Source organism: Lepidochelys kempii, chromosome 4 (assembly GCF_965140265.1).
Source record: "Lepidochelys kempii isolate rLepKem1 chromosome 4, rLepKem1.hap2, whole genome shotgun sequence".
Lineage (NCBI taxonomy): Eukaryota > Metazoa > Chordata > Testudines > Cheloniidae > Lepidochelys > Lepidochelys kempii.
The window spans coordinates 43,294,639-43,407,617 of NC_133259.1; the positions used below are offsets into that span (position 1 = coordinate 43,294,639).

General features: G+C 40.4%; 1 protein-coding gene across 2 annotated transcripts; it reads left to right on the forward strand.

The window, feature by feature from the left end:
• Positions 1 to 9,588: 9,588 nt before the first annotated feature.
• On the forward strand, positions 9,589 to 109,719 carry INTU (inturned planar cell polarity protein). Of its 2 annotated transcripts, none has more exons than XM_073341086.1 (16): positions 9,589 to 9,787; positions 14,442 to 15,034; positions 38,418 to 38,503; positions 49,070 to 49,273; positions 55,136 to 55,254; positions 64,465 to 64,554; positions 66,073 to 66,150; positions 69,741 to 69,930; positions 88,315 to 88,368; positions 90,041 to 90,103; positions 91,670 to 91,891; positions 92,525 to 93,016; positions 94,310 to 94,407; positions 97,776 to 97,965; positions 106,622 to 106,779; positions 108,775 to 109,719. In XM_073341086.1, exons 1-16 carry the CDS (start codon positions 9,660 to 9,662, stop codon positions 108,884 to 108,886), a joined length of 2,877 nt encoding a protein of 958 aa, XP_073197187.1. In that variant the 5' UTR covers positions 9,589 to 9,659; the 3' UTR covers positions 108,887 to 109,719. The 2 variants fall into 2 exon arrangements, with proteins under 2 accessions (XP_073197187.1, XP_073197188.1); XM_073341087.1 differs by having other exon boundaries at positions 92,525 to 92,947.
• The last annotated feature ends 3,260 nt before the right edge of the window (positions 109,720 to 112,979 follow it).

Sequence of the window (112,979 nt, forward strand, 5' to 3'; positions counted from 1 at the left end):
CTGAATTTCAGATGTTACAAGATTTTTTTGCTGCTTTTATTTATGTCTTCTCCCTTATCTTTAAAGAAACAAAACTTGTAACTTCAAAGTCCAGTGGAAAATGGGGGAGAGGGAGAAAGCTGGAGACCATTTAAAATGTTGTTAAGTGTTGGCAGTTAAGAAAGGCACATTCTGTTGTAGTCAAAGCACATTCATTGTTTGCTATGGTCTATTTATGCTGGCTATATTATGTAAAGGGGACATAGAGCTGGCAGATCCAGCCACCAGGAAATTGTCCTGGCTTGAGGGAATCTCTACATGGTATAGAGCCAGCAGCACAACAGATCTATGCAACATTTCCCCTCTCGATCCCCCCCAGCCTCTGACATTGGGGGTGTAGATGGAGGGGAAAGGGTGTAGCTGAAAACTCTCTGAGCTCTAGCTATTCCTGCAATGGTCCTTCAGGCTCATAGGTAACAGCCATGAGTTAAAGCAACCCTGGCTGGCCCCAAATACAGGAGGTGCAAAGGTGGCATGCAGCCACCATGTCATCACTTTCAGTCCTGCATGGAGCGGAATTCAGCCACACCCAAGACCCAGGCGTGTGTCTTGTCTATAATAGCCAAAGAAATCATGCTGGCATCTTTCTAGCAAATTATGTTTAATCATGGTTCCTAGATAAGGTGTTAAGATTGGGCCTTTTGACACAAGACCAGACTGTGCTATAAGAGAGTGTGGGCACTTCCATATTTATAAAAGCAAAACAACCAGTCTTTATCCTTCTACTACAAAAGAGAACACATTTTCTGCAAATGCCAGACTTTCCTTTTGCAACTTCCCATTGGAAGAGCCAATTACCAATGAATAACAGTGGAGAAAATAAATTTGTTAGTCTCTAAGGTGCCACAAGTACTCCTTTTCTTAGTGGAGAAAATAATACTCAAAAGGAATAGTTTAATTTTCAATTTAGTCAATAACTATCTCTATCTTCATTTATATAAAGTAATGCATTAACCAGTTGTCTAATAGGAGATAGTTATTATATCAGTACCAATGACAGCCCGTGGCAGAACTCTTGCCATCTGTTTGTTGTTAATGCAGGAAGCACTGGAGAGAAGGTTCACTAGACTTCCAAGTCAAGAGTTCCAGTCCAGCTAATCATGTTAAATATAAAGGGTCTTCCATATGAATGATTATTTCAAAGCTGCTTATAATTTTTCTGTATAGGGAATGGTGGCAGCGTTTTCCCTTCTACAGAGATCTTATGGGAAATTCTGTCTTTATTCAAAAACATCCTGCTGTGAGAGACAGTGCCTTTCCTTGGTTGTTTCCACAGCAGCAAAAGTCATAAATGTTTCAGAAAACATACTTGGGAGATTTGCCACTACTGCTTTCAGTAGACCAATGTTCTATGGTGCTTTGCTCCCTAATACGGTTAACCCTGTAAAACAGCAGAACATGGGCTTTCCTTCTTTTGCGGGGGGAAGCCTGTACTTCTCACTTGTTGAATTAACAACTGGAAACAATTAACCAACCCTTGAACTCAGTGAAATTTAACATAACGGAACCATCTGGCATAGACTATCACTTCTCAACAGAGACATTTTCATGTGCTGTTCACTGCATTAAAGGTGCTAGCAAATATAAATGGAATTAAGCAGGGAGGGATTGAATATCTCACCTCCATCTCATTATTAAATCCTGATTTCTTGTGTAATATTCCATTTAGAAAATCACTAGACATTGGGTAATTTGGAAGCGTTCATGTGTCTCCTGTTTATCCAAACTGTTTTGTTTTGAGGAGGTGAATTGCTTGAGAAGTTGGGGTGGGAGAGTTTCCCCTCCTGCTTCTTTGGAAGTAATAAAAGAAGGCAAGTCAGAGTATATCTTGCCTTTACGCCATGTCTTAAAATTACCAATTGCTAGTCTAAAATAGAAGTCATAGGTCTGAATTTGTTTAAGAATTCTCCACAATTAAGATTGGTATACTTCGAGTGAAATTTTTATGTCACCTAAGATAGGAAAAGCCTATCACTTCCTATCCTGAAGCTGAATGGAACAATTAGGGTTTTTTGTACTACTATAAAAAGAAAAGGAGTACTTGTGGCACCTTAGAGACTAACCAATTTATTTGAGCATAAGCTTTCGTGAGCTACAGCTCACTTCATCGGATGCATACTGTGGAAACTGCAGAAGACATATACACAGAGACCATGAAACAATACCTCCTCTCACCCCACTCTCCTGCTGGTAATAGCTTATCTAAAGTGATCACTCTCCTTACAATGTGTATGATAATCAAGTTGGGCCATTTCCAGCACAAATCCAGGTTCTCTCACCCTCCCTCCCCCCCTCCTCCCCACACACAAACTCACTCTCCTGCTGGTAATAGCCCATCCAAAGTGACCACTCTCTTTACAATGTGTATGATAATCAAGGTGGGCCATTTACAGCACAAATTCAGGTTTTCTCACCCCCCCCCCCGCCTTTTTCCAAAAACCACACACACAAACTCACTCTCCTGCTGGTAATAGCTTATCCAAAGTGACCACTCTCCTTATGCATCTGATGAAGTGAGCTGTAGCTCACGAAAGCTCATGCTCAAATAAATTGGTTAGTCTCTAAGGGGCCACAAGTACTCTTTTTCTCCTTACAATGTGTATGAAAATCAAGGTGGGCCATTTCCAGCACAAATCCAGGTTTTCTCACCCCCCACCCCCCACCCAAAACACACACACACAAACTCACTCTCCTGCTCGTAATAGCTTATCCAAAGTGACCACTCTCCCTACAATGTGCATGATAATCGAGGTGGGCCATTTCCAGCACAAATCCAAGTTTAACTAGAACATTGGGGGGGGGGGAAGGGGAGGAAAAAACAAGGGGAAATAGGCTACCTTGCATAATGACTTAGCCACTCCCAGTCTCTATTTAAGCCTAAATTAATAGTATCCAATTTGCAAATGAATTCCAATTCAGCAGTTTCTCGCTGGAGTCTGGATTTGAAGTTTTTCTGTTTTAAGATAGCGACCTTCATGTCTATAATTGCGTGACCAGAGAGATTGAAGTGTTCTCCGAGTGGTTTATGAATGTTATAATTCTTGACATCTGATTTGTGTCCATTTATTCTTTTACGTAGAGACTGTCCAGTTTGACCAATGTACATGGCAGAGGGGCATTGCTGGCACATGAGGGCATATATCACATTGGTGGATGTGCAGGTGAACGAGCCTCTGATAGTGTGGATGATGTTGTTAGGCCCTGTGATGGTGTCCCCTGAATAGATATGTGGGCATAGTTGGCAACGTGCTTTGTTGCAAGGATAGGTTCCTGGGTTAGTGATTCTGTTGTGTGGTATGTGGTTGTTGGTGAGTATTTGCTTCAGGTTGCGGGGCTGTCTGTAGGCAAGGACTGGCCTGTCTCCCAAGATTTGTGAGAGTGTTGGGTCATCCTTCAGGATAGGTTGTAGATCGTTAATAATGCGTTGGAGGGGTTTTAGTTGGGGGCTGAAGGTGACGGCTAGTGGCGTTCTGTTATTTTCTTTGTTAGGCCTGTCCTGTAGTAGGTGACTTCTGGGAACTCTTCTGTCTCTATCAATCTGTTTCTTCACTTCCGCAGGTGGGTATTGTAGTTGTAAGAATGCTTGATAGAGATCTTGTAGGTGTTTGTCTCTGTCTGAGGGGTTGGAGCAAATGCGGTTGTATCGCAGAGCTTGGCTGTAGACGATGGATCGTGTGGTGTGGTCAGGGTGAAAGCTGGAGGCATGTAGGTAGGAATAGCGGTCAGTAGGTTTCCGGTATAGGGTGGTGTTTATGTGACCATTGTTTATTAGCACTGTAGTGTCCAGGAAGTGGATCTCTTGTGTGGACTGGACCAGGCTGAGGTTGATGGTGGGATGGAAATTGTTGAAATCATGGTGGAATTCCTCAAGGGCTTCTTTTCCATGGGTCCAGATGATGAAGATGTCATCAATATAGTGCAAGTAGAGTAGGGGCGTTAGGGGACGAGAGCTGAGGAAGCGTTGTCCTAAATCAGCCATAAAAATGTTGGCATACTGTGGGGCCATGCGGGTACCCATAGCAGTGCCGCTGATCTGAAGGTATACATTGTCCCCAACTGTAAAATAGTTATGGGTAAGGACAAAGTCACAAAGTTCAGCCACCAGGTTAGCCGTGACATTATCGGGGATAGTGTTCCTGACGGCTTGTAGTCCATCTTTGTGTGGAATGTTGGTGTAGAGGGCTTCTACATCCATAGTGGCCAGGATGGTGTTTTCAGGAAGATCACCGATGGACTGTAGTTTCCTCAGGAAGTCAGTGTTGTCTCGAAGGTAGCTGGGAGTGCTGGTAGCGTAGGGCCTGAGGAGGAAGTCTACATAGCCAGACAATCCTGCTGTCAGGGTGCCAATGCCTGAGATGATGGGGCACCCAGGATTTCCAGGTTTATGGATCTTGGGTAGTAGATAAAATATCCCAGGTCGGGGTTCCAGGGGTGTGTCTGTGCGGATTTGATCTTGTGCTTTTTCAGGAAGTTTCTTGAGCAAATGCTGTAGTTGCTTTTGGTAACTCTCAGTGGGATTATAGGGTAATGGCTTGTAGAAAGTGGTGTTGGAGAGCTGTCGAGCAGCCTCTTCTTCATATTCCGACCTATTCATGATGACAACAGCACCTCCTTTGTCAGCCTTTTTGATTATGATGTCAGAGTTGTTTCTGAGGCTGTGGATGGCATTGTGTTCTGCACGGCTGAGGTTACGGGGCAAGTGATGCTGCTTTTCTACAATTTCAGCCCGTGCACGTCGGCGGAAGCATTCTATGTAGAAGTCCAGTCTGATGTTTCGACCTTCAGGAGGAGTCCACCTAGAATCCTTCTTTTTGTAATGTTGGTAGGGAGGCCTCTGTGGATTAGTATGTTGTTCAGAGGTATTTTGGAAATATTCCTTGAGTCGGAGACGTTGAAAATAGGATTCTAGGTCACCACAGAACTGTATCATGTTCGTGGTGGTGGAGGAGCAGAAGGAGAGGCCCCGAGATAGGACAGCTTCTTCTGCTGGGCTGAGAGTATAGTTGGATAGGTTAACAATATTGCTGGGTGGGTTGAGGGAACCATTGCTGTGGCTCCTTGAAGCATGTAGTAGTTTAGAAAGTTTAGTGTCCTTTTTCTTTTGTAGAGAAGCAAAGTGTGCATTGTAAATGGCTTGTCTAGTTTTAGTAAATTCCAGCCACGAGGAAGTTTGTGTGGAAGGTTGTTTTTTTATGAGAGTATCCAGTTCTGAGAGCTCATTCTTAATCTTTCCCTGTTTGCTGTAGAGGATGTTGATCAGGTGATCCCTCCAACGCATTATTAAGGATCTACAACCTATCCTGAAGGATGACCCAACACTCTCACATATCTTGGAAGACAGGCCAGTCCTTGCCTACAGATAGCCCCCCAACCTGAAGCAAGTACTCACCAACAACCACATACCACACAACAGAACCACTAACCCAGGAACCTATCCTTGCAACAAAGCCCGTTGCCAACTGTGCCCACATATCTATTCGGGGACACCATCACAGGGCCTAATAACATCAGCCACACTATCAGAGGCTCGTTCACCTGCACATCCACCAATGTGATACATGCCATCATGTGCCAGCAATGCCTCTCTGCCATGTACATTGGTCAAACTGGACAGTCTCTACATAAAAGAATAAATGGACACAAATCAGATGTCAAGAATTATAACATTCATAAACCAGTCGGAGAACACTTCAATCTCTCTGGTCACGCAATTATAGACATGAAGGTCGCTATCTTAAAACAAAAAAACTTCAAATCCAGACTCCAGCGAGAAACTGCTGAATTGGAATTCATTTGCAAATTGGATACTATTAATTTAGGCTTAAATAGAGACTGGGAGTGGCTAAGTCATTATGCAAGGTAGCCTATTTCCCCTTGTTTTTTCCTACCCCCCTCCCCCAGACGTTCTGGTTAAACTTGGATTTGTGCTGGAAATGGCCCACCTCGATTATCATGCACATTGTAGGGAGAGTGGTCACTTTGGATAAGCTATTACGAGCAGGAGAGTGAGTTTGTGTGTGTATGTTTGGGGGGGGGGTTGTGAGAAAACCTGGATTTGTGCTGGAAATGGCCCACCTTGATTTTCATACACATTGTAAGGAGAGTGGTCACTTTGGATGGGCTGTTACCAGCAGGAGAGTGAGTTTGTGTGTGTGGTTTTTGGAAAAGGGCGGGGGGGTGAGAGGACCTGGATTTGTGCTGGAAATGGCCCGACTTGATTATCATACACATTGTAAGGAGAGTGATCACTTTAGATAAGCTATTACCAGCAGGAGAGTGGGGTGGGAGGAGGTATTGTTTCATGGTCTCTGTGTATATAATGTCTTCCGCAGTTTCCACAGTATGCATCCGTTGACGTGAGCTGTAGCTCACGAAAGCTTATGCTCAAATAAATTGGTTAGTCTCTAAGGTGCCACAAGTACTCCTTTTCTTTTTGCGAATACAGACTAACACGGCTGTTACTCTGAAACTTGTACTACTATGTTTTCTTAATTTTCTCTTATTTTCTTCCATAAGAGCATATATACATGTATCCTTCCCTATATGTGGATGGAGTGGTATGACAAAAACCCATATACTTGCATTCAGTAGATAACAGGCTTTTACTTTTAGGAGCAAAAGCACAACTCTTGCCTAGAGCCTACTTCAGAGGGACCACAAAGTTCTAGTCTGAGATTTCTGTAACAGTTCCAGTTGAAAAGTTAGTTGTGTAGCTAAGGACATGTGTCCAAAGCACTCCTTTGTCTGTTAATTCACTTAGAATCCTTTGTTCGCTAGTTAACATTTTCTGAGACTGTCTCAAGTACGGAAGTTTCACACTAGAATCTTAGGTTTCAGAGTAACAGCCGTGTTAGTCTGTATTCACAAAAAGAAAAGGAGTACTTGTGGCACCTTAGAGACTAACCAATTTATTAGAGCATAAGCTTTCGTGAGCTACAGCTCAAGCTCCAGCAGTGTAACGTCTAGATCTTCAGAACACAGATCAATTCCACAGTTTTAGAAATGTTCCAACAAGTATTTTCCATCCCATTCTGCATGTACCCTAACATCCTGTTGCATTTATTGACTGTAGCTGCGCATCCAGCATAGGTTTTCATTGAACTGTCTACTGTGACACCCAGCTTTTGAGTTGATAGAATCCTGTTGGATGCCTTAATTTTTTTCCTCTGATGTGTATTACTCTGCACTTGTTGACATTGAATTTCATTTACAATGTGTTGCTCATTTAGGTCTCTGAAGTTCTTCACTCCTCCGTGGTTCAGACTAACCTAAATAACTTTGTGTCATCTGCAAACTTACTACCTCACTACTCACCCGCCTTTCAGATCATTTAATAAATGTATGAAACCTTGAGGCACTCTGCTGTTAACCTTTTTTTGCCATGGTGGAAACTGTCTATTTAATCCCACGCTTTCTGTCTGCAAGCCAGTTTTTGATATATGGTGATCATTTTGCTTCTCACCAAGTGCCTACTTAGCTTCTTTAGGAGCCTCTTGTGCAGGACCTTGTCAAAGGCCTTTTGGAATTCTCAATAAATTGTCAGCTAGTTCTCCTTTATCCACTACTATCCTGATGTGTTCAGAGAATTTTAGATTACTGAAACTCAGCCAGATAACATGTTAAAACTACAACTTGCCTTGTCTGCAATGGAATTTCAACAATTATCTAACATGTTAAAAATACCCTTTTTCCCCCTCCTAATAAAAGGCCTCATGCATCGTCTGGACTGGGATTTAAAGTTGTGATATTAACATGTTAACTTTCACATGCTAACTAGCTAACTAGTACATTTTAAGTATACTGTAATGGCACACTGCTTTTAACAGGTACTAAATTGGTCAATTCAAAGCCTAGGATTTCCCCAAGGCTTCAACTCAGCCAATCTAGCAGGTTAAAGGCAGTAGTTTTGTCTACACTTCTTAAATTCTAATCTAGATAAGGCCATAATGAAAAACTACCATGAACCAGCCAAAGCCTCTGCCAAAGGTTAAACTGCTGCTGTGGCAACTAATCAATAAGCTTTAACCTTGTAGTGTGTAGACTTGAACCATGTTTACAGCTAACCATACCAGTAATCAGAGGGGTAGCCGTGTTAGTCTGTATCCGCAAAAACAACAAGGAGTCCGGTGGCACGTTAAAGACAAACAGATTTATTTGGGTATAAGCTTTCGTGGGTAAAAACCCCAGTTCTTCAGTTCATGGGTAAAAAAACCCATGCCCAAATAAATCTGTTTGTCTTTAAGGTTCCACCGGACTCCCCATACCAGTAATGTGTTACAAAGAAAATTCAAAACTGTAGTGTGGATAGGGCTTTAAAGTACATTATTAACTAGTAATTGCATTAGATCTGAATTGAAAATAATTTCAAGGTTTTAACATCTGCTTTTTTTTTTTTTTATTACTGGAACAAGATCTACGGTTTGGGAAAGGTTTAGAGTTCCTTAAAAATGAGCTGGATCCCAAAAATGTTTGAAAACTGTTACAGGCCACATGAACATCCCAAAGTGACCCTTTTAATTTTGTTTGTTTGTTTTTTGAAAACTATAATTTCACATGAAGCAATTTGTAAAATTAAAGCTGATTCCATGTAAACATTTGCTTCTACTGAGCTAACCATATTGATGTATTATGTGCCTTCTAGCAATAAGCAAGCCATCAGTTAATCCCAAATATTGGTTGTATTTGAACACATGCTTGCTTTTGGGATAGCAGGTGTAATGGGGAATCACTACTGGAAATAAACCCAGAAGGTTATGTTCAGCTTCTGTCTTATCTTAGTTCAGTTCTGGGGCAGGGAGTGGGGCCTGGTGGATAGAAAGTGAGCAGAGACTCAAAACACCTAGGTTCTGTTCTTGGCTCTGTCACCAGTTCTGCTGGGTGACTTTAGGCAAATCACTGTGCCTCAGTTTCCCTACCAGTAAAGTGGGGATAACAATACTGACTCCTTTTGCAAAGCGGTAAGAGATCGACTGGTGAAAAGCCTTGGAAAAGAGCTAGGGCTTATTGGTATGGTGTGAAATACACCGCAGCCCTGAGTCTTTTCACGGCTGGTGCCGGGGTCTATCCCACGCTTTTCTGCCTGATCCCTCGCAAACGAAGGTGCAGTCCGCTCGTCAGGCTGAGCCGTGGGCTGGGGAGATGGGAATCGGTACCCTCGCCCTGGCATGCGGCCACGGGCGCCATTAGGGCACAAGGGTTGTGTCTGTCGCTCCGGCCCCGGCTGCCCGCGCCTCTTCTGATCGCACAGCGCCCGGCGGGAGCGCTCCCGGGCTGAGGCCGAGTCGGAGCCCGCGCCTAGCGGGGAGCCCCCCGCGCTGTTCCGCAGTCCCGGACCCTGTGCCGCCTGCTGCGGGGCCGGGGGGGGGGCGCTCAGGCCGGTAGGGGCCCGAACCCGCCGGCGCTAGCCGGTCGCTGCTGCAGCAGGAGCCGCCTCGCAGCCACCGGCCGCTCTCTCTCAACTGGGCTTCTCCCGTCTCCATGGCACCCGGCCGGCCGCACCAATAGAAGGGCGGGGCGGGCATCACGTGCCCCCCTCGTGCTTCCGGGGGTTGGTATCATGGCGGCTGGGGGCTGCTTGGCTTCGTAGTGGTGAGGCGACATCGTGCCCCCGCCCCCCCGGCATGGAAGAGCCGCTGTCCCTCGAGATGCCTCGGGAGCTGGCACCGCGGCAGGAGGGGGAAGAAGCTGCGGGCGGCGGCGACAGCAGCGAGACCGGCTCCTGCTCTGCATCGTTCTCCGGGGGCTCTGAGTAAGGGCGCCCCCACCCCCGTGGGCCTGGGGCAGAGAGTGACCGTGTTCTCTGGCCCTCGGGAGGGAAGGACTCGGATCTGGCCAGCGTGCGCCGTCCCCTGGGGTCAGGCGCTGCAGCCAGCCAGGGTGGCTGGCGTCCAGGGCGCCAGGTGTGAGACAGCGCACCTCGGCATCCTAAGGCTCCTGACGCCCAGCTCCATTCAGGAGAGCTTGGATTTCACGCTCCCCTTTTCCACTCGTCAGTTGTGAGAACTCGGGCAAATAGCTTCACTCTGTGTGCCTCTGTTTTCCACCGTAGAAAAGGGATAGGAAGGACCTCCTGCACTGGTGTCCTGTCAGAAAGTACTTTGGGGCGGAAGGTACTGTAAAAGGGGAAATGGTCTCAGGACAGTTTCAGCCCTTATATTTGAGTCCATATAGGGTGGTTCAGTTAGTCAATTTCTGTTAGTCTTATTAATAATTTAAATAGCTCCCAGAAGGGGACTTGGCTGTTTAACTGTAATAACAAAACTGTTACAAATATTATGTTTAAAATAACTATTCATGCATAAATATGAATGTGCCAAGTATTATGTATTTCCTTAGATTGTGGCAGCTGGGATCTGAAAACCTAAAGTTAGGCTCTTAAGTCCATATTTAGATACCTAGATAAGTGGTGTAATTTGCTCCTAGGAGCTTCTGTTAATTTCAGATGGCTACAACTTTTGTTATTTTAGGGTTACACTGTTGTCCGTTCCCCTAGCTAAAACATGTTCATTTCCCCCCTTTCCCAAGTTTTGGGCAGAAAACTGATTTATTTATTTTTTACTCTGTTTCCAAAACATTGTTCATTTTATGCTGGTGGTAGGGTAAAGCCTGGTCTACGCTTAAAATTTAGGTCGACGTAGCTACATCACAGATATGTGAAAAATCCACATGCCTGAACTCTGTAGCCATGCTGACCTAACCCCAGTGTAGATGCAGCTAGATTGATGAAAAAATGCCTCTGTTGACTTAGCTACTATTGTTTGATGTAGACTGTGGCCTAGCGTACACTACAAGGTTAGGTCGATTTAAGCTGCCTTGCATCAACCTAGCTGTGAGAGTGTCTTCACTTAATTTGACTCCCGGTGATGTAAGTGAGTGCTGATTTAGTAACCTCACCTTCCTGAGTGACATACAGTCATGGTCAATGCAATGTCAGTGTAGACACTTCGTGGCTTACATCGACTGTTACTGGCTTTGAGGAGCAGCCTCATAATGTCCCACACTGACAATACAGTTGATACAAGCACTTCTGGTGAGGATGCACACCACGAACACAAGGAGCCACGTGTGCGTGCACACAAGCGATTTAATAACTGTGATGGCTGTATGCTGACATAAGTTAGGTCAACATAAATTTGTAGTGTAGACATGATGTGCCTGTACAGTTACGTAGTGTAAATGTGGCTTGAGTTTTCTGTGACTCCTTGCTATGTTTGGTGGAATGAGTAAGGGCCTCAGTCCACAGAAGTAGCAAACACCTTGAAATCTACAGAAACCTGTTACTTCTGCACAGTTAACCTGCGTCCTGACCCTTTCCCTGGCATCAGAATCCTGAAATATCCTTGCTACTGTTGTCTAACCTTCCTTTTGATTATACTACTCCAGCCTCTGTTTTAGTGACTATTTTAGCTTAAGGCTGGAGTAGCAGCCTCAGAGTAGTTTTGCTACTACAGTATGGTCTGGAAGTATGTGTAGGATTTCTTCTCTTCCAGAAACATCAGTAAGATTCACAGTTAACACTCTAATGAGATGCATAGAAACAGTGTATGGTTCTTCTGGAGGCAAATCCTGTTCCCTGCAGATGATAATCTTGTAACTAAGGGCAGGTCTAAGCTTAAAGTGCTGCGTCAGTGCAGCTTCGCTGATGTAGTTGTGCCCCTGTAGCGCTTTAATGAAGATGCTTTAAGCCACTGGTGGGCAACCTGTGGCCTGCACACAGCCCACCACTGCTCTGAGCCAATAGGAGCGAGCCTCTCCCATCAGCTTAGTTAATCCATCTCCTTGACAGGCCACATCAGAGTTTGGGAGCCAGACCTCATGGCTCGGTGGCAATCAGCCTGGAAGCACTGAGAGCCTTTTTCAAGCTGGAGCTCTTGGAGCTTCCAGGCTCCCTGCTGCAGAGCCAGGGCTCCCCAGCTCTTCAGCATAGATCCTAAAAGCCCTGGGTACTGGTCTCCCCAGCAGCCCACCAGGCAAGCTGGCAGAAAACCAGGCAGGGTTCTGAGGAAACCCTGCCTGTTTCATAAGAAGTTTATCAAAAACAACACGTTTCCACAAAACATTTCAACAAATTGGCATTTTCTGCCAAAAACCTGTTTCATCAGGAAATTCCATACCAGCTGTAGTTGCCATGTTTTGGTTGTGATTCATATGCACCATGCATATGCATATGCACCTCTGTTCTCCTTTCCGCATTTGTCATTGTGTGGGTAAAATTCTGTTAAAACCTTAATCTGTTAGTATAGATTTCTTTTTGTTTAGAAAGTAACAAATATGTGTGTGGCTAGACAATTATTGGAAATATTTCTATAATAGTTCTAGATTTGGTTTCAGCAGAGGGAGAAGAGAGTTAGTTTTTGCACAATATGTGGACTAATGGTTGGAGGTTGAAGTACTTCAGTATGTTGCATAGCTGACCTATGTTCTTAATTTGTAATTTTAGAATACAGACTATTTTTAAAAGCAGTCCTATTTCTGTCTGCCTCTATTGTTTTCAAAGTTTTTTGTTTGGCTGTAAGATCAGAGCACGGATTATACATACATCCATTCTAGTACATCTTTATTCATATTTTTACCAAGATACCTGGACAGACGTTTTGTAGCTGACTCTGAAAGCACAGCAATGCTAGTTAGATGTAATTCATAGGTTTCAAAGTGTAAATTTGTATGAAAACTGATATCCTGCTCTAATCAGTATATTGTCCCAACTACTTCAGTGTCAAAATCCCTACTAATGAACCAAGGACATTCATGTTCATGCCTACTTCTCTAACAAATTTCATTTCTTGAGGCCATATTATATTGAGGGGGAGGAAGAATAACTTCCTATGTTCAGCTTATACAGTTTCTTTCAAATCTTTACCCAGGAAGGAAGAGCCTTAGTGGATGGGTGAGGCTGTGTAGGTCGTGTGGCCCCATCATCTTGCAGATTCATGGGGAAGGAAACTCCCAGGCCTATACAAATTTGATCCCTCTGTGCTTCTGCTCTGCTTGCTACTCTCTCCCCAGTTGCAGTGTTCCTGTGGAAGCTGGGGGTATGAGGGTGGGAAAGACTTGGAGACTCAGTTAATTTTTCCCCCAAGCAGCATGAACTTGTGTGCAGATGTTTGTTTGACTACAGATGGCGAATGCTGTGCAGAATGACTCCTTCTGCCACCAAGTTATTTATATTAGCAATTAGGAGTCCAGCTATAGGCTAGGACCCCATTAGGGTAGAGGGCTGTACAAACACAGAAAAAATATATTCCCTGCTTCCAAGACGTTACAGTCTAAGGGCTTGTCTACGCTGGCACTTCACAGCGCTGCAACTTTCTTGCTCAGGGGGGTGAAAAAACGCTACCCTGAGCGCAGCAAATTTCAGCACTGTAAAGTGCCAGTGTAAACAGTGCACCAGCACTGGGAGCTAAGTCTCTCGTGGAGGGGAGTTTTTTAGACTGCTGGGAGAGCGCTCTCTCTTTCCCAGCCCTCTGCTGTGACTACACAAGCCATGTTAAAGCGCTGCCATGGCAGTGCTTTAGCGTTGCCAGTGTAGACTAGCCCTAAGTAACCAAAACTGTGAATCTCCCTCAGAAGGGCTCTTATGGGGTCTCAGGAAGGAAAAATAGTATCATGGAGTTCCTTCATAAGCATTCTATCGGAAATTTGTCCAGATGGAGTCACCTTAATTGTCCCTTAAACCTTCAGTTATATAGCTGACTGTATATAATGTGCTTTACTCACCTAAACCCATGGAAACCTATATTACCATAAGAGTACTCTTAATTTAGACTGACTGTGGAACTAAGATTGTACTGTTATCAGTTCTAAATGGAAGCTTATTTTATTGACACTTAAAAATAAACCCAGTTGGGATAGGGAAGGGAGGTAGAAATCTACCCATAAACAAAGCATTAATAGTCTGTTATTTTATTGCTAAAGTACACTTTACTAACTCAGTTTTTATTGGTATGCTGTTCATAAATGCCATCAATACAACTGTTCTTTCTGATGGCTTAAGGGATGAACATGGGAGAGAATGGACAGGATGTCATTCTTGTTTGACTAAAAGAAAATCCCTCACTCTGATGGATAATGGTTACTTATTCAGACATGGCTTTGAAAGGAACAATTCAATGAAATTGGCTTCTGTGAATGATGCTTTTGCAATGGATGAACAGTAAGACACTATGAAAAGCTACTTCAGACTCTAGAAGGGCAGTTGTGGTTTTCTGCCCCCCACTGCCCGCTTTTTTTTATTCCTTTCTCCCTGTAAGGATTTTTATATTCAACATGATCTAGAGCACCAATGCCATAGAATTTCAAGAGGCAGACTTTTTCTCACCCCCTCTCCGAAGTAAACAAATGTAGTTGGTATTGCTGTCTTCCTTGTCTGCATTAGCATTTAATTCTCTCTTTCTCTCTCTCAGCGACCTTGAGCCTGAATGGTTGGACAGTGTGCAGAAAAATGGGGAATTATTTTATCTAGAACTGAGTGAAGGTGAAGAAGAAACTCTTCTTCAAGACATCTCTTCGGAGGTGGCTGCAGGGAATCATGTCAGGTTCCGTGAAAATGAAGCTGAGGTTATTCAAGAGGGATCACGAAAAGAAAGAAAGTATGAACCCAGACTGAAAAAAATCACCAAAATTTTAAAAAAGAAAAGCCTTTTACCAAAGCATTCTGGTAAGAAAGGAACTGGTGGTAGTGATGGGCATCCTTCCGGCCCAACCTCCATACTGAAACACCAATCCACTCAGAAGGTGGGAGTCATAGTCCAGCAACGGTATAAAGATGTTTGTGTCTATGTAAATCCAAAAAGACTACCCAGTGCTGGAGCAGGGGGAAAACTCAAGCTTCTGGAGGCATTGGTAGGGATTGTTCATCAGTCTTCATGGAGCAGCAGAAGAGCTGAAAAGCAAGGAGAACAAGACAGAAGCAACAAAGGGATCAATGAAGAGAAGCTTGTAGTTCATGGCTTGGTCCCAGGCAGCTCAGCCATAAAAACAGGTCAAATCTTGATTGGTAAGTAACCCAATGAACACTGACATGTGCTTACTCCCATTAAAACCAATACAGATACTAATTTACTCTTCAAACTGTAGCAAAACCTAGACTAACAAGCATTTTCAATAGAGGGATAACTTAAATATTTCTGAGATTTTAAATATATTTGAGCTGGTCAGCTCATAACTGAGGTTCTACTGTAACTGGAATTTAGTTGAACACAAAATGGCATATATAACTTATTTTTATTAAACAAAACAGCCATATGTTTTGGATACATAAACTTCTCTTATCAAAATATGATTCACATTTACAGCTATCTTATAAGTAGTTTAGGACCCAACAAATTTTGTATTAAATTCAGCTTTCATTTTAAACAGATTTATCTTCTAAAAGAAAACCATTGTAATTTGAAAAAAAATGTGGATTTCAATAAAAAAAATCTAACGTTTTTATTAAAATTTTTATCCACATTGAGCTACAGGCACATAGGCTATTCATAGATTACCAACAAGCAATGAATGTATCTTTGTGCTCCTGGCGTGCTGCTGTGGTTTTCTGTTGGGTCTTGGATCACTGGGGGAAGTTAATGCAACTCTCTAAGCAGTTGAAGAAGTCTGTAGGCGTAACATGGTTGGAAGGGGCAGGAGTGGGCCTGTATATACTAGTTTTGACTAGGTTCAAGAGGAGCAGCAAACAAAGACCCCAAACTGTGTAAAGGGTCAGCCTGAGCTGATTCAGAGTGTGAGGTACTGTGGAACAAAGAACTGATAACTAGTGTATGGGCGTACGAGAATTCCATGCAGATGATAAGTAGTGTCTGGTAAAATTAGCCTGCATGTCGACTTTTGGTTTTGTAATACGTTTTTTCTGTGTAGTCTTTTTGTCCTAAATAAATGTACTGTGGTTTGTGAAAATTGATTGGTCACTGGTAAACCTGTCATAGTTTCTGGTAGATAGTAGAACTGCAGGTGCTGGACTAAAGTGAGACTTGCTTGGAGAAGCACTGTAATTAGGGTTCCCAATTTTCGTTGGATGTATTCCTGGAGGTTTCATCGCATGACATAGTCTTTAATTAAAGATTAATCTTTTATTCCTGGAGACTCCAGGACAGTTCTGGAGGACTGGCAACCCTAACTGTAACTTGCAAGGAAATTACAGCCTAAATCCACAGTCTGGAGGGAGAAGGATATGAATTCCCACTCTGAAAAAGGGGCCCGAGATCTGAGCAGGAGTGCCCTCAAGGAGACTACAAAGGGATCAGAGATGCAGTTATCCCTGTGGCCATTTTGGGGTAATCCAATAAGACAATCACTGTGTGCTCCAAAGTATGAAGCTTTGAAATGTGTATATATATGTGTGTATTCTGAAACTAAATTAAAGTGTGGGAGGGAAACGTTGGGTAAGGGAAGCATTAGGGGGAGGTGTGGAAATGAAAGTCTTAGGCCACCATTTTACAGGGTCTTGGTAGAAACTCTGCAATTACCTTAAATGCTCAAGGGGAAACAATCTAAGTATAAAGGTCTAAATGTATTTTAAGAACAGATACATATTGCACAAAGCCTCTTATCTGTAAAGGACTGGTGATATTAGCCTTAAGATTGTTCTCTGGAGAGAAGAGAGTGAAGATGTATGCTCTGGATGGGATTTTCAAAAACTCCTGAATAATTTAGGAGCACAAGTCCTATTTGAAAGTCAAATCACATAAGCACTCTTGAAAATTCCACATTGTATACATAAAGACAGATCACACATTGACTCACGAGTGCATGTTTTGGATAAGAGTATTAAATAATACTCCCTTGTAAAAAAATGAATAACCTTCAAGTTGTTCCACAAAAGGGGAAAGGGTTAATATATAAATAAGTCTGAAGGGAGATAGGCCCTGGTTTATATGCATACATTTCGTTGACAAAACAGTTTGTAAATGCCTACCACCACACTAACAACGTAATTCCTTCTCTTGGGTCACAGTTAAGGTGACCAGAGAGCAAGTGTGAAAGAGAGGGACAGGCGGTAATGGGTAATAGCCGCCTATATGAGACACAAACCCTGAATATCTTTGGGACATCTGGTCACACTAGTCCTCAGTTAAAGTAGTATTCTTTTCTCTCCTGATTTTTGTCTACAAGAATGGACATACAGGCAGATCACTATGACAAGTAGCAGGCCTAGGAGATTAGATTAACTCTTTAACTGTTTCTGTTTCCATGGCAGGTATAGCAGTATTGCATTTATCCTTTACAGAGCTAAGGAGGCAATAGTATGTTAAGAGGGTGTGGAGAAATGAAATCTTTGTTTTGTTTTAAATGGGGACAGTTACTTAAACCTCAGAGGCTGGTAGTTTATTACATGTCCTGAGCTACCATCAACCAATGTAACCTTATTTTTACATGTTGGAAACAAAATACGTTAAAGCATACTGCCATCATTCCGCTTTGAACAGGGAAAATGTGCTATATCCTGTGCCAAGTGGCATAAAAAGTATAATTTACATATAAAAATACTCTAAATTATATATGTGCAGTGAACATTGGGTACTCTGAAATCTGTATGTGGTATCTAGCACCAGGGATATTTTGCATAAACTAAATGCTTGGATTTTAATGCAGTTGGCATAAGGGATGTACTGTTAAAAACCCAAACACTTAAATTTTTTTTGTAAACCACTTTTAATTTAGTTTGTTCCAGTCAAACCCTTCTGGTTTAGCGTTGCTGTATTGTATATCAGATGGCAAGATAGCCAGGCCTTTTGAGTGTACACCCAAACTCTGGTTAAAACCAGAAGTGCAGTTTAATTTTAGATACATAGATGGTACTAATATGAAGAGAATAGAAAAAATACAAGTTTCTTATGGTCTAAAATATCACTTAAAAGAAAAAGCTTAAGATGAGATTCAAGAATCGTGTCCTGAATTGAGCAGTTCTTTATTAAGATGTACTTCAAGTTTAAGTTGATCTAAATACTCACGAGAATTACTAGTTTATCAGTTGTTAAGCTAATCAACATGGTATGGTTCAGGTTAACCAATGTTGCTAGAATTCTACTTCTCTCATCTCTTACCAATAAGGGCCTGCAGAACAATACACTACTTTGCCTATATGCATTTGTTACTCTGTATAACATGGTGTGATCTTGCTGGTAGTCTTAACCTCGAGAACCAGGCATTAAACAACTCTTCCCTCTGAACATGAACATTTTGAAGTGCTGTTCTTTGGCTATATTAGTAACAGTCTTGGGACACTTGGCATATCTAATTTAATTTTCTAATTTGATTTCTAAATAAGAACTCTGTAGATTTTAGTTTTGTATCCCTGGCAGACAGAATACCTGATGATTTAAAGTAATCTCATACAGCTCTGAGATTCCATTCTCAATGAGAAGTATGGTAGCTATTTCAATAGCTGTCAATGTTTAATAATATTGCAGATTAATACTGCAAATTAAGCACTTTGTTTTACAACCAAATGGGCTAACAAAAAAGGTGGACAAGGCAGTTACTTACTAACTTTAATGGAAATTTTTTACATAGTTACTTAAAATAGTGCCTTAAGGTATCTTGTCCTGTTCATTCTGAAATTTGTATCACTATATCTTAACACTTAAGATTGAACATTTGTCTATTTGTGCACCACACATTTAAAAATATCAAAGGTTGCATATGGAAGTCATAAGTTTTCTTGCAATACTTAACCATATAGATGGTCAGAATCATGGTTACATTTTCTATTCTGAGAAGAAATACACCATTTTTGGCACCAAAAATTGCTGTCTAATAGCCCTGTGTGTTTTCCAAAACAAAACAAAAATACTTTATCCAAGTCTGTTAAGCTATTTACTAAAAGATGTTCTAAAACTAAATCTTTCTGTATATTGTGACAGCTCCAGTGGAGTAGTCCTCAGTTGGCCACTTAACACATCTGGATCTCCAAGTGTTTTAAGCCTTCCTGGGTCTTAGCAGGCTGCAGCACTGTTTCTTCCCTTGTGCTCTGTCTGGCACATTTCCAGGGCACTAACTCTCTTACTCCTTCACGGAAATGAAGCCCTTCAAGCTACTTGTGTAGGCCCCAACTTCCAGCACCCCCAGGATACCCCAGTAGCTTATGTAAACCCTTCTCCTAGAATCCCAGCAAAGGTCTGATCTTTCTGGGCTGCAGATTCTCTCAAGAGGCATGTGGTAGGTGTAGCATATAACAGACACTTTTGTTCTGTGATACTTTGCTCTTTATTTAATAACCTAGGAAATACACCCATCCATTTAAAAAAAAAAAACACTACTACTACATGCATTTCCCCTCACCTTGGCAGTCTTGGGGGAACAATCTGTGTTCAAATACATAGGGTCCACCCTTCTGTCTCATCCATCTCCTGCAGCAACTTCTCTCATCTTAAGTTGGTGAGAAGTGGCCAAAGAGAAGAATAGAGCAGTTTCTGCCCTTTGTAGCCTTCCTTTCTCCTTTATCAGATGATTTCCTAGTCAGCCTCAACAGTTGACTGCTGAGTCCGATCTGGTGACTTCATTGTCAGGTCACCTCTCCCAGCTAGGAGAATTGGTCTCTCAGGGGAGTCACTCTTGTCTACAGCTGTTACTCTATAATGATCGAGCACTCAAGTCAACAACCCATTTTGGTTTGCCCGTTTGCTCCAGGCTGGACTGAAATACCAAAGCGCACAGAGAAAGCAACTAGCTTCCACACTAAAAATGGAATTTGCAGCTTGATAAGGATACATACAAAGTTCGTAATCTCACACAGAATTCGCTGTAAAGACAGATCCTCAAATCATCACAGAGGTCTGTCATAGTTCACCATCCCAGACAGAATTCAAACAAACAAACCCCTCCGGTCTTCATTGGTCCAAAAAGTTGTGGGGTTTTTTCATTGTTGCTCTGAATGTACTTTTTATTTTTCTGCTCAAAGTAAAAAGTAGCTAGGTATATTGTGTTTGTAATGGCTCTTATTTGAGATCCTCTTTGCAAATGTAAGCCCTTTCATATTTTTGCAAAACCACTTTTGCTTGCCCAGCTTCATTCTTAAGGATCATGAATAATCTTGTTTTACTTTTTCTGCTTTATCAGTCATTCCAAGAAACTATTAACTATATTCTCCATTTAGTATCTGTTCAGTGTCACTCTTTTTCTAAGATTTCCCTATTCTTTGCTATCTTTGTTGAGACACATGAGTCTAGGTCTTCTCTAGTATTCGATGGGGGTAATGGAGTAAGTGAGTTTGATGGCACTCTTCATACACACTCAGTAGTTGCTGCCTGACTCATCATTCCTTAATTTCTGTGTCTAGGATGCCTATTGGTTGCATGTGTAAAGAAAGTAGAGCTGTAATGTAAAGAGTCTCCTTTTCTACTGGAGATGCTGGTTGAAACATCTGTTTGTTACTGAATCTCAATCTCTCACTTTTCTCAAGATACAAAAGGAAACCTCATACACTCCTTTTTGTTTTGAGCAGGTCCATTAGGTGCAAAGATGCAAATCTGAACTTTCAAAACAAAGCTCATTTTAAAGTAGACTTTTGTACATTGAGGTGATCCTGCAAAAATTCTAGTAAAGATGATCAAAACTTGGAACTTTGAACATGTTCAGTATTTTATAAAATCTTCTGATAAGTGGTCTAATTATTCATTTAATTTTATAAAACTGTACATCGTTCTCTTTTCTCCAGTGCTGAGTTTTTCTTGTTCCAGTTTTTTCTGTTCTGGTAAAAGAGCTAATACAGATTTTAAAAGGCCCACCAAAACAAGTTGAAGAAAAAACTGGCCTCTAAAAGCAGATGAGGCTTGTGATAGGAGATGCCAGTAACATTGGTTCTTTCTCTTCAAATTGAGTTGATTAGAGAGAGTAGAGAACTGTGTCCGTATCTTGTGGGAAGGGTGTTACTTAAGTGATGCTACTGGAAGTCTCACAATGGCCGAAAGGTTAGAAGAAGCATGCATGGGGAGGGAAATCCTTGCAGAGACTGAAAGGTTAACACTGTGGCATCCTAGTTTCTTAGTACTACACAGTGCTTTCTGTGCTATAGCTACACAATCATTCCAATATTGACCCACCTATTGACTTCCATTCGTTCTGTTACTGCACTCATCACTATGGTATCTGATTGCCGTTTATGGCTTCCTTTACTCCCTCAGAGAACACAAGGTACTTTTGTCTCCTAACACGATATAAGAACTTGAGAGAGACTAAGGCTAAGTCTACACTGGCAACTGAATGGCAAAACTTTTGTCTTTCGGGGTGTTTTTAAAAAAAAACAAAACACACCCCGGACAGACAAAGGTTTTGCTGACTACAAGCTCTGGAATGAACAGTGCTTTGTCAGCAGGAGCACTCTCCTTCCGACAAAGCAAACACTACTCGTTGTGGGTGGAAGTATTTTGTTGGCAGGAGAGCTCTCTCCTGCTGACAAACAATGGCTACACTGCGTGCCTTTTAGCAGCAAGGCTGTAGTGTAGACATAGCCTAAGTATAGTCAGGATTACTGTAATTCTAAAGAATGCAAAGCTGGGTCATAATTATCAGTTGCATGTAACATTGCAGATGCTCAGTCCCTGTCCAAGCCTGAATGAACACTAGAAGCTATGCTGGAAGACAGTCCTATGTCCTCTTTTAATGGCAAACTGATCTTTAAGGTTTTGCCCTCTAAGGAAGGGAAACTTCATCTTATTTCCGCCTCTCACTCCCAAGAACCAATGAAGGATGGTGTTGGTTTCCTTGCACAGAGAATTTCTATTGTAGAGAAAATATGGTCCATCATGCTTATGAAACAATTTCCTCCTGCATTTGAACAATAAAAGCTAGGGCTGTCAATTAATCGCAGTTGATGGTTAACTCAACAAATTAACTCGATTAAAAAAAATTGCCATTTTAATTGCACTGTTAAACAATAATAGACTACCAATTTAAATTTATTATAAATATTTGTGGATGTTTTTCTGGATTTTCAAATATTTATGTCAAAGTGTACAGTGGAATGGTGGTCAAAGGGGCATACAAATATTTAGCATATCTGGCGCGTCAGTACCTTGCAATGCCGGCTACAACCGTGTCATGGGAACACCTGTTCTCACTTTCAGGTGACATTGTAAATAAGAAGCGGGCAGCATTCTCTCTCATAAATGTAAACAAACATGTTTGTCTTAGCAATTAGCTGAATAAGTAGTTTAACAGAGTGGAGCTGTAGGCTCTAAAGCTTAACAGTGTTTTATTTTGAGTGCAGTTGTGTAAAAAAATAAAATTCTACATTTTGAAGTTGTACTTTCACGATAAAGAGATTAAACTACACTACAAAATTTGTATGAGGTAAATTGAAAAATACTATTTTTTACAGTGCAAAAATTTGTTATAACAATATAAATGAGGGCTGTACACTTTATTCTGTTCCAACTGAAATCAATATATTTGAAAATATAGAAAACATCAAAAATATTGAAATGTTTTATTTAACAATTGCAGTGCAATTAATTGTGATTATTTAATTGCATGATTAATTTTTTTAATCATTTGACAGCCCTAATAAAAACATAAAACATCATTGGTGGAGATCCTCATGTCAAGTTTTGTGTGTAATATTTTAAAAATAAATATACAATCCTAAAACTTCACCAATCCATGGGTATGGACAGTTATTGAAAGAGACAGGGCCATACGCGAGGATACCACCAAACATGGAATCCGCCTAACTTTCACTAGTTGTGAAACAGTAACCATTGCATAAAGACAGGTGACTCAGAGGCATGTACCTGCAAGGCAGCTATCTGTGTCTGTCGTAATGGAACTAACACACAGCTAGGATTCCTGTCAATGAAAGAATTCCTTTGAGAGCTCCAAAGTACTTTAAGGGATCTGATATTTTTTTCTTCCCGAGAGAGAGCGAGATTGTACTCAGTGAAAGGGTTATATAAAACAAGAAAAAGTTTAGAAGCCAGAGCTAGCGATAGGGTATTTGCATAAGCATTGCCATGTCTCAATTTTCATGATGGAGTTTGAGATGCAGCTTATATTTCAGCCTCCTCTTCAGGGCCGGCCCACAACATTTTGGCACCTGAGGCGGGGAGCTCAAATGACACCCCCATACTCCCTTGCTTGGGCCAAAACTTTGAAAGGTCTCAATTCTGCCTTCTTCCTGTTCTACTCCTCTCATAATACTCCTCTACTACCTACCCCAAAAAGGAGAACTAACAACTGAAAATGCCTTGTTCAAAAATTTTAAGTAACACTTAACTTTCAAATGCCTGAAGAGCAAATGTAACTTTTCTTGTCTGCATAGTAAACACTGGCACTTATCTGTTTGAATAATGAAAGTGGTGCTTTCTGTGCGTTCTTGGTTGCAAAGATTTGAACTGCTTCCTGCTGAAGGTCCACAGTCTGGGCTAGCTCATGCTCTACTGAGATGGTTGCAAGGTCGACCAGCCTCTCCTGTGTCATTGTGGAGTGTAGATGTGTTTTTATTAACTTCAGCTTGGAGAAGCCGCATTCTCCACTAGCAGCTGTTACAGGAAGTGTTAGAAGTATGCGCAGAGTAACAAAAGCATTTGGAAAGAGGGTGATCTTATTTATGCACATATATTCCAGAACAGCCTTTGGAGTTGATCCTGCTGAAATGTATCTTGAAAGGGCTTTCAGTTCATCACCTAAATCACTCGCATCAATATCGCGCATGTCATGTGTGTGCCCTGCATTGCTGGTGTAGGTCTTCTTCAGGTACAGTGAGGAGTTTTGGAATATCATACAACATCCCAAATATACTGCTGTGTTCCTTGAGCTGCATGAAACATTCTTCAACTGACTGTATTGCACAATCTAGCACCTGGTTAAATAATTCAACTTTGAATTGTTTTGGGGGTCTCTTAAGGGATTATCCTGTGCCTCGTAATCAAAATGTCATCCTCTTCTTTGGTGACTCTTGTATTCTTGAATGGGTGGGAAAATAGCTTCAGTGTGAAGTTCCTCTGCCAACATATGTGCACTCTTCAGAACATTTTGAAATCCCCCATCTGACCGGTAAGACTGTAGGTGTGACTTTGCTTTGTCCAGTTGTTCCATTGTTCCAGATATATCAAGGTGAATACCTTGGAGTCTCTTGCTTACAACATTTATTTCAAACAGTATGTCATGCCACAACACTAAGCCACGCAGAAATTTGAAGTTATGTATGTTTCTGGTGATTCCATTTCCCTCTGCCACTGTTCTCCCTTGAACAGTTCCTGCCAAAGCATTATGCCCCACAATGGCAACTATGACATCATCTATCTTCCTAATTTGGTGTTTTTAAAATTAGGTTTTATCGTCACCACTCGACTTAGCCGTTGTGTGGCACTCAGGGGTTTCAGTGTCAGCAAGGATGTTCCCAGATGTTGCTTCAAAATTTGCCATCGATGAGTTGATGCAGAGAAAAATACATAGATGCTTTGAATTACATTAAAAAATTCAGTAGCCTCACTAGAAGCTGACGCTACATTACTGACCACCAAGTTCAATGCGTGAGAACAGCATGGGACAAAAAAAGCTCGAGGGTTTAATTCTCGGATCCGTGTCTGCACTCCTCTGTTCTTTCCTCTCATGTTAGCACCATTATCGTAGCCCTGACCACTCATGTCAGCTATCGCAATTCCTGAATCTTCCAGCTTTTTAAGAAGCACATTTGTCATACTAGCTCCTGTAGTATCATCAGTGTCAATAAATTCTAGAAAATGCTCTCTGACCATCACCATTGCAGGGACATTTTCACTAGATTCTGTTGTTACAAAACACACCATTAAAGTCATTTGTTCCATATGGCTGATGTCAGGTGTGCAGTCCAGAATAATTGAGTAATATCTTGCTGACTTGAGATCTGCCACAATCTTCTGTTTGACTTTTGTTGACAGTAACTGTATGATCTTATTTTGAATTATTTTTCCAAGGTAGTGGTGTGTGTGTACATTTCTTGGGTGTCAGAGTAGCAGCTGTGTTAGTCTGTATCCGCAAAAAGAAAAGGAGGACTTGTGGCACCTTAGAGACTAACAAATTTATTTGAGCATAAGCTTTCTTGAGCTACAGCTCACTTCATCAGATGTAATGACTTGTCTTTAAGGTGCCACAAGTCCTCCATTTCTTGGGTGGTGACTCTTCTTAGATCTCCTGGAGTACAGCACCAAACTTAGCCATAAGCTCCACAATTTTAAGGAAGTTTCCATTGCTTGGCCCATACAGCTGATCTGAAGTGCTACACAGTGCTAGGTTTTGAGTAGCAAGCAGTCTCACAATGGCCATGAGGCTTTTCAGAACATTTTGCCAGTAAAGAGACACTGATGCAATCTTCTCTTGATGCTGATCATCTATGGTGGCCTTTAACCTTAGTCTCATCTCAAGCTCTTTCCACCTATGGAATGCTCTCTGTTTATTTGCTGCCTTCTCTTGGCATGCCAGATTTCTAGCCAGATTTTTTCAGTCCTTTGTTCGTGTAGAACCCAATGTGGTTGGAACATTAGACTGGAAGAGTTTGCAACAAAAACAGTATGCGGCATTCTGGGTTTTTGAGTACATAAGCCATGGCCTCTCCACTTTGTCACCATTGGGGATTTCACGCCAGTAATGTGTTGGATGGAAACTTCTATTTTGTCTTTGGGGAAGTTTTTCACTTGCTGTGGCCCATGCAGTACAAGGAAGTCCCTCAGGCTACTGCTCAAGTGGGTCCACAGTCTTGGATCATCTAGACTTAAGGAACCAAACTCAGCAGCAGCTGTTTCTTGCGCCTCCACCACACTCTTCTCTGATCTAAACTTTTCTTCAGGAAAGTACATGGTTACATCCATTTGAGATGGAGACTTGGATGCTGCAGTAGCTGCCAGGTTACCTGCACTCTGACTAATTGGAAGATCAGGCATCTCCTCACCACTCACATCCTCACTGGGCCCAGAAGGTTTACTGTGAACATTTGTGTCTGTGTATCTCAGGAGAGCTGCTTCCTGCTTAGATATAAAAGCTTCCTTTGCTTGCTTGCTTTTTCTGAATGCTGCCCCAGAGGGGCTTTTTCTTCTTTCACTCATGATTGCTGTTCTGTGCCAGCTATAGTGGCTCTCAACACTCAGTTGAAATGGACAAATAAGCAGGCTGGTAGCAGGGCCTAAGTGAGGAAGATATTGGCATCTTAAGGGCCTAACTGGCTCCTATGACTTCAGTTAGCTGCCTGTTCTCCTCAAGTGGGTTCAGGGAAGCAGCAGGAAGCTCCCTGAGAAGCTGCTGTTAATCAGTCCAGGCTCCTGGGGGTACTAGAGAGGTACATAAGAGGCTCCTCCTCCTCTCTCTCCCTGCAGCTCCGGCTGCTTTCTGTTATTCCCTCTCACCTTTTCTCCTGCCTGCCTGTTATGTCTCTTGTGCCCTCCTTCCTCAGCACAGCACTCCACCCTCTCTGTGCCTCTAGAGCAGCAAGAATACATATGCCCCAGCAGCAGACACAATTTTCTACACTCCGGGTCCTAGGGGTGCTAGAGAAGTACATACAGCCCACCTTATATTTCAGACCCTATACTAGTTAGTCAATTTCTGTTGTTTTTTGAGTGTTTCCTATGCAACTAAGGGGAGGGGATATTACCTTAAATAGGCAAATGTGGTTGTAAAACCACAAAAAAATTGGTAGGGGAGCTTTTGCAGGTCTTATATCCATCCGCTATTCTTAATTCATATTTTTTAAATGGACTAGATTTCAAAGTGACATTGTCTTTTAAGAAATGGTAATCATATTTACTAAATAAGTCCATGTTCATACCAGATTTAGTAACCTCTTCTCCCCCAATGATTATTATTTTCATTTACTGGATTAAGGTTCTCTATCCATTTGGTTGCTCTTATGCTTTCCGTATATCCATGGAGGATCACTCTGATAAATGTAGCTTTTCTCAACTATACCATGAGTGATCTATAAAGATAAGGCATTTTTGAAAAATGGGAACCACCTGTAGGACTGCTTGGAGTCTCTGAAAAGCTCACTTATTTATAGTGTATGCTTACATTTTTACAAATTGAATAGAATAAATATTTACTGCAAGAATGGAAGTTTTAAATACATGAACTGTTAGGCATCAAATGATAAAACACTTTGAGTACATGAAGCGTAAATATTGCTTTTAAAAGGCAGTTGAAAATTTTCCGCTTCAGGAAATTTAAACATCTCATGGGAAGTATGAAAGTCTTCCTTTCACTTCAAAATATTAAGGTGTTTACTTTCCCACTAAAATGTGGGCAGCTGGTTTGAACTTTCTCACTTGGCAGAGGATTAAACAATTACTGTTGTGGAGACAGTGGTCTAAAAATTTTGAATTCCCTAGTAAACAAATTTGTTTTGTTAAGCAATGCCAGTAATCTGGAACAAGTTTCTATATTTCCTCTAGTGCCTGTAATTCAGGGGTTCTCAAACTTTTGTACTGGTGACCCCTTTCACACAGCAAGCCTATGAGTGCGATCCCCCGCCCCTATAAATTAAAAACATGTATTTATATATTTAACACCATTATAAATGCTGGAGGCGAAGTGAGGTTTGGGGGGTGGAGGCTGACAGCTTGCGTCCCCCGCCCTCCATGCAATAACCTCGCAACCCCCTCAGAGGTCATAACCCCCAGTTTGAGAACCCCTGCTAAATGATAGTCTTAAACATCTAGTACTAAATTATTGCATAGCATGGCACTTCACTAATTCTATTCTGCCAACTATGTTCACACAAAAAAACATTTCTTGATAACATAACCTCTTAACATACAATGTTGGTGATGTCTGTCTGTACTATCGTAGTGTGGACACTGCATCCAGATTCAGGAACCCAAGATTTCTGTTGGCTGGTATGGATTCCCCTTGGTCGCTTTGGGCAAGCCATTTAACTCTGCCTCAATGTCCCCATCTTTAAAAGAGGGGTAATATCTACAATACCTGAGGGGCTGATGAGGACATCTTATGTAACTTTAAAACATTAAAAATGTGAAATAAAATAAATGTAATTACTTCTACCCCTAGAAACTGTTGGGTGGGTTTTAGGGAGCTGCTGAATACCCACAGGTTCCATTGACTTCAGGGGCAGCTGCAAGTGCTCAACACCTCTGGAAAATTAAGCTGTGATTGGCTAAAGTCCAATTCTGCATACCAGAGTCCAATAGTGCACAGCTGGTATAATCACTAAATCCCATAAAAGAAAAATCCATATGTGCATCGCATTAAATGGGTAGGTGAGATGAACCTTTGGAGTTAGAAGGGGACAAAACTAAGGGACCATATGTTGCAGCCTGAATGTGGGGGAGAGATTTTTTGTTCATTGGGAAGAAGTGATGCTCATGTCAAAGACTGAGCAGGCCAAAGACTTTCCTGTGGTGTAAATCAAAAGAAATACAGACTGGAGAGAGAATGGTAGAGACCATTATTTGAAAGGAAGGGTTTTCTATGGGATGTTATCCTAAGGAAACCCATGACATTTAGCTATTATAATAAAAAGGGATTTTATCAGTGCTGTTTGTAACACACTTCCTTTTTGGGGGGTATTAATTAGAGGGGATCGTGCTTCAAAATCTATCAACTGTTACTAAGAAAGTTTGAGGTCCCTGTCTTTATTCCATAGAACAATCTTTTATATAATCTTCAGTCCCTTTCTGTTTCCTTTTCAATTACTTTAAATAAACATCTAGCCAAAAATGATAAGCGTGCCACTGTCAAAGGGGAAGGGTTTCAATCAGATTCCAAGATCTTTAAACCACTGAACTGAAGGGTAGAAATATACCCCACCACTGTGGGAACATTTACAATCCTCTCCAAATTTATTCTACTTCCTACCAAAATTATTTCAGCCTTCTTTGGACTCATATGAACCCAGCATTATGGGAGAACTGCTATCTCTGTTAGCTAATGAGAGAACAAAGAGAGAGCAGAATCTAGGTTATGTGGAAATGAGAAGTAAAGTTGAATATCGTTAGTATCTTGAGGTGTTGCCTAGCTCAAAAATCTCACAATCTCCCTAGACAGTTTGCATGTGCACTTAATAGGAGGGTTGTGAAGCCTGAACCCTATTAGAATCATAGAATCTCAGGGTTGGAAGGGACCTCAGGATGTCATCTTGTCCAACCCCCTGCTCAAAGCAGGGCCAATCCCCAACTAAATCATCCCAGCCAGGGCTTTGTCAAGCCTGATCTTAAAAACCTCTAAAGAAGGAGATTCCACCACCTCCCTAAGTAACCCATTCCAGTGCTTCACCACCTTCCTAGTGAAAAAGTTTTTCCTAATATCCAACCTAAACCTCCCCCATTGCAACTTGAGACCATTACTCCTTGTTCTGTCATATGGTACCACTCAGAACAGTCTAGATCCATCCTCTTTGGAACCCCTTTTCAGGTAGTTGAAAGCAGCTATCAAATCCCTCCTCATTCTTCTCTTCTGCCGACAAAACAATCCCAGTTCCCTCAGCCTCTCCTCATAAGTTATGTGCTCCAGCCCCCTAATCATTTTTGTTGCCCTCTGCTGGACTCTTTCCAATTTTTCCACATCCTTCTGGTAGTGTAGGGCCCAAAACTGGACACAGTACTCCAGATGAGGCCACACCAATGCCGAATAGAGAGGAACAATCATGTCCCTCGATCTGCTGGCAATGCTCCTACTTATACAGCCCAAAATACTGTTAGCCTTTTTGGCAACAAGGGCACACTATTGACTCATATTCTCGTCCACTGTAACCCCTATGTCCTTTTCCACAGAAATTCTACCTAGCCACTCTGTCCCTAGTCTGTAGCTGTCAAGGTTCCTCCCCCACTCTGAACGCTAGGGTACAGATGTGGGGACCTGCATGAAAACCTCCTAAGCTTACTTTCACCAGCTTAGGTTAAAACTTCCCCAAGGTACAAAGTAATTTTATCCTTTGTCCCTGGATCTCCACTGCCACCACCAAACTCTAACTGGGTTTACTGGGAAACGTAGTTTGGACACATCTTTCCCCCCAAAATCCTCCCAACCCTTGCACCCCACTTCCTGGGGACGGTTTGGTAAAAATCCTCACCAATTTGCATAGGTGACCACAGACCCAAACCCTTGGATCTGAGAACAATGAAAAAGCATTCCGTTTTCTTACAGGAAGACTTTTAATAGAAGTAAAGAAATCACCTCTGTAAAATCAGGATGGTAGATACCTTACAGGGTAATTAGATTCAAAACATAGAGAATCCCTCTAGGCAAAACCTTAAGTTACAAAAAGGAGACACAGACAGGAATAGTCATTCTATTCAGCACAGTTCTTTTCTCAGCCATTTAAAGAAATCATAATCTAACACATACCTAGCTAGATTACTTACTAAAGTTCTAAGACTCCATTCCTGGTCTATCTCCGGCAAAAGCAGCATACCGACAGACACAGACCCTTCGTTTCTCTCCCTCCTCCCAGCTTTTGAAAGTATCTTGTCTCCTCATTGGTCATTTTGGTCAGGTGCCAGCGAGGTTACCTTTAGCTTCTTAACCCTTCACAGGTGAGAGGATTTTTCCTCTGGCCAGGAGGGGTTTTAAAGGTGTTTACCCTTCCCTTTATATTTATGACAGTAGCAGTGCATGGAATACTTCCGTCCTAAGTGCAGGACTCTGCACTTGTCCTTGTTGAACCTCATCAGATATCTTTTGGCCCAATCCTCTAATTTGTCTAGGTACCTCTGTATCTTATCTCTACCCTCCAGCGTATCTACTCCTCCCAGTTTAGTGTCATCTGCAAACTTGCTGAGGGTGCAATCCACGCCATCTTCCATATCATTAATGAAGATATTGAACAAAACCGGCCCCAGGACCGAAAACTGAGGAAGCTCCTGAGATGAAAATTTGCCCAGGTCCTCCAAGGTCCTCCCAAAAAATGAAGAATGCAGCTACTCTAGAGAATCACAGAGTTTGTTTACTGATAAAGAGCCTCAAAAGTAGAAGTTGTCACTGTTATTGACGTTGATTTACTCTATTCTTCTCAATAAATAAATAAAAGGGAAGATTAAAGACAGAACAAAAATTGAGAATGCTAATGAGAAGATTTGACCTGTTAAGCATCAGCTTATCTGCCTCAAATGTGCTCAGAAGAAAATGCTCAGTTTAAAACTGGAAGATTTGTAAACCAGTTCTTCTCTGTAAAGAAGATATAATTATCTCTTGCTAGGCAACTTAGTGTCTCAAAGACATTAACAATTCTGATCAATAATAGACATGCTCTCTCCATTGACTTTGGCTGGGCATTAGTTCATTTTGCAGGTGATAGGTGTGAACTTTTTTGAGGTAATCTTTATACATCATAGAGGTGCTATATAAGGCACAAGGAAATTTCTCTTGCTTTTCAATGTGATTATTAAGTGCAGAATTTAGGATTTTCAACTCACTCCCACAAGAAATAAGAATGGCCATGCAACTAATCACTTTGAAAATTAAATGAGAAACTAATTTTTTCATCTTAGTTTGCCTTCATTTTCTACAGACAGAAAGCATAGACAACCATGTAAATTATCAACTAATTGAGCTATTTTTCCTGTCTGTTGAAAGAAAGTGTTATCAGAACCATAGCCTGAAAAACTGAAACTGGAAATAAAGCACAAATTTTTTAAGGGAGGATAATTAGCCAGTGGAACAGCTTGTAGAGGATTCCCCATCACTTGACGGCTTTAAATAGAGAAGATAATTTTAAATCAAGCACATCTTCCCCAAAGAGATCTAGTTCAGCCACAAGTTACAGGGTTCAATGCTGGCATTACTTGATCCAGTTCAGTAGCCTCTATTATAGAAGTGGTCAGACAAGGGACTAAATCTGCAAAGAATTAGGTGTTGCAGTGCCTAACTTTTAGAGGTCATGCCACCCAGTGCAATCTACAGCCCCAAGATACATGCTTACACTCCCTATACAATGTATGTGGAGAGAAGGGCATCTAAGGATGGGATCCACAAAAGCCAGCAAGCTGAGTGGGGAGCTGCCTAAGGACTTGTATATACAAACACTTTGTTTGAGGCAAACCAGGGTGTAAATCCACTCCATGTTACCCTGTCCATACATTTATACACATTCCACAATGGAATGACTTCAACAGGAGAGTTTGAGAAAGCCCTGTGTCTGAATACCTCATAGCCCAGTGGTTAGGGCACTCTCCTGAGAGGTAGGAACTATGAGTTTAAATCCCACACCATATGAATTCTGCTGTTGTAAGCTAACAGGTCTTTAATCTAGCCCATTTTGAAATTGAGGTAGATTAAACCACACTAAGGAATTTTTAGTGTGCAGCAGCATGGTCCACACAGACACCTACAGTGCAGGGCAGTAAATTTACATTCTAGCTTGCCATGAACTAAGTGTTTGTATAAACAAGCCCTAAACTAGCCATTAGGAACTGCCCGGAAGGGAGGTGTGGCCTACAGCTTGCTCCTCAAAGGAAGTTAGGCACTTATCTCTGCTTGGTATTCTCAGTTGTGAACCCTCTTCTGGAGTTAGGTGCATAGGCAAGAAACAGAAGAGGAAGTGGGTGGCAGTACCACCCACCCATCTAATTTCTAGCCCCGAATGAGTGGTCTAATTTAATTATTTGTATACATTTATACACATTCCACAATGGAATGACTTCAACAGGAGAGCTTATGAAAGACGTGCTTCTGAATAGCCCAGTGGTTAGGGCACTCACCTGAAAGGTAGGAGACATGAGTTCAAATCCCCTCTCCATATGAGGCGGAGGGGAGAATTGAACCCAGGTATTCCACATCCTGGTGAGCGTTCTAACCAGTGCCCTAAAATGATAAGGTGTTATGGGGAATAACCACCACTTCCTCTGGCCATTTTGTGTGGGTTTGAGCATGCTCTGAGCACACATTCTGGATCACACCCCGCAGGCAAGATAGGAGAGGGAATGTCTGGATTGAGAATCCTCCTGGGGCTTATGTATGAGGCAAGCAGCCAACACTGAGATGGCAGTGTACATGGTTACTGATAGAAACTTAAGCACCCACAGACTTAGGCAGCAACTCCGTAGTGATTTTGAGGATCTCAATGGCACCTAAATATTGGACTCAGATGCCCAAGTTATTTTATAAATCTAGCTGTAGATCATTATACTTTTTTTGTCTGGTCTTAAAATATATGAATCTATTATTTTCTGTTTTTGAATACTTAGGGGGCACACTGATACCAAGGTAACATGGTGGTAACATAAATACTAAGATATAGGATCATAGAAATGTAAGGCAGAAAGGGACCTCAAGAAGCAAAAAAGTGCAGCTCCTTGTGCTGTGGCAGAACCAAGTAAACCTAGAACATCTATGATAGGTGTTTATTCAACCTGTTCTTAAAAACCTACAGTGATGGGGATTCCATGGCTTCCCTTGGAAACCTGTTCCAGAGTTTAACCACCTTTATAGTTAGATATTACGAAAAATGTTCTAACTTAAATATACCTTGCTTCAGATTGAGTCCTATTATTTCTTGTCCTACTTTCGGTGGACATAGAGAACAATTGATCACCATCCTCTTTATTACAGCCCTTAACACTCTTGAAGACTGCCATCAGGTCTTCTTTGCTCAAGACTAAACATGCCCAGTTTTTTTAATCTTTCCTCGTAGATCAGATTTTCTAAATCTTTACAATTTTCTAAAACACTCCAATTTGTCCACATATTTCCTAAACTGTGGCACCCAGAGTTGGACAAAGTACTCCCGCTGAGACCTCATCAATGGCAGGTAGAGCAAGACAATTACCTGCTGTATCTTACATACAACGCACCAGAATATTAGCCATTTTTGCAATTGCATCACACGGTTGACTCAGATTCAATTTGTGATCTACCATAACCCCCGGATCCTTTTCAGCAGTACTACCACCTAGCCAGTTATTTCCATTTTGTAGTTGTGCATTTGATTTTTCCTTCTATGTGAAATACTTTGCACTTTTCTTTATTGAGTTTCATCTTGTTGAATTCAGACCAGTTCTCCAATTCAAGGTTATTTTGAATTCTAATCATGTCCTTCAAAGTCCTTGCAACCCCTCCAAGATTGGTGTCATCTGCAAATTTTAATAAGCATAATCTTTATTCCAATATCCAAGTAATTCATAAAAATATGGAATAGTACCAGACCCATGACTGGCCATTCTGGGACCCCACTAGTGGATACACCCTCCCAGTTTGACAGTGAACTATTGATAACTACTCTTTCAGTATGGTCTTTCAGCCAGTTGTGCACCCACTTATAGTAACTTCATTTAGACTGCATTTCTCTAGTTTGCTTATGAGAATGTCGTGTGTCAAAAGTCTTAGTAAAATCAAGCTATATCATGTCTACTTCTTCCCCGCATCCACTAAGCCAGTGATCCTGTCAAAGAAGGAAATTTAATTTGATTTGCCATGATTTAGTCTTGACATATCCATGCCAGCTATTCCTTATAACCCTATTATCCTCTAGGTTAGCAGTTCCCAAACATTTCCCATACATGACCCCAGTTTTAGATATATTGCTTCCTGTGACCCCAGACAACCTTTGAAAAATGGATCCTCTATGCAGCATGACCTCACATGCACCATATGTGCAAGGTCATGCTGCATGGAGGATGCTATTTTGCTTTACAAAATGGCATCCTCCACACAGCATAACCTTGCACACATGCAGTGAATGTGAAGTCATGCTGTCTGGAGGATGTCATTTTGTAAAATAACATCCTTCGCACACATGGGATTTCTGCAACCCCATCTGCTAATGGAGAGACTGCCCTTGGGGTTGTGACCTACAGTTTGGGAACCACTGCTCTAGGTGCTTAAAAATTAATTGGTTGTTAATTTGTTCCAGTATCTTTCCAAGTATCAAAGTTAGGCTGACTGGTCTATAATTCCCTTGGTCCTCTTTGTTCCCCTTTTTAAAGATAGGCCCTTCTCCAGTCCTCTGGGATGTAACCCATCCTCCATGAGTTCTTGATGATAATTGTTAATAGTTCTGAGATTGCTTCAACTAGTTCCCTAAGTATTCTAGGATGAATTTCATCAGACCCTGCTGATTTGAATACATTTAACTTGTGTAAATATCCTTTAACTTGTTCTCCTCCATTTCAGCTTGAATTCCTTGCCGCTTGTTGTTAATAATAACTGTGTTGAGTATCTGGTCACCATTAACCTTTTTAGAGAAGTTCGAAGCAAAATAAGTATTAAACGTCTCAGCCTTTGTGATGTCATCAGTTATTAGCTCTCCTTCCATGCTTAGTAAAGGACCTATGCTTTCCTTCATCTTTTTCTTGCTCCTAATTTATTTGAAGAACCTCTTCTCATTGCATTTTATGTCCCATTCTAAGTTTAACTCATTTTGTTAGACTTTCTGATTTTTTTCTACATGCTTATGCTATTTTTTGGTGCTCCTTCATAACAAATAGTTCATGTTTCCACTTTTTTTAGAATTCCTTTTTGATTTTCAGGTAATTAAAAGCACTCCTGATGGAGCCATATGGGCCTCTTACTAGTCTTCCAATCTTTCCTTCACTTCAGGATAGTTTACAGTTTTGCCTTTAATATTGTCTCTTTGGAAACTGCCAGCTCTCCTGAAATTTTTTCCCTTAGATTTTCTTCCCATGGGACCTTACCTACCAGTTCTCTGGGTCTGTTAAAGTCTGCTTTTTTGAAGTCCATTATCCTTATTTTGCTGCTCTCTCTCTCCTTTCCTTTGAATGACAAAGTCTATCATTTCATGATCACTTTCACCCAACTTGCCTTCCACCTGCATATTTGCCACCAGTTTCTCCCTATTAGACACAATCAAGTCTAAAATAGCTGTCCCCCTTGATACTTCCTCCTCTTTCTGAAACCAAAAAATTGTACCCAATACATTCCAAGAACTTTCTCGAAATTTTGTTGTTTGCTGTATTGCTTTTCTAATATGTATCTGGGTAGTTAAAGTCCCCCATTACTACCAAGTCTTGTGTTTTGGATATTTCTGTTATTTGTTTTAGAAATGCCTCGTCCACCTCTTCTTCCTGATTTAGTGGTCTATAGTAGATACCTACCATGACATTAACCCTATTTTTACCCCTTTTATCTTTATCCAGGGACTCACATCTTCTTCTGGACCTCAGAACAAGTGTATATATTCTTGATGTATAATGCAACACCTCCTCCCTATTTACCCTGCCTGTCCCTCCTGAACAAGCTATATCCTCTGTACCAATATTCCGGTCATGCAACTTATCTCATGAATTCATAATTTAGCTTATGTACTAATATTTCCATTTCTTCCTGTTTATTCCCCATATTCCTTGCAGTTGCATATAGACATTGAGCAGATTCTTCCACTGATTTTCTTGCTGTTGCTTCTATGTCCCTATTGTAAATTTCCATGTCTTCCCCTCACCCCACCTAGCCCTCTGTTATTTGATGCTTACCTGTAGTCTTTTGTCACCTGTCCCCCTTTGAACCTAGTTTAAAGCCTTCCTCACTAGGTTGGCAAGTCAGTACCCAAAGATGCTCTTCCCCTTCTTAGTCAGGCAGGCCTTATCTCTTCCCAACAGTTCTTCTTCCTGGAACAGGATCTCATGGTTGAGGAAGCCAAAGCCCTCCTCTTGACACTATCAGCACAGCCATGCATTCATCTCCAGGAGTTGGATGTCCCTGCCTGGGCCCTTATCCTCAATGGGAGAATAGATGAGAGGAAAATTTACATAAGAATGGCCATACTGGGTCAGACCAAAGGTCCATCAAGCCCAGTGTCCTGTCCTCTGACAGGACACTGGCAGGTGCTCCAAAGGGAATGAACAGACAAGTTATCATCAAGTGATCCATGCCCTGTCACTCAATCCCAGCTTCTGGAAAACAGAGGCTAGGGACATCATTCCTGTGCATCCTGGCTAATAGCCATTGATGGAGCTATCTTCCAAGAATCTATCTAGCTCCCTTTTGAACCCTGTTGTAGTATTGGCCTTCACAACACCCTCTGGCAAAGAGTTCCAGAGGTTGACAGTGCACTGCGTGAAAAAATACTTTCTTATATTTGTTTTAAACCTGCTACCTTTTAATTTCATTTGGGGGCCCCTTGTTCTTGTATTATGAGAAGGAGTAAATAACACTTCCTTATTTACTTTCTCTATTCCACTCATAATTTGTGCCCTTGACGCTTGCTCCCAAACCTTTGTAGTCACTGCTGATTTGCTCAGGGCCATACCTGGCGATATCATTAGTGCCCATGTGGATGAGCAGCATGGAATAGTGGTCAGTAGGGACAAATGAGCCTCTGCAGACTATCTATAATGTCTTGGCTCCAGGCAGACAGCACACACTGGTCCAACTAATTTGGAAAAGTTGTCTAGTGTGAGGGTTTTTGTTATTTCCAGCTTCTTCCTTTTTAAAAAACAAAAACCTTTTTAGGAGCTGAACTTGTAATTCTAATTTATTTTCCATTTACAGAAAGAATCTTCTGAAAGGAGGATGTGGGGAGAGAGTGAAAAGATGTTGTAGCATATATACTAAAGGATAAAAAAAAGAGTCTTTACTAGGAACTTGAGGGTATATTTGGCTGTTCCAGGAGTGGGAATAGGCAAGTCACAAGTGGGAAGAAATAAAGCATGTGGTTAGGTAGGAGGAGTTAGTAGATTAGCGCATGATGGGGAGTGTAGTAAGAAATAAGTGAGGTAGGCAAGACAGCATTATGCAGGGCCTTGAAAAAAGAATGATGAGTTAAACCTTGAGGTGGAATGAGACTAAAAGCAAATGTGGGGACTGAAATGAGGTGGGCATAATATGACTGAAGCAGCAGCAAGAAACATACCTTTAGTTGCAGCATATTGAATAGATTGGAGAGTGGAGAGGCAGCAAACTGGACAGGAGGAGATTGCAGATAATGAGTGATTGGCTTCAGTTTTGGCAGTAGGTATACAGAAGTGAATTTTGAAGACCTTGTCAAAGCAGCCTCACAATTTGGCAAGAGTCTGGTCTAAGAAGAGGAAGGAGTCCAAGAGTCTGAGGTTGCAGGGTTGCATGACTAAGAGGATAGCAGAGAGGAGTAGTGTGCATTTGTTAGTGGAGAGGGAGCTGAAGATGAGCAGAGATGGTTCAGGAAAAAGTTCAGTTTTGGACATGTTTGATTTGAAGAAATTATGGGACATTCATGATGAGACATCAAAAGACATGCAATGATATAAGCCTGGATAAAGAGAAAGAGCTTTGAGTGTTGTCTATAAAAAGTGACATCAATATGCAGTAGTAAACCCTAGCTTAGTAGTAAAGGCTTAGAGGATCAGGCTATTAATCTTTGGCTTTTCTTAGGCTTGTGTAAATGATGTATTTAAGAGGAGCCTACTTATATTTAAGGAAAATCATCTGAGAGTACTGAATGATATTTTAAATTTGAAGAGAACATACTGTTGAATTTTGTATGGTGTTTGCATACACCCTGTATTTATTTGTTTTGTTTTTGTTTCCAGGAGATGCCCTTGTTGCTGTAAATGATGTTGATGTGAACACTGAGAATATAGAAAGGGTTTTGTCTTGCATTCCAGGCCCTATGCAGGTATAGTACTTTTGCAAGAAATGTATACTGTGTTTTTGATATATTTACCACTATCCATCAATATTAATTTTATTCTCCCTGATGATGACAGGGTCTTAACTCATCATTGGAACACATTAACTTTTAACCATTAATATCACAGAAATAAATATTACCTGTATGCAAAGAAGCAAGTTATAGTTGCTGTGAAAACTGCAACTCTGAACTCTATGATCTGTGTAAATAGAGGATAATATATGAAATGTGGTGGTGTCTTGATCATACTGGTTAGTTGAGATGGGGAAGATTGGGTGTCTGGTCTGTAGATGTTAGGTATGAGGCAAAATATCACTGTCTTGCTAACGATAATGGACAAGTAAACTATTGATCAGAAGTGGTGGGTGAATAATGGGGAGTTTGTTTGTTTGTAATCCACATTGGGCATATATATGATGAAGAGTGATGAAGAGGATTTTTTAATTATAGGCTGTTTTGGCAAGATGCTCTTTATTGTGGTAATGGGAATCATGTAACTATCTAGATAGATGACTTAAAATAATTTTTGTCAATCTAAATGATGGCCACAAAGTCACATCTGGGGAAAAACAACTTGCCTGTTAACCATAAGAGCATTTAGATGGAATGCTGTTGAGATCTCTGTGAAATCAAATTGAGATCTTGGACTCCCAGAAGGCACAAATGACAAATCCAACAACTTTTTGTTTAAAATATATATTAAAGTTATTGCCCCTGATTAAGATGTAGGATGTCATCCTTTCCCCCCCATACTTGCTCTTCTAGCTGAACAAGGATCCTGGAGTCAAGATAACAAGTTTATAGATTCTGGTACTGGGAAAACAGCAAGTAGACTTTTCGACCTCTGACCTCTGTGGGGTTTTTGTTTGTTTGTAGGCAGCCTCTATGCTGCCTACAACAGAGATCTATAGACATAACAGTTCAATTATATCTATCCCAATCTGGGTCTGTTTTCCTCTGGTAAGCAGAAAAAAGAGTTCATAACTAACAATCTGAAAGCATCTTCCTTTACTCAGTGAAGTTAAGGTTTGAGGAAAATAAAAATTACTATATCTGTAAATAGTTAGACAAGATTGAGGCAGTGAGAGCTCTGGAAAACCTCTCAGACTTTGCTGATATTCCTTTCCTGTACCAATGTTATTTATTATGTATATATCTGTTAAATTTCTGTAGTTTGCTTACATACTGTAATGTTACATATGTGGTCTATTATGGTTTATTTCTATTCCCTTATGGCACTCGGTTTTGCTGCTGGAAAATCTCTATACAAACATTTGATTCCATGTGCTCTGTATCTCTATTTTTAAATCAGTGGTTAAGTGAGTGGCTTCATATGGACTTGGGGCCAGTTTCTGGAGTGTGACAGACCAGCACAATCAGGAATGGTAAAAAGGTGGCTTAAAGTTCACATATGCATTTCCATGATCCCAATGCCATCCCCTTTGAATTGAATTAGAGTTTTCCGAGGATTACTTTAATTTATGTTTTCTGCAGATTCCCCCGAAGGGAATGAAATTACAACTAAGGATCAGAATGATTTAGGGGCACCCCAGCCATGCCCCCTTTCCCCTACTATACCAGCAACAGGGAGAGAAGGTGGCATAAGAGCCCTTACATCAGCTCTATGTCAGCAGGGATTACCTTTTGTACTGGGTAATCTTCCTTGGGCTTCTTATGCCAGTTTTAGGCCTGACTGTGTAGGTGGTGTGGTACAAAGCACAGAGAATCTGGCCTTATGTTTGAGGCTAAGGATATGTCTACACTGCAAAACAGACAAACAAAAAAACATGGCAGTGAGTCTCAGAGCCTAGTGCTACAGACTTGGGCTTGTGGGGCTCACACTGCAACATTAAAAATAGCCGTGTAGACTTCTGGCTCAGGCTGGAGCTCAGGCTCTGAAGCCCACTAGGGTTGCCAGGCATCCGTTTTTTGACTGGAGCGCCTGGTCGAAATGGGACCCTGGTGACTTCGCTCAGCGCTGCTGACTGAGGTGCTAAAAGTCTGGTTGGTGGCACTGCAGGGCTAAGGCAGACTCCTTACTTGCCCTGGCTCCACGCAGCTCCCAGAAGCAGCTGGCATATCTGGCTCCTAGACACAGGGGCGGCCACAGGGGCTCTGCACGCCCCTGGCCCGAGCACCAGCTCCGCAGCTCCCATTATTTGGGAACCGCAGCCAATGGGAGCTGTGAGGGTGGCACCTATGGGCGTGGGCAGCATGCAGATCCCCCTGGCCGCCCTTCCACCTGGGAGCCGGACATGGCGGCCGCTTCTGGGAGCCGCCTGAGGTATAAGTGTCCCCCAAAGCCCACATCCCTCACCCCATCCTACACCCCAACACCCTGCCCCATGTCGGAGCCCTCTCCCGCAAACTAACTCCCTCCCGGAGCCTGCACCCTGCACCTCTTCCACACCCCAAACCCCTCATCCGGCCCCACCTCAGAGCCCACACCCCCAGCCGGAGCCCGCACCCCGTCCCACACCCTGCCCCCTCCTGCACCTCAACCCCCTCATCCCCAGCCTCACCCCACAGCCCGCTCCCACAGCCGGAGCCGTGACCCACTCCCGCACCCCAACCCCCTGCCCCAGCTCAGAGCACCCTTCCGTACCCTGAACCCCTCATTTCTGGCCCACCCAGAGCCTGCACTCCCAGCCAAAGCTATCACCTCCTCCTGCACCCCAACCCCCTGCCCCATCCTGGCGAAAGTGAGTGAGGGTGGGGGAGAGCGAGTGACAGAGGGAGGGGGGAAGGAGTGCGAGGGAGGTGGGGCCTTGGAGAAGGGGCGGAGTAAGGTGGGGCCTCAGGGATGGGGAAGGGGATGGGGCAAGGGGATGGTGTTCAGTTTTGTGCGATTAGAAAGTTGGCCTACCCGCCTCCTTAGGCTTCAGAGCCCGAGCACCAGCCTGAGCTGGAACATCTTCATGGCTGTTTTTAACACTGTAGCACAAGCCCAAGTCTGTAGACCCAGTCTCTGACACTCACTGCTGTGGGGTTTTTGTTTGTTTTTCGCAAGGTAGATACCTTCAGAGGCTTTTATCCACAGCTAACAAAATTTTGCTGTGGTCTCGCAGTGGTGAAGTGCTATTGTCACAGTACAGTTTGCATTTCCCTTTTAATGTTGTGCACAGGATGCATTGATCTGTATTTATTTGTTTTTGTAAATCTTTCTAACAACAATATTGCAAGCCTTATTTTTTTCATTTTAAGGTTAATTTTTTAACATTAACATTAGTGTTTATATTCAAATTGTAAACTATAACTCTTGTCTGACACACTATAGCTAGTTAGGGTTTACAGCAGTGAATAGCACCCCAGTTACATGTGCACACCGTAATTCTCTAATGTGTGATGAACCCATGCATGCTGTTTTGACAAAGATAGCTTTCCCCAAAACAACAAGCAGTATGCATTACTTCTGAGACTGTTGAAATTGACCATGTTTCTAGGAGCCACTGAGCCGATACAAATGTATATACTATTAAAACAATTATTTTATCTTAGAAATTATTAATTTTCATGTTACCATGTTCCAGATAATTAAATATTTCAAGTTACTTTGTTAAATCTACCTCAAAAGGGACATTGTACATATTTATAATGTGAGATGAGAGATGGAAATTAAAAGCTAAACTTTTTTCTCATCACAGAATATGTCCCAGTGTGTGTACACTATTCTTAATGCTGATCAAATAGTTCAAGATTTAATCCAACTCCTACAGATAAACATTTCCTATAAAATAAACTTTTCTAGTGTATTGGGAACCTGACTGTTTTCTTCTAATGCTATATAAAAATAAGTAATAATAGTGAAGATATGTTTACCATTCAGAAGGTGAACAGCAACTAGAATTTTTGATTTCTAGGTCATTACACTCAGATGAACAACACTGCCATTTACAGCAAAGTTGGTGCTAGTGTTTGTGGGTTGTATATCTGCAGTTGCAGTAAGTCTAAGTGCTAGTGTGTCAGTTTAGGAAGGTTTCCAAGATATCTGACACCATGGAGCTTGACTAAACTAGTGAAGTTGTGGTCAAGTATTGGCAGAACTCCACTGTAGAAGAATCCTGTTGCATTCTGCTTTTGACCAAATAGGTAGTTGCTGTAGCTACTATTGTTTACTGAATGTGAAAAGCAGAAAATGTTGCTTAATTAACTGTATCCTTGTTCAATTAGAGCATATATATTGTTGCTCAAACATCCCATATATACTTTTTTATAGTAGTTAATGTTAATGCAGCCTTAACATTCCCATTTGTCGGTTAATCTGTCAAGCAGACAGTGATTGCTTGAAATGTATAACTGTTTCTCATGTTGGCTTTCCAAAACCTTTTATTAAAGTGCAATTATTCCCTAGTAACCGAACCAGCTTAAATCAAGCCAGAAGAGTGATTCCCTAAATAGACCGTTGGAGAATTTTAATATATAGTTCTGGTTTTTTGCAATTGAAAACATTCTGTTCATGCCACAGCAGAAACAGAAGTTTCGTTGCTTGCAAGCTTTAGTAAGAAAGAGTGCTTGTTCACAAACTGAGTAGTTAGAGTATTATCATTCACTAAGCATTGCAAAAGACATTGGATATAAGAAGTTTGCAGCTGCGTTAAGACAAACTGTAATGTTCTAAGTCAGTTATTTCCATAATAAGTTGCCACTGCTCTTTTGTGAGTATACATAACTTATACATACAAAAAATATACATAACTTTTTGCTATCTGCCTTTTCAGAAAAAAATTCTATAACTTCTCTTAGCCCCAGTGAATGTGAATATAGTTTATCTTGCCTGCAAGTAATACTTCTAGGATTGTGCTTATCTTACACAAATATCAATTTTTGGATAGATAACGCCCAGTTTAGCATATTTGTAAAATATACTCACCCAGCACCACAAAAGCCCACCCAGCACCACAAACAGTTGCTACATCAGACTGTATTTTTTCAAGGCAAGAACCACATCTACCTGTCTGCTTCCACAACACCTAGCACAATCATGCCCAGATTCTGAAGCGTTTGGGTACTATCACAATGCAAATAATAAAATAGGTAGAGAGATGCAGAAGTAAATAAAAAACTAAACAAAAATATCCTCATTTTAACAAACCCAGATTATCATTGAATATCTGAAGGTTTTATAGCAGTCTTTGAACATGATCTAGAGACTACAGAGTATCCCAGCCTCAGAAGGATTTGAGAGAATCCTGAATATTTACATTGTTAGTTCCATACAGGACCTACATTTTAACTTGCTGTAACCAAATCAGCTGCTACTTAATTTGACACAGATCACTGCTAGTGTTGACCCACTTCTGCTTAGCTTTGCTCATAAGAATATTGATGAGTCTGGACCCAAGGTTTCTTTTCTTTTACCACTGTTTAGAAAAGAAAACCAGACCCTATATTAGAACAGGCTTAAGTAAATACAGTGATTTACTTAATTGAGTTCAGCTTGGCTGACTATGTTTCTTCATGTCCCATGAAATTATTGCAAGACACACAGGCTCTACCATACCCTAGTCATAAGGGTAACAATAAGAAAAAAATCTCTTACTTTCTCCAGGATCTATTTTAACCAAATAATTTGAAAACATTCAGTTAAGTGAATGTAACTGACATTTCTGGAGTGTCTTTCAGCCAAAGATCCCAAAGCACTTGGCAAACTTTACAGAATATATATACAGACTTTGGGCTTCCTTCACCCTGATTTAAGTGGGAGAAGTGAGAAAAAATATTGTTGTTTTTTAAATGGGTGACCATTAAAATGACCTTTTTTTAAATGGATGATTCCCTGAGCACTGATGTTGTAGTCCCACATGTTCCAGCTCTGCTTTTGGACTACCCCTATCCTTACAACCCAGAGTTAGGAGCAGCTAAACTTCTAGTCTGCTCCCCATTCCCAGATGACAGGATGATAGGAAAGCTAATGATTGAAGGTAAAGGGGTAATTGTGGATGACAAAAGGTGGTTCAAGACATGGGAAGAAGGCCACTTCCAGCTTGTGTAGTGGAGGGCCAGTTTGAAGTTGTGCTTGTGGAGGTAGGGGTCCACCAGTCATTTCACCGGAGATTGTGTCATGGAGATTATGTCATGTATCACTGGCTGGAGATTATGTCATGTATCACTGAAAGGTAACCACTTCTCAGGTAAAGGTGGCAGCTTTCCTCCACTCAGGAGAGAGTGAAGAATATTTGAAATGACAGAGAAATCTTAAGTAGACAGAATGTCAGAATTTAGCCATGACCTGAGGCTTACAGCCATGTTCTCACAAAAGAATACAACACACCTGTTGTACACGAGCAGTGAATTTGTCCCTGTAACTGGTATATAGAATTGATGATGCAGAATTTTGGATGCATGGTACTACCTGCTGCTTAGAGTACTGTATATATGAATGATTTCAAAGTAAGTGATTATCACCATACGTAGATATTACATACAAATAAACTATGTGAAAAAAATATTATTTAGGTTGCAAAGTCAAGCGCTCAAAAGTTAGGAAAGGCCATAATGCAGGTTGCCTGTGCAACTTTAATGTGGTCCCCTTGTGCATTTTGATACAGGCTGTAATTGATCACATACCATTTTTCCACAGGACTCTTGCCTCATTCAGTGCACAGGATGAATGGTGCTCACTGAATGAGCTGGATGAATTCATATTTCTTAAGTCTTAGGAATTGTGAGTTCAGTGCTGGAGTAGAGTGGTGCTGGAGTGATTATGAATCCTTCTCTCCCTGCCCCCTTTGCTCCCATTAACCTGCTGTGTCTGGCTTGTGCTCCTATCCCCATTTCTGTATCTCACCCCTCTGCATTTGAGTTAGAGGTCTTCATCCTCCTCCTGCATGCTGCCTGGATACCAGCAGCAGGAGCATTGAGAGCACAAAAAAGATTTCAGAGTAGCAGCCATGTTAGTCTGTATCTGCAAAAAGAAAAGGAGTACTTGTGGCCCCTTAGAGACAAATAAATTTGTTAGTCTCTAAGGTGCCACAAGTACTCCTTTTCTTTTTTCCAAAAAAGATTGTCTCCCTCAGTTCCGCTGCCCAGCATCACAGCAGCCCCTGGCAGCTGGGTGGAGCAATTATAGGGAAAGTTCTACTCAGTGCCTGCATCCTTGGGGTGGTGCATGCTCAGTACAGATGGACTCTTTGGAGAATGTTGCCAGCGTCTAATAAACTTCTACTTTGTGCATACTGTGATTTTCAGAGTCTTATAACTTGGCCAAATTTGGATGGCTTTTCATGAGAAAAGCAAAAGGCATAGTCCCTGCTCCAACAGCATAGAAATTCTAGAGTTTCTCAATGAAATAGTTGTAAGAATTTTTAAAGTGGGCAAAACAACATATTTTTCCCTAACTGCATTCTTGGAAATCACTGAACCATTTTAGCTGAAACTTTCCAAAAATATTCAGTCAGAGGCAGACACCTGGCATGGTGTCTTCAGCCTGAACAGTTAAAGTTTGGCAAGTTATAAGCTACTGAAAACAGGGTTTTATGACAGGGAGGTGTCAGGTAACTTTAACTAGGTGACACTGCCATCTCTGCCCATAATAAAAGCCATCTTTCTGGATATTTGGCATTCTTGGTATTCAGCTTATCCTTTTCTTAATATGATTTTTTCATGATGGCTCTGTCTTCTTTAACCAGAAACTCTACTGGAGCTGGAAAAGGGAATGGCCAAGAGTGTCTTATAGGATTTTCCACTTTCCCATATGGAAGGATGGGAAGATCATGCACGACCACCAACTTTGTGGCATCATTTTGTCCTGTCCCCAGACTCCATGTTGTTTTTGTATTACTTGTAGCATCCAGGAGCCCCAGTCATGAATGAGGGCCCCATTGTGCTAGATGCTGAACAAAAAAATTGTCCATGCCGCAAAGAATGTACATTCTATGTATGATAAGAGATGAGAGGTAGACACAGACAAATGGGGGAGTCCAGAGAAACAATGAGAGCATGATAAACAGTGGTCACAGCACATCAGCTGCATCTCTGTTATCAAGTTTTTTGTAGACCTCACAGCAAAGGGGAGTTTTAAATGGGAGATTTGAAGGAGGACAATGAGGTGGTTTTGTGGATGTTTATGCGGAGCTCACATGTATGAGGGGCAGCACTGGAGAAATCACAGTGTTATTTGAAAATATAACAAATGGTTGCTGGAGGGTGGCATCGCTGGCAGAGTGGAGGGGGGAGTCAACATCTCAGTGTTTGAGAGAGGATAGGTAGGGTGGGAGTATCCGTTGGCTAGGAAAATGGCAGAACTGAAAGAGGAGAGAACATATATGTAGTGAAGGTTGTTAGCATGGGCACAGGTTTTCCACAAGATACACTTAGCAGGAGTGAAAGAAGCAGGTGTTAGGGGAGAGCCAGAGCTGTGGGTGACAGTGACAGAACAGAGGGCTAAAGAGACAAAGGTGAAGGATAGTTAAGTGTGGAGAGAATCAACAACCATATCAATGGGAGAAAGGGAAGAGACATAGAAAGCAGAAGAGAAGTCATCACCATTCCTGTACTAGAAGTAACTGAAGGGTCTGTGAGAGGGAGGGGGCAGATGGGTGATGGATCAGAGATGAAAGTAGTGCTTGATGAAGATTATTCAAGTGAATGTACATTTGGTGAGTGGGTGAGTTGAACCAAGGCTCAAGGTCAAATGAGGAAGTCAGGGTGAGAAGATGGGTCACTAAAGGGTGGGTGGGTCATCAAAATGGAACTTTGAAGCCACTGAAGATATCAGTGGGATATTGAGAGGAAGAGGGAGAGCCACGAGTTGAAATCAGAGAGAAGGGAAGAGTGATGGGGAGGAGCTGGATGGGTAGGAATTGACAGCAGCATGGAGGGGGAGAAGAAGAAGAGTTGGATGCAGTGCTGCCCAAAAGAGGAGAAAGGGGCAAGGGGAAAGAGGAAGAGGTTGGAAGTGGCAGGAATGGGAGAAGAGAAGCTCATCAGGTAGAAAGGGAGTAAGCTGGGATGGGGAGGTGGAGGGTCAGATGTAGAAATGGTTGCAGTACCTGATAGTCTTCTTTTCTGCTCTTTGTTGACAAGCATGAATATTGTATACTGTCCATATCGCTTGCTAGATTTTCTTTTGAATTTTTTTTTTCACACACACTACTTGCTTTTGTTCAGGCTTCTTAAGCTTAATTGCTATTGGGGAAGCATAAGCGTTTTTTCTCACATCAGTTACTCTAGTTCACTGGACAGAATCAAGGTTCCAGTAAAGTCAATGACAAAGCTCCCATTGGCTTTAAATGGAGACAGCATTTTAGCATGTAGTATACGGCCTTTGGAACATTTGTCTGATCAGATATTTTGAAGTTAATTTCCAAATGGGCAAACAAGTCTTCATCCAAGAAGGTAAAACATTTTATTTCCCCTTTCTGAAAGGTACAATTTTAGGCTCAGACAAGAAATAAAAATTCCTTTGTTTTCCCTCTCCCATACTTAATGTGCAGTTGTCATTAAAAGTAAGAATTTTATTCATTAATTTCATCATTTTTAAAATAATAAAATTACTTTCAGAAACCTACTGTACATAAAGATGCAGATTTAAAAATAAATTTTGAAAAATGAAGAATCCAGTTCCAAACCAAACTTATGCTTTGATTTTATGTTGTTTAAAATTCCAGTGTATATACCCAAAGCTAAAAATTATACTTATTTTTAAAGAAAGTAGTCTAAAATAGTTGTCAGCTGTACAATTTTTTGTAAAATGAATTTAATCATTTTGTCTTTTTATAAATGAGTGTCACATGCTCTCGAGAGCAAGTTGGTCGTGCTTTGATTGTTGGAAGAATTGGGACATCAGGTAACACAACATATGTTTGTGCTTTCTACTGATGGTATATAAAAGACAGTTGTTAACGTCCAATCATAAATCAGCACAGCACTTCTTTTCCTGGTTAATTTTTTTTAAAAATTGATATGGCAAGGAACAATGAAAATGTACTGGCAAGTTAGTTTGTGGTGAAGAATTCAGTGGCCACTGAGTTCTAAAAATTTACTAAAAGGTTGTTGGTGGTTTATGGTCCAACCAAGGTAGGTTACATTGTACTAATGTACCTTTCTAAACTGATGAGTTTAAAATGTTAAGGAAATACTTTTGAAAAAGAACCTTAAGAACATGTAAATGTGTAAATGATGCCATTTTGAAACAAGTTATGTAATAATGTTTCAAAATGGTGGTGCTAGATTGGGTGCTCAAATAAATCCAGAGCAGGAACTGTATTTTTCTGTTTTTAAAACCATAAAAATCAAGTATGAAAACATATCAGGCCACATGCCTAGTTCACACGTTTTATAAAGTGTTTAATAGCTGGCTTTGTCATTGGTAATACATGGTTATATAATGTTGAATGTATAAGTGGCTTTCTTCAAACCACAGGGGTTTTTCAATGCTTATGTCTTTTATATGTGTTTAAAAATTTCTTTTTAGAGAACTCTCTCAACCATAAAAAAGGATAGAGGAGATTACAGCTCTTCTTAAAGCCAAAATATATTTTTATTTATTTGACATTAAACATGACTTTAAGAACAGCACCATTTTTATAATATATTTAATTATTTTAATAGGTGAAACTTACATTTGAAACTTCAGTCTTTGAGAATGAAGGAACATCTCATCAAAGGTATAAACAGGCACAGTCAGCTATGAACAATCTCGTCAAGCTTCTATGGGGAGAAGATAATATGGACCTTCAGCTGGCTATCCAAGGCATGCCTCATATTGTTATGTACCTCACACTAAAATTGGACTCTGAAACATCTAAGGATGAGGTATGTGGTCAACCAAATGAAGCAAAAGACAGGCAAGATTCAATTTAGTCAATAGATGGCAGTAAATGTTGATTTCAGATAACACACTCAAATCGATTAAAAAAACCCATCGATAACAGTCAGTGCAGCACCTGCAGGGATGTGGTGTCACCAGCCCTGTAGTAGTGCAGAACGCCCTCTGCAGCTCTGCTGTCATGGGATTGAGTGAGCTGAGCCGTGACAGTGGAGCCACAGAGGGTGCAGCCACAGAGCCAAAGATGCTGGATCCATGTGGGTGCAAGGTGCTGGGAAGGCTGCAGTTCTGGTGTGGCAGAGCAGAAGACCCCTGGCCAGGGCTGCAAGGAGGAGGAGGACAAGCTCTCAGTTGCAGGGGAGGCCACTCCACTTCTGAAAAGGTCTGTCCTGTGCAGGAAATGTACAGTAACAAGGTGGCCTCCCCAGGTGGGGGCTCTTCCTCCTCCTTGTAGACCTGGGTAGGGGTCTCTGCTTTGCTGAGAGAGCCCCTTGCACAGCCGCTGCATACCCACTGTCAGCGCTGCCCTAACCCCTATCCTACCTCATCTTAATTTCCTGCAACTAAAAATTAAAATACTTAAAAAATAAAAAGTTAAAAATACAAATTGATATTAGTCTAAATTGCAAAAAGTTAAAAATTAGATTCTGCTGAGTCTAATTATAATGATGTCAATTGCTGTGACTTTAAATAAAGGTACCTCATGTTTACTAATACTTTTGTAAGTGATTCCCTCTTATGGTCAAAGTGTCTGCAAAATTATTATGTCTATTATAGAAATCAGGCCTGAAATTCCAGGAAAAAGTTAGGAGTCCATCTTACAATCTTTAATTGCATTTTGAAGCACTGCTGACAGTCCCTCCATAAAGAACATTACCATAGGCCCATAGAAATAAAGTGAGAAGGATTATCTTCAGGTTTTAACAATTACCTGCCATATTCTTATCATGCTGCTTTGAACATCACTTTATAAATGTAAAGCACTATACAAGTACAAAGCATCCCAACTCATCAGAATTTTTTTTATGGGAGAAGCTGGTAGCAAACCCTATATTTAAGTTACCTAGCACTTTCCATTATAAAGGATTAATGGGACCTTTTCTTTGAAAAACATTAACATTTCCATTGTTTGTAGCAGGCCATTGATATTAGGCACAGACAACACCCTCATGCTCCAGAAATGCCCTTTCTTTGTCCTATGAAATTCCATTCAGTTTTTGCTGAAATATTAACTGTTGAGAATTGCTATTTCCTTTCTCTCACTTACGTTTGTCAGGAATATGTTTTCAGAGTGCAAGTATAACTGAAGACACGAACATTCTAAGGTTGGGTTCATTCTGTAAACAAAGCAGCCGCAGCACACGCTGCCTGAGGAATGACTGGGAATTATCAGAACTGCTGTAGCAGGTAGGGAGAGATAGTTGAGCTGGGCTGGGCTTCTATCCCTGCCCTGGACCCAACATGACTCCAGGGCTGCTTTAGGAGCATCACGTGGGGCAGCAACCAGGCTCCCTACCCTAAATTGCCCCTGGACTCAACACTTGATCCAAGGAGCCTATTTCCCCTCACTCACTCTGGGGCACTATATAGAGCAGGAGCTTTCCAAACTCCCAGGGTAGCAGGTGAGAGAAAGAGCTGGGACGGGCTATGTTCTTTTCCTCTCCTGCTGCTGACTAATCTCTAGTGGTCCATCCCTCTGCTGGGATAACAACTTTCTCCAGTTGCCAACTAATGCAATTTGTCCTGTAGTTTAAGTGGCAGATGTCTTCACTGCAATGATGACGGTTAGGGTTCAAACTCTTCTGATAATGCATTACGGAGTGGAGAGTGTTACAGGTGCACATAAAGGAATTTGTTTTTACCGTTTTTCTTTGTGAGGGAGAGGAAGGTAACTTAAGAAATTACTTTAACCGCTGTTCCTTCCTCCTACATTAAAGAATATTGTTTAGTTTGCAAAATCAAACTCTTGAAAGTTAGGATTGTCAGATTTACAACTACTTAATTCAGCCCCTTGTGTGTATGCCTTATGATACTGTCTCATATTATTTTTTTCTGCAGGACTCCTGCTTCAGTCAGTGTTCAGGATGGACAGACAGGGGGCAGAATTAACGCTACACAGGCAACTATAAATATGGCATTTCCTAACTTTTCAACCCTAGTAATGTTCTTTGAAAACACACACATTCTTACCCTCCCACCCCGCATTGGGATAAAGGCTACATTATAATACTGTAAGCCAGCAGTTCTCAAACTGTGGGTCAGGATTTTAATGGGGTCACCAGGGCCAGCATTAGGCTTGGCCTGTGGCCTCCTTTCTCCCCACCTGGAGCGGCACAGCTCAAGCTCCGATGCACCCTCCCCTCCCCTCCCCCCCCGCCCCAAGGTCATGTCGTAACTTTATTGTCAGAAGGGGGGTCGTGGTGCAATGAAGTTTGAGAGCCCCTGCTGTAAGCTTTGCTTTTCAAGCCTCTATCATATCATTTAGGGGACTACACTTTCACTATCAGAGGTGGCTATGGTACAAAGTAGTTTATACAAATGTCTTTTATAAATCCTCAGGACCACTCTAGTTCACTTTCTTCTGTTTTTTGCAACCTAAGACTTCTCCCATTAATGTACAGAAAATTTCAGAACATTTCTCACTTTGGTATTTTCCCACAATAAGAATGTATAAGGTACTCTCAACTGGCAATGAAATAAAAATAAGAAGCTTAATCAAAGTTCACTTATAACATGTTGCAAATGGTTAATTTTTCTTTTCAAAATCGTATGCTGCAGCTCCTTGTCCCCGTTCATCCAATATGATAAGGCTAGAGACGGTTGTCTTATAAAGAAAGAGGCAGCATTGTCTAGGTGAAAAACATAAACTTAATATTACTAAAATAGTGAAAAATACAAGGATAACCAAGGCTTATCTCGTTTCAGAGCTACTAGTTTCCTCATTAGGAGGTTGTTAGATGTGGCACAGTTACAGTCCCTGCACTTGGGTATGTGAGGGCCACTCCCTCGCTACCCCACATGGCACCATTGTCCTATCCCTTCTCCACACTTTTCTGTGTGGCAGGACTGGCACAGCGTAAGGAGTAGTACACTACACCTTTGAAAAAGAGGTTGCAGCTGGCCTGCTCCCCCTACATTCCAGGGATAAATTCTTCTCTGAGCAACCCCAGAGGCAGTGCAATCTTAAACAGCCACTAATGCCGTCCTGTGCTTAAATGGCACAGTTGAATTCATAAAAACACAAACTTTACCAAAAGAACACCATGCCTTTTGGAGAAAATTGTCCTTAATGTTATCCTATTAACAATGAATGAATAAGGATATGCTGTTCCAGACTCCAGAGTTTACAGTAGTTTGGATTAGAATTGAAGAAACTTGTCTATCTGTCTTCTATAAGTGATCTGTTACTGGGCTTTTCATCTCTATCTTGTGGCTGGTTTGGTGTGCAGACCACATCTTAGCCTCATTAGTAAATAATGGCAATTTATACTAGGTTTTCCCAGTTATGAGCCCTGGGCACTCAAAAGCAGAATTAAAGAATCCTAAGCCTCACAGAGCTCTGGCTGTTGTATCATAATGTAAAAGTCATCTCCCTACAAGGAAATTAGTCTTCCATGTAATCACGGATTCAGCTGGCAGGCTGGGTCTCAGTTGGGCTTTTTAGAACAGAGTAAATATTTTATTCCACTGTAACAGATTTCTGTACTTGGACAGTCTTCCAGTGACGTCATGTTTTAAGAGAATAATGTTATTCATGTCTTTTCTAAATGATTGATATCAGTATTGGAAGAATTTGTTTAGTTTCTATGTAAAGCAAGCATTATTGAGCAACTAATGAGACCCTGTTGGCCTTTCCAAATACTTACCATGTAAATTTGGCAGTAATAGTTCCTATTTTAATAGCTTTTGAATGAATCTTGCAGGGCTCACAGTCTTCTTGTGTACAGCAAAGCAGAAGACTGTTGTCTCCTTTCACTGCGGTGTAAGAACAACTTAAAACATCCTTTGTCAGTGTCCTGTGTTGGAAGGTTGTGGGAGGTTTTTAGGTGGTCAGCTCTATTTTGACAGGAGTCCTTTCAGCCATCTTTCTTGGTGCCAAGACTGTTCTGATTAAAGCAAACTGTTTCTTTGCAGTTCATTATATGAGAAGTAAGGATACTGGAAATAGAAGAGGTGGGATTTACTGACAAAAAATATTTCCATGCAATATTTTAGTGTTCGGTTCACAAAATATTGTATTCTTTTAAGATTAACTACTTTGTAATCTATTAATTCAGTTGTCTTTGGCCTTTGCACCATTTAGACAAAATGACACTTTTCAACTTGCTTGGAAGACAACTGATCTGCTTGTGTGGTGATAGGTACTAAACCTTACTAACTCATTAATATATAGATGGTGCTGCTGGATCTTTTGTTATGTTTGTCTTTTCTTTCCCTGGGAAAGTGTATAGTTATTTCTCAAATGAACAGTGTAAAGGTCCCTGTTCATTGGGAAAGAAAAGACTTTTTTTCTAACTCATTGCAATGCTGTAATTAGAAAAGGCTTTTTTTCTTAATGAGAGGTTGATGCAGAAAATCCTTGTTACAAATAAGTATTTAAAAATAGAGCAAATTAAATTGAATGAGAGTGGCAGAGCTTGCCAGTTCTCTCAACAGTGAGACTTGAAATTCTTTTAGTCTGATTGAAAATAAAATTTCCCAACAAACTTTTGGCACTGTCTGGATGTGCTTTGTCATATGAAATAAAAAAGTTAATGACTTCACTGTTGCTTTTATTTGTTAAGAAAGATAATTTAATTTTTAATAGTATCTCCTGACCTCTCTATCTTGGGTAGACTTGCTATTTCAATTAGATTATTTCCAGGCCATCTAGTAAAGATTGAAAACACTGTATAGGTTGCCATATCTCTATAGGTATCAGTTATTAGCTCTGAACATTTCATGGGTTGACAAACTGCACCAAGTATGTGGACATTATCCTTTATTTAGTTTATTATTCCCACACAAAAGTGCTTTAAGTTAAAGGTTTCTGAAGTAATTAATATAACTGTTATGTAAAATAGGTAACTACAGGATTTCCCTTAAAGAACCTAGGAATTTAAAAGAGTGGAAAGAATCAGGTAAAATAATTTACCTAAAGATTTATTACCCCTACAATTACTGATTCTGCAATTTCTTGCCCTCAGGCAGACTTCTGTTCCTGTGCACCCATGTGTAAACAATTGCATGCTCAACACCATATTAGTTAATGACCTATGAATTTTTTCAGTATGTACCTACTAATATCTTGGTTTATAAGTAAATATATCATCAGTGATGTTTGTGTAGAAAAGCTGTGTATTTATGTTGTAGTTTAGGGCCTGATCTTTAGAGGGGCTGTGAACCCACAGCTCATAACTGAAAAATGAATAACACCATGGTTCTATTAGTATGAGTAAATGCTTGCCATTGTGAGTAAGGGGTTCACAGATTTCCATTTAGGGGATAGATTACATGTTCAGATTGCTGTACAAACACGAACAAATCAGATTCCATGGGACTGTCGTCTTTTAAAATGACAAAAATATTTTTAAGATGTGAAATTCTGCAAAATGTTGTTTTTAATTTTTGAATATATTTTCCCTCATAGTAAAGTTTTACAAAAACCTTTTTTCCAAACATACATGCTTAAAAACTTTGCAAGTTTGTAGCAAGGTCTGGAAATGCCCTGACAAACCAGTGCTAGATAATATACTGGGAAGGTATGTGATAAAAGTTTTCAGGTCTAAAATAACTGATGTTGCGGATATACTTTTTCTTTAGCAATCTTTTCCTTTGCTTAACTGACTAATAATTTGGTATCCTGACAGCAAGAAATTCTATACCAATACCCCATATCAGAAGCATCCCAAAAGCTGAAAAGTGTGAGAGGAATATTTCTCACTCTCTGTGATATGCTGGAAAATGTGACTGGAGCCCACATTATCAGGTAACAGTATTTTCAATTTAATACAAAACCTTTTTATTTATTTTTTAACTTCCCTTTCTTTTTATTTATACTGAAGAAAACATCTGTACATAAGGCTTTGTAATTATGCCTAGTCAAAACAAGAATCAGTAATACCTTTTAATCAGTACTGTTTTATTTGGTATAGCCTGCTTGAAGTTGGTCTGCCTAATGTGGCTGTACTGTGAATGGTTATGTGATACTGGTCTGTTTCTTTGCTTTCGGTCTCGGTGGCTAGAAATTTAGTATACTATGTAACGTATCACAGAATCTGGTCTTATGAACTCCCAGTCAAGCTTGATCTAAATTCTTTAGCAAGATTCCTGGATTCTGTATCATTTTAGTAAGGCAGACTGGACATTCTGTAGCAGCTTAATTTAAATTAAAAAACTAAGATTTTAACTCAGTTACATATTAAAATGAGTGATAGTCAGTACATAAACTCCTATTTATTAATTTTGATATTAAATTTATTTTATTTCCCAAATTTTTGTGTGTTTTTGATTTGTCAAAGATTTTTGTATTCTCAGCACGTAACTACATCATCTTTGGAGGTGCAGCACAGAATCTCACCCATTATTTTAAGTCTGTTTGCAGACTCAAGAAGATGAGATTGCAACAGTTTTAAACTTAGTTCACATTTCAAGTTCAAGATTTTCTTCTCAGCCATAAAATCTGAGGCATAATAGTTTTAAAAAATGAAAGCTTAAACTGTAGAACACATTTGCTTGGCAAATTCCACAGCCTTAGAATCTGAGAGTATGTCTACACGTGGAACTGGGGGTGTGATTTCTGGCTCATATAGACATACTCAGACTAGCTTACATAGCTAAAAATAGTTGTATAGTCATGGTAGCACCAGCCATGGCAAGCAGCAGCATGAGCTAACTACCCTAAGTACAAATCAGCCTGGACCTCTTGGGTACATACTCAGGGTGGTTGGCCCATGCCACTGCTGCCAATGCTACCATGACTGCACTATTACTGTTATCCCGCTAGTTCAATGAGAGCTACTGAAAGTATGTCTACATGAGCTGGGAATCACGCCCCTACCTCCAAATGTAGATGTGGCCAGAGAATACATGGGGCCCTGGTTATATGTAAGGTAGAGAGAAGTTAATGAAGCTGTATAAAAATGGGAAGAAGAAATCTTTGGGAATAGGAAGCCAGTGAAGGAAAAGGAGGGATAATGAGGATCAGCCATCTTCACAAACTAGAAGTAGGTTCCATTTTTACTTCATGTTACTCCCTCCTGACCCCTGATTTATATGTTCTGTGCCAGTCACATCAGTCGGTAAGTATCTAAGTATCAAACCTGTCACAGTGAACTGGTGATAAGTGGTAATCTTCAGTGACTGATGTTCCTGGTCTATAACGTGGATATGTACTGGATGGTAGAATATATCCACATGTGCACAAAAAAAGCATTTAGCACAAGAACTGCTGTTGTCAGCCATTTTCTAAGGAAGCATTGGAAAGTTTTACCCGCTATACAGGTATATAGTTATACTCATATAATCCCCAGTGTGGACACTCTTATTCTGGTGTGAGTGCCTTTTTCTAGTTCAGGTTAAAACCCTTCCAAAGCAACATAAGCTAAATTAAAAAAAGTCACTGTTGTACCAAAATAAATGTATCTTCTTGGGGTGGGGGATGGTTATGCTAGTGTAACTACATTCATTGAAATTTACACCTGATGTTACACAGAAAAATCTTTCCTATGTAGATAAGACTTAAGTGTAATGGAAAGGCTATGACCTTTTCCAGTTTATGCAACTCATTATTACTTCTTTGAGTGTCCTCTGCATATTCCCACTCCAGGGAAGCACCAGCTGGTGCAGTTCAGATGTTGGAACCTTCTCATAGCAGCGCCCATTAGAGCACTGGTGCATCCCACTTACCTCTTTCCTCAGCATTCCCAAACATTATGAGGGCAAAGCTATTAAAGGGGGCATGGGGCCCTCTGCCACCTTAGTTCCTTTCATCTGCTGCAGCCCATGGATGTGAACCTCTCCGGATCCTTCTCTCAAAATAAATATTGAGTGCCTTAGTTTAACAAGTAATATAGTTAGTATAGACAGCATAATTAGAATAAAATAATCTAGTTGTTTAGGATATTGTTTTTATTGTTTGTATGCTTAGCAATTAAACTCATCTACCAGCTTCATAGGGAATCCAAAGAGAGCCAGGTTTAAGAGGTATGCATCATGTACAGTGGCCTTCCTGACATTGGATGTCCATGTCAGATGCCTGATGTACCTAAGTGAGGGTGTGACAGAGTTGGGGTATCTTAGGGCTAGCTCATCACTCTTTGCACTTTGTAACAGCTCCCACATGGGCCAAACTGGGAGATAATTGATTAGGACTGGGTGATTAACCAGTTAACAAAGAGATTCAGCTCGTCAGCTGGGGACTGTTAAATGGAAGATAGGAAGGGAGAAGGGAAGGCTGGAAGGAAAGGCAAAGAAACCTAGGATTTCAGAGAGGTTGAGATCTCTCTCTCCACCCTCTTCCCCTGTGCCTAGAGCTACAGTGAAATTTGGGGAAAACCTTATGGTAAATAAAGTACATTGTGGTGAACTTAGGTAAGAGGGTGTGAAGTCTACTTGCAAAGAGAAATCCAGGGTGAGGGAGCATCCTCTGTGACCGCGGTCACTCTGAATTCTGAAAAATTCTCCTTTTGGGTTGAAATGTTCTATGCTTGGTCTAAACTAAAGGGTAATTTTTGTTTTTAAGAAGGTGGAAGTGTCTGAAAATAATTCATTTCTGACTATGCAGTATATATCCCCTTGCCCAGTTTGACAGATGCAGACTACAGCTATCCCAGCACAGAGAGCTGGACACGGATAGTGGGCTGTTAGTCTCAAGTCACTTCTGGAACATCTCCCATGGTGGAGACTGTAAAGGCCTAACTGAAAACCCGCAATGGAGTGCTCAAAAATCACAACACCACCACGCCACCTGCCCTTAGCACCAAAAGGAGAAAGTCTTGTTGTTGTTTAAATACAAAACTGGTAGAATTAGCGATTTTATAGGGACTCCAAAGTGTTTACTACATTCTGAAAATTCTAAGATTTCATTTAATAAAAAATGTAGGTTTCTACCTTTTTCAGTAGACTAGGCACAGCTACCTAAAAATAGATATGCTGATACCTTGTTAAGTCTTACAGAAAACTGACTCCTGCCAAAAAAATAGAAATAAAGGTCTGAATTCTGCTTCTTCAACGAGACATGAACTTCAGTACCTAAGATGGAGCATTTAACATAATGCTAATTGCCCTTCTTCCTTTTACTTTATTTAAATATTGGTTTCTATTTTATCAGGTAGTCATGGGTCATTGTTAGAGAAATTGTGGAAAGCATTAGTTTCTGTATTGACCTGATACTAAAATAAGTAACTTATTCATATCAAAAATCTTCTTCATAGAAAATAGATATGAAAGTAAATTGTGCTGTGAGCCTTATCTTTGGAGCTACTACTGGTGCTTTGTATTTGTGTTTATATACACATATAAAAAGAAAAGGAGTACTTGTGGCACCTTAGAGACTAACCAATTTAATTGAGCATAAGCTTTCGTGAGCTACAGCTCACTTCATCGGATGCATAAAGTGGAAAATGCAGTGAGAATGTTTTGTACACACAGACCATGAAAAAATGGGTGTTTATCACTTCAAAAGGTTTTCTCCCCCCACCCCACTCTCCTGCTGGTAATAGCTTATCTAAAGTGATCACTCTCCTTACAATGTGTATGATGATCAAGGTGGGCCATTTCCAGCACAAATCCAGGGTTTAACAAGAGCGTCTGAGGAACAGTGGGGGGTGGGGGGGAGGAAAAAACAAGGGGAAATAGGTTACCTTGCATAATGACTTAGCCACTCCCAGTCTCTATTCAAGCCTAAGTTAATTGTATCCAATTTGCAAATGAATTCCAATTCAGCAGTCTCTCGCTGGAGTCTGGTTTTGAAGTTTTTCTGTTGTAATATTGCAACTTTCATGTCTGTAATTGCGTGACCAGAGAGATTGAAGTGTTCTCCGACTGGTTTATGAATGTTATAATTCTTGACATCTGATTTGTGTCCATTTATTCTTTTACGTAGAGACTGTCCAGTTTGACCAATGTACATGGCAGAGGGGCATTGCTGGCACATGATGGCATATATCACATTGGTATATGTGCAGGTGAACGAGCCTCTGATAGTGTGGCTGATGTGATTAGGCCCTGTGATGGTGTCCCCTGAATAGATATGTGGGCACAGTTGGCAATGGGCTTTGTTGCAAGGATAGGTTCCTGGGTTAGTGGTTCTGTTGTGTGGTATGTAGTTGCTGGTGAGTATTTGCTTCAAGTTGGGAGGCTGTCTGTAGGCAAGGACTGGCCTGTCTCCCAAGATTTGTGAGAGTGATGGGTCGTCCTTCAGGATAGGTTGTAGATCCTTGATAATGTGTTGGAGAGGTTTTAGTTGGGGGCTGAAGGTGACGACTAGTGGCGTTCTGTTATTTTCTTTGTTAGGCCTGTCCTGTAGTAGGTGACTTCTAGGTACTCTTCTGGCTCTGTCAATCTGTTTCTTCACTTCAACAGGTGGGTATTGTAGTTGTAAGAATGCTTGATAGAGTTCTTGTAGGTGTTTGTCTCTGTCTGAGGGGTTGGAGCTAATGCGGTTGTATTGCAGAGCTTGACTGTAGACAATGGATCATGTGGTGTGGTCTGGGTGAAAGCTGGAGGCATGTAGGTAGGAATAGCGGTCAGTAGGTTTCCGGTATAGGGTGGTGTTTATGTGACCATTGCTTATTAGCACCATAGTGTCCAGGAAGTGGATCTCTTGTGTGGACTGGTCCAGGCTGAGGTTGATGGTGGGATGGAAATTGTTGAAATCATGGTGGAATTCCTCAAGGGCTTCTTTTCCATGGGTCCAGATGATGAAGATGTCATCAATATAGCGCAAGTATAGTAGGGGCTTTGGGGACGAGAGCTGAGGAAGCGTTGTTCTAAGTCAGCCATAAAAATGTTGGCATACTGTGCGGCCATGCGGGTACCCATAGCAGTGCCGCTGATTTGAAGGTATACATTGTCCCCAAATGTGAAATAGTTATGGGTGAGGACAAAGGCACAAAGTTCAGCCACCAGGTTTGCCGTGACATTATCGGGGATAGTGTTCTTGACGGCTTGTAGTCCATCTTTGTGTGGAATGTTGGTGTAGAGGGCTTCTACATCCATAGTGGCCAAGATGGTGTTATCAGGAAGATCACCGATGGATTCTAGTTTCCTCAGGAAGTCAGTGGTGTCTCGAAGATAGGTGGGAGTGCTGGTAGCGTAGGGCCTGAGGAGGCAGTCTACATAACCAGACAATCCTGCTCTCAGGGTGCCAATGCCTGAGATGATGGGGCACCCAGGATTTCCAGGTTTATGGCTCTTGGGTAGTAGACAGAATATCCCAGGTCGGGATTCCAGGGGTGTGTCTGTGCGAGTACAGACTAACACGGCTGCTACTCTGAAACATATCAAAATGTAAATACATTGTCACTTTGTCGTTGATGTAGTGTAAATAGTAAAGATATTGGGCACTGTACCCTTCCATTTTGCTCTAAGCATTATAGAGTGCTTTTTTTTTTTTTAAGCATCACAACATTAAACTGCGGAGAACAGCTAGCATTGTTTTTAATATTTTTATGTTACTTTATCTTCACTGCCTCTTCTTTGTGTCTCCCTACATTGTGTGAATGCATTCTAATGCTCTGGCAATTATTGATTCAATTGAAGTATAGTTTATTCACGCTGAACATCAGCAGCATGTGCCAGACTGAGACTAAGTCCTCCACTTAAAATCTGAATTTACTTAACAGCGTTTCTTTAAAGTTAATTTGTTTGGAGCTAAGGGAGGAGGAGAGTTGTTTTTGCTTTTTAAAGCAACATGAAGATTATGTCCTGCAGTGTAAGCTCTTTGGGGCAGGAAATGTCTTTTTGTTCTGTGTTTGTGCAGTGTCTAGCACTAACGCAATACAAGCGATAAAGAATAATGACAACCTCTTTCCTTTTTTGAGGCAATCTCAGCACATCTCGGTTAAGTTTTCCTCCTGTCCTATGTTGTTGAAAGTGCTTCTGGCACTTCGTGCTTACAAAACAGTTAATATTTGCTAGTTTTGATTGATTTAATATTTGTTGGGTTTTTTCAGTTCCAATCTTGCTTCCTTGATGCAACTGGGTGTTCTGCCGTTGGGTTGAGGAATTGCAGCCTCCTGCTCTAACCATGATATAACAGTCTAGCCTATAAAAGCTGTGAAAATGCTTCTCCCTTTACTATAGCTTCTCTTTTCTAGTGTACGCTGCTTTCTTGCTTCATTTATTCACAAACCATTAGTATATACCTAGTCTGCATATTTTAGGCACCAGACACTTACCCCCACTAATTCTTGGACTTGCACATATGTTCTCCCTTGCATCCTCTTACATTCCATATAGGTATCAGTACTTTGACTCACACTTCATCCGTCATAGCCAGTAATTATATGATTTTCTTGTAAATCCTTATGGATGCTGAATGGAGATTCTCCCACAGAGGCATTTTCTGACAGCTCCAAACTGTCTAAAAAATACCTTAAAACAAGGCAACCTATTTCTAGATGTCCTACACATTCTCTATTCTTGTACCCTCAAGAAAAGGTTACAAAATCCATGAACACTTAGACTGACTTTTGCTGGTAAAGAACTATATTTCCCAAATTTAGATGAAAAATTAAAGTGTAAAATCATTTCTTATGGCTTCTAGAGGCTGTTACATATTGTTTGAAAAATGTAATAGAAAATACCAGTATTCTGTCCAACATTTCCTCAGTCAGAAAAATAGCTTTTGATTTTCATCTCTGTTCATGTATGAATCGTTGCTGAGTATATAATGAATTGCTGTGTTTTCTATTTTCTATTCATATTTACTTCACTGCTAGTGTCTAACTTTTTGTTTGTAAAGAACATTAGAATACCTTAAGTTGGAGAAGACTAAGGTGGTCACTCTTGTGCTGGTGAATGGCAATGATCTTTAATTCTATAATAACTCATTACTGACTATTATACAATATAAATATTGGAACCAAATAGAGTGATTTAATCCTAGAAAGAGAGCTTGAAAACTGAAATTATTTGCTTTTTTAAATTTTAAACTGAACTCTTTATAACTTTATTTCACTTTGATACAGTGATATCTTAAGTTGCTATTTAAAATGTCTAAGGCTGTAATAGGAATGGTGGGGAAAGTAATACTTGGAAACTGTGGTCTGTGAAAATTTCAGTACCATTATGACTGCAGGATGTTACACCCACTAATACCCACTGTTTATGGCTTCATGTTCCCCATTAGGGTAGTATTTCAGCATCTCATAAACGTTAATGAATTAATTGTCACAGCAATTACATGATTTAGAAAATATTGTTACTCAAATTTTACAGATCAGGAACTGAGGCAGAGGGAGATTAAATAATTTGCTCAAAGTTGCACAGCAAGTCTGTGGCAGAGCCAGAAATTGAACCCAGACTTCTTGAGTCCCAATACAGTAGTACTTTAATGACAAAGACCACCTTCCTCAGTCTTTTCAATTTAGGTGGAGAGATATTTATAGTCTTCTAAAACATCTTGAAGTTTAGCAGCAACCAACAAACTCAATCTGTTGGTGTTCTATTTAATCTGAGATAGTCTGGTAGCTAGATTATTGGATTCCAACCCTCTTTTTTTGTCCCACTTCACTCTCCATTTAAAATATGTACATTCTCCATATATTTCTGTGATTAATACACTGAATACTGTAATGGTTCAGGCTTACCTTTGTCATTATTTCAGCTAAAAAATTTTGAAAGTGCTGAAGTCCTATTTTCAAAAGAGGTGGGGTCTCTCATATGAGAATATAACCAAGGGTTTGACCACTGAAAATGTTGCCTAGAGTCTATAGCCGTACCACTTTCTGTTGAAATCCTGTTAATTTTGTAAGCTAAGTGGAAGACCTCTAAAGAACACCTTAGTGGCTCAGAAAGAGATGATTGCATTCATCTCTGTGACATAGTACCTGGTTCCCACATGGGGCATGGAGTTACTTCAGGAGTCTTTTGGTTGGAACATAAAGCAAGTCCTCTCCTTTGTGGTAGTTTGTCCCAAGGCCAATTTTGTAACAATAGGGGCTTTAACCCTGGTGTCTTGGACATTATACTTGGCCTGGCTAAATTCTCTCTTTAGTTTCCACTGGAAAAAATATTCTGCATTTCTTATCTGACACTCTTTTACGTACTGTAGTATTGCTTTGTACCATTAAATACAAATGACTGTATTTCAGTGGTTGAAGAACCAATCCCTGTACATACAGCTCATACAAAGTTATGGTTTATATGGAAGTTTATAAGATATGTTGGATGTGAAATGCTGCTGTCTGTAAGCTCATTACTATTAACAGCATGCTCTACATCTTAATGTGCAGTGACACATTTTTCTTCAGATATTTATACTCTTGGTGCCAGATCTGGTGGTCTATTCCTGGCCCAGTTTGGCAGTGCAAAGCTAGCATCCCTCTTATCAGTAGCCACTCCAAAGAAATCAGGAAAAGGCAATAAAGAGGCAAGGACCGGAGGAAAGCTGTTAAAGGGTGGTTCAGTGGATGCTCTCCTTGTAGTTCAAGAATGCATTTTTCTAACCTAAAAGGGGACAGAGCCTTTTGGAGCTCCCACGTGGTAGAGAATTTTCACTGTTCCCAGTGCTCACCGGACTAATCTGGGTGTGTTTTGCAAAAATCATTGGTATAAATACATCTTAATTTAAAACTGGACAATATTTCTAATTTGTTTGCACTCTCCAGAAATTTTTTTCGCTGCCTTTTCTTTAGTGTGTTCCAGTATTCTGCTGTATTTAGAAAAAAAGGAAAGATATCTAGCAGTTTTTTCAGTAACCGTTTGTGGAAATGTTAAGAAATAGATCTTATTGTTATGTTTTCCCATTATCCCTATCAATTTGTTTAAAAAATCTATTGAACAGTAGATGATTACCTTACAAATAACTTGTAGAGTGTGCACTTCAAATTCCATAATTATAAATGCAATTGTGTGACCCAGCTGAATACTCAGTATTTAAGTGAGCATAAAGCTTTATATATTAACATTCAGAATAAATGATGACCCTTCATAAAGCCTAAGTAAACATTTTTTTCTGGCTTTATTTTTCTAGCTCATCCCTGTTTTTGTGTGGGAAACTGGTTCAGGTGGTTTACTGGAAAGAATCTGACAAGTTGCTTGTGATTGGCCTTCCTGCAGAAAGGTGAGTTTTAAACATAGCATGTTTATTTTTTAGAAGATTATTGAAATGTGCAAAGACCTGGGAATAGTAACTTTCTTATATCACTTTAATATATGTATAAAGCTATGTTTTCAGTTGTATGGCTGGTAACTCTGCACCTATGTAGGAATTATTCAGCTTGCGGTGTATGGAAAATCACTGCCAAGAACTTGACAGAACTAGTTTATCACTGAAAAAAATTGTGACTTTTATGAATATTTGAAATCCCCTGAACAAAAACTGCTATTTGTGTGGAAAAAAATTATAGTTAATGTGATGTATCTGATTTGGATTGTAATCTCTTTACAACAGGGATTCTATTCTTTATCTAAGTATACAGAGTTTAGCACAACGGGGCTGCAATCCTGATTGGGGTCTGTAGGTGCTACTGCTATACAAATAACAATAATAGTGAGTGCATTGTCTGGGAGGCAGGAACTCCCAAGTTCTTTTTCCCAGCTCCACCACCGATCTTTGTGTGACCAGGAGTAAGCCACTTAAAGGAAAACTACTGTATATTACTATTTAAGTATGTAGCGTATGTGTAGGGCCCTACCAAATTCACAGTCCATTTTGGTCAATTTTATGGTCATTGGATTTTTAAAATAGTCCGTTTCACAGTTTCAGATGTTTACATCTGAAATTTCACAGTGTCGTAACCATGGGGGTCCTGACCCAAAAGAGGGTTTTTGGGGGGCTGTAAGGTTATGTAGGGGGATTGTGGGATTGCCATCCCTACTTCTGCGCTGCTGCTGGCTAGGGCACTGCCTTCAGAGCTGGGCAGCCAGAGAGCAGTGGCTGCTGGCTGGGCACCAAGCTTTAAAGTCAGCGCCACCACCAGCAGCTGTGCAGAAGTGAAGGTCTCAGGGTATGGAAAGGTGGGTTACCATACGTCCATGTTTTCCTGGAAGCTTCCCACCTGGGTCTGGGACTGACAGTTAGACCCGCAGCCTCTCTGCAATGTGGGGTGACAGCTCGAGCCACAGTCTTTCCACGCGGGGTAGGGGTGACAGCTCAAGCCGCAGCCTTTATGCATTGGAGGGAGGGGAGACAGTGTGAGCTGTAGTCTCTTTGTGCAGGGGAAGGGGGTGACAATTTGGGCCGCAGCCTCTCCACCCAGGCTGGGGGCTGACAGCTGGGGCTGCAGCCTCTCCACTTGGGAGAATGGGGGTGTGACAGCTGGGGTCGCAGCCTTTCCGCCTGGGTTATGGGCTGACAGCTGGGGCCGCAGCCTCTCCATGTGCTGGGGAGGGGATGATAATTGGGGTCTCTCCCAGACAACAACAGCAGAGCTTCCTACAACCAGGAGAGGTTCCCGGAGGTGGGTCTGACCCTGCTCCCAGAGCAGACCCTGCTATTCTATTTTGTGTGCGGGTTAGAAATTGTGCATCAGTGAGGCCAGCAGCAAAAAAGAAATTCACCCTCTCTTTATCCGTGATGCATTTCATCATATTGTAAACACAGTTTAAACTGTTTTTTTATTTTGTTTTGTTTTGCTAGTGTGCCTCTTTCTCAGCTAAGGAACATGATTACAGATGTTGTCAGAACCTTAAAATTTATGTATGGTTCTTTGGACAGGTAAGTGCTTCCAAAGGATTTATTTTTAATAACTAATTTTGAGGTTAAAAGAGAAGGAGTACTTGTGGCACCTTAGAGACTGACAAATTTATTTGAGCGTAAGCTTTCATGAGCTACAGCTCACTTCATCGGATGCATGCAGTGGAAAATACAGTGGGGAGATTTTATATACACAGAGAACATGAAACAGTGGGTGTTACCAAACACACTGTAACCAGAGTGATCAGGTGAGCTATTAACATCTGTAGTGATAATCAAGGTAGGCCATTTCCAGCAGTTGACAAGAACATGTGAGGAACAGTGGAGGGGGGGAATAAACATGGGGAAATAGTTTTACTTTGTGTAATGACACATCCACTCCCAGTCATTATTCAAGCCTAATGTAATGGTGTCCAGTTTGCAAATTAATTCCAGTTCAGCAGTCTCTCGCTGGAGTCTGGTTTTGAAGTTTTTTTGTTGAAGAATTGCACCTTTTAGGTCTGTAATCAAATGACCAGAGAGATTGAAGTGTTCTCCGACTGGTTTTTGAATGTTATAATTCCTGATGTCTGATTTGTGTCCATTTATTCTTTTATGTACAGACTGTCTGATTTGGCCAATGTACAGGGCAGAGGGGCATTGCTGGCACATGATGGCATATATCACATTGGTAGATGTGCAGGTGAACGAGCCTCTGATAGTGTGGCTGATGTGATTATGCCCTATGATGGTGTGCCTTGAATAGATATGTGGACACAGTTGGCAACGGGCTTTGTTGCAAAGATAGGTTCCTGGGTTACTATTTTTGTTGTATGGCATGTGGTTGCTGGTGAGTATTTGCTTCAGGTTGGGGGGCTGTCTGTAAGCAAGGGCTGGCCTGTCTCCCAAGAACTGTGGGAGTGATGGGTCGTCCTTCAGAATAGGTTGTAGATCCTTGCTGATGCACTGGAGAGGTTTTAGTTGGGGGCTGAAGGTGATGGCTAGTGGTGTTTTGTTATTTTCTTTGTTGGGCCTGTCTTGTAGTAGGTAACTTCCGGGTACTCTTCTGGCTCTGTCAATCTGTTTCTTCACTTCAGCAGGTGGGTATTGTAGTTGTAAGAATGCTTGATAGAGATCTTGTAGGTGTTTGTCTCTGTCTGAGGGGTTGGAGCAAATGCGGTTGTATCGTAGAGCTTGGCTGTAGACAATGGATCATGTGGTGTGGTCTGGATGAAAGCTGAGGCATGTAGGTAAGTATAGTGGTCAGTAGGTTTCCGGTATAGGGTGGTTGTCAAGGTTCCTCCCCCACTCTGAACTCTAGGGTACAGATGTGGGGACCTGCATGAAAAACCTCCTAAGCTTATCTTTACCAGCTTAGGTCAAAACTTCCCCAAGGTACAAAATATTCCACCCGTTGTCCTTGGACTGGCCGCTACCACCACCAAACTAATACTGGTTACTGGGGAAGAGCTGTTTGGACGCGTCCTTCCCCCCAAAATACTTCCCAAAACCTTGCACCCCACTTCCTGGACAAGGTTTGGTAAAAAGCCTCACCAATTTGCCTAGTGACTACAGACCCAGACCCTTGGATCTTAAGAACAATGAACAATCCTCCCAACACTCGCACCCCCCCTTTCCTGGGAAATGTTGGATAAAAAGCCTCACCAATTTGCATAGATGACCACAGACCCAAACCCTTGGATCTGAGAACAATGAAAAAGCATTCAGTTTTTTACAAGAAGACTTTTAATAAAAAATAGAAGTAAATAGAAATAAAGAAATCCCCCCTGTAAAATCAGGATGGTAGATATCGTACAGGGTAATTAGATTCAAAAACATAGAGAACCCCTCTAGGCAAAACCTTAAGTTACAAAAAAGATACACAGACAGAAATAGTTATTCTATTCAGCACAATTCTTTTCTCAGCCATTTAAAGAAATCATAATCTAACACATACCTAGCTAGATTACTTACTAAAAGTTCTAAGACTCCATTCCTGGTCTATCCCCGGCAAAGACCCAGCATACAGACAGACACAGACCCTTTGTTTCTCTCCCTCCTCCCAGCTTTTGAAAGTATCTTGTCTCCTCATTGGTCATTTTGGTCAGGTGCCAGCGAGGTTACCTTTAGCTTCTTAACCCTTTACAGGTGAGAGGAGCTTTCCCCTGGCCAGGAGGGATTTCAAAGGGGTTTACCCTTCCCTTTATATTTATGACAGTGGTGTTTATGTGACCATCGCTTATTAGCACCATAGTGTCCAGGAAGTGGATCTCTTGTGTGGGCTGGTCCAGGCTGAGGTTGATGGTGGGATCGAAATTGTTGAAATCATGGTGGAATTCCTCAAGGGCTTCTTTTCCATGGGTCCAGATGATGAAGGTGTCATCAATGTAGCGCAAGTAGAGCAGGGGCATTAGGAGGCAAGAGCTGAGGTCTCAGACAGAGCAAGCTTTTATACCAAGTGTTTTGCTTTTTGTATTTACATGGCTTTGCACTGGGGATTCTATTGCACTGGAAGCCTGATGTCTGTATGTTGTTGTCTGTTTTTGTTTCAGCCTTACACTAATACAATTCTTTTAACCTTCTTTGATAAGCAGTATTTTTTTTAAACAGCTTTGGTCCCGATCATGCAAAGACTTATACGTGTGCTTAACTTTAGACATGTCAGAAGGTCCATTGCAGCTACTGGGACCTATTCTTCTAGACTTTTAGGTGGATCACATTATTAGATTGTTGTTATAATGTACAGTCCATAATTTTTAACTTTATTTAAGACAGGGACTGTCTTCCTCTGTGTTCAGAATCACCTAGCACATTTTGAATACTACTTCAGTTTTCAATAAAAATGCCAAGGGCTGATGTTAGTATTAACTGTATTAATTAACTGTTAGTATTAACTGTATTAATTTCAGTGTGAAAATCATAATCGTTATTTCTATTCCTGTGTTAAATAGCAAAAAAATATATGTGTTGTGTTCTAGGCAGAATAATTTGACATGACATCGGGTCTCCTGTTTACTCCAATAAGCATGTACACACCACTTCTTATACATTGGCAATTTTCAAAGATATACTGGCAGCTATGTACATGTATCTCCGAAAAGAATCAAACACTGAATATGATGGATAAATCAGTTTATTTTTGTACAACTTTAGTAGACATTTGGAATAGAATTTTTTTCTCATTTTCTGAAGGTAATATGAAGAACATGCTATAGTAACTTTTTTATTTAAAATTGTTTTGGTTGACATCAATTAAACAATAGTCAACAATGGCAGGTACACTAAAAATAATTAAATGTCTAAAGAAAAGGAGCAGGTAGAGTCATCCAGGTCACCAAAGAGATGAATGTATTTTAGAGCCTTATTTCAAAATCTGCAATTTGCTGTAAGATGTAAACTGCAGAACTATTGGTATTAAGAAGTACCAGTTGTTTTCCAAGCAAACCTATTTTTATTCTGGGTAACAACCTTGTGTTTTTTGTTGTTTAACACTGAGTGGTTTTTGTTTGTTTGTTTTGTTTTAATCCAAATGGAGTATCCTGCTTTGAAGCATCTGCTATAACATAGACAATTATACAAACAAGGTACCAGTCTCTCGATGTTATTCTAACTTCCAGTTCATATTTGTTCAGTGCTTTTTGCCAGGTGGAAAACATTTCCCGCTTGGATCATTTTTTCAACCTGTTCTTCCAGCGAGCAATTCAGCCTGCCAGACTCAACTCGAACGCCAGCCCCAGTGCTCAGCAGTATGATGGCTGCAGTGCATTGCTTTTAGACAATCTCCCAGGGGTACGCTGGTTAACGCTGCCACAAGAAATCAAGGTAATCTCCTTTACAAATCTCTTAAGAAGGACTTTTACGGGACAGGGTAAACATTTGACAAAAGCAATTTCTTTACACACCATTTTCTGTGTTCCTTTCCAAGGTAGCTTTTGCTGTTATTTCTAAGATGTAATTTAAACAAAGGCTTCCCCTGTTCCAGGCCATCATTTCTTTCTACCAGATCCTTCTATGGAGCAGTAATGCTGAATTTGGAACCCCACATACATTTTCATAATCAACAGCTTAGTGTCTTCACTCAAGAATCAGGTAGGAAGAGAAGATGAACTAAAAAGGAGTTAAGGCCTTGTTTAACAAAAACATCTGCAATATGTAGCAATTATAGTAGAAAAAACAATTGATGGTACATGTGTTTGTTTCGTTCTACCATTTAAACATTTTTCCAGTAGGCAGTCTTCTAATCTTTAATGTCATATTTTTATTTGAGCAGCTTGTGTTGCAGGAGAGTTGCAGCCAGCTGCTGTAGAATCTGAAGAGATGGCCACATGACATTTGTGTGGCAACACACTGGTGCAGCTTCAATGCATCATTTTTCTGTATCTAATTCCCCCCAGATTCAGGCAGGAGTCGAGAGCTACACAGAAAGGATTTTTGGTTTTCTGTACTAAACTGCAAGGTGGTGGAGGGTAGAAGAGAAAAGGTGAAATATTCTGTATAGCATAGAGAGCTTGGAGTCTTACATCTGAACCTCTTCTTCCTGAAACGATCTGAAAGATTTAAGTGGGGGATATTGGAAATTCCCCCAAAACAGAAGGAAAATCACTATATAAAGAAAAAGAACTTCAAGAATAACTTTGTAATCAAAAGCCAATTACTAGACCTTAATCTATTTCCATAAGCCCTACCATCACCTTTTCTACAGCTTGCCTCCTGTCTACACTGCAGAATTTACTGTGCTGGAGCAATGTGTTATAATACATCAGGAACACAACCGTTTTGTCTCGCCTTTGTGGGTGCGCAGGTTCTGTAATATGGTCCCAACATGATTTGGTTCTTCCCACATATGAAGTCAAAACTGTGCTGTAATGTAGTTGGCACACAATCTTGCTCCAACATAGTAAATTTTGCAGTGTAGAAAGAACCTAATATTTGGAGAGAGTTTTGGGAAGACATTTTATGGAAGCGCATTTAGGGTAAAGATGAGTAATTGTGTTTTGGTGAGAAAAGATATTCCTGACATATGTTTTTCTTTATATTGTGTGTATATAGGTCAGCTCTTGTTTTGTTTTTTGAATAAACACTTGTTTTTGTATAAACTTAGCTCATAGTTTTACATTAGACTAACTAATTTGTTTCTGTTTTACCTCATCTTGCGTCTGCTGTTAACTATGGAACTGTAACTAAGGAAGGAGAGAAACATTCTAATCTGATTTTACAGAGGTCAGGAAGCCCAACTTTATATCTGAGCACTAAAACAAATGAAATAACCCCTGTTTGATGGCAGTATACATTTTATTACATTTTCTCTCTAAAAGTAAAAGACCAATTTCCTTTGTTATGAGCAACCTTTCTTTAGGCCTCTAAAAGCAGGCAAGGGTCTGACTAATTAGGGTATAAAATAAAAATATTTGTTAAAAGAAAACAGTAGAGTGGATCTTTAAAAACAAAAAAACAAAAACAAATGTTTCTTATTTGGGCTACCATCTTTTTCTTCTTCTTCTTTATTTGGTTTTGTAGATTCCAAGGCCAGAAGGGAACATTGTGATCATCTAGTCTGATCTCCTGTATACCACAGGCCATAGAACTTCCCCAAAATAATTCCTAGAGAATATCTTTTAGAAAAACATCCAATCTTGATTTAAAAATTGTTAGTGATAGAGAATCCACCACAACCCTAGGTAAATTGTTTCCCAGGATAGAGTCTCCCATCCTGTAAATATGGCCTACAATCTTTGTTCCTAGATGTAAACATTTACATTTAGCTATAATAAACTACATATTGTTTGCTAGTTCCCAGTTTAGCAAGCAATCCAGATTGCTGTGCATTAGTAACTTGTCATCTTCATTATTTACCATTCCCCAATTTTTGTTGTCATCTGCAAACTTTATCAGTGATGATTTTATGTTTTCTTCCAGGTCATTGATAAAAATGTAAATAGCATAGGGCCAAGAATAGATTCCTGCAGGAATCCACAAGTAAACACTCAACTCAAGGATGATTCCCCATTTGCAATTACATGTTGAGACCTATCAGCTAGCCAGCTTTTAATCCATTTCAGGTGTGCCCTGTTAATTTTATATCATTCTATTTTTGTTAATCAAAATGTTATGCAATACTAAGTCAAATGCATTACAGAAGTCTAAGTATCCCATCACAGGCAGTACTACAATATGTTTTGATCTTTATGTCCTGTGTAAATTTTGATTTTCTTGACTGACATATCCATTGATTATATGTATATATATATGCACTGTGACTGTTGGACTTCATCTTTCATAGCTGCTATCTATCAGGCCTACAACCCCAAGGTCCTGATAAGGCATATTCTGTCAAATGAACGTCAGTAGCTGTGGCCAGACACTGCTCTGTTCCTGTCCTGAAGGTATGAAGGGCAGCCACAAGAAGTTCTTTGACAAAGCACTAAAGCAAGAGTCTAAGGGTATATCCACATTGCAATGAAAGCCCAGGATTATTGGAACTTAAGTCAGCAAACCTTGGGTTTGAGAATCCAGGGCTTGAGTGTCTACACTGATTGCTGACCCTAGGTTGAGAAATTTTCAATGCCGGGTACCAACATCCACACCACAGTATACACATCCAAGTCCAACCAATCATATCTCAGACTTCCAAGCACCCTCCCAAAATGTGACTGCTGCTGCCCTTTATTCATGGCACAGTGTGGGAAAACTTGACTGTCCATCCCCGTGCGTCACAGGAAGTTTGAGCAGCACACCAGTACATCCTGCAAAGCCGTCATTTTGGTCTGCATGCTCCAAGCAACCGGAGCCAGCAACCTGGAGGCGTTGCGAGTAGAAGAACTTGCCTTGCTTGCACTTTCACTCTTGTTTGAGGAAACAGGCAAAGCTTCCATGAGTCGCTGGTAGACGTTCCAGCTGTGTTTGCTGACCCACCAATGACACCTGACAGAACTAATGATGGGGGAGGACACAGACATGGTAGACTCGAACTGGCTGGTGCTGCTCATGACACAGTCCAGCCGCTGATGCCCCCTGAATAGACAGGTGGTTCTTGAACAGGGCCACAAGAACAGACTGCTGGGACCATATAGTCATGCAGACCTGGAATGGCCAGCAGCGGGTCCAGAACTTTTGCATGAAGAAAGCTATATTTCCAGAGCTTTGTGAGCAGCTTGTCCTGACCCTGCAGCAACAAGATACGCATGAGGGTGGCCATGCAGGTTACTATAGCCATCAGGAAGTGGTTACCGCAAACTGATACAGGTCCATTGCCAACCAGTTTGGTGCTGTAAAATCATATGTGGGTAAAGTAATGGCAGAGGCTTCTGAGGCAATCAGGTGTGCAGTTTACCCCAAGGTGGTAGGCATAAAAGATGTACCTGAAGTAATTGCTGGCTTTGAGAGAATGAGGTTTCCAAACTGTGCCTGAGCCATCAATGGGATTCATGCCCGTTAGTTGTCCTCCTCAAAGAGCACGTGAGTACATAAACTACAAGGGGTATTACTCCATTGTGATGCAGGCCCTAGAGGACCACAGAGGCTGCACTGGAGAAGTTCATGATACCAGGATTTTCTGCCAGTCAGAAGTCTATATTAATGGAAAGGCTGGGACTGTCTTCCACCAAATCACATTGTTCATAAATGGAGTTACTGTTCCCACCCACTGTTGTTTTTGGAGACCTCATGTACTCCCTTTTCCCTTGGCTTATGATCTCAGAAACAAAAGAAGGTTTAATTACACTCTAAGTGGGAGTAGAATGCTGGCTGAATGTGTGTTTGGCAGATTGAAATCCCGCTCGCACTGCCTACTGACAGTTTGGATTCCCGTGTCATCAATGCTGTCCGCATTACTATGGCTTGCTCTGCTCTTCACAATCTTTATGAAGCCAAAGGTGAGCCATTTTCCTCCAGATTAACCTGTGATAGTGATAGACTGCTGAACTGGTACACTCAGCCAGAAAGTATCCAGGCAACACAAATTACAGATGCTTTGTGCTCCCACATCATGGATATCCATGGGCCAATGGCAGAGGGAGAATAGTACGTTTATGAATGTGCTTTGTGCAATGCTTGCATTAGAAAAGATGTGGGGGGTTGATTGTCATACATTGTACTTCTGAAAGACATGACCATTTATGAAATGGGGGCAGGAGAGGGGAAGAACTTTGGATTTACACTTACGGATTCATGTAGATATCTGTATTGAGAAATAAATAGTGTTTGCATACAACTTCCAAGTTGTCCCTTATCATGTGTTTGTCTTTATTATTTGAAATACACATATGAAGTGATGCTGTGGTGGTAATAACATTTTGTATTAGAATAAAAACCTTTGTTTTCAAACATTTATTAGAAAACCACAATATTAAACCATTGCCAGGCAAGTCACCTGCTATTAGGACACCAAAACACACCAATAACACCAAAACTTTTAACAAAATCATAAACAAAGTGCATGAACAAGAGCAAACAGTGAAACAGTTTCCAAGATGGAAATCCCCTACTGTTGCGTGTCCCCTGGCCTCTCATTCTCCTTTCCCTTCCTTACACATTTATCGCACTCTGGGCACCAGGACAGCAGGGTGGAGGGGTTCAGTGTGTGGGACTGCATGGGGTACATTTGGCCTATCTGTCTGCTGTTAGGGCTTGATTGCATGGCCCACCCATAGAACTGTCCAAACTGTTCCTCGTCTGTAGCACTTTGTACAGAGGAGGAGACTCAGGCCCTTGGGGTGGGCACAGCAGGAGGCTACAGTCATTGTGGCTGTTAGCAAAAGCAGCCCCTCAAACAGTTCTTTCTGCTGTGCTCTATCTTCCTTCCTCATCTGTCATTCCTATTCTAGGAATTGTGAAGCAAGTGTCTGCTCCTGCACTGAAATCCTGTGCAGCCAGCCTGAGCCTTTCTGCTTGCCTCTCTTTCCTTTCCACTTGCTTTAAGTCCCTTGCTCTTCGGTATTGGACCTGCTTCTTGGCTCTGTACAGAATGTCAACCATAAGTTCATCAAGGAAACACTTCCTCTAGGACCAATCCACAACAGTACAATGACTCAGGCTTCTACTGGAGCATGGGCAAGCTGTCAGGGTACTATGGTCTGTAAAAGTCAATGGTCCTGGAAGCAGACAAGACACAGAAGGTTATTGTCTCAGAAAAATTCCTTTTGAAACTTGAAGGACACAGAACGTTACTTTTGTAAAAATGTACTTTATATGGTTAGACTTACACGTCAAACCACAGAAGTTCCCTGGACACTATCGAGTTAATAGCAGTGAAAGACGTGCACAGATAATGGTAAGTTAAAAATCACAGCTGCTTTTTTTTCTCTTTTTTTTAATTGCAGTCCGATTTGGGGGAGAGCGGTTGCCATGGTGTTCTACATAAGCCTCCTCTATCATTTCAGGCATTCCACATTTTGGAAGATGTAACAGTTCTTGGGTTCCCAATTGGCAAAAAGAGGTTTTATTCAAATCTGCCAGTAGGAAGACAGCCAGGTATGCCACTGAAACATTCAAACATGTGGTGAGTGAACAGCACTGCTATGAGTGGAGAGAGCTGGTCAGCTACCGAGGTGGCCCTGAAAAATATGCCCTTCCCTGAAATGTGACTACTTATCTGGAGGTTCCGCTACAGGAAAAGTTTGCAGCTATCAGTACCTGGGATTGGGGCAAAATTCATGAGGGAATCAACAAGATGTTGCTTTAGCATCCATGTGGGTTGGTGCCTCTCCACAGCTTCTGGTATATACTGTTATGACTGCATGCAAACATATAGAACTCCGCTGGCAACTCCCTTCCTCCCCCCATCCCCAAGCCCCCATTTCTGGCACATTTCTGGACTGTATTCAAACCCCCAGATGTATTTCAGACAAATGATTTCATCACACATCAACCACATGGACTACAGTTAACTGAAATGGACTACTGTACAGTTATAAATGGACTACATTTCAACCTCCCTCCCCCAGTTCACTGGTGGCTTATTACACCATTAAGTAGGTATGGAGCACCGTGCTAACAGGAAAGGCAGTATAAGGTTCTTATTTTTAACAAACCGGAATCTCCTTGCTAAAATTGTGCTTTTCAAGTAAAACTTCACTTTTAGAGGCTTATTTCATTGTTCGCGTGTTTCGATTTTGAATTCCATTTGGTGGGTCGGGGAGGGAACACCAAGGCGCTGGTATGCAATCTGCCATTAGCAGATACACACTGCTACCTAGGGCTTGTAATAACTTTTTGCATTGGTTCATACTGTAACTATATGAATAAACACAAAAACTGAGCCAAAAACTTACCAGATCCAGGGAAACTTCTGCCTCTTCCTTTTCTGCTGCCAGTTCCACGGTGCACTGCTCTTCCAGTGAGCCATCAGAAAGTTCCTTCAAGTATGGCCCAGGATGTGCTGCAGCTGTTCCTGCAGCAAAGCCTCCTCAGGGACCAGTTTCATCACCAGAGTCACTTTGGTGGCCTCATCCGGCTCTTGCTGCTGGATCCCATCTCTTCCCATGTTAGATTCTGGGGTCAGCAGGTCACCATCCTGGCTGACTAGGTCATCATACATCACTGTTGGCTCCATGTGAAGTGCAGTACCCAGCACTGCCAAAGTCCTTGTAAAACTGGCTTGATGATGATGAGTTCCCAGAAATGCAATTCTGGTCCCTGACTTTGCAGCTTTCTGTCTTGAGCCACTTAATTGCTCCCTGCACTGGTCACTAGTCTGGTAAATTTCCAGTGCTACCAGTTTCTTCTCTATTTGCTGTTAGGCATAATCATTCATGGCACTCTTACTAATATCAAATGTTTTGCTCACCTCACACCAGAGAGTCACCAAAATCGCACTATGCTCCCTCAACCAGGAATCTGTATGCTTGGCAAAGGACTTCTGGTCAGTGGCCATTGCAAACTCAGGAAAAGGTTCAAACAAACCCTAAAACAGTCAGTTTAAGATTAATCTGGATAAAATGGTTGTGTTGCTAATCGGCATAGAGAGGCATTCTGAGGATAATAAATAATAAAATGTTTTGCACATGCCTCTCTTCTTCCACAGATCTCAAAATGTTTGCAGCTCAGCTGCCAAAATAAAATGGAAGTGCCTAAACACTGAGCTGTTCTTCAGCAAAGGCAGGTTGTCTGCATTTCCTGGAATAGGAAGTGGGATAGAGAGGACAAATAACACCATCCTGTGGGTTTGTGGGATAGCATTGGCAGACTCCCAGGGCCCGAGTCCAATGTGGCTGCATCCACACGGCAAAACAATAGGGCTTGAACTTGGGGTACTGGCTGGACTTGAGCTCAGACCCTCCACCTCTGTGAGGCCCTAGAACTCTCAGTGCAAGCCTGAGTCTGAGAGATTTGTGTATAGACAGAAGGAGCCTGACTCTGAGCCCAGGCTTACATTGCAGTGTAGACATACCCTAAATGTGGCTTACTGGTGTTACAGAAAATGCCCTAATTCTATGGCCCGTGGGTGTATTTTTTCCTTCTTCTTAGGCTAGCTTGGTGTTTTTTAATAATGCTTCCAATTTTTCCTTCCTTTAGAGTTTGTATTGTTTTTTTCTAATTATTTTTTAGCTTCAATGCAAGGTGCTTCCTCACTTTATTGGATCAATAGCTGCTTCTTTCTGCCTTCTTCAAAGGTTTCTTTTAGTATCTGCACCTCTTTCGCACAGCAGCATTCCTGGAGCTTTTGATTCTATTGCCTTGTCTACATGGCACAGCAAAGCATGCCAGAGGGGTGTGATTTGTAACATACCCTAACATGTTGCACTCTGATTGTCCTGTTAACACATTTTAGAATGTGCCAAGAGGGTCTAACAGGCCAATTAGAGCACTTTACAAATCACAACCCTCTAATGCACTTCGCCAGCAAGCCCTAAAACAGATGGTTTAAGATTAATCTGGATAAAATGGTTGTGTTGCTAATCAGCTTGGGGTAGCATTGTGAAGATAATAAATAATAAAATATTTTGCACATGCCGCTCTTCTTCCACAGACCTCAAAATGTTTTTGAAAGATGGGTAAGCATGATTATACCCAATCTGTAAATGGGAACATGGAAGCAGAGAGCGGTTAAATGAATGCCAAATGGTTATATAGCAACTAAGTGGCAAAGCTGGGTATGGAACACAGGTATTCTGACTTTCAACCCTGTACGCTCTCCCATGCTAGAGCACATTTCCCTACAGTAGTGAGCTTGACTACATGTTGACTACATATTTGGAAAAAAAAGTCCCTTATCAGTCTGCCCCCGTGAAGGTATTTAATTACAGATCCATGCTCACCTACCTAATTACCTCATGGAGTTGTAAAGCTTGATTTGGCTGTATTTTTATATATTCACTCAAAAGAAGCTGATGGTAAGAGACCCATGTAGTTTCACGAAATGCGTGCTATGTTGTACTCCCTGCTGGGGAATCAGTCTCAGTGGCTTTAAGAATCTTAACTCCAGGAATTCTTGTTAGTTTCTGCCAGGAGCAGAGGCCCAAGATCATGGCTCTGTTCTATTTTTTCCCCCTGCTACCTTAGCAAGTCAATGTAGCTGGGGTGCTGGAACAATTTGTATAGTGGAGGTGCTGAGAGCCATTGAACTAAACTAAACCCTGTACATGATATAAACCACTTCAAGCCGGGGGTGCGGTAGCACCCCTAGTTCTAGCACCTATGCAATGCAGAGTGCAGTGCTTCTGCTGGAAGACATTCACTATTGCGCCTTGTTGATTCTACAGGTGTGGGGCAGGAGACGGGGTTAAATTTAACAAGTAGAGAAAAAGACACCAATAGAAAGAATATATTACTAATAAACAGGGGGCCTCTCATGTCTAGTGACATGGGCAGCGGGTATAGTAGGCCAGGGGAGGCTTTGCCTCCCCTGGCGCAGCTGCGGCACCCGGACGTCCGGCTGCAGGGTTTGGCGGTGAAGTTTTTGTTTTATTATGCCCCATGCAAGTTCCAGGGTGGTTTAGGAGGCACATACCGCTTCCTCGGCCATCCCGGAACCTGCATGGGGCATATCAAAAGCGTCTTTTAGGTAACAGAAGCTTTTCCCCAAGGTGGGTTGGGTCTGGGGAGAGGAGGGGAGGCACGGCATGGCTTTGGCCAGCCCGGGCCTCCTGGTGGAGCTCAGGACTTCGGCCAGCCAGGGCGGGGGGTACTCTGGGCAGTGGCTAGCCCTGGCTTCACCAGCCAAGGGGGGGTGCTTCAGGGGGGGACTCCCGGTGGGGGGCAGGCTTGTGGATCTGCTGGAGGGGCGGCAGGGGGTCTCGGGGCTCCAGCTGTGGGGAGGGCGCGGGTGGAAGGGGTAGAGCCAGGGGCTAGCCTCCCCAAAGGGGGGCTCTACCCACTGCCCATTCCTAGTGAGGAGAGAAGCCAATGGAGCAGCAATAATGGAAAAGACAAGCCCATATGTCATTCTTCTCCTTCCTCCTGGAATGGCAGCAGTTCCTCTGCATGACCACAGGGTATTCCAGATTATACATGATTCAATGGCAGGGATGGGATGACCTGGCAGAGCTGAGGAACAGTTACTCTAGAGATCACATGCTCCCCTTGGAAATCTATCTAAGTCCCCATTGAGTTAAATCTGCTCCTTGTAGCATGAATTTGCAGTGTCTGGTTTCTACTCCCAGCAAGAAGGTATAGGTGATAGCATGTATCAGCAGACAAAGAACCAATGTCACCCTGTCCATAGAGCCAGTCATGCTACCATAGGACTAGAGGGAGATCCGGACAATGTGCAAGGAGCTAGCACACTGCATATAATGCCCCAGCATCTGTGGGGTTGGTGACAAGATTTCCCTTGAATCACTGGGTTCTACATAGTTAACAGGCACAGCCACTGCATTTTCCTGCCAGCACTAATCCCAGCCTCTCTCCCTGAAGAGATATGTCATGTTCTGTCCCCCGTCAGCCTGCTGCACTTTTTTCTCATGTTGTGTACCTTTTCTTAGATTCTGTTATGCAAAGGAAAGATTCCAATTGTAAGAAGAAAAAATCCAATATTGTATAGATGAACTACAAATATCTACCAAATTCAGAGCCTGAATAATGAATATCTAGATATGTAAAGTAGGAAATGTTTATTTTTAAATATGTAACGCTTTTGTATCCAATCAAATAGGTGTGCTGTAATGGCAAGACATGCATATCTTCTGTGGGCTATAGCCTCTTTCCTTTGCGCTCCTTCACACACTACTATCTATGAACTAAAGTATTAAAAACAATTAATACAATTTAATTGTATTAAAAACCAAACCAAAACATGTACTTTACAGAAGAGACTGTCTCCACTTTAGTTTAAAATGTCTTGTTTCACTGATTTTTGTGGATGTAATATTTACTAAATCTTCAGTCAAATAACTTGCATCTCCAAAATAAAGCCAGTTTAGACTGTATATCCTTAAAATATGAAGAAACTCATTATACAGAAATACATAATCAAACACTTTAAAAGATTCTTATTACATGACGAAAAGCAGGCTATTTTGGAGCAGTTATCACATCGTGAATGCAAGTGAGAAGAAGCAGATCTTTTTTGTGTTTCAGTACATTGCCACCTACAGGAACACTTCTTGTATTGAACATGGTCTAAAATGATCCTATGTTGTGGTCTAAAATGATCCTGTGTCATAAAGACATTCCTGCTCTACACAAGTCATTAACCCCTAGCTTCTGATAAGGATGCTTACGGCCCACCTGTGCTGTAGGGGATTTTATGGCTTGGTGGATGAAGTAATATGGATTCTCTTTTAGTATAATGATGCCAAATGATAGAGATACTTTTAGCAATAAATTTAGTCTTGTTTAAACCTGTGAAAATTGCATACTGTACCATATAACCTCTTAAAGCATCTCAGTTCCTATATTTCATCTATAACATTGCTAGCCTATAAAGCAGTATCCCTGACAGCAGGGAAACTCATTAATTTTTAAAAGCACTTCATCTAATTTAGTATTTTAACCTTTTATCTGAAATGTTAAACTGAACAAATGTCTATTTAATTGAACAATGAGGGCTGCAGGAGTACTGTACCAGACATGTAGCTTTACTAACACACTCATACATTTAATGGCTTTATTCTTGATCATGCCGAGCATTATTATTGCTATGACTTTTAATTGTTTTGATTTTGAAAATCCTACTCAGTTTAAAAAAAATTATAATCCAGTCTGATGTCAGATCAATGGAATTATAGTATTAAACCCCTTGATTATGGCTTCCAGGATGTCTTATTCAACAATTATTTCCACTATCTACCATATATATTATAAGCATTTCTAAAATAACCTAGATTAAAGGAGAATCTGATTAGTTGACAGGTTTTGGACCATGGAATTAATTCAGCATTAGACACATGTCAGGAACCATTAAGCATATTATTTTACCACTTAACCATAGGCTTATGAAAACAAAGGAAAAGGTAGTAGGGAAAATTTGAATGAGATATATCCTTATTATTTTTAATATACCACTTTCTTGTTTATGTGCAGTGGAACTTATGCCAAAATTTAAAGGCAGCTTTCTGTAGGAGTCAGGGGATCAGTGTACAAATGAGGCTGAGAGCTGCCAGTCTTTTATCCCCATCCACCAGAACACGTGTTTAAGTTCCCTGGTTGAGAAGGAAGAGAGGAGTTGTCAGTCCCTACCTGGGTCAAGAAGCAGATCCACTGCCTGGGACATAGACTAAAGAGGCTGATCTTAAGGTGTATCTTGTAGCTTGTGCTGTTCATAAGATTTAGTACCATACAAAATTCTGATTAAAAAGTTATCACTGCAAAAAATCAGTATACTTCATATAAAATGAAGTCAAACTTAGTTAACTGATAGATCTCAAACTAATTGTAAATAGAGAGTCATCATACTGTGGGGCATTTCTGATGGGATTTTACAGGAATCTGTTCTTGAACAAATGCAATATCAAAATCTTTATCAGTTATCCGTAAGGAAATAAAAAATCTTTACTGGTAGTTTGCCAGTGCTACTAACATTGGTAGAGTTAATTAGGACATATCTGTTCTACAGAGTGATCTTTCTAGATCACATGATCTAGGCTCATTGGAACAACATCTGCTTTAATACAGCTAACTGCAAGGTTGTTCATCCAGGAACCAAGAATGCAGGTCACACGTATAGGATGGGGACTGTATTTTGGAAATCAGAGACATAGGGGTCATGATGAATAACCAGCCAAATATGCACTACCTGTACGATGCAGTGGCTAACAAATAAAAATGTGATCCGTGGATGGATAAGCAGGGGAATATGAAGTAGAAATAGGGAGATATTATTACCACTATATACTGCATTTGTTCATAATAATCCCTTCTGGCCTTAAAATTTATTATGACTTGAATTTACCTATTAGATCTGCTCATAGATAAGATGTGTACCAGCCGCACGTACACAATCTTATGTGAACTTGGAGTGCGGGGTTTCAGTTTATACAACTGGACACTAATTTCCAAAAATGTTGTTAGGGAAATGAATTGAAGGCTTAAATGTGAGTATTTACTGTGGTTCTAGAATGAAGCTCTAAAGACACTGAATCCCTGTAGGATCCTAAACATTGTAGCTGCCCACAAGAAATCAGCAGCTTGCACTGAATCAGATTGACAAAACAGAGCCTTTGTAATGGAGAATGAAGGGTGATTGCTACCTTGGAAAATGGCATGTTGACTTCAAAAGATCAAGATTGTTGTTTTTGGTCTTTATTGCGTGAATTCAATAAAACTCCTGTTCTGATGTTTACAAAAGGGCATATTTCTAGCCCACTCATCCTCTTTTAGCACCTATTTAAAAATTCTTAACTTTTACAAGCAGACCTTGAAGGTTTTGTTTTGGTAGGAAGAATGTCAAGACCCAGGGAGTCAAAAATATGGCCACATAAGCAGCTGGCTATTAAATAAATTAAATGTTTTTTTTTAAAAGACAGACATAATTTTTAAGTAAAATAACTCAAATTTGGAGCAGTCTTTTTACAGCTAGTAGAAAAATTATCTCTGTTCAATTTCCAGTTGAAAAAAATCTTGAAATAACCTTCATCAATGTGCACATTTTACTGGACTTGGTATGCTGTAATAATTTTTACATTGTATTTTGATTTAAGAAGTGTCTGATACCATGAGCCAAGCACAGCTGTAAGGCTTAGTGGACCTATTTGATTTTTTCCCCCTTTTTTTGTTCATTTCACTTCACATAATATATACAGGGTTATCTTTTGAAGTGTGTATATATACAGGTCATGAAAAATTTATCTGACACGTTCTACACCAAGAACTATACGTGTTAACCAGAATGAAAAATATATGTACTGCTGCACACCTTTGCCCTCTACCCCACTTCCGAAAGCCATGCCCCTGTAATTTAAAGGGAAAGAATAGTTATATGCTGGACAGTGTAGTATATTCAGTTCTAGCACATGGTCAATCAGCGACCTAATACACATTTTGAAAGGTAATTTATTGAATCTCTTTTGTTTTTATAATCTTTCCTTTCTGGGCTTCACACCACTTTTTCTTTCTTTTCTGTAATAAATAATGGTTATTTGCAGTGTTGTTGTAGCCCTGTTGGTCCCAGGATATTGGAGAGACAAGGTGGGTGAGGTAATGTCTTTTTATTGAACTAGCTTCTGTTGGTAAAAGACACAATCATTCAAGCTTACACAAAGCTCTTGTTCAGGTCTGGGAAAGGCACTCAAATGTGTCACAAGGGTGGAACCGATAAGATGTTAACACATGTTGCAAGATGAAAACCACGTGTGATATGGTGGTCTTTGTCTTTTATCATTTTTTGGTATAGAGTTCATTCAAAAGTGTAGTGATTGTTCTGTTTCACCCACATAGTTGTTATTGGGGCATTTAGTGCACCGGATGAGGTGCACCCCATGTTGTGATAGGCATATGTAGGACCCAGGGATCTTGAAGGGCACGTTGGGGCACATATTGATCATTGTAGCACTGAAGATATGTCTGCAGGTTTTGCATCTGTTGTTCTGGTAGGGGCTGGAGCCTCTTTGAGTTGATGTGTCTTGGTCTGTGGGCAGCTTGCTTCTGACAGTGAGCTTAGAGAGGTTGGGGGGTTGTTTGAAGACCAGAAAAGGGGGTTCAGGAAAGACTTCTTGCAAGTTGTGGTCTCCACTGAGTATGGTTGAAACTGTTTAACGATACATATGGGTTCCAGCGTGAGTGGTAGGTGATAATGAGGGGTATGTATGGTCTTAGGGGGGTTTTTTCCCCCTTTTTGAAAAGGGTCTCTCATAGTATTTGGGTGACCCATTGCATATGCCAGGGGTGGCCAAACTGTGGCTTGTGAGCCACATGCAGCTCTTTTACCTTTAAAGTGCGGCTTGCGAAGCCCCCTACACCTCCCCCCCCCATTCTCCACCTACCAGATTGATAGGAGGGAGAGCGCTTGTGACCTCTGCCATGCAGCAGGGTGGTCGGTAGGGGCTTCTGCTCAGTGGGGAGCATGGGCCTTGGGGCTTCTGCCCAGTGTGGAGTGGGGAGGAGTCTCAGGGCTTCAGCTCTGTGGGGCACACCTGCTGGGGATCAGGGCTTCAGCAGGAGCAGGTATGAAGCCCCAAGCCCTGTCAGGCACCTCCCACGGGGCTGAAGCCAGAGTCCTGGCAAGTGTGCCCAAGCTCTCAAACTTCTGAAGATTGTTGTATGCAGCTCGGAGGGTCAGTAAATTTGGCCACTCCTGGCATATGCAATCTCCATCTTCAGTGGAGTGTCTTTGTTTGGTGAAGGTAACTTTAAGTGTGTTAAGGTGTGTAACCCAGATTTTCTCCTCAGAGGATGTTCTGTGATGTCTGAGTGCCTGTCTGTAGATAACAGATTTCTTGATGTGTTTGGGGTGGTTACTAGATCTGTGAATTAAGTGATCCATAACGATATAGGTGTTAACTGCCCACTTCACCTTGAATAGTTACTCCTTATCTGTTCCACCCACTATTTAGCTGTGACACTCTGAGTACATTTACCAGACCTGAAGAACAACTCTGTAAAGCTTGAAAGCTTGTCTCTTTCATTTACAGAAGTTTAGTCAATAAGGCTGTGTTTACTACTAGCACTTTTGTCGATAAAATACACCCTGACTGACATAACGGTGTGGATTGCGCCATGTCAGTGGGAGACACTTTCCCGCTGACATAGCTGTTGCTGCTCGTTGTAGGTGGTTTAATTATGCTGACGAGAGAGCTCTCTCCCATCTGCATAGAGCAGCTAGACAGGAGACCTTATAGACCACAGCTGTATCGGTGCAGATGTGCTGCTGTAAGGTCTCGAGTGTAGACGTAACCTAAAAAATATGACCTCACCCACTTCGTCTCTCTAATAAACAAAGATGTATTTTTTCTGCTGTTTTCAGGGCCTGTTTACTCTTTTTTCTTTCTCTTCACTGTGTTCTCTGCATCCCCTTATATCTTATCTCCTTCTTCTCCCCAAAAATCTCTCTTCCTTTCTTCTTTCCTCATGTCTCCCATCAGTCTCTCTCTCTCTCTCCCATCCTCATAACCCAAACACACACCTGCATCAACTCTCTCAACCACCCCCTTAGAAATACATAAGGGTTGGAAATGTTTCAGATGTCTAAAACTCAGAGGACTAAACCTACTAGTTAAGACTGATAAAAGAGTAGGGAGATCCACCATCCAGGAGCAATATTTAAGTAAAAAGCCAATCTCCACCACTTCCCAGTTGCTGGAATTCCTACCTAAGACTCCATGGGTTCTGAAAGGGAGACATCTCTGTTTGCCTCCTCTCTCCCCCACAAGAGCCTTCTGGCTGCAGCCAAGGTGGGATGTTTCTGCTAGTCCTGACTGCTGCAGTTGTGGGGGGCATTTCTATTACTTTTCTCCTGGCTCCTGGAAGGAGTGTCTCCAGTATTCAACCTCTCCCCCAGCCTCTCTATTTGTTCCTTCCCCACTCTGAACTCTAGGGTACAGATGTGGGGACCTGCATGAAAACCGCCTAAACTTATTCTTACCAGCTTAGGTTAAAGGCTTCCACCACTAAAGTGTTACACAAAGATCAGGGGAAGTGCCCACTTGGAAATGTCTCCCCTCCAAAATCCCCCCAAACACTACACCCCCTTTCCTGGGGAAGGCTTGATAAAAATTCCTCACCAATTTGCATAGGTGAACACAGACCCAAACCCTTGGATCTTAAGAACAATGAAAAGCAATCAGGTTCTTAAAAGAAGAATTTTAATTAAAGAAAAAGTAAAAGAATCACCTCTGTAAAATCAGGATGGTAAATACCTTGCAGGGTAATCAGATTCAAAACATAGAGAATCCCTCTAGGCAAAACCTTAAGTTACAAAAAGATACAAAAACAGGAATATACATTCCATTCAGCACAACTTATTTTATCAGCCATTTAAACAGAATCTAACGCATAGCTACCTAGATTGCTTACTGACTTTTTACAGGAGTTCTGACCTGCATTCCTGCTCTGGTCCCAGCAAAAGCATCACACAGACAGAGAGAACCCTTTGTTCCCCCCCCACAGCTTTGAAAATATCTTGGCTCCTCATTGGTCATTTTGGTCAGGTGCCAGCGAGGTTATCTTAGCTTCTTAACCCTTTACAGGTGAAAGAGTTTTGCCTCTGGCCAGGAGGGAGTTAAAGGTGTTTACCCTTCCCTTTATATTTATGACAGTACTCCTCCACTGTGAAAAGCTCAGTGCCAGTCTCTGTTGCAACAGAATGAAATTTACCTGACCTGATTCTTCCCAATTTCACTGCTACCGGTTGGGTTCCCATTATCAATAGTGAAAACTGGCAATATACTGGTCAGTTTTCTTTCTCCTGCAACTTGTGAAACCTCTGACTAGCAGCAGACATATTGTGTAGTTCTCTATCTGAAAATTAAGGAAGATAGCAGTACTTACATTCAGTTCATATTTGGAAGGTTATCTTTGCAACTGTAAGGGCTAGAAATTTGAGTTTGTTGGGGTTTTATTTTGTTGTGTTTTATTTTTTAAAGAAAAGCTTGGATTCTGCAGAAATGAAGGCGCTTACTTGGGAAAGCTTTCTACTTACCACAGACTTTTCAAGCACTGTATATATAGCTGTGGTTTTTTTATTCTCATGTTAATCTCTAATTCTGACATCTGTCTCCCTGAAGAAAATATATGAAAGGCATTTCTGTGAGTTTGACACTCTTGGGAAAGTGAAATATGAACTTTCTATGTGACTCTGTTCTGGAGAGAGAGAGCCAAGAAAGTAGCAGGAAAATCTTTCAAAAGTATACAAGGATATTTTTAAACCCCCATGCTTCTGAAATTCTTTGTGCCCACATTTTTCAGAAAAGTGATACTGTGTAACAAGTTGAAATTTCTGGGGGATTGGTTTTGGTGAAGTTGGGAGTGGGTTAAAAATTGGGTTTATATTTGGAAGCTAGTTTCAACCTTAATTAGGGAAGGACTGGCAATCCTCCTTAATAATAAAAATAAGAATATCAGTTCTGTGTGGGATAGATGTATAATTTAGTTCTAAACCAAGGGAGAACTTGAGAGGCATGATTATTTGTTGACTGACAACAGCATGGTTAACATTTCTATAAATCTGAAAAATTTACTATATCTCAGTAAGAGGCAGCTTGTTTACAGAGCCCAAAAGGGGTGCCATGGCCTTTCAAAAATTCTTTTCATTAAGTAGCATATTTGTCATAAACTTGGGTGGCTGCTATTATGTTCTTTAATTAAAAGTATTTTTAGTAAAACTTATATTAATCAACAGCTCCTGAAGCTAAAAAATATGCAAGCTTATTGCTGTTTGAGTAGAACAAAGGTAAAGTGTGAGAAAGTTTTGGAAACTTCCATAGAGACAAAAAGTAAATCCAAAGTGAAAAAGATTTTTCTAATAACTCAGTTGGATACTAAAGCTTTGCCAGCTTTCAGGGGAGCCTCCTGCCTTCAAGTTTTAGTCCATGAAGAAAGTAAGATTGACATCTCCTTTATATAAAACAGTGGGTTCAGGAGACAGACAAGCAGAGTGAGGGAAATCTGCAGAAATCGGAAAAGATTTTTCTTTAATCTTTTGGAGAATTCAGATGTTCGTGATGTTTGATATTATTAATGCAAAAAGTATGTACAATTTTTTACCATTTCCCTATAAAGTAACGAATAATTACTCTTAATCTTGTGAGACTACTAGTACTATGTCATATATGTTATTGTAATTGTCCGTATATTTTTTGGAAAAATATGTTCATATCCACCATTTCAATATTTCAGATGGAAATTGACACAGCACTGAGTGATTTGGAGGCAGCTGATTTTGCAGAGCTGGTAAGGAGCATGTTTTTATAGGGCAGGCGCTTTGTGCTGTTCACATTCAGTAGTTTGAAGAAATCTTAGATCAAAGCCCATAAGTTTTCTTAACCAACTGAAAGTCAAAGCAAAGCTATGTCACAATGGTGTAACAGTCATCCATATTTTTTCTTGATTTGTAGTAAAAGTTTAAAGAACTTTCCTTTTTTCATGAATTTCTTTTTGCAGTTACACCAGTAACTATAGGGACACTGAGTGGAAACTAGATCTGATATAATTGCAAGCTTGACTGATGCTTAGCTCAGCTAAAAAGCCACTCTTTGCTGTAACAGGGATATTTTCTTTTTCAGTTAATAGTAAAAATCACCTTTTTCTCTTTCTTTCAAGTAGTTACGGATAGTCCTTAAAATTGCTGTACAGCATTAAGAACAAAACTCACCAATCATAAGAAAGCAACGAAAAGTCTCAGTAACAGAAAGTCTAGAAAGCTATATGGTGCAATTTAAGACATTGTTCTTACCACATTTGTGTTAACACTTAATGATGTAAGCCTAATACTTGTTAGAGAATGATGATATAATATATCATTGGCATAAAATTGTGTGACTGTGTGTGTACAGAACTGGCTGCTTTTCTCTACACAGTACAATTATACACATTCACAGTTTTCAATAAGTTTTATCTTGGAACAAACTTGAAAGAAGCAAGTCATTCAAGCATCATTTTTTGTATATTTCCTTTACTACATATCAAATGGTGAGAGGTAAATATGTTTATACTTTTGAAAGTTTTCTCCTCCGTATGAAAGTCCCTCTTTAAATTCTTGCTTCAGAAGAAACTTTTTTAAAAATGAAGTCATAGCTGGATCTGTTATGCGCACATGTAAAGAAAATATTATTGAATATATATAATACTGAACATTTTGGGGTTTGTCTTTTTTTTTTAACTAATAAAATGTCCGGGACTATAAATACAAGGCAGATGGATGTCTATAGTCTCACTTCTTGTTAAACTTTACTGTTTGTGTCTAATAGGAACCAAGCCATTCGTTTCTTAAATAAAATAATTTCCTAATGATTATTGAAAATTATATTTATAAATACTGTTTTATGAGCAGAGCTATATGTATCCACTACATTTAAAATTAAAGCTGCCCAGTTGAGATCTGTGTTGTGATTGTGAGAGCATTTGTCAATTAAATTAAAAGGTGAATGGAACGAGTTAATGTTGGGTAACATATTTCCAGGTACTGTGAAAAAGGACTGGTATGTCTTCCTAGATTTGCTATATGAGGTCCCTCTGGTGGCAAGAGCTATGCAACAGCTAGCTGGCTGTTATGACCTGTGAAACTTAGAGAACCCTATAAAAAAGCCATCTGCTTTACAGATAGATTAGAACTGAGTAGGAAATCTGAGTACCTGTTATGCTGTGCTGGAAATAACTATAAAAATGACTCTGCAGTGACTTGAAAACCAACAATAAAGTCTAAGTGTCATATTTTATTTAGCTGTTTGTTCTAACTTCACCCCTCTGATGCTCAGCTGCTAATAAATTAATATTTAAAGAAGGTACTCCAAAAAATTGAAGTATTAAATAACACTGACTGTTATTTATTGAAATTAGTATCACTTGCCTTCACTCAGTCATGTAACAATCAGGAGTTATAAATGTACTATATTTTTGTTTGCAGTCTGAAGATTACTATGACATGAGACGGTTGTATATGATTCTGGGATCTTGTCTCTTCTATAAGGTGAGACCATTTGAGTACAGCATGGAGTTTTGAAAAATGCACCAAGCAGAAACATAAGCCAAGCATGAATTGACACTTGCCTGAGCTTGACAAATATGAACAATGTGTGGTCATTTTGTCTGTTTAACAGACATAAGTGAACTCACAGAATAGAACAAAACCATTTACTTCACAGATGCAAATAAAATATTTAAAGTCTTAAAACAATTCTTACTGTATGATATGTAGCACTAAAATATCTTTATGAAACCAGTAACAACAATCTTGCAAAATGTGGTGTGTGTGAAGAGATGAATGAAGAGGTACAGGAGTCAGTGATGAATTACCACATTAATTGATAAGAGAATAATTGTGTGGTATTCTGATACCATTGTTCTTTGCCCATCCCTGTCACTAACTGAAGGCCTCTGGTTGTAACTGTTATCCAGATAGATAAGACTTGAGAAACTGAATCAATAACTTTCTTTCAGTTTGGCCTCTGGTATTTGTAAACATGTTATTTATTGAGCATTGTCAGTATATTCAGAACCATACAAAACAAAAAGTAATATACAACTCCTTCTCTACAGAGCTTGTGTTCTAAGGTCTCAGTCATCCAATCCTTACTTATGCAGGTAGTCCCATGGATTAGGTCTACTTGCATGACTAAAGTACAAGGCTAAGGCCTGTCTACACTGAGACTGGTGCAATACCAGCAAAATGCTAGCAATAATGGAAACTCTAGTGCAGACCATCCATTGGCATTTTTACCATCATGTCATGCAGACCTGCTCTAGAAAAACTCATGCAGCTGGTTTCCTGTGTGCGTGTTTTTTAATGTAATGTGGAAAATCAAAAGAGGTACAGAAAGGGCAGTGTTAGCAGAAGACTTCGCCTGCCAACAAATCTCAACTCTGTTTTGGGTGAAAAGCTAGTGACCATTCAAACTCCAGTCCAATCTTATGAGGTGATAGGCACCTAGGAGTTGAGATATTCAGTACCTTGCAGGAAGTGCTCAGTAGCTAGCAGAATAAAGCCTTCAGGCGGCAATACTTTTAAGCTGTTGTTCTAAAGGGAAATATAGCAGGACTTAATTAATACTATGTAATTTTTATGATGTACAGTTATGAGGGTCATATTTTAAATCCTTGTTTTGGTAATATTCAGTTCTTGTCCTTGTCTGGGAAACATATTAATTTCAGTCAAAGAGCTAGTGTTTTGTGGTAGTTACACAGGGGACTGGGAATTAAAACTCTTTGGTTCATTACTGATTCTGCAACTAGGTGTTTGGCAAGCCACTTCACTTCTGTATGCCTCAGTTTTACACCTCTGTAAAACTGGAATAATAATTTACAGGAGTGTTGCTTATTTGTTGGTTTGTTCTTGTTTTATCATAGCACCTAAAAACCCCAGTCATGGACCAGGTACTATACACACACAATATAAAAGATAATCCCCACTGCTTGCCCCAAAGAGCTCATGATTTTAATATGTAAAACACTGAGATCTTTAGATTAAAAGACACTATATAGTGAAAAGTATTGTTATTTTTATTGAATGTGCATTCTTTTTTGTGATTTAATTAAGGGCTATTTGATTGGCAATCACTTACCAAAGGAGGATCTTATTGATATAGCTTTATATAGTCGACACTATTGCCTGTTACCCTTGGCAGCAGAACAGAGGATTGGCCAGTTAGTGATATGGCGAGAAGTATTTCCACACAATCACCTCCAACCAAGTGAAGCTTCAGGTGTTACAGGATACAGAGAGCCTGAAGCAAGATACTTTTTACTAATAGTTGGTTTGGTAAGTTACAATTTCCAGAGCACCCATGGTTTGATTGTCTGTTCTGCTGTTGCCTTTACATTGTAAAATGTTATTACATATTTCCAGTACTAAGCATGCACTGATTTCATCATTTAAAAAACATCCTTATTGCAGCTGTGAATTGATGTAGAATTTTTCAGCTGGGGAATACAATTATTATTAATATTCATAAAGCTTATAAAATTAAGCATAAATAAAATTGTCATGGTTTTGATGCTCTTTTGTTCACTTAAGTTGAAATTTTTGCTTTTATAATCTGATGTTTTTCAGATACTTCATCCATTTTGAGCGGAAATTATTTTAAAAATAACCAGCAAATAACTATTTAAGAGGCAGTTTCTCATATGCACAGTAATTTAATTTTCATAACTTGTGATTAAATAAACATTCATTTGCATGAGAATTGTAATGCGGGGGGAAAAAAGCCCTAAGGAATGATTTTGACATAAAGTGGCTCTTGTTGGAGGGCAGGGGACCTGTCCAGTTTTGCAAATCTTTGTAATTTGCTGAGATACCATATTAGATTTGATAGGGAGTGTAATATAGAATGGATTCTACAGTATGCAGTATTTTAAATCAAAGATTAATTTTTTATACCCATTTGTTTTACAGAGACACTTTATGCTGTGTGTTTTGCTGGAGACAGGGGGTTGCACTTCCAAAGCCATTGGGAATCCAGGACCAGATTGTATATACGTTGATCAGATCAAAGCAACTATACTTCAGTTGGAAGGCATAGATTCTAGCATAGAGGAAAGATTAGAATCTCCTTCCATTCCATGTCTATCTTGTGCTGACTGGTTCCTTCCTGCATCACGTGACAAACTGGAAAGCTTTACAACCCCACCCATCCTTAGTAAACTGCAAAATACTTCCAAATCTGCGACCTCTACAACAAGCAAGAGAACACTCTTCACTGACTCCTCCTTAAGGACACGTAAGCCCAGTCCCTCAAGGAGCAGCGGAGGATCTGACAATGGCAGTGAAGGTCCTGAAGAAGGTGGAGGCCTTAACCCACTTGCTACACTAGATCAGGTCCGAAAGCACGAACGAAAAGAATCCCAAGGTTTTGGCGGGTCTGAGGGAAGTGGTAGCTTGTTCAAGGTATTATTGTTATTACAATGTGTTATGTATTAAACTATTTAACTTTTGAAGGTAGGTACAGCCAACGGAATGTTCAGAAATTAACCAATGCTATTCTGGATGTTTGCCTCTTATGGTAAATGTTTTAATAAATGTGAGGCGGACTGATATTCACTGAGGAAAAAAGAGTTATTAATAAGGCTTTTTCTATACTGGAACCTGAATCACAAAACTTTTGTCATTCAGGGGTGTGAAAAAAAACATACACACACACCCCGAATGACAAAAGTTTTGCCGACTAAAAGCACCAGTGTGAACAGCGCTTTGTCAGCAGGAGAGCTGTCCTGCCGACAAAGCTACCGCCGCTCATTGGAGGTGGAAGTATTTTGTAGGTGGGAGAGCTCTCTCCTGCTGACAAACAGCAGTTACACTGCATGCCTTTTAACGGCATGGCTGTAGTGGCAGAGCTGTGTTACTAAAAGGTGCATAGTGTAGAAATAGCCTAAGAAATGTACGGTAAGGTTGCGGATTCTAGTTGCATTCTGTGACCGTGGAGACAGCTATGAAAAAATGAACAAAAACTGACGCATTTCACTCATTCATTGGGAATTATTTTTATCATTATCATTGGGATAATTCTTTGTATTTTTTATAAATTATGCTTGATTACTTTAAAGTTAGTTTAGTGCTATAATTATGTATTTATTTGTTTTGGATTTATATAATGCAACTCCTGGTGCTTAAGAAGTCAGTGTTGGTTTTCCTGAGTTTCATTAGGATACTTTCAGTTCTTAACTAAAACTAGAACTAAAATTATCAATGAGACTACTCAGATGTTTAAAGTTAGGCAGCCATTTAAGCACCTTGCTTAATTGGGGGCGTAAGGGCCTGATCCAAAGCATGCTGAAGTCAGTTGAAAGACTCTCCTTGACTTCAGTGAGCTTTGGATGAGGACCACAATTAGCACCTGTTTTTTTCATCTGGATCATCATCTCTTCTAAATATTTGGCCTTCTGATGACTAAATTGGGCACAGCTGTGTTGAAAACTACAAAAGTAATTGGAGAATTTTTCCAAAGATTATAAAAGCATAAGCAATATTGACCAAGGAAACTTGTTATACATTGAACAAATGCTACCAATTGGTTTTAGCCTGAAATAGACTTTACCCTATAAAGTACATTCTACAAATTGCTGAAACTATTTAATTTTTTTTAATACTTCCATTTTAAATAAATGATATCATTGGCTGGATTTTGGTCCTTGATTAGATGTCCTTATTGTTAGTTTACTGTGCCTTTTTTTTTTTTTTTAGGTCACTAAAAAGAAACATACCCTTCCAAATCCTTTTCATTTAGGAAACCTGAAAAAGAATCTTTCAGAGAAAGATATGGAACTCTATAATGCTGTCAAGTAAGAGATTATTGGTTTTATTAAATATTTTATTTTTCAGACCACATTCACCATTTTTGTCCAAAGACATATGCAAATCACCAAAGGTTCTATGTAAGGCTACAATTTTGTCATGGATATTTTTAGTAAAAGTCATGGACAGGTCATGGGCAATGACCAAAAATTCACAGAAGCCGTGACCAATCCCTAACTTTTACTGAAAACATCCCTGACAAAATGGGGAGAAAGGAGGGTCCAGCACCCTGCCCCACTGCATGCAGTGACAGGAGTTGAGAGGGACCCCTGACCGCAAGGCTAGGACCTGCGAGGGATCCCCTGCCGCCTAGCAGGGCTGGGAGCTGGGGAAAGGGTCCCCCCACCACCTGAAATGACTGGGAACTGTGAATCTCCTGCCACCAGTAGGGCTGGGCTCTGCAGGGTCCCTGATGCCGCTGCCAGCTGGGAAGCTCTCAGGGATCCCCCGCTGCCCTGCAGGGCTGGGAGCTGGGGGGGGGCGGGCACCACAGTGGCTTGGAGCTATGGAGGTCCTCTGCTGCTGTGGCGGCCAGGCTGCTGCAGAGCCCCAGTGTCATGGAGATTGCAGAAAGTCACAGAATCCATGACTTCCGCAACTTCTGTGACATATTCGTAGACATAGAGGACACACAGTCGCTGTGGTCAAGCAGGAGAACAGTTGAAGTAAGAGCCAAGGTTTGGGGGTTTTTTTTACATTACTGTGTAACCAGTTTTCCTTACTTCCTACAATATATCTAAATATGCTTAGTGATGAACACTACCTCTCCCATAATGCATTATTCTGAACCCCACACATATAGGGATAAGACACTAGGAATGTATTTTAACTAGGCTACAACTTTATTAACATTTCTGAGAAATTACCTGGCAATAACTTATCTAGTGCTGGTTGTTCTTCCTTCTGTAATTCCTGCCATCTGGGGGAAGGCTGCCCTAACCACTTCCTTCCACACCTTTACACTGATCCCAACACCACTGCTGTGACCCCACTTCCCTCGCCTCATCTGAGGGTTAAGGGTATGAGGGGAGAGGTGTTGGCCCCTACCAGACATTAGGCGCTGCAGCCCAGCTCCCTACCTTCTTTAGGTGATACCCTCCCCTAATCCTGCTGCACCCTTCAATCCAGCCACTGAGCTAGGAAGCTCCCCTTCTCCCTCCACACTCTTGCTCCTCAAACTGATGAGGAAACGGAGTTCTCACTAGAGGGGGACAATCCTTAAAGAGACCTCAAGGTTTTCTTTTCCCTTCTGGCCCAGACAAAGCCTCCCCACCTCTGAAGCTGCAGAAGTGAGGAGGGCATTCTTATTGTGAGGGATTTTGGAGTCAACTAATCAAGTTGTCACACTAGAGGAATGTTTCAAAATTAATAGTGGGCTACTTATTGTATGCCAGTATTTGGCACAGTTTCTCAAAAAAAATCAAGCCTGTGGAACAAACAAGCCTGAGTTCACACAAATTACTGGGCTCAATGCAGGGGTTACTGGATTAAATTAAATGACCATTGATATGCAGGAGACCAGACTAGTGTCCCCTCTGGCCTTAAACTCTGTGAATCTCTGAATTTTTGTGTATTTCATCACAGCCCTCCCCAGTTTTCAAAGCAGTGCAGGGGATTTAGCCACACCTCTTACATTAATTTTTTACAGTCTGAATACTAGCCTTTGATAGAGTGAATTTCACCTCTGTGCAGAGGCCAAGCACAATGCCAGTATCCCACTTAAGTCTCACCCTCAAAAATAAAACATAAGTGGTGCACTGGCTTTGTGCTGGCCTTTTCCACAGAGACTAATTTCTCCTGTGATGATTATTCCATCCCATAGGGGAGTCCAAACTCCAAACTGCAGGTAGCGTCTCTCTTCTGCCACTCTAGTTAAGAAGGTCCATCAGTAAAATGTAAAATTGCAAGGAAGTGTGTACATTCCATTTACTCATCTTCCAATGATTTTTTAATCCATGCTATATCATTAGTGCTATGCTTTTGGCCTAAGAGTGTCCTGGTGAAAAGGGGAGATCAGGAAAATGTAGTCTTTAAAAAAACAAAAAAGTCATAAGTGATGTTTTGCATCTAAAATAATCTTCAATTTTAATGTAAATATGAAACAGTATGTTTAACACAATATTTTCAATTTTGTGTCTGTGCTTAGAGAATTTGACCAAGTGTATTTAATAATTTAAATTGTGTGTGTACTTTTACTAATTAACAATGTAACTATAACTGAATCTCTGCATCATATTCCCTGTTGGCATAAATCAATGTAGCTCTTATTTACATTAGTGGACTTACATCAGTTTATGTCAACTGAAGATCTGGCCTTCTGTCTGGAAATCCAGCCTCAGCCTCTGCGTTTTGGAGGGTTTTTTTATCTTATTTTATTTTTTCCATTAAGGCACTTCCTGATGACTCTCTTGAGGAGTTAGAAGTTCTGACTGACAGAGGAACTATTACATTTTTCCTTTGTAACCACTGTCTTGTTTCTTAACTCCTATTCTGTTAGTCTCTCATGTTACCTCAGGCTTAATATAACCGCTGTCAACAGATTATTTGCAAATGTTACCGTCCTATCCACCCACCTCCCTCATTCATTTTCACTTGTTCTTGGAAACCTCCTGGCTGTTTGCAGCATTCTATTCATCTCCTTTATTCTGTATGACTAAAAAAACCACTGTAACATCAAATGTACACATTTATATATAAATATTATTTTATATAAACATATCACACTCAGTTTCTTTTAATTAAGATGGTTGGATATATACTAGTAACTCACTGTTTTCAGTCAATATAGTATGACAAGGAAAGTATGACTATGGTCTCGCTTACCAAAACTGAAACTTGTATATGAAAATAAAATGGGTGCTAACCCAGGGTATTAGTGGGGAAAATACTTAATGGAAAATAACATTAGAAGTGATATTAGAGAATAACATTAGAAGTGCAGTTGTCTTCAAGCTTTAAAAACAGAACAAGAACAGTAGTTTGGTTTAAAGAACAGCTTTGTTCTTTATAACCCACAGCACAGAGGTGACTTTGTGACTAATATGTCCTTCTTAAACGTCTTTTCTATTTTGAGTGAGCTACTTATTTATGCTTTCTTTTTTGTTTTGGATAATACTACCTCTTTGGAGTAGGGCAGTAACCCCCAGTTTACTTCCATGATCACTGTTTTTTTTAAATAATCAGTGTTAACAGTTTTAATTAGAAGGAAATGTATCTTGTGTAGAAATAGGAAAATCTTGACAATGTCTGTTTCCATTCTCATACCATGTTACCACCAGCAGAAAGCAATCAAGTGTAAGAGAGTGTGTTGTCTAGACAAGGGTTAATTCAAAATCACTTATTCTAATTTTTGAAGGTTGACGTCTGGTCCTGAGAACACCCTCTTCCACTATATTTCTTTAGAAACAATGCAAGGAATCTTTATTACTCCAACGCATAAAGAAGTACAACAGCTTAGTGGCTCCATCCACCCTCAGCTAATCAAGAATTTTCATCGTTGCTGTCTTTCGATTCGCTCCATTTTCCAGCAGACCGTGATGAAAGAAGTAAGAAACTTTGTCTTCCTAACAGAATTGTTTTCTTCTACTTTTTTCTTTACTTAATCTCCTACTTAATATTTTCAAGACTACTATCACTTCAGCATTTAAATAGTCCCCCAGTAGAAGATTCTTTGTGAACTTTCTTTTTAATTTACTAAGTGTTTTACTTATATGGGCAGACTGTCCAACCAATCATGCATATCAAAAGGGCTTCACCTCCACAAGACAGTGCTCTGAGAATCAGAAAATTAGATTGCTCTGTGGGATGTGGTGTTATGACTCCTGTACTGTCTATAATTTAGCAAAGAGTTTCACAGAAGGCCTCTAGGAGAGAATGGCAAGATAGGAACTAAAATCATTTACCCTCTCCTGCCTTCTACAAAAACAGGTTTTTTTGTTGTTAATGTAGTGCTTTTGAAGGATGCTAGCTTGACAACACGGGAGATTTAAGTTCTCTGTTTCTTCACAGAAAGTGTATGGCATGTGCAGTGACAGTTTAAGCTCCCCCCCTCCCTCCCCGCCACTGTGTTTCAACCCTCATCTGAAGAGACTATCTCTGAAGGTGAGAGGGTAGCTCATTCTCAATCTCTTTGGCCTTCCTGTTAAAACTGCCAACAAATTGGCCAGCCACTAATGTTTGTTATGGTGAGTTTTTAATGTGGACATCTGTCCAGTAAAAAACACATTGCCACTACCAATTCCTTTCAGGCATGTTGCCAAGTAATCTCTTCTAGGTGTGAGAAAGGCACACAAGGTGTATGCTCTTCCAATTTCTTGCAAGCAGCATTTATTACGACTCTAATAGGATTTTTTTTCCCCTTCATGAGACTTTTTAACACACTCCTAGAGATTTATATATCATTGCACCAACTGTCATTGATCGTATTGTGTGCATATGGGCCTCGTCCACTTGAGACATTGTCTCTCTGCCCTGTGAAATCGTGGCAGTTGTGATTATCTGAGTCACTGCAAGCTTTATCTGGGTGGAATCTGGTGCCAAATTATTTGTTTTACTTAGGGCTGTCAATTAATCACAGTTAACTCACACAATTAACTCAAAAAAATTAATCGTGATTAAAAAAATGTATCGATTAATCGCACTTCTAATTGCACTGTTAAACAATAGAATACCAATTGCAATTTATTAAATATTTGTGGATTTTTTTTACAATTTCAAATATACTGATTTCAATTACAACACAGCATACAAAGGGTACAATGCTCATTTTATATTATTATTTTTATTACAAATATTTGCACTGTAAACATGATAAACAAAGAAATAGTATTTTTCAGTTCACCTAATACAAGTACTCAACTGCAATCTCTTTATCGTGAAAGTGCAGCTTACAAATGTAGATTTTTTTATTACATAACTGTATTCAAAAAATAAAACAGAGTAAAACTTTAGAGCCTACAAGTCCACTCAGTCCTACTTCTTGTTCAGCCAATCGCTAAGACAAACAAGTATGTTTACATTTATGGGACATACTGCTGCCTGCTTCTTATTTACAATGTCACCTGAAAGTGGGAACAGGCATTTGCATGGCATTTTTTTAGCCAGCATTGCAAGGTATTTACATGCCAGATATCCTAAACATTTGTAAAAAGAAAAGGAGTACTTGTGACACCTTAGAGACAAACCAGTTTATTTGAGCATAAGCTTTCGTGAGCTACAGCTCACTTCATCGGATGCATCATGTTGCATCTGATGAAGTGAGCTGTAGCTCACGAAAGCTTGTGCTCAAATAAATTGGTTAGTCTCTAAGGTGTCACAAGTCCTCCTTTTCTTTTTGCGAATACAGACTAACACGGCTGTTACTCTGAAACTAAACATTTGTGTGCCCCTTCATGCTTTGGCCACCATTCCAGAGGATATGCTTCCATGCTGATGACGCTCGTTACAAAAATAATGCATTAATTAAATTTGTGACTGATATACAGTACTTGTATGAGGTAAATTGAAAAATACTATTTCTTTTGTTTTTTACAGTGCAAATATTTGTAATAAATAAATATAAAGTGAGCACTGTACACTTTGTATTTTGTGTTTTAATTGAAATTAATATATTTGAAAATATAGTAAACATCCAAAAATATTTAAAATAAATGATATTCTGTTATTCTTTAATAAGATTAATCGCACAATTATGATTAATATTTTTAATTGCTTGACAGTCCTAGTTTACTTTGTATATAATTCACCTAGATGCAAGATAATAGTCGATGCACACACAAAAAAACTAAATAAATGAATGTCACATCTTTAGAGACTTGGATTATAAATAGATCCACTGATGTGTGTGCAGTACAATTTTTTTCTACAGTCCTGGTTTGTTTGTAGCAACTGTCAGTCATTACTGATTTGAACCAAATAGCTGATAATCCATGACTAATTCCTTGAACTCTCCAGCTCCTTTGGGAGCAAAAACTTTACATTTTGACATAAATATACATGGATGTTGTGTACCATTTTTTTAAGCTCTTAGAAGTAGCAGACAGAGCAGTTAGTGAGAAAGAAGTAATCCCAAGCTATTGACCAGGTGGCATTTCCTCACCATGCTGCCTGTAGGCAAAACTGTACTTTAATTCTCACAAATGGTGAGGAATGGAAAGCACTTGTACAGAGTGAATGAATACAGTTTGCAAACAGCAGTGAAGTCTTCCTTCAAGTTTGTTTGTAGTTTGGAGGTGTGAGGTGTGTGTACCTAAGAGGTCTTTTCAGATTGGACTGTTACCCAGACATAAATCTGTTAGGATTGCTTAATACTTAGAATAATACTTGAATAGTGAGAATTTTTTCATCAACTGTACATAAATTGATGCTCTGTTGACTGGAATCTTGGCTGCAAATTAGTTTATACCTTTGACACTTCTATAGGGAGGTACAGAAATCCAAAAGCAAGCAGAAAATGTAGCTGAAAAAAGGAGAATGTTGGTTTTGCATATAAGTAGTTAAAATAACACAAGTTGAAAAACCTTTTCTTTTAAGTTCAGATTGCCTTTGGTCACAACTAACAAGTACATGAGGTTTCCAATTTTTAGTTTACACCAAAAATACCTGGATAAAGAAACCACTGACACATGCGTAGGCATTTCCAGGTGTAACCAATAAAAATTGGATACACACGTCTGAAAGTGAAAACATCTGTTATGGCCACAGCCACATCAGCATGCACCCTTCCTGCCTGTTTCACGCACATGTCATTACAGTGGACACCAGCTGAGCTCCCAACGCCCTGTAGGTCAAAAAGAACTGATGAATATGCTATGGAGAACAAAGATTTTCTTGTTGAGGAGAATCAGGCACACGTGTAACCCAGTTTTATAACATTTTGGGACTGGACTATTCCTGTGAGAAAATTTACAGACAGTTTTTGTGAATTTGGTCCAGCAACATACGCTGTAGCTGTCTGCTTGGCATTTGGAAGCTGTGACTTTTTAGTTTACAGTGCATGATAAATGGATAACTAAGATACACAGAAATATGTATTCACATTGTATGATTTTTAGATCAACAAAATATTGCTGTGTGTTTGGAATTTTATAGAGATGCACAATATTGGACCAAAATGATGGTAATAAAATTGATTAATAATGAATTTTGGGCCATTTTCTAAACACTGAAAAATCACTGATTTTTACTATTTTAAATGTATGCAAAAATTCAAAATAAACACTGGAATGGGGAAAAATAAACACTGAAAACTAGAAACCCTACATACTGTACAGTAGGTGACAGGCAACTTAGATTCTGATGTTTTTCTTCAGCATCTGAAATGAATGTGTTTTTGTACAGGATCCCTGGGGTACAACCTGGAACTGGGGGACCGCTGTGCTCCCTTAACTCTCCAGCCTGGGCTGTCTGACACCCAGCAAAATTGCATGAATGCTCCCTGAGCCATTCATGAATCATACAGAGATAGGCACCAGTCAATCACCCCAGCCTTGCACCCCAGAAATATACTGTCTTACACTGTTCAAGACTCCCTTGTGCAATACAAACTCATTAACTAGTTTGCCACTCTGACGAAAGGGTAATGGATGTGAAACAGCCCTTGTTAACCTGAGCTGAGATTCCACAAGCACTTCAACTAAAAACACACTTTTAGGTAAAGTATAAAACAGATTTATTAACTACAGAAAGATAGATTTTAAGTGATTATAAGCAGCAGGCATAGTGATCAAAATTGGTTACCTAAGAAGTAAAATAGAAATGCAGTCTAAATTCTGACTTCAACAGACTTAGGGCAAGTCTACACTACAGCGGCACAGGCTGCGCCGCTGTTGCACGTCTGGTGAAGACATGCTATGCCAACGGGAGAGTGCTCTCCTGTCGTCATAATTACTCCACCTCAGTGAGAAGCGGAAGCTGTGTTGTCAGGAGCGTGTCCCCCGCCAATATAGCGCTGGTGTGGACAGTGTGAAATTTGCATTGCTTTGTGGGGGGAGCTTTTTCACACCCCTGAACGACGCAAGTTATATCAACTTAGGCTGTAGTGTGGACCTGCCCTAAGCAAGATTTGGATCAAGCAGTCTCTTAACCCTAACAGACACATTACAGGCAGCTCACAGTTCCTCAATACACAGACTGGACTCCCTTCTATGCCTGGACCAATCTCCCTAGCTCAAAATCTTTGTCTTCTAGAGTCAATCTTCCAGGTGTTGAGATGGGAGGGGAGAGAGGCCAAGTGATGATGTCACTGTCCCTCTTTATACCTTCTTCCAGCTGCTAGAAAGATCCTTGCTGTGATGTGGGGGTCAGGCAGTCCCCATTGGTCAGGCAGTCTCTGTTGCATAAGTGCCCCCTCTAAGGAGCCGCTGGGAGAGTGGATTCTTCTTGGTGGGCCATTAATGCCTGTCTGGCCAGTGATAGCTGCTCCTTTGTTGCAATTGAAAGACCAGCTCTGGGTGTTTTCCAACCTCACAACATATTTCAGTAATACATATAGCAATACTTCATAACTTCACATACAATGATGGTACATACAATCCAACAGGGTATTAATGTTCAGCAAATCAAGACTTCTTAAATGATGGTTCACAAGGCATATTTTGTACAAAACATATCATAATCATATCACAGTGTTGAATATGTGGGTTCTAGGGTGTTACTTTGAGGTATAGCGTGTCACAGTTCTGATCTGTGTATAAATGTGAAGGGGAAGGAATTTTAATGCTCATGAAAGTACAGGACTAATAGCCTACATAGCTCTGCCAGTGCGCCTTATTCCTGATTTACAAGTTCCCTGCTCTTCCTGTCCTTGTTAGTTTCTGAATGAGTAGTGTAAATGATGCTAAATTATGGATGGTGGACAAATGTCAAAAGGAAAATTGGATAAGACAACTACACATTTTTATTTGAGAGAAACATTTGGAATGCTAGATGACATATATTTATAGCTTTTTTAGTGACCTTAGGTCTTCGACTTGGCACATCAGCATGACCAGACTGTGAGAGGCAGCTCTTCTCTGCAGTAATGCAGCCCCTCCCTAGAGTGTCTACCGTTTGACGTCCCATACTCTTTGTTTCATTCTCCACTATTGCATTAGTGAGCAGTGCTTCAGAAGTTTACTGTATCAACTTTGAAAAGCAGCACAGTTTGAGCAGTTAAAAACCTTTCGACCACATGGGTACCCACTGTTCTGTTAATCCAGTACTGTTGGACTTTACATCTTTGTCCCTCCCTTTGCTGGTAGATATGAGGTTCCTCTTCTGATATTTTCCATCAGCAATCTTTTTCCCCCCAGCCCCGCCCCACCCAGCAAGTTAAATGTCTTCCACCCCTGTTGGCAGACTTGCAGTACTACAGCCAAGTTGAAAGTCCTGTCATCTATTTCTGCCTAAGATAAACAGAAGTTCCTCAGGGCTTCCTCTGTATATTTTCCTTTCCAGGGAGGCCTCTTTTCCTCTGCCTTCAACATAGCAACAGCTCTGAAGGAGAAGAGGTCTTTGCAAGATTCCAGGGGAACTGGGGAATTCCCCCCACCTTAGCATTTCCTCCACACTACTTGCTTGTTGAAGCAGAACCCAGTTCAGAGGAATATGCACTTCAGTTTCTCTTCATGTCATTATACTTTTATTTTAAGACCTACAGATTGTCTAGTTCAGGGGTCGGCAACCTTTCAGAAGTGGTGTGCCAAGTCTTCATTTGTTCACTCTAATTTAAGGTTTTGAGTGCCCGTAATACATTTTAACATTTTTAGAGGGTATCTTTCTATAAGTCTATAATATATAACTAAACTATTGTTGTATGTAAAGTAAATAAGGTTTTTAAAATGTTTAAGAAGCTTCATTTAAAATTAAATTAAAGTGCAGATCTTATCAGTTTAGTGTGATCCTTATCCTTGCTTTTCCTTGCTGAGTTTTCCAATGTCTGGCAAGTATTTGGATACTTATGCTGCACACAGGCTTCTGAGTGATCAGTTGTTAACTGATCTCCAAGAGGGACAGAGGACAGATTTCATGTGTGAAAATACCTGTTCACACAGGTATGTGGATCCAAATGCTGAAAGCATTGCAAACGCAATTTTCTTCACACTTAAATTTCACTGGCAGGCACGTCCAGCAGGTCAGAATAGAGGCCCCATGATCTCTCTCGGTAGTTTCAAGTGCACTCCGCAGATCTCCAAACTTTGATGCTCACAATTCTGAGCTTTTTAACTGAGTGAGCTGCATTTCAAAATCTTCAACACCCATCCACTGAAATACAGACAAATCCAAGTCATTTTCGTTTAACTTTTCAGGTTTAATTGGAAAAGAAAGCATTGGGCCAAATCACTGGAAATCTTGAAATCTGTCAGAAAATTCTGATTCCAGTTCTTTCATGTACATTTCTAATCTCAACGTCATACGCAGTGCACTGTTCCACGTGGCGTGAGAGTGATGTAAGCAGCAAATCAGGACTTAAAAATATCCCAGTACAGTGGCGCTGGAACAATTTTTAAGGTGGGGGTGCTGAGCTGTGACCCCTCTTGCCCCGGTCTGCACTCCTCACTGCCCCAGGCTGGGGCCAGTGGGCCACAGCTGGCGGCAGCTGCAGAGCCCCGGGCCGGTGGCCAGGACCTCAGGCAGGCAGCAGAGCCCTCCAGACCGGTGGCCAGAACCCGCAGCCGGCAGCGGGCTGGCAGCAGGTACCCCAGGACAGCAGCGGGGCCCCTGGGACCAGTGGCCAGGACCCAGGCAGTGTGAATGCCACTGAAAATCAGCTTGCGTGCCGCCTTTGGCATGTGTGCCATAGGTTGCCTATTCCTGGTCTAGTTAAAACTCTTTGCAACAGTAAGGGCCCACTCACCAGATTCTTGTCTACCTCACGGGCATTGCAGCTCAGAGCATCTTACAGTGAGATCTGCCATGTAACAATTTGATCTTCAGTCACTCCTTGGGCACTCCTTTACTAAGCACTAGTTTTACTTATTAAAAACTCCCAGGAACCTCAGCAGAAGCAGGGTTAGGCCATTTTAAGCACTTTTGAAACTCCCACCCTGAATGTTTTATCCCCACTGGGATCTGTTTTGCCTCCCCTTTGTGAGAGGGAAGCCATCATCTATATTGGAATAACAGGACAATGGGTACTTTCTCTCAGGAGAAAGAGAAAATTAGTTTCCTTGCATATAATTTTATCTTCTCCATGTGGGTGCCAGCTATTCAATGAGAAAACATCCTGCACTTCTACAAAGGTTTTCTTACTGACTTGGCAGAGCACAGGAATACCCTTTTTTGATGGAATGTTTGGAACAAGAGAGAAAAAGTGCTTTTAGCAAGGTATTAAGAACATAAGAATGGCCATACTGGGTCAGACCAAAGGTCCATCTAGCCCAGTATCTTGTCTTCTGACAGTGGCCAATGCCAGGTGCCCCACAGGGAATGAACAGAACAGGCAATCGTCAAGTGATCCATCCCCTGTCGCTCATTCCCAGCTTCCGGCAAACAGAGGCTAGGGACACAATCCCTGCCCATCCTGGCTAATAGCCATTGATGGACCTATCCTCCATGAATTTATCTAGTTCTTTTTTTAACCCTATTATAGTCTTGGCCTTCACAACATCCTCTGGCAAGGAGTTCCACAGGTTGACTGTGCATTGTGTGAAAAAATACTTCCTGTTTGTTTTAAACCTGCTGCCTTTTAAACCTGCTGCCTATTTCAATTGTTTATTTAAAAAAGAAACTCCTGTCTAAGCAAGTTCATTCAAATGTCCTTTTCTGGTGCAGTGTTTAGTTTTATTATTTGTTTTGTCACATTTTTGTTGTTGTTCTTGCTTCTCCTTAGCTTTGGCAGCATGCCTTGCTTCTCAGTGTGGCTGTATTACCTCATATGCGCTAGCAGGGAGAGTGAGCATTCAGTTTTGAGAGGAAAAACAATCACAAAACAGAGCTTGTATCCTTCTCACTATGTGAAACAAAGTCTGAAAGACTATCACTGTCAAGCTAACAGAACTGTGTGTAGCCACTTGGAGAAAATAAAATTACACATTAGGAAATTAATTTTACCTTCCAAATCTTGTTTTACAGGATATAGTAATTGTGATATCAAGATCATCCTACACAGAACCAGCAACTTACCTGTTCCTCCCAAATGAATCACACTGCAGTTCATTATCCTTCTGTTTATGCAGAAAAAATATTTCACACTATATTAACATTTAAACTGCTATTTTACAGAAAAAGAAAAATGCAGACAGTGGGAGCAATTCAGATTCCAGAAAGGCAAGTTCTGACCTCAATCTAGTGAGAGAACATGGGGTTTTGTTTGAGTGTTCTCCTGATAACTGGACTGACCAGAAGAAACCACCACCAACTATGACTTACTGGGTTGTAGGGTAAGTAGAAAGAAACTTACTCAGGTTTAAATTCAGATGTATCTATCTATAGTAGAGTTTTCTATGGCAGCCACCACCATTGTAGCTATGTATTGATATTCTGGTATCTTGCTCTATCTTGTGTATTCTTTGTTCTCTTCCTAACCTCTCAGACCTGTGCACTGTCCCCACTTTGCAAGTGAATCATACCTGTGCTCCTATTCCAGCACACAACTCTTATTCAGTGGTGTGGGGGAACAAACGATGGAAATGCACAAAATTCAGAGGGGATGAAAAGAGAAGTGAACAAATTTAACTATTACTGGGGAGAACATATTTGAGATATTAAACTACCAATCCACTTGCAACATTTTGTAAAGCAGTCTTTATTTCAATGTGCTTTCAAATACAAACACGTGAAATTAAACTCTGCCATTATCATTATAAATGGATTATAATTACTTTTCTGTTGTTGGTTATATTAAGTGTTAATTATTTTTTCTTAAGTGATCTTTCAGATTGATCCCCAATTGAGTTCTGGTGGGTATGGTCCTTATTGCGCAACTGTCTCATGCTTATTTGTATAGCCTGGCACCACATAGTGCTAGAGTTTGTGAAGTAAATATTAAACATCAAACCTACTTTATAGTGGGAAGATAATTATAGTGTAACTTGAAAGAGTTATGACTATAGCAAATCTTATAATTGTTTAGGTCCTCGGCATTTGGCCATATTCTATAACCACCACTTGTCTATATCCTCCTTCTCCCACCCTAGCAGGCCACAGCCTTTACTTGTCAGCATTATAGCTTCAGTACTCAGAAAGTACGATCACGATCTGTTAATCAACAACAGTAATTTTCCTTCTTTGTCTCTTTCATTTTATCTTTGGTGTCCTTGTTAGAAGGATAGAAAAAGAAGAAGAAGGAAGACTGAGGTTCCCATTGAGCCATACTTTCAGCATGCCAGCAGCTAATTATTAAGGGCAAGGGGCTGGCTTGGAGTTTATTTACTGTAGTTGATTGACTCACTGAATTTGTGTCCTCAATTGTGGAGCTATAAAGCCAATAGTAAAGACTTTTGTCCAGCTAGCTTGGGAGAAGACGACCACAAACCAACTTACCATTGAATAATCTTCCCAACACCGCATTTCAGTATGTGGCACAAACTCTTGTTTATAAGCATTTATGGTGAATGTAACCAAATAATAATAATTAATAATAATTAATAAATAATGGATTTGGTCTGGAATCATAATTTTAGAAATTCTTTATATCTCCTGAACCACTCTCATCTTTATTACAAAGTATGTCAATTTATGGTACTGCCAATTTTCCTTCAACTCAAATATTTAAAAAAAAGAAAAACTCCTATATACTACTGAAGACAAATAAGTGTATGTAACTACAGTGTGTGAGCAGCTGTAATGCTATTAAGATTTAACAGGTTAAAATCCTGGGTACTGTTTAAACTGTTGCTGTCCCTGTTAAGAAAAGCTTCAGTTTTCCAGTCTCAGCATGCTCAATGTGTGACATCAAGTGAAACTCAGTACCACTTGTGGAGAAAACTACTGTGCTCACATATTAATAATTTCATGGTTTTGGTTCCCACATGGTAGGCAACCAGAGAGCTGACATGTAGGAATTCTAAAACAATATTAAATTTAAAAGGACGTGAATACTATAGTTTTCTTCTCAAGCACTCTTGTGAGTGTAGCTGGAGAGCACTGAGATTTGAAATACTGCAGAGAACCCAGTATCGTGGGAATGAATATTGAGAACATGAAGAACTTTTGCCCGACAGAGTCTCGAAGAAAACTGTGTAGAGGTGAAATTTAAATTGTTTTAAATATCTAATAAATGGGAACTAAAAGATTTCCAGGAGAACTGTGGAAATCTGCTATTAGTCTTTGTTTGCAATTACTTTCAACTTGCTATTGAAACCTTGTCAAACACAAATAGAATTTCTAGAACAGTGACCACCTCCCTCTGACACTGGATTTTTGTTTTTCTCCAGGAGACTCTTCCTACATCCAAAACCTCAGGAGTTTTATGTCTGTTTTCATGATTCAGTCACAGAAGTTGCTGTTGAACTGGCTTTTAAACTGTCCTTTGGCTTAGCTACATAGATGTGCTTCCTGACTAAGCAGCAGTCCTGAACAGTTGCTGGAATCCATCTAAAGCACTTAAATATAAACAGAAACTGAGTAAATCATGATGTCCTTCTGTGTGTTATTTTGAAGTGCTTTAAAAAAATAAATCTGCCTTGTGGACTAGCTCTGTTAAACACTGAAGTAACACGTTACTGCTGATTTACTACATCAGCAGCAACCTACGGGAGACGATGTTTTTGGGAGAAGCAAAAAACATTAATTTTAGATACAGTCAAATGGATCATGATGAATAAAAAGATGGAATTACTTATCCTGAGTGTAGCTTTACTACATAAAATATTAGCATAACATGTACATTCCAGTAATGTCCAATGTTTAATATCAACTGCAAGATATTACACTTGATATACTGTCTAGATATTTGGCAGTCAGCAGTAGAAAAAACATAACTTTCCCTGGTAATTAAGCACATGAAGCTCTGATGGCATGAACAATTGCTGGATGGTTTTAGTACTCCTCTGTTAATCAAAATGAAGGGGAAACCAATAGCATCTGGATTAGGGGCTACAAAACACAAAATTAGCATGTTATCTTTTTTATCCATTGTGATCTTTCATACAGCCAAGGGCTATAATAATATTGATATTTTAATAGATTTCATGAATGGCATTGTAAATAACAAAGTGCTACATTTGTTATAGAGTAATTTTGATCCTTATGAAAGTATAATAGGTACGAAAGTATGTGAAAAAAGGCTTTAACTGGCAATTTTGTTTCTGAAAGCTAGGCACGAACATAGCTATTTTTATATGATGTTGATGCTTTTATAATAAAGAAATTTGTATATTTGTAGGGGGAAAACAGTGTGCCTTCTATATTTCTTGTACACACTCATCCATTTTCTGGTTTGTCACATTAGGCAATATTAATTTGGTTAGCCTTGTTATGGTTTACAGTAGGATATTTTTCTTCATATACCTATTGGCTAGCCTATAAAAAAGCTTCTATGAGGCAAATGGAAACAAAACTCTTGCAAAATCAAGATGTCTTCTACAAAGCCCATATTTCCTACAAACTGTTGGAAGTTTTGTAATCCACAGGCCTGCTATTTTCAACAGATTTCTTAAAAGCTGGTTTTATTTAGAATGTATATTTTTAGTCCCCTTTTCTCTTTTTTTTTTCCCCCCCAACCCTAACACTTGGTGCTGGCTTCTTGGGGAGCATCTCATCACATTCCATGTCAACAGTTGAACTGTTCTTTCTGGTTCTGTCATCGCTGGTTGCTTCTCATGGTTTGCCCAGCAAGCTATTAAAGTGTATGATTAAACTTAAAGTTGCATTTTAAGCAGTACAGTTGGATAACTCAAGCTGAAGAAAAATGTTGAAGAAATCAAAGGTAATTTCAGTTGGTTATCACTATCAAATATATTTCTTGGGTCTTGTCTGCGTGAGAAAATTGTACCAATTTAACTAAATGGATTCATATTAGGCAAGATAAGGCACTTGTATGCTGAAATAAAAGGAGGGATACAAACAGAAGCATGTCTTTGTTAGAGTCAGGTGATACTTATGAAAGTGGCCATCTTGAAAATGTTGGTCTTAATCTCTCTGCATTTGTGTTCCCCATTTGCAGAATGATGATAGCCACAGACGTGATCTGAGGTCTACTTTATTGTTTATAAAGTACATATAATCCTATTACTGATGTGTGTACAGCATTTTGGAAAGGCAAAATGCTTCAATACTACTTTAAAACTACTTAGTGTTAAACTGGAGGGATTGTTTTGCACATGGAAGAAGGAGCTTAGAAAAAAGGAAAACAATCTTTACTGCACTACTTCCAGCTGAAGAAGCCCAGTTGATGACCATCCATAAAATTTTTAAAGGTATTTAGGTGCCTAACTCCCAAACCAATGGGAGAAAGGCACCTAAATACATTTTAAAATCTGGCTGCATTTGTTGTACTGAATAAATTTAAACATACTCTCTACGGAAACAGAGGGAAAATTCAAGTATTAGCTCAGTAAGACAAATAGTTCCATAATTATTTGCTGGTATACAAGACTGTGCCTGAGCTAAATAAAAGTTAAAATATAATTCTTCATCTGGTATGATGATAATCCATACTCTTTCAAATGTGCTGATATTGTGGGTCCTGCTGGAAAACGGAACAGTGTTTTTCTATAAAACATTCTTCATAATACATATCTTAGCATTTTGTAGAGGTGCAGAAAATATTTATTAGTCTTCAGTATCTGGTTGATTATTGCAAACTGTAGCTGCATATAAAACTTATGTAAACAGAAAAGGTCTCCTTTTAACTATTAGCTCAGTTTCCATTTGCCTTATCCTTTTAGTTACTGTGTGGGATGTTCCCCCCATATACCCAGCCCCACCCATGTCATGGGGATCCCCCCCCCATTCCAGCCATAGACTAGACATAAAGCTCTTTGGAATCCATTACTTGGATAATAGTTAGAGTTGTACAAATGAAGCAAGTCACTCCCGAAAAAACCCTCAGGCTAGCCATGCTGCTTTCTAATCCCTGCTAGCCCAGGCACAGAGAGCCAGGCTTACAGCACAATCTGATCTCCATTTAACAACACAATGAGCTACCTTTAGATGGCTGCCTGTGTAATAACTTTTTAAACTGCTGTTCACGTTTGTGGTGTGTTCCATGTCATATTACCAAACAAAAACTACATTTAAGGTTAAGACTTCAACAGGACACACCCCATCGACCCATACTTTAGAAGCATGGAAATAAGAAGTTAAGGGGAAAGACTACTGCATTCCTTTCCACCTTCATATTAGCTACAGCACTGTCAATACCGAACTCCAGTGTTCCATAAGGCTTTCACTTCCATCCCCAACAGATACTTCTAGGCAGTAGATACCCCAGCGTCAACAACCGAGCACTGTAATGCGAAACGTTAACTGTGACCTCATATGCTTTTCACATTCCATGCATTTTGGAAATTACTTTGCTTTAATACTTAATGCTTTACTTTAATGCTTTAATACTAAAATTTGCTTAAGTTGGGGTATGTATTGCCTTTTGGTATCTGTTGGAGATGGAAGTGAAAGCCATATGGAGCTCTGAACTGTGTTAATAATTGCATAATAATTAACTGCACTATGATATCCCTAAGCTGTTGGTGTAAACTGTTGATGTAAAATGTCTATCCTCTTGAAAATACCAGTTAGTTATAGGCATTTCCTACAACCTCATTTAGACAAATTCAAAAAGAAATAGTATGGCTAAATCCTAGCTACAACATTCCAGTCAAAGAATAGATGTGCTTCCTGTGTTGCAGTAGATAATACTCAGCTTTGTCTCTGCAGCAAAGAAGTAAGGGTGATAATAGTATAGTTTACCTAGGTAACATACCGGAACCAGATAGTAAATCTCTACCTATTCCAGGACCAGTGAAGAATCTGACAAATTAAAACCAGCATCCTGTGTACAATCACAAGTCAAAAGGCATTTTCAGTCATCCGCACACTCAGAAGAAGCTGAAAATGGCAGTTAAACAAGGGAATTGTAGCTGATATTTAATCATATCTCTCCCTTATGAAGGATGGCGTTTATAATTTCATAGTACCCAAGGCATGCTAGGTGTTCAACAAGACTCCGACAAAGTTTCTGCTCTAAAGACTGCACAATCTAAACAGACCTTGCGTAGACAAGGGGGGTGAGGAGCAACAGCAATTATGTGATTGAGTGCTGAAATTAGTATGGAACTTGTTAAATTCTCCATTTTTGTTAGAGGGTTTTTATTGCTTGTTTGATAATACTGCTCAGAGTACAGAACTAGGTTTTGTAGATTTTTTTAGAAGCATGTTTTAAGGAGGGCCCTAAAGGAGGGGAGGATATAATATAGAACACAGCAGGGAAGATCTTTATCAGATATGTTCAGTGCAGCTCTTGTCTTTTGTAACTTTGGGGAAATTTATAGATTTGAATCAGGGTACATGAAGTTGATGACAAAAGGAAAAGAAATGGAAAGTAGCTACTAAAGGAGTCAGAACTCAAGTTTCATGCCACAATAGAAATGTGATCCTCCCTCATTGCCTTTATACAATTTCTTATAGAAAACTTTACAGG

What these genes read in the sequence shown, in the direction of transcription:
- INTU (XM_073341086.1), top strand. Translation starts at nt 9,660, where the DNA reads ATGGAAGAGCCGCTGTCCCTCGAGATGCCTCGGGAGCTGGCACCGCGG. An exon ending in TCGTTCTCCGGGGGCTCTGA is followed by an intron (nt 9,788 to 14,441) that starts GTAAGGGCGCCC and finishes TCTCTCTCTCAG; the next exon opens with CGACCTTGAGCCTGAATGGT. An exon ending in AGCAGACCGTGATGAAAGAA is followed by an intron (nt 97,966 to 106,621) that starts GTAAGAAACTTT and finishes GCTATTTTACAG; the next exon opens with AAAAAGAAAAATGCAGACAG.